We start from the raw sequence: 144179 nt of genomic DNA on the forward strand, positions 1-144179 counted from the left end.
AAGGTGGCATGATTTATGCTTTTGGACTCTTGAGCCCATTGTGGAGATTAAGAAACAAAGAATCCGTAACCATCAATATGAATTTATAGTTACTTCTCAGGTCTGACAAGTTTAAACCCTGAAATTAATTGTTCCCTGAGGCTTTCTAAAATTTTTGAGTTAATGCTACAAATTCCTACAATTTGTCCTCTACTCAAAAGCCACTACAGAGGGATGTAGTGCCTAAACTGTCACCTAACAGTAGAGTGTGCCAGCAATGCAATCCTTAGAGTACCTTGGCCACTCTGTCAGATAAAAAGATCACTTGAAAGGGGAATTGACAATTAACATGCCAAATAAATGTTGAAAACACTGAATAAAGATGAGGTGTGGGGTAAGGGAGATGAAAAACCTCTTTATCCCAAATTCAGGATGGCATCCTGAACCTTGAACGTTTGCTTCCATTGATAAGAAATGATTTCATGGAATTGCTTTCTTAATCTACAGGCAATTCATTTGACAAATTTATGCCACAGGAAAAGAGGCACTAATGAATATTTTCAGTAAGCTGAATGTACCAAATGTACCTTACTTTTATTTTTTAGATTGTGAGAGTGAGGGACTTAGTCTCAGAATAATTACAATACTTAACATTTTTTTTCTAATTTTACAAAGAAACTTTGAAAAAACAGCAAATTTGGAAGAATTTTATATACTTACCTGTGTATCTACCACCTAGATTCTACCATTACTATTTTACTACACCTGTCAGGCTTATTTTTTTAATTAAACATTTTATTTTGAGATAATTGGAGATTCACATGCAGTTGTAGGAAATAATACAGAGAGATCCCCTGTAGGCTCTACCCAGTTTCCCCCAATGGTAATATTTTGCAAAACTATAGTACAATATCATAACCAGGGTATTGACATTGATGTAATCAAGATATAGAACATTTCTATCACAAAGATTTCTCAGGTTGGCCTTTTATAGCCACAGCTACATCTCTTTTACCCTCATCCCCTCCTCAAACTCTGGCAACTACCAATCTGTTCTCTATTTTGATAATTTCATTTTTTCAAGAATATTATATAGGGGGCCAGGTGCGGTGGCTCATGCCTGTAGTCCCAGCACTTTGGGAGGCCGAGGCAGGCGGATTGCTTGAGGCCAGGAGTTGAAGACTACTTTGGCCAACATGGTGAAACCCTGTCTCTATTAAAAATGCAAAAATTAGCTGGGCATGGTGGCACATGTGCTACTTGGGAGCCTGAAGTGGAATTGCTTGAACCCAGGAGGTGGAGGTTGGTGTGAGCCGAGATTGAACCACTGCACTCCAGCCTGGGCGACATAGGGAGATTCGGTCTCAACAACAACAACTATATATATACACATTATAAATATATATAATAATATATATACTAATATATATACACATTATATATTAAATATAATATATAATTAATTAAATTATATATTTAAATAATTAAATTATATATTTATTTATAATTAAATTAAAATAATTTAAATAATTAAATTATGTATTAAATATAATATATAATATATATAGCTATATAATCTATAATTATAGATTATAGCACTTTGGGAGACTGAGGCAGGAGGACCACCAGAGGCCAGGAACTTAAGACCAGCCTGGACAACATAATGAGACCTTTGTTTCTACAAATAAAAGAGAATGTTACGTAAATGGAATAGTAAGTATGTAATCTTTTAAGACTGGCTTTTCCCTCTTAGCATAATTCTCTGGGGAGTGATCCAAGTTGTTGAGTGTTTCAGTAATTCATTCATTTCCATTGCTGAGTAGTCTTCCATGGTAAGCATGTATAACAGTCTGTTTAACCATTCACCTGTTGAAGGACATATGGGCTGTTTCCAGTTTTTGGCTCTTATGAATAAAGCTACTATGAACAATTATGTAGAGGCTTTTGTGTGAACATACATTTTTGTTTCTCTGTGACAAATGCCTAGGAGTATAAATGGTAGAACCATATGGTAGTTACAGGTTTTTTAAAGAAACCATCAAACTGTTTTCCAGTTTGACTATATCATTTTATACTCTCAGCAGCAATGTATGAATAATACAGTTTCTCCCCACCCTTGCCAGATTTTGATATTATCGCTATTTTTCGTTTTAGGCATTTTTTTTTTTTTTGGACAAGGTCTGGCTCTATTGCCCAGGCTGGAGTGTAGTGGTACAATCCTGGATCCTAGCTCACTGCAACCTCTGCCTCTCAGGCTCAAGCCATCTTCCCACCTCAGCCTCTTGAGTAGCGGAAACTACAGGCACATGCCACCACGCCCAGCTAATTTTTGTATTTTTTGTAGAGACTGGGTTTCGCCATATTGCTCAGGCTGGTCTCGAACTTGTGAGCTCAAGCAATCTGCCCGCCTCGGCCTCCTAAACTGCTGGGATTACAGGTATGAGCCACTGTGCCCAGCCCTGTTTAGGCATTCTTATAGATACGTAGTGGTTGTCTCATTGCAGTTTTAATTTTCCCTTCCTTAACGGCGAATAATGTTGATCGTCTTTTCATGTGCATGTATTCCTCTTCTGTGAAACGTCTCTTTATACCTTTTGCCCATTTTCTATTTGAATTTTGTTTTACTGTTAGGTTTTAAGAGTTTTGAAGAAATATATATATATTTCTTAAATATGTATTTCTTAAAAAAATAAGAAAATATTTCTTAAATATTTTCTTAAATATTTATATATTTCTTAAATATTTATATATTTCTTAAATATATATTTATATATTTCTTAAATATATATTTATATATTTCTTAAATATACATAAATTTATATATATATAACTGATTGACTCTTTTGCAGAGCTAAATTTTTTTTTGCTTTTGTTTTGTTTTGTTTCTTGTTTTGAGACGGAGTCTCACTCTTTTGCCCAGGCTAGAGTGCAGTGGCGCAATCTTGGCTCACTGCAACCTCTGCCTCCTGGGTTCAAGCGATTCTCCTGCCTCAGCCTCTCGAGTAGCTGGGATTATAGGCACTTGCCACCATGCCCAGATAATTTTTGTATTTTTAGTAGAGACGGGATTTCACCGTGTTGGCCAGGATGGTCTCGAACTCCTGACCTCAAGTAATCCGCTCATCTTGGCCTCCCAAAGTGCTGGGATTACAGGAGTGAGCCATAGCACCTGGCCTTTTTTTTTTTCTTGACAAGGTTTAATTTATCAGTTTTTCCGTTTGTAAATAATGCTTTTTTAGTCCTTCAACATAAATAAGGTAAAAAAATAACGCTTTTGGTGTCAAGACTATTCCTAGGTCCTGGAGATTTTATCCTATTTTTTTCTGAAAGTTTTATGGTTTTACATGTAACTGTGTATTCCATCCTGACTTTACTGTAAAAATCTGTGAGACTTAGGTTGAGGTTCATTTTTGTTTGACTGCAGATGTCCAACTGTATTAGTACCATTTGTTGAAAAGACTATCTTTCCTTCGTTGAATTGCTTTCGCACCCTTGCCAGAAGTCAGATGCATTTTTTAAAACCTATGATGGGCTAGACTCTGGGCTATATTCTTTACGTAAATTCTCTTCTCCTCTTCACAATGGCCTGTTAAATAGTTATTGTCTCCATATTTTTTATAGTTGAACTTTCCCAAGGGTACTCAGCCAGACTCAGGATTCAATCCAGTCTTCTTCCATAGTGGCTGCTGCTTATTGATCTAGCTAACTTTTATTTAGCGTTGGTTATGTGCCAACACTGTGCCAAGCTTGAGGAAACAGGAGTTGCACAAGGCTTCCTAGAATACTTCACAGAGGAAGAGAAAAAAGCTACACCTTAAAGGATGAACATAAGCTTGCAAAGAAAAGGTAGAGCAGGGAGAGCGTTCTAGACTGAAGGAAAAGCATGCGAAAGGCAAGGAAGTATGGAATTGCTCCATACATTCAAGAAACATCCAGTGTTTTGCTGTAGCTAAAAGGAGGGTAGTAGGGAATTTTCTCATGTTTGGCTTGAAATGTTTGTGGATATCTCAATGGCAATGACCAGCAGGCAGTTGGCTGCAAGAGTCTGGAGCTTAGGAGAGAGGTCTAGGCTAGAGATTGAGCTTTGGGAGTGGTCCTAGCACAAGTAACATTGTACACAGAGAAAGTATTAGAGTTAATAGGAGAGAGGGCCAAGGGAACATTAGAAACATGTGCACATTTAAGTGGTAAAATAATTGAGAATGAGCTGGGTGTGGTGGTGCACACTTGTAATCCCCGCTACTTTGTGAGTCTGAGGCAGGCAGATCACTGGAGGCCAGGAGTTCAAGACCAGCCTGGCCAACATGGTGAAACCCCATCTATCAAAAATACAAAATCAGCCAGGTGTGGTGGTGGTCACCTGTAATTCCAGCTACTTGGGAGGCTGAGGCAGGAGAATCACTTGAACCCATGAGGCAGATGTTGCAGTGAGCTGAAGTCACCCTACTGCACTGCAGCCTGGGCTACAGAGTGAGACTGTTTCAAAAAAAAAAAAAAACAAACAAACAAAAAAAGAAAAAGAAAAAAAAAAGAATTGATAATAAATGGTAGGAGGAGAGGAGATAGGAGAGTATAACAAACCAGTGGAGGTGAGATATTCTGGTTTTTATTTTTCTATTATGGGTAACATGATGTAGCATAAAAAAAGATCTTCAAAGAGATGATGCTTTGCAAAACTTAAATTAAATTAGAATTTTTAATCAAACGCAAAATTTAAAAAGTGAAATATTATAAAAATGTTAAGCATGTTAAAGCAAACTAAATATGGCCTGAGAAAGACTCTGTACTTCTATCTTTGAGTCTTTGTGGATGAACTGTAATCTAACTTAATAAGCAAGATTGAAAACCTAACTTAATAACTATGCACCTGTAACAATAGCTGAGTGGTGGCCAATCCCAGCAGCCATACTTCAACCACTCATAGACTACTGAATGTTCAAACTGCATTCAAATAAGGCAAACGCTGAGCTGTAACCAGTCTCACTGTTTCTGTACCTTATTTCCAATTCCTGTACTTCACTTTACCTTTTTTGTCTATAAATTTGTTCTGACCACAAGGCACTCCTGGAGTCTCTGTGAATCTGCTGTGATTCTGGGGGCTGCCTGATTCATGAATGGTTCATTGCTCAATTAAACTCCTTTAAATTTAATTTGGCTGAAGTTCTTCTATCAAGTACTATTATGGGGTTTTATAATCAAGTAGTTTGATAATGGTGATAAATATATGATATATAGAAATTTCAGGAAAAGTTCAATTAGTTGAGTGTTTATTAAACCAGTAAACCAGGTATATAATTAAGGAAATTTTTCCCGAATTATTAATACAAAATGACTTTCACCTGAATTTCCCCCAAATAATTTGGATTTTCACTTTAAACTCAAGAACTGGCAAATCCATCCCTCTTCAAAAAACAAAGAAACTCCCCCCCAAAAACCCCCAAAACCCTCTTTACAGTGTGTTACCCTTAAACACACAGAATGCCCAGGTAGTGGGCTGAATAGTGTTCCCCCTCAAAGTATTTGTGTCCACCTTTATTTGGAAATACAGGCTTTGTAGATGTAATTAGTCAAGGATCTCAAGATAGAAACCATCCTGGATTTAGGGTGGTCTTTAAGACCACTGACTGGTATCTTTATAAGAGAGAGGAGAGGGAGGTTTGGACACAGGCACATAGAGAAAAATGCAATGTGAAGATGGAGGCAGAGATTGGCTGCATTTATAAGCCAAGGAACACCAAGGACTGCTGACAACCAACAGAAGCTCTGACAGAGGCATGGGATGGTTTCTCCCTCAATGCTTCGAGAAGGAATCCACCCTGCCAATCCCTTCATTTTGGGCTTCTGACCTCCAGAACTGTGATAGAAATGATTCCTGTTGTTTTCAGCCATCCAGTTTGTGGTAATTTCTTACAGCAGCCCTAGGAAACTAACATAGCTTCTACTCCTCACCAGCTTCCCAGACCCTCTAAACTATGATTACACAGATAATTTTCTTTTTTTTTTTTGAGACGGAGTTTCACTCTAGTCACTCAGGCTGGAGTACAATGGCATGATGTTGGCTCACTGCAACCTCCGCCTCCTGGATTCAAGCGATTGTCCTGCCTCAGCCTCCCAAGTAGCTGGGGTTACAGGCACCTGCCACCATGCCTAGCTAATTTTTATATTTTTAGTAGAGATGGGGTTTCACCATATTGGCCAGGCTGGTCTCGAACTCCTGACCTCAGGCAATCCGCCTGCCTTGGCCACAAAGTGCTGGGATTATAGGCGTGAGCCACCGTGCCTGGCCAATTTTTTATATTGATTTAAAAATCCATAGGTTTTTGTAATTGGTACTTACTATATGCAAAGGGCAATATTCACAGTAGTATGCTACGGGCTAGTTTTTTAGATGCTCACAGAAATTTCAAATGCAAACTAGTTTTACTTATGTAGCTTAAACAAATGCCAATTGTTGAACTTTGTGCTTGCTCTTTAATATCAGTTCTATTTTTTCTTCCAGTTAATGTTGATTAGCATCAGCTCATTTAGTCAGTTAACATTTATTTCCTAAAATCAAACACTCTTGATTGGTCAGCCTGGGAGAAGAGGGCTAAGATTAAGGTTAGTGATGGTTCCCTTAAAACCTGTTGAGTGTCCGCACTGAAATCTAAGAATCCCATCTCTCTGGGGCTGTTCACTTTACTAATAATTATTTATAAAAGGGAAGCTGAGACAATAAATGGCCAATAACCATGTAACAATAACCACAATGAAAAGACATTAAAGCTACCTTTTCTCTAGCCTGATTTTACCTAGATGCTGGGTTTTGGTAACAAGCCATCACTGGAGGTCAGTTTTTGATTACATGTCTTCTCAGGTTCAGCCTATGTTTTGATTTTTGGCTACTGGGCACCTCTCTGGTTTTTAGGCTTTAAAGCAGATCCAAATGTTATATTATAGTCTTGTACATGTTTCATCCTTTTTGCTTCTGATAGATTAGAACTCTAATTATTAAAAACTATTTTTAAGCATTTGTGACTACAAAAACTCCTAAACTTCAAAGGGTTTAAATTTTGATGTTTATCCTAATTTTTAAATATTTTAAAAATTATTCAATAATAGAACAATCTGTAATGAAAACTTACACATATGTGAGAGGTACTATTTTAAGATGAGAGTTTGCAGGTCAGGATAGTCAGGGAGGAAAGAATAGATGTCAGAGTGGGAAAGGCCCTCAAAACTTAATAAGGAATATCAAATCTCTACAAAAATTTTATTCAAGACAGTGTCTAAGACTTAGAAGCAACTAACCTAAAAGCAAACTTTTGGAACTTAATCCTATTTTCATTGGGGACTCCGTTTATGAATAATATGCTGTAATTATACGTAGAAGCTTAGGGACTGAAACAGCATTCCAAATGACAAATGTTTTCACCCAAAGAAATGGCACCCAAATTATGTTGTACAAGTAAGCAGAATAAAATAATCATATGCTTGTTATTAAAATTATCATATGCCTACCATTCATGATTTTCAAAAGTGAAAAACAGTATGTTATCTTTGAGTTTGTTTTCATGTGATATAAACTTTTAAGCAAGTCAAATTAAATAATGTACTGAGCATTAATTTAAGCCAGGATTTTTCAGCCTCAGCACTATTGACATTTGGGGCTGGATAATGCTTCATCTTGAGGGGCTGTGCAGTGTGAGGTGTTCAGTAATATCCCTGGCCCCAACCCATCAGGTAGGTCCCCTCTCCAGTTGTGACAACCAAAATGTCTCTAGACATTGCCAAATATCCCTCGGAACTAAATTGCCCCAGTTGGGAACCACGAATTATTAATCCCTAAAAGACAAAGCAGCAACTCCTGACTCCTACCAAAAGTTTTAAATCAATAACTTAGTTTAAAATCCTTATCCATTACTAATCCCACTTCATTGTACCTTCAGTGTCTGGAAACCGTCCCTATGGTCACACTTGCCACGGCTCATTATTATTTTAAAATATGGGGCTGTGTCATTTCCTGTCTGTGAGTTTGGACTGCAGTGGGAATCCATTAGTTGAATGACCTTCTGTGTAGGTTAATCACAAGACAAGTTCTCAAACTAAGGGTTTCCCTGCAGCTCATTTCTTTTTAAAGTTATGGAATACCTGTTCTGCTTATGCCTTTTAGATTCATAATTATTTTTCTTGTATCAAAATTTCAATTAATAGAAAGAAATGACGTTACTGACACTTCATGATTATTAAGTTTTGGGCAAGTGAACCATTTTACACTCTATTTTTTATTCCTCCCACTTTTAGTCAGAATACACCTGCAGAATAAGTAACAGAACTGTGTGAAAAGAACGACTAGGTCATTACGGTTAATAGTTTTACAAAAACAGCCGAGGCCTGGTCTGGAAAGCTCACAACCTCCACCCAGATGCTTTCCAGCCTCGGGGATATTCGTACTAGCAGTGACACTAGCCAGCTTCCTCTAGGCTGGCTCTGATGTTGGAAGACAAGCACGGAGATGTGTGTTACTTTTCAAGCCTGGACATCGTTTCTGAGGAATTTAACTCCACCTCTCCTGCCAGAATGGAAAATCAACGCCCCCATTCCCGCCCTTCACCAACCCTTCTCCGCCTGCCCCTTTCCCTTGGGTCCTCTCCTGTTACAGAAGTTCTGATTTTTCCTAGCGAGCTGGAGGAAAGGCAGGTACCCGGAGTGGAGTTATATTACCTGTTTCTTTGTTCTGATGGGACCCCAGAGAGGAAATCAGGCTTTGTAATTGGTTCTTCAAGGGGAGAAGCAAATGTGTCCCTGAAAACTTCAGCTGCCGCGTTTGGCATCAGGTTTGATTGACAAGGACTGGCGGAGCGAAAGCGCGGAGGCTGGGCTGGGGGCCGCGGGCCGAAGCAGAGACAAAGAGGTTTTGCCTGTCCTCGAGAGTGGAAGGGCCCCTGGGGGTAACTAGCCTTTGAGCTCAAAGGGGCATTTCGTGAGGTCGCCTTTTGGTTCGGAGAGCGCGCGGCGATCGGGTGGAGGGGGCCTGGCGGGAAGAAAGCCTGGGCGGGTAAGGGGCGCCCGCCGAGGTGGGAGCGGAGCTGCAGTCACGTGGCCGCCCGCCGCCGCGGAGTTGGGGCTGTTCTTCCGGGTTGGAGGCGCAGCGCCGCGGGGCCCAAGCCCGGGTCTGCCAGCGCGACGTCCCCTCGCGGCCCGCAGGACACAGCCCAAGGCTGTCAGCCTCCCGGCCCAGGTGAGCGCGACGGCACCGGCGGGTGCGGCAGCCGGGGCGCGCGCCTAGGGCGCAGCTGGGAAGGGGGCTCAGGCCTTCCCAGAAGACCATGGCCCTCGCCGGGAGAGAGACCTGTCAAAGAGCAAAGTGGGGCGGGGTCGGCGGTGTCCCGGGCGCAGGGTGCACTGGGGTGGGCGCAGGGTGCACTGGGGTGTCCGCAGGCCGCAGGCTTAGGTGGGGAAGAAGAACCGTGCCTCTTGGGATCCCTTTCTCGTCTCCTGCTGGGGCGATGTCGAAGGGAGTGGGCTGGTGGATTTGGGAACTGGGTCCCCACAGAGGGCAGGGAACGAGGCGGCAGCTGTGCAGGTGCAGATATTTGCAGCTTTGGGGGACAGCGAGAGTCGTACGGGGTCATTTCGGCCCTCAAGATCGGGGGTGGTGGAGAGGGAGGTCATAGAGGACTTTCGATGGGCGGTTCACCCAGAGAGGTGGCAGCTGGATGCCCCTGAGGTGTGCTTGACCCTTGAGGGAGTTCGGAGAGGGTGTCCGGCTGGGGACATAGGAGATTGCTAGCACAAATTGTGAGTGTGAGTCGGGGCGGTCTGGCGGTGGTGGGTACAAGTTTCTGGGGCCTAGGCTGGTGAGGAGGAAGAGACAGCGGAGAGGGCGACCTGGGCAGAGCTAGTTCAAACTCAACAGCCGGAATGACTATTTGCAGCCGTGGCCAATCGGCTTCCTAGGGAGGTTATAAATAGCGGTCTCGTGCAGATGCCAGCGGGTGGCAGTTAGTTGCCGAGCAAGGGGCGGCACCGGTGGCAGTAGCCGTGACACCGGTGGCTTTGGGTGAGGTCACGGCGCCTGCCAGCCGAAGCTGGCTCAGTAGGGTATTGTGTCCTTGCTGGTATGTCTCGCTTTTAAAAGCGTGACTTGTTTATGGTTGCCGGTGTCCTTTATTCACCCTGTGGCGCTGGCCAGTCCTTAGGTGGTCTGTTTGTCAGGAGTCTTGTGGGACAGACTTATTCGGAGCAGCGCGTGGGGCTTAGGTGCCTACCTACTCTTCTTATTTAAAGTGTGCCCCTTTTCTTCATTGCACCCCTTTTATTTGCAAACCTTGACTTTTTATTAACAGGCAGTTTAGGATCACCTTCTTTCCAGCAGGTGCGCTTAGGCGGCTTACCTTGGTGATAGAATCAGTTTTCTACAAGGCTACACAAACATTTCCTTTTCAAAGGAAATTTTCTGAAAATCCTTGGAAAATGTGCTCAATAGGTACTTAGGCTTAAGGTCACCTAGCCCTATTCATTCAGTCAAAAATACTGAAAGTCTCTGCGTTGTGCAAAGCACTGGGGGAGAGTAATACCAAAGTGAATATAACAGCTCATAAAGATATTCTCAATCCTGGCAACAACCCTGAGAGGTAGGTGCTGTTATTGTATTTTTTCAAGTCTTGCTCTGTTGTCCAAGCTGGAGTACAGTGGCACAATCATGGCTCACTGCAGCCTGGAACTCCTGGGCTCAAGTGATTCTTCCGCCTCAGACTCCCAAGTAGCTGGGACTTCAGGCTTGCACCACCATGCCCTGCTAATTAATTTTTTTTTTTCAGCAATGGGGGTCTCACTGTGTTGCCCAGGCTAGTCTTGAATTCTTGGCTTCAAGCGGTCCTCCCCACTAGCCTCCCAAAGAGATGGCATTATAGGTGTGAGCCACCACCCTGGCTGGGTGCTATTATTCCCCCTTTTAAAGATGAGGAAATTAAGTACAGAGAAGTTAAGTGACTTCCCAAGGTCACACAGCCAATAAGTTGTAGAGTGGGGGCTTCCAATCCACAGATCCAGAGCTGACTCTCTTAAATATCTGTGGTCCCTCTTTAGGTTGGGTGCTTGCCCTCAAGGATTTTACTATCTAATAATAGGGGAAATAACCCATATAAGTTACATTAAACATACATATGAAAGCAATGCTTAAAAAGTTATGCTTTTTTCCCCTAATTTTGAGTTATAAAGTTTTTTTCTTATTGCTTCAAAGCCACAGGAGCACATGGATGAATGAGAGCTTTACAGTGAAGATGGAGGCAAATGTGATGATTAAGATGGAGTATTATCTTTTGTATGAACCTGTACAGGCCAATGATAAGATAGTTTAAATATTCTCTATCTTTCAGGGCCATTTGTATTTGGTTTAGACTTAATGATATGTATTGCTCTTGCCAAGAAATGACCTCCTGATCTCTGCCCTGTATGTTCACAGTTGAATCAAGTGGAATTTTTCACAGAAATTGGCCTATGAAGGCTTTGGCCCTACTGATGTCTGATGCCCCTGCCAGGGATCTGCTGAACATCAGATTACCATTTTCCAACTAGAAGGAACAAATTTTCCAGATTTCCCGCCATGAAATAGGACTTCAGTTTTATAGCATAACAAAGTCTCATCTAATCATAAAATTTCTAGAGACTAAAATGGCCTTTGAAACCTGTGCTCTTTTTATAGTTGAGCTAACTGAGGCAGGGGGAGGTTCAGGTCGAACAGTAAGTGAGTGGCGAATTTGGACAATACAGGACTCTATTAAAGCTCAGGTCACTCTTTTGCTGATGAGGTCTGGGAACTCTTTGTCAGCCCTATAAAAATGGTAGTTGTTGGGGAGTTGGGATGATCTAAGAAGAGAAACATAGGTAAGTGGGGAGGTTGGGATAGGAGTAGGTCACTCAGTAATGGTGGGGAAAAAAAATTTCACTCAAGACAAGAATAATCTTTTACACATCTTTGCATCTCCCTTAGTTCTTGGCATAGATTCGGTAGAGGTTTTGAATGTGTAGCTGAATTTTGAACTAATTTTCTCTTTATTCTCAGCCATGATAACTCTAGATGTGACCCATGAATGAATGAGTAGGGTATTTTTGAGACTTGAGAATACTTTAGGACTGAAATGAAATGACATGATATGTGGAAACACTTTGAACATGTAAAGCTGTCTGTCCAAATGCAAATAATTATTCATACATATTTTTAACTGCATGCCAAAACACATCTTGCATTCTTTCTTCCTTAGCTATTTTTCATTTGATTCTCTTCATCTCAAACAGCTTTCCCTTCCTTTTCTGAGCTCTAAAAGAGGACACAGTCTCATTCTTTGATCCTTCAAAGGACTCTGAGCTTGTGTTACTCTGTTACTCTACTTTGTAGTGTTATTTGTTGACTTCTTATCTCCAGGAAAATTCCAGTTTGATTCTGCAAGTGCTTCTTAATGGCAAAACTCTGCCCTTGGTATATATTTGTTGAATTAAGGGGCATCTTATGAATAAATGCTCCCTGGATTAAAAATTTCCATTACCAGTGCTGATTTCTGGTATTTTAAAGATGTTTCTTCAGGGAGTTGTGGAGGTAGGAGGTTTTTTTTTTTTTTTTTTTTTTGAGACAGAGTCTTGCTCTCTCGCCCAGGCTGGCAGGCTGGCAAGCTGGAGTGTAGTGGCATGATCTCGGCTCACTGCAACCTTCGCCTCCCAAGTTCAAGCGATTCTGGTGCCTCAGCCTCATGAGTAGCTGGGACTACAGGTGCGCACCATCACTCCTGTCAGGACTCTGAGCCCAAGCTAAGCCATCATAACCCCTGTGACCTGCACGTATACATCCAGATGGCCTGAAGCAACTGAAGAACCACAAAAGAAGTGAAAATGGCCAGTTCCTGCCTTAACTGATGACATTCCACCATTGTGATTTGTTTGTGCCCCACCCTAACTGATCAATTGACCTTGTGACATTCCTTCTCTGGACAATGAGTCTCAGGAGCTCCCCACTGAGCACCTTGTGACCCCCACCACTGAATGCAAGAGAAAACCTCCTTTAACTGTAATTTTCCACCACCTACCCAAATCCTATAAAACTGCCCCACCCCTATCTGTCTTTGCTGACTTTCTTTTCGGACTCAGCCCACTTGCACCCAAGTGAAAACAAACAGCCTTATTGCTCACACAAAGCCTGTTTGGTAGTCTCTTCACACGGACGTGCATAACAACGCCTGGCTAATTTTTTGTATTTTTAGTAGAGACGAGGTTTTGCCATGTTGCCCAGGCTGGTCTTGAACTGCTGAACTCAGGCAACGCCTCCCAAAGTGCTAGGATTACAGGCATGAGCCACCATGCCTGGCCAGTGGTAGCAGTTCTGAAATTAGAAATGAGCTAAGTTTTTCTCCCTCTGGAGTCTGGAAGAACATTTACGGAGCCTGCTAGGATCAGGTGCTCAGTTCTGTGAGGGTCCACGTGATACAGCAGAACTTACAGGCAGAGTTAGCGGTGTTAGCTGAGTTTGGCTGATAAAATTCTAAGTCCTCGGCTTCTTTCTATTCTTTTTTTTTTTTTTTGAGATGGCGTCTAGCTCTGTCACCCAGGCTGGAGTGCAGTGGCGCAATCTTGGCTCACTGCAACCTCCACCTCCCAGGTTCAACCGATTCTCCTGCTTCAGCCTCCCGAGTAGCCAGGATTACAGGCGCCAGCCACCAGGGCCGGCTAATTTTTATACTTTTAGTAGAAACGGGGTTTCACCATGTTGGTCAGGCTGGTCTTGAACTCCTAACCTCGTGATCTGCTCACCTTGGCCTCCCAAAGTGCTGGGATTACAGGCATAAGCCACCGTGCCTGGCTTCTTTCCATTCTTGAAAGAAAGAAGAGAAAGGTATGCAGGACCACTGGGAATTATGGGGACAGTGGGAGTGCCTTTCATGCATCCCTGGGGATCCACTGAGGAATGTGGTGGAGGTAGTTCCTGAAGCCTTAGTAACAGCAACGCCCAGTGACACTTCATGCAGCCTGGTTAGAACTCTCAAAAAGTGGCCATTTGTGAGAACCACTGACAAAAGAGTTCATAGTTATGGCCACATCTGCAAGCACAAGCCTATTTGATAAAGATACTATGGAATTTTTCTTTCTTTCTTCTTTTCTTAGAGTCATGTGTCATGCATGTTTAATTTTCTTGAGAGGTGCACTTGGCAAACATGAATCTTTTGTTCACTCACTCAGTCAGCCTCAGTTCAGAGGTCTCAGCGGATAAGCATCCTGCTGCACTGAATAGGATGTCAGAGTATTTGGTATGATCTGGTGGCTAAATGTAAGTCACCATTATACTGTACAGTATTTTAGGTAATTTAAGGGAAATTCAAAGGTAACTGAATTACATGCACTTTTTGCTGGACATGCTGACTTAGAAGATAACTTTCATGTAAGATATGACTTGATTCTGTAGCAATATGTGTGTGTATTTAAGCTTTCTAGCTACATTCAGGATCAAATAGGTTATATGACCTAGGCTTGGAATTGAATAGTGAGTTTAGAACTTCAATTTTAGTGGGAAAATGGATTCCAAGTTTTAAATGCCTGAACTGGAAAACGAATTTTGAGCATCTTCTATAAGTAAGGAGCTTGGCAAATAAATTCTTTATAGATGTTTACATGTAACTGTTATATTTCAAGCTCTTTAGATTAGTATTTTTTAAATGTTTTTCATGTTTAAAAGACAAATAGTTTTTTTCTTGGCATATAAACATCCTATTTTCTTTTTTCTTAGTGATTTGCCTTCAAGGAAACTGGGGAGTCAGAAAATTGGGAACTCATATCAACATGGCAAACCTATTGAAAACAGTAGTGACTGGCTGCTCATGTCCTTTACTTAGCAATTTGGGGTCCTGTAAGGGTCTACGTGTGAAGAAGGATTTTTTACGAACATTTCATACTCACCAAGAACTGTGGTGTAAAGCGCCTGTAAAACCAGGTAAAGTCTCACTTCAGTGATTGTAAATGAAACCTTCAAGTCATAGGAACTAATAGATCTGATGATCGATAAAAGGAAAAGCCATGTAGTTTTATGGCCTGGTGCTTGTGAGTGATCATTTTAAACAAAAAACAAGTAAGTGCTATCTTGTATTTTCCATGTACTATAGACGTTCCTAATTTCCAGTGCTACAGAGAAGACAAGGTAATAGAAAAAACAAACAAACAAAAAAGATAAACCACTTGAGTTGTCCCTGGAGCCTATTGCTCATAACAACCATTTCTCCTAGAAGCCCTTTCTAATTCCTTGTTAGTATTTGAGAATTGTACCATATACAGCTCATCTATGCTCAGGAATTAGGAATTAAGTATATTAATTGGTCTACATTAATGCTTTCCAATTTAGTTAGTAGCAATTTGATTGCAGTTGCTTAGGTCAGAAACCCTGGAGTCATTCTACATCCTCCTAGTAGGTATAGGTCAGCTCTATCTCATATCTACAAATTGTCCTCTTCTTGCCATTGCTACTTTTATCATCTTGGTCCAAGCCATCGTCATCTGTCACCTGTACTGATGCACCAGTCTTCTAAATGGTCTCTGCTTTTTACTTCTGCCCCCTACAGTCTGTTCTGCACAGGACAGTGAGAATAATCTTTTTAAAATGTACAATCATGTCACTCCTCAATTCAAAATTTGCCACTTGCTTCCTAGCTCTTACAGAGGAAGATCTGAAGTCTTCCAGTGGCCTACAAGGCCTTCCCTGATAGAATGTCTCCTTGCTTCTGTTCTGGGGTACAGGCCAGAAGGAGGAGAGGCTAAAAGGGGCCCTTCTAAACCAAGTCAATTGTCTTTCTTTCTTTCTTTCTTTTTTTTTTTTTTTTTTGAGCAGCAGCAAGATTTATTGCAAAGAGCGAAAGAACAAATCTTCCACAGAGTGGAAGGGGACCCGAGCGGGTTGCCCGCAAGTCACTTCTCTTTCATCAGTCTTGCCATCAGTCTTGCTCAAAGTCTTTCATCCCAGTACTTCTGTCACTTCACCTCACTGTACAGAACTCAGACATGTAGCTGTTTATAGCTGTAAGGGAGACTTGGACATTTTGTCTTTTATTCTAGATGGCAATGTACCCAGCTAAAAATGGCATCTTCTTAAGGTGGAGGAACAGGATGGATATTTTGGGGGGCAACCTTTGTCACCTAGAATAATGCCCTCTTTTGTTTTTTAAGTTTGTAAGACTGTTTGTCAATTCATTAAGGACCTCTAAACTGCTAGGTGTTTTGAGATCTTATGTCTGCCTTGAATAGATTTTATAGCCTCTTTTCTTGTTCTCAGATGACAAGTCACAATTGGCAGGGTATCTGTCCCTACAAGCCTCCGACTTTATCTTCAGATGCTTTCTTTTAAACTGCTCTGGAAAGCCAGATTATCCTGGTGATAAAATTGTGTATAAAATAAAGGTAAATAACTGTTGAAGACATGAAAACTGTCCTTGTGAGTAAATCCATGGACGTCAAGGTCTCTATATTGATTATGTATAAGACATTTTTGTTTAATTTCTGGTTCTTCACTATTTCCTAATTATTTTTGTCTCTGAAAGATAAGGAGTCTATTTTTTCCTTAATATAACCATAAGTTCATTACCATATTGAAAAGTGTAGTAAGTAATTCCAGCTACAATCAGTATTCATATTTTTTAATTGCTTTCTTTCTTCCTTCCTTCCTTCCTTCCTTCCTTCCTTCCTCCCTCTTTTTCTTTACAGTTGGCTTGTTCAAAGAATGATCCAAACAGGGTCCACACATTGTATTTGCTATGTCTCTTTTGTCTCTTTTTATCTATAAGTTCCCCTCTCTTTTTTCCTTTTAATATACTGAAGAATTTCATTGTTGCTCTGTAGAATTTACAACATTCTAGGTTTGGCTCATTGAATCCTCTTAGTATTGTTTAGCCAGTTTCTCTGTCCCTTGTATGTGCTCAAATTATCTCTTATTTGGTCAGTGGAAGCCCTTTCAAATTGGCTTCTAAATCCTTTTGACATGGCTTCAGTCATCTTTGGTAGCTTCCTTGCTTTTGCCATGTAAAGCCTGACAATTTGAGGTTGTCAGATAAGTGAACTTGAGATAAGTGTATGTGATTGAGCTTTGTATGTCAATCCAAATATTTGCCAGCTTTCTATTATTTTCCTCCCTCTCCTTCCAGTAAGGAGTAAGATTCAGCGTTATTTGCCTTTTGTGTACTGTAACTTATTACTGTATAGGTAGTGTGGAATCTAAGACAGTGTTCAAATTCAGGTCTAGGTTGACTTAATTTCTCTAAGGTCTTACTTAATAAGTTACTCTGTAGGGATAATTTCATTCATTTTGAAATTATACATATTCAGATCTTAGGTTGCAAGAATGGGTTTCCTAAGCTTTAATAAACCTTATATAGAAACAGATACTCTTCATTAAAAAATGTTTATGCTGCATATTAAGTAAAACATCAGGAGAAACTGATGTCCTGTAGCTAAAGATGGTCTGAACCATATCTAAATATAAGATTATACTATATAGGCTTTTTTGGGTTGCAAGGAACAGAATCACATCAGATTATATTTTGCGATGAGGGTTTGCTATGTGGATTCTTGGCAAGTGTGAGAGCCCAGAAACCCCCCATCTACTCCTTGGATAAGTGGAATGTTATTTGTAGAATTCATGGCTGTGACCCGTCTTCTCTCTTTAAATATCTACTACTGATGTTTCTATCACTGTTACTGCTGTCCTCCCTTTGATTACCTCATAGCTGTGCTTACAAATAACATTTGCAGTGATCTACTCTCCTTGTCCCTTTTTGTGGGTCTCCCATTCAAACTCCTTGAGAGAGAACCCAGTGGGTTGAGTAGTCACTGGCCAACATAGAGTGTCCTTGGACAGAGTTCCTGTCTAAGTCACCTTATAAGGTGCAGCTGCTAGTTTTCCTCGTCTGCCCTGTAGATGATTGTTCCTTGACACAGTTGCTGATCCCTTGTCTAAGTGGCTGAGTGTGTAGAGTCTTAAGATACAACACTTAGAAATTTATGAGGCATTGTGTGTGGCCAAATTACCTGGAAGGGAACTTTGAGTGTGGCAGGCCATCAAAGTGTCTAGGATACAGTTGTTCTTCAAAATAGCTAATTCCATTTTTGTTAAAAGTAAGGGCAAGGAGACCATAACCCAAGAGGCTTAGTTTGAAGAGTGGAGTCAGCATGTGGAGGGATCTCTAAACCCATTTTTTTTCTCCTACACATCAACTAAGCTTGTTATGTTCCTTGAAGAAAGCCAATTGATTAAATAAAATATTTAGAAGTTTCAGAAGAGTAGGCATGAAATTTATTCTCATCTACCAAAAAAGTCAAAGAATTATAAGTATGAATCAGGAACATCATTCTGAACAGCAGCTTGCATGTGTGGTATACTTTGAAGAAAAGATTGCCTCTTTCAATTTTCTAAAATCTGTTTTTGAACATTTTTTGTTTGTTTTTTACCAAATGTATTTTTTTTTGCCTTTGCTTGTTTGTAGGAATTCCATATAAGCAACTGACTGTTGGAGTCCCCAGAGAGATATTCCAAAATGAGAAGCGAGTGGCATTGTCTCCTGCTGGCGTTCAGACCTTGGTCAAGCAGGGTTTTAATGTTGTCGTGGAATCGGGTGCGGGCGAAGCTTCCAAGTTCTCAGATGATCACTATAGAGCGGCAGGTGCCCAAATCCAAGGGGCAAAGGAAGTGCTGGCTTCTGATTTGGTGGTCAAAGTAATTATTCCTTTTTCCTCTCCCATTTACAGCATGCTGACTTTTTGAAATCTTTTCATAGAAAAATTAAATTACTTTCTCTGGAGTTACACCTTTTCCTATTTTCAAACAGTGTATTTTTCTCAAAGAAATGATTGCATGTTGTCATATTCTTCATGCTCCAGTAAAACTTTTATCAGACAATATAATCTATGTTTAACCATAAGGATAGAAAAAGTGATCTTTATTTTTACATTTGCTATATGGACATTTTCTTTTAATTGGCTAGGAAAAATTTGTTCTACATGGTCCATATATATCCAGAATACCCACATGTGAACATTTACTGCTAGAATGGAAAGAAGGTATGGAACTTAGTCTGGGACTGAATGTTCAGTGATCTTCTGACACCTGAAGGCACAGTGATTTACACTGACATACGTGCTATTTCTAGAGAGGGCATGACTATTTTGGAGAAAGCAGCTTTGGGCTGAGTGGCGAGTAGCTTTACCTACTCTAAAATAAGTTCTTAAGGTAATATATAACAGAAATCTATATACTAAATGACTTGAGAATTAAAATATTAAATAAAAAATCCTTTAGGGAAAGGGGGAGAGACTGTATCAAGGGTCTAGCACAGTTGATAACTAGAGTTGAGCATTAAATTAAATGCTAAGCCTCCTGCAACCAAGGCAAACAGGGAAGTAACTCATTTTTTCAGGAAATACAAGCTTTTTTCTACATTAATTTCTATGAGGTATCAATCACATAGTTTTTTTATTTCCTTACATAAAGCCCACTGAATAACTTGACAGGATCCTAACACTTGACAGGCGGTTTTTGCTAAAGTTACAAAACCAATTTTTGCTATTGAAAGTTAATAGTAAAATTTGTGGCATGGGGGTTAACTGTAACTCAGCTAAAGCTTTTTAAAGGTTTAAGTTTACAAATGCTTGGTGATATAACTAGATATATAGTAAAATTACTTAGAGAAAAAAGAAAAGTATAATTCATTCTCATATATATTCTAGGGATCATCTTTTGAGATGCCTTGAAAAAGCCCTATAAGGGTGTGCTTACATTTTGGAAGTGCTATGTGTTCCTTTTAGGGATTCACAATGTATATAAGTAGTTAATGGTGTGCTCAGAAATCCTATAACATAGAATATTATATGACTTTACGTACTACTAGCATTAATAAACTTCTTGATCTTGGGGGCCTCTCGTTTGAGCCAAGACTGTTAATATCCTGAGGAGTGCATTCAGGGAAACATTCTATTGGCTTGACTTACTCAGATGACAATGGTCTCAGCTGAGCATTTGATAGGGGCCAGTAGAATCAATTCAGAGTTGTTTTCTAACTTTTACTAAATCTATGTTATAGATTTTCTTGGAGGAAAAGTAGACCTTGTCAGAGAGCCTTAATTAAAGTCCAGAACCTAGAAACATATGCATCACCAGATGAACAACTGAAATGGGAATAGCAGACAAAGGTGTCTCATAGGTAAATTGAGGTGAAATGCTGTGAGATAAACTTATTGACCCAATGTTTGTGTTTGTATTTAAAACATAAGTCCCAGAGGCTGTGTTTTCTGTGTTTACTTGCCTAAAAGCACTATTGCTAACTGGGAACTAATGAAATGGGATATTTTATTTGAAGGTTGATTTTAAACTTGGATATAAAACATTTTAAAATACATTTAAAATACAATTTTAAAAATCTGGCTTTAAAAAGTGGATATTGGAAACTTTCAAGCATATGGAGTGTGTATGCATTGACTTAGTTGATACTTCTTAATGTAACAGAATATATTGTAGCTTTTGGCTTAAACCCAATTCAGCAAGGTTACTAGTGTGAATTGTGTTCATCTAATAAATAGTCATCTGGAATTTTAAAGTGACATAAATCTATACTTAGTTTTAGTTTACGATGTTCTTAATGTCTCATCACTCCAAATATTCATGCTTGCCAAAATTAGCAAGGACTGAATCTTGCTTGAAGGATTTAACTCACAACAAAACTTCCTGTTTATTCTAATATCTGTTAATTTTACCAGGATAATAAGTTTTGGGGACTGCAGGTTTGCTGTAGAGCTTCCATATATTTTTTCACCTCTCTGCAGTTAATTGTCAAACCAGTCTCAGTATTTTGTATTTCCCTGGTGTGTGTGCCCTTTACTCAGACCAGTCCACAGGTCATTAGGCAGGGGATAGAGGGTATACATCTGTGTGTGCCTTATATTGCTTAAGAATTTAGTCAGAAATTTATTGATGGAAGATTGATTTCTGGAGTATTATTTCAGTCATGGCATATTATCTAAGTTTTCCTGTTTGCTTAAAAATATGATTAAAGTATTTATATTTTTAATCTGTGACTTCATTTTTTCCCCAGGTGCGAGCCCCTATGGTTAATCCAACATTAGGTGTTCATGAAGCTGACCTTTTAAAGACATCGGGAACACTGATTAGTTTTATTTACCCAGCCCAAAATCCAGAGTTGCTAAATAAACTTTCCCAAAGAAAAACTACAGTTCTGGCAATGGACCAGGTTCCAAGAGTCACAATTGCTCAGGGATATGATGCGCTAAGCTCCATGGCCAATATTGCGGGGTAGGTTCTTTTCCATTTCAAATGAACAAAAGCACAATAGTGCTACAGAAACCTTCACACTGTAGCTCTTCTGTCTTACAGTGATTTTATTTGTAATTATTGTTGGAGATTACAGCCTTTTGAGAGTGCATTTAAATTATTTTTGACTCATTTTATTGTTTTACAGTAATTAGATAGGAAATGAACTCTATTATATATTCCTTTTTAATCTTAATGAGTAGAAGAGTAGTAATGTTTCCATCTACCAAAGCAAATAGCTGTCAGATTATTTGTATGAGGAACACACTGTATTTCATATGTGTGGGTACATGTATATATAAGGTTGAAGTTACTGTTTTTATAGGTCAAAAATGGTTGAATAGTGACAATTTCATGTGGTTAAATTAATATGCATATATTAGTGGATTTGCTGTCTTAATTAGGTTTTGCTTAGGTAAATTTATAAAATATTTAAAGAACAGGAAAAAGGTCTGGACTAGAGGAAGTTTCATCTGATGTCAAAACTCATATTGATAACTGAGGGCTATGTCTTCTACCTTTAAGGTCAAGATGGTAATAAGCTTCATTTGACCAATAGCACTAATACATTCTCTGTTGATTGCCTGGAGTACTATGTTGAGAAGGATTCTAAGGCCCATTCTGCTTGGAGGAATGTGGCTATGATTGAGTAATCATGCCTGCCATGGGTGAGGGACAGGAATAGCTACATGAATGCAGTGTACTGCTGACTTTGCCTTAAAGTGTGGGAACAATCTGGAAATGGGATAATGCTTACGAATCAACTTCTCTAAGAAACTAATTAAATTATATTTTAAACATGAAAACTATTAGTAGTTGACAATTTGCTAATATTAATGAGGCACAAAGAAAGTCTTTTTAAAAAAACAGTGCATAAAAAGACACTAACATGACTAACATGAATAAAGCCTTTTATAGCCTGACACATAAGCAGAAAGTTTTCTTAGGTTTTATATTTTAGCATAGGAAATATGTCATAGATTCTACTTTGTGTGTTAGCTGCACACTCTTAAATTTATTTAGCCTTAAGGGAGTTATATTATGCAATGTGTGACTTAAAATTTTATCTAGAAAATGTATACAGTTTTAAGAGTACTGTTGATTCTGAAATGCACATATGTGAAAGAATATCAAAATCAGTCGCTCTAGATCAAGTGGTTTTAGCTGTTGAATCTTTTGAGCAAATGAAATATTATGAGACAATATAAATAAATCCAATAAGAGCTGAGTAGCTTTGGGTACACTGAGTATGGCAGGATTGTGCAGAAACATTCCTACTCTCTATCTCATCCACTATGGCCCCAGATTTGTCTGAAGTTTAAACCTTCAGGGACCCAGGGATCACAATTTGAGGAATCACTCTTTTATGTCCTGAGCTGATATATGCAGAGAGCATAGCGTGAAAGGAATCATCTAGTATACATATCCATACAATGTATGATAAATCATTATCTGTCTCATTCATACACACAGCCATATTACAGTGAAGATGTGCTACTTCCACTTCATTACTGTTCATTCTGAACTTTTTTGCTGTCGTGAAGAAAATGTCCAATTTATTACTTTTTTCACTATCAATGTTTTCTTATACATTTCCTGTGTAATCAATCTCCTTTTATGATTTATTTTTCAGAATAGCAACTGAATCTTTTAGAGCATTAATTCCACAATTAATTTCTTACAGTGGCCTTTGAATCTTTGTCATATTTGCCCATTAAAAATTGCTGTCACTTGAATTCAGGAGAGCAGCAGATAATGTAATCTCTAAAGTATTGTTTTTTGCTCCAGTATGATTAACTTAATAATGGTGACTTTGTATGTTTTTGCATCAATTATTGTATCAAGTATTATTATGTAAAAATATGATCAGGGAGAAGATTTTCTTGTCACCTAGCAGGGGAGTTTTAATAGTTGCTTTATAATATTGAGCCAGTGTATATATTACCAAGTAAGAATGCAAAAGTGCCTTTTACATATAAAATGGTATGAAAATGAAATTAGTGTAGCATGTTAAAAATATCCTGTTAAAGAAAAGATGATGCATATTATTTGATTTATTAAATAGTTTGTTTCTTTGGCTAAAACACTTAATATTCACTGATCATTTTCTATGTGACAGGCTTTATGCAAAGTGTTTCACCTGTGTTATCTCATTTAGTCCTCACGACCCTAAAAGATAGATGCTTTTTGCCCTTACTTTATAGATGAGGAAACCAAGGTTTAGAAAATTTTAAAAATTTGCCCAAGGTCACAAAGGTAATCAGTCGAGAACTAGGACATGAACTAAGGTCAGTATGTCGGAAAATCCCATACTTTGAACCATTAGAGATCAAGGGAAGTGTTTCTTCTGTTCTCCGACGTTGAAATCTTATTATGTACAAGCCTATGGCTGACCTAATTTTTTTTTATTTTAAAGATTTTCCCCCCATTACCTAAGCACCTAGTCATCAAAGAATATTTGGACTATATAGTAAAGTAAGTGTGAAGGATGTATAATCCTAGCACCCAAAGAAAACCGTATTTTCCTATCTTTCTTTCATTACATTTTCTATTATGTTCTACAGTACTTGTTATGAAGAGGGTGGGTGCATGATGGATAAGAGAGTGCCTCTGTAGGCAGACTGTCTGTGTTAGACTTTTGGCTCTACCATTTACTAGCTGAGTGACCTTGGGCAAGTCTCTCAATCTGTACCTCAGTTTTCTCACCTATGGGATGAAGATAGTAATTGTACCTATCCATAGGCTTGTTGTGAAAATTAAAGGAGCAAGTGTATATACAACACTTAGAACTGTTTTTGACACATAGTACATACTGCATAAATATTAGCTATTATTCTTTGACAAAACTTCATTGATGACTTATGATGATATGTGAGTCTGAGATCTCTCCTTTTATGGAATTATTTATTTATTTATTTATTTATTTATTTTTAAAGTTATAAGGCTGTTGTCCTAGCAGCAAATCATTTTGGACGTTTTTTTACTGGTCAGATCACAGCTGCTGGAAAAGTTCCTCCAGCTAAGGTAGGTACAGCTTTTAATGTTTCTTTATAATATGCATTGACTAAAGGAAACGGTATGTATAGTCTTAAAATATAGTTATTTAAAAATTTTTATATGTTAACCTCACTGATGACTTTTTGGTGTGTATAAATATTTCATGAAACCTCAAAGCTTAATGTTTAAGATTGTTAGAAAAAAATGAACTTTGACTTTCTGAAAGTTCTAGTCTTTTCTGTTTGTTGACTTACTAATTTGAATTTTTAAAAGAACTTTGGATAACTTTTTCTCTGTAGCCTATATATTATTAATTTTTTAAAAAAACCTTCAAGATACCATTCAGAAGATTCTGGGTTTCTCAATTTTTGCAACATTTTGGCACATATACAAGGTATTTTTGGTTTCTTCACTTCTTGTCAATTTTTGGATCAAGAAGACAGGTAATGGGAGGTGGTGTAATCACGGTATTTGGCAGAGAGAAATGGTGCCAGTTTCTTTAATCCACACTGAAAGCAGAGGGGAACAGTTAATGATGAGAGGTGACGATGGCTTGCTGAAAGAATAGGAGGTCATATTGTGATCCTTCAATCCTATGTACACTCAGTAACAATGGAAACCCTGAGGCTAGGTGTCTTAGTCCATTTTGTGTTACTAAAAGAGAATACCTGAGACTGCGTAATTTATTTAAAAAAAGAGGTTTATTTGGCTCATAATTCTGGTAGCTGGAATTCAAGATTTGGCAGCTGCATCTGGTGAGGGCCTCAAGGCTGCTTCAACTCATGGTGGACAGTGTAAAGGGAGCAGGCGTGTGCAAAAAAGATCACATTGTAAGAGACGAGTCAAGAGAGAGAAACTGAGGGAGCCAGGCTCTTCTGTTAACCCCCAGAGTGAGAACTCAGCCCCCCACTCCCAGGGAGGGCATTAATCTGTTCATGAGAGATCCACTCCCATGACCCAAACACCTCCCACTAGGCCCCACCTCCCAATGTTGCCACATTTGGGATCAAATGTCAACATGAGTTTTCGTGGGAATAAAGCACATCCAAACCATAGCACTAGGTACAGGAAACTTGACTTTAAATGTGGTCATTTACCTACCTGTAGGTTACAGGTTTACTGGTGCTTCCTGCTGTTAAGTACTTTGTTATATAAGCCCAGAGTTCTCACACAAAATGGATCTCCTGGAAAAAAATTAAAACAAAAGCAAATAGCAGCTTTGAGAAATTATATTGTTTTGAAAAACAGGCCAGGTGAAAAAAATGGCAAGCGGTTTAAGTGGAGGCCAGAATACTTAGCAAGAAAGTGTGAGCAAACAACGCAGACGTGAGATGTAGAGTGATTAAATTTTGACTTCTTTCTCAGGATTCATACAAAAATGTCTGGCACGCATAGTGGCCGGAAGTTCAATGTTGTTCTTAAATTGACTGAATGCCTTGAAGCACAAGTCTACTACTAATTTTGGTTATATTCTTTCTAGATATATGTGGAAGTTGAGAGAAAAGCTGTGAATAAAAGATATTAAAAAGTGAAACAAAAGACAAGAGGCTTAAAGGAAAGAGAATCAGCCTTTAAAAGGTGGAAAAGTGACTATCTTTACTGAAAATTTAAATTGCAGCTTAAGGGACTTTGGTTACATGACAGAAATAGTTTTCTGAAATTGAAGGCACTGGTACAGCTCGTTAAGGTGGATTGCATAATACTGTCTTTTATTTGGATTTCCTTTAAACATGGAGGGTTCTTACCTGTCTAGAACAAGTTTGTTCAAGCCGCAGCCTGTGGGCCACATGTGGCCCAGGATGGTTTTGAATGCGGCCCAACACAAATTTGTTAACTTTCTTAAAACATTATGTGATTTTTGTTGCCATTTTATTTTTTTGGCTCATCAGCAATTGTTGGTGTTAGCTACTGTATTTTATATGTGGCCCAAGACAATTCTTCCTCCAGTGTGGCTCAGGAAAGCCAAAAGACTGGCCCCTGGCCTAGATTGAACGAAAATCAATCAGTTGAAGGCTTGTGATATGCAAGGCATTGTTCTAGGAGCTGGGGATATGGCGTGAACAAGACAAAATCCCTGCTGCATAAAACTTACACTCCAGTGGGGGTCATAGTGAGGAGACAAAAGATCAAAAAAATATCTGAGATAATTTTATTTTATTATTATTATTATTTTTGACTTGGTTTTTTTTTGGAGGCAGGGTCTCACTCTGCCTGGAGTTTTCACTCCAGGCTGATCTGGAACTCCTGAGCTCAAACAATCTTCCTGTCTTGGCCTCCCAAAATTTTGGGATTACAGGCATGAGCCACTGCACCTGGCCATGAGATAATTTCACACAGGAAAAAAAATGAACCGGATGATGTGACAGTAATGGGCACAGGCCACTTTAGTAGAGTGATGGGGAAGCTTCCTCTGACCTTTGAGGTGAGATTTGAAGCATAGAAGAAGGAAACAGGAGTTTAAGGATTCCAAGCATTTAGGATTCCAGTATTTAGGTTCTGGAAAAATAAAGAATACCATTGGTCTTGGAGTGCAGTGAACAAGATGAAGAGTGATCTGAGATCATGTTGGAAAGGAAGGTCTAGGCTGGATCATGTGGGTCCTGTCTTCTAGGTCATGTTATAGACTTTGGATTCTCCTGCAGGTGAGGGAAGTGTTTGGTTTAGGATTTAAAAAAATCATGTGGCTGTTCTCTGGGGGAATGGGTAGTAGGGTGAAGGCAAGATGTGTCAGCAATTGGTTGCACCTGGGAAGATGGCGGCACCAGAAATGTAGAGAAAGGTGAAGGATTTTATCTGGATTAGGGATGATCTTTGGGAGTTAAAACCAGTACTACTTGTTGATGAATTGGAAATGGAAATATGTGCAAAGGGAGGAGTTGATGAATTCCCCATTTTGGCTTAAACAATTGTGCATAGTTACTGCCTTTACTCAGATGGGGAAGGCCAGAGGAGGGGCAGTTATATGCGTGAACACGAACAATGTTCCTAAAGTTATTTCCTTTCTCCTGCCCTTTCCCATACTATTTAGTTTTTAAAAAAGTTTTTATTTCTTATTTTTTAATAGAGACAGGATCTCACTATGTTGCTCAGGCTGGTCTTGAACTCCAAAGCTCAAGGGATCCTCCTGTCTTGGCCTCCCAAAGTGCTGGGATCACAGGCCCGAGCCACCTGCCTGGCCCTGTACTATTTCTTGAGCATATGCCTACAGTGTAACAGTTAGCAGTAAGCGCTTCGGTTAGATTCCATTGTTTAATGTAACAACAGTCTGAGAAGGCACTTTGATTGCTGTATTGCAGATGATAAGCAGCTTGCCCAAGATCACCCAGAACTGGTTAGTAACAGAGTCCGGATTTTGACCTAAGCTCTCTGACTCTTATTCGCTGTGTCTTTTTCTTTACTCCATGCTTTAGAGAGAAAAAGCAAATTTCTATAGTAAGATCTGCTGCTTTTGTGCGATTCTGTGATTCTGTTTTTTTTAATTATTTATTTATTTTTTTTGTTATGTCTTGATTCAGGATAGCTTGGCCAAGTCCTGTGACTTTTACTTATTTTTATTTACTTTTTCTTTCTTTCTTTTTTTCTTTCTTTAAGTGGTGATGGAGCTTCTGTGTGGAAGAGGTTGGTGCTTTGGAGCCTAGAGCCTGCTTATTCCCTCTGGTCACTCTTTACCCCCTTTCCTATAGACTTACTCCTGTCCCCAAACACAGCACCAAACACCCCATTATCAAGATCAATTCACATGACCTCTGAGACACTGCCCAGAGCTCACTGGAGCACAGTCTGACTAGCCTAGTCTTTGTAAAGGCAGAAGGACATGTGGGCATGATGGGTGGGTGGCAATTTGTAAGCTTCACTGATTCGGTGGGTGGCATTTTTTTCTACAGGAACAAAGTGTTGCTTTCAATTGACTGTTTATGGGATACATAACAGGACTTTACTCTGGAAGGCCAGTTCCAGACTGGAGACAATGTTGTTCTTACTTTGTTTCTTAGAAGTTGGGGGTGGGGGGAGACTCTTGTTTCTGAGGAATTCTTTGGTTCTCTTGTTGCTGATCCTTGCATGATTAGGGACATTAGTTACATTGCTTCAGACTTATGGAGAGTTGCTCAAAATGGTTCAGAATTGTGGTTGCTTATCAGCTGTTCCTTTCAGAAGCATTTTGGCTCAAAATAGAGGTTGGGGTAGATGTTTCACCAGTGTTGTATCCATCTTTGAAATGTGTTTTGATGTTTGATGAACAAAGAAAAACCTTATCATTTGATAGAGTAAAGGTAGTTAGAATGCTACACTGGGAATTTTAGTGGAAGGAACTTTTAGACAGTGGAAAAGAATCTGTTAATCTTCAACATACGTAATGCTGATCATGCTTAGGTAGTTTTACACGGATATGCTGATTATTAGGCTATTTTTAGTGAATTGTTGTTGGCCTTTGCTAGCAGTTGTTTCTTTGATAAAATTTTAAGATCAGTGGTGGTTCAGTTAAAGAATAGTCTATGTACTCCATACAGTTACTAAGGGCTGATCATCATTATCACCATCAGCACCGCCATTTATTGATGCTAAACTTATACTAGGCACCAATAATTGTTTGCTGATGATTTTTCATTATTAGTTGATAATAAGCCTTAACACATAACTGGGTCTATCTTCTTTTCTAGATTCTGATAGTTGGTGGTGGTGTTGCTGGGCTTGCTTCTGCAGGAGCAGCAAAGTCGATGGGTGCAATTGTTCGAGGATTTGACACAAGGTGAGTGCTTTAATAGTGACTGATGTTAAGGTAAAAACATTTTGTTTCAGGGGCATATTATGCTTTCCTTAAAACTTATAAATTGAAGTAGCACATTGCAACTGGTCTATAAGCTCTTTCCATTTAAAAATGTTTCCACTTTTTAAAAGTTAATGCAAAGTGAAAATGTATTACTTTGACAACTCACAGCTCTGTTTTCTTGGGTGGATTGACAGTGGGACCAGAATTCTTTCTATCCTGAGTTTCTAACATGTTGCTTTACCTATTTCTGTTCAGAATGCTTTTAGGCACTAGTTAGGGCATGAACAAAGATGTTTGTGAATCTGAAGAAAGAGTAAAATAGCAGGCTGAGTTGGGGGCATGCCCTACCTTGAATGAAAAGAAGCAAATAAAGCTGACTGGCACTTCACTTGACGAGCAGCACATGAATTATTTATGCTGCGTTATTTATGCTTCCTGTGTTTTATGTTAAGATAGAGCTGCATATATTTTTCTGATAATTTTTGAGCCCCTGGGTGAAAGTACTTGATTATGTACGCTGTGTATTTCTTTAATGCAGACATATACACATTTTCCTAGATTGTCTTTAAAGAGAAGTTTGGTTAAAATTCTTCTTCATTTCAGAAGACACTAGACACTGGATTTTATTAAATGTCAGTTGAGTATAGTTAATATGTGTTTTAATAATTTTTGAGGTTGAAAAATGTAGTTATTTATTATCAGCTGAGGGTACTGGAGGAATAATACTACTGTTAATCTTGAATATAGAATGATCAAAAAAGAAAAAAAGTAACCATTCAAAGTTGGAAGAATGTGACTTTTCAGAGTAAAGAATGTTCCATAGAATATGGTTAATAGTCTTTATCTAGAGTTAAAGTGATGACTGATAAAAAGCTGTCCTGCTGAAATGAGAAAATAAGGCATTTCCAAAGTAACCAGGACACAAACCAAGGATAGCTAGAGTTAAGCATGCCATTGATCCTGTCATTTTATTTTTACTGTTTGTTGATGTGAAGTTTTCTCAAGACCTCCAAGCCCGTAGAAAGCAGGTTAACTTTTCATTGTAGTGGACAGTAGTATTAAAATAGAAATGTATGTATTTGACCTAAAGGTGATTTGAAACTTGGTGGTGGGTGAACTACTGAGAATTTAGTATATTGATGTCATTTTTTAGATTGTGTACAGAATCAACAGCTAGAATATGGCTGTTGCTTATATTAGAAAAATATAAAAACTCAATTTTTCTTTATAATTTATTAAGTTAGTTATACAGGTATTTCAAGTATACAATGAAGAAAGATGTGGCTGAAGTGATTTAATACTTTTCTAAGAATTATAGCTCATTAGTTACTCTAGTCACTATTTTGAGATGGGTTTGGTTTCATATTATAAATGTGAAATCCAAATGTATTGGAAAACATACTTGATTTTAAATTCTTGTTGGAAGATTGAGTGGTATGTATTTTCAGTTAAATATCCTAAAAACTTACAGACAGCTCATTGCCCAGTGATGTTTAAATGGTCTGATTTTTGAATTCTTTCAAACAATAACTAGGAGATACCCCTCTTAGCAATAGTGATTATCTTGCCTAATGCCTGTATCACAAAGTTTAAATATATAAAAACCTTGCTTTCTTTCCTGTCATAAAATAGTACATGATTATTCTTCCAATCCAGAAAAATATGAAAAAGCACAAGAACAGAAAATAAAATACCCTACAGTCTCACTGCCTAGAGATATTTTTTATGTGTTTCCTCATCTACACATTAATTAAAAATATAATTTTACTGTTCCATTTATCTTTTTTCAATTAACAGTAGATCATGAAGATCTTTCCTTACCTATACATGTTTTTAGTGGCTGCAGAAGATTCCATTGTATAGAAGTACAGCAATTTATTTAACTAGGCCTCATGTTTTGCTATATTTAAACAATACTCTGTAGGTCAATATACATGTACATGTACATACAGTAAGCCCTGTATCCATGTTCTATTATCTGTGGGTTCAACCAGATCAAAAATATTCAGAAAAAATGATTGTGTTTGTACTGAGCTAGTACCAATTTTGTTTTTCTTGTCATTATTCTCTAAACAATATGGTATAACAACTATTTACATAACATTTACATTTATTAGGCATTATAAATAATCTAGAGATGATTTAAACTATTTGGGAAGATGTATGTAGGCTACGTGCAAATACTACACTGTCTTTTATAAGGGGCTTGATCATCTGTGGATTTTGATATCTGAGGGGGATCATGGAACCAATTCCCCATGGATACTGAGGGATGACTTTATATCTGAGAACATACATTTATGGAGATATCTCATTATTTCCTTAGATAAATTCTAAGGAAATACTGGAGTCAAAAGATATACACATTTTAAATGCTAATATGTTATAATATTTTTAAATTATGAGATTATTTTATGGGCAAAGATATAACTACAAAGATTTAGAAATAGCTTATATTTCTAATGATGCATATTCATTATTGAAAAATACAGAGAAACATAAGGATGAAAGTGAAAATACCTTTTATAATTCTATCAGATATAATTTCTAGTGATATTTTGGTGTAATTTCTTATAGAAATTATATATATATAACTTTTGAACAAAATTTGGATTATTTTATATACATATGGGTGTGTGTATATATGTATATGTGTGTATATATATGTGTTTATATATAATATATATGTCTGTGTATACACACATATACACACATATATGTATGTGTGTATATATAACATAAATACAAATATAAAATTTTGAATTCATCTATTTCTTATTAATATTGGTAGACAATTCTGAAGCTTTTTAAAGAACTATATCCCTATGGCTGCCACAAATGGAACACCATCTCAGATTGGCTTAAACCATAAGAAAATGTATTATTTCTTCTAACTGAGAATCCAGGGGGATGACTTCCTTTTCACATTAGAGTGAGATGCTCCTCCGTGCTATCAAGGACCAGTTTCTGTCACTCCTCTCTGCTGTCCTTGGCTTTGGCTTCCTCCTAAGGCTGATTCCACTTGTGGTTGCAACTTTACCTCCAGGGGACAATCTGGGCTACCCGATTCCTTGCTCAAGCCAGCAGAGGGAGAAACTGTTGCTCACCCATGGACTGTATGTCCTACCCTTTATGCATACTCTTGAACATGATGGTTGCTAGGGATTTATTGGCCCCGATCACGGTTTCCCAAACTTCCCTGATGACAAGGATGAACTGCAGCTCTTGCTAAAAATAATATAGCATCTGGCCTGCTTGCTGGAGATTATAATTCAGTGGGTCTGGGAAGGGGCCTGGGAATTTGAATTTTTAACAAGTACCCTGAGTGATTATTGTCATTAGGGGGGTTTGAGATTTACGATAGTGGAATGGATATTGACGAGTTAATGCACGTCCACCACAGAGCTGAGGTCTTTGTTGGCTCTGGTTTTCCAACCATGAGACAGTACTTGGGTAGCATTTATTTATTTATTTAAAACTGAATTTATTTTTATATAATTTAAATGTGTTGGCTTTTCACATTTTACCCTTTACTACTATTTATAGGTTACTTTTTGCAAACACAATTTAATGAGGACTGGTTGGGGGGCAAAAAAAATCACTTTATTAGAATAATTTTACATATAAAGAGTTATTTTTGTGGGAAAGATCTCTAGTAAGAACAAATTCAGAATATTTACAAGTGAAAAACCTCATCATGAGTGATTTGAATGATATCAAATCGTGATGTGTATCAGGTATCACATCATCATCCACATCGGGGTCATAAGGAACACAATTGATTACTGGAGTTGGCAATCGTGAAATTGCTTTTGCAACTTAACTAAGTAGAAGTTGGAATTCTCAGTAGTTTTTTTCTTTCAGAAAAGAATATTCTCATAAATATGTTACTTGCCTTTAGAAAAAAATTGGAACAATTAAGTACAACATCAAAGGGACTGTTGACTTTTGAATATATAGTTTGTTGTTCTTAAAAAGGTATATGTAAATGATGATCTTGACTTCTTTATTAGGGCCTGAAATAACTACTCTTTCTACTTTAACAATCACCCTAGAGCTGCAGCTTTGGAACAGTTCAAGTCTCTTGGTGCTGAGCCCTTGGAGGTGGACTTGAAGGAATCTGGTGAGGGACAAGGAGGATATGCAAAAGAGATGTCCAAAGAGTTCATTGAAGCTGAAATGAAACTCTTTGCTCAACAATGCAAGGAGGTAGACATCCTTATCAGCACAGCACTTATTCCAGGTATGCCATTAAGTAAATGGTTATTTTAAAAGCACTTTTACTCTTTTTTTTTTTTTAAAGCAAGAGTGAATGATTGCTTAACATTTGAATTTAAGGAAGGATCTAGTACTTTCTATTATAAAAGTACTAGAAAATGAGAAAACATATGACAATATTCATAGTCATTAATAATTTTCTTCAACTATTTTTTCTGTGAAAAATGTTTTTTTTTGAGATAGAGTCTCGCTCCTGTCGCCCAGGCTGGAGTGCAGTGGCGCGGTCTCAGCTCACTGCAACCTCCGTCTCCTGGGTTCAAGCAATTCTCCTGCCTCAGCCTCCCAAGTAACTGGGATTACAGGCATCCGCCACCATGTCTGGTTAATTTTTGTGTTTTTAGTGGAGTCGGGGTTTTGCCATGTTGGCCAGGCTGGTCTCAAACTCCTGACCTCAGGTGATCCGCCCACCTTGGTCTCCCAAAGTGCTGGGATTACAGGCGTGAGCCAACGCGCCTAGCCCTTTTGTGAATTTTTATATAAGTTCATAGATTATACTGTGTGTACAATGTTTTTTTTTTCCTAAGAATAAAACACCATTTATTTAGAAAAAATTTTTATTACTATTATTTTCTCTGCAACTTAAAAATCTTCAATAGCTTTTGGGGAACAGGTGGTATTTAGTTGCATAGAAAAGTTCTTTAGTGGTGATTTCTGAGATTTTGGTGCACCTGTCACCTGAGCAGTGTACACTGTACACAATGTTTAGTCTTTTATCCCTCACCCCCACTCCCACTCTTAACCCCTGAGTCCCCAAAGCCCATTATATCATAGCTTAGCTTCCACTTTTAACAATGTTTAGTTTTTAATTCCTGAGTTACTTCACTTAGAATAATGGTCTCTAACTCCATCCAAGTTTCTGTGAATGCCATTATTTTGTTCCTTTTTATGGCTGAGTGGTATTCCATGGTGTGTGTGTATATATATGTATATGTATGTTTATCTACTCGTTGGTTGATGGGCATTTAGGCTAGTTTCATATTTTTGCAACCGCGAATTGTGCTGCTATAAACATGTGTATGCAATGTCTTTTCTATATAATGACTTCTTTTCCTCTGGGTAGATACCGAGTAGTGAGACTGCTGAATCAAATGGTAGTTCTACTTTAGTTCTTTAAAGAATCTCCATGCTGCTTTCCATAGTGGTTGTACTAGTTTACATTCCCACCAGCAGTGTAAAAGTGTTCCCTTTTCACTATATCCATGCCAACATCTGTTATTTTTTGATTTTTAAATTATGGCCATTCTTGCAGGAGTAAGGTGGTATCTCATTGTAGTTTTGATTTGCATTCCCATGATCATTAGTGATGTTGAGCATTTTTTCATATGTTCGTTGGCCATTGGTATATCTTCTTTTGAGAATTGTCTATTCATGTCCTTTGTCCACTTTTTGATGGGATTATTTATTTTTTTTTTGCTGATTTGTTTGAGTTCCTTGTAGATTTTGGATATTAGTCATTTGTCAGATGCATAGTTTGTGAAAATTTTCTCCCATCCTGGGTTGTCTGTTTACTCTGATTATTTCTTTTGCTGTGCAGAAGCTTTTTAGTTTAACTAAGTGCCATCTATTTTCTTGGTTTTTGTTACATTTGCTTTCTGGTTCTTGGTCATGAACTCTTTGCCCAAGCCAGTGTCTAGAAGAGTTTTTCTGATGTTATGTTCTAGAATTTTTATGGTTTCAGGTCTTAGATTTAAGTCTTTGATCCATTTTTGAGTTGATTTTTGTATAAGGTGAGGGATGAGGATCCAGCTTCATTCTTCTGTATGTGGCTTGCCAGTTATCCCAGCACCATTTCTTGATGTATGTACAATATTATATTCATAAGCAGGTTCCTCTGCTCAAACCCTTGATAAATTGATTGTTAATTTATTTACATTTTCTTTGTTAAGATACTACCTTCTCCTTGTAGGAAATTCAAACTGTAGTGATAAATAAGAAAAAAAAATACAGATCATTTGAAGTTCTACCAGAAAAATGACTGTCAGTAATATTTTGATAATATTTTTCTATATATGTGAGAGAGAGATAGGGGACTTTGTATGTATATGTATTTATGGAATTTTCAGTGTATATTTTTACTTATGGAAATGACCCTTTGTCAGTTTTAAATTATTTCCTTTGACATGTTTTCAGCCAAATTGTGAGCTTTTTGATGGTAGGAATTACTTTCTAGTGCCTTTACAAATCTCCTTCTAAAGAGTATTTTGTACTCAGTGCATGACTGATGTCAAACCAATAAGTGTTTATTAATCAGTAAGCAGTAGCTTGATCTAGCAAGATTTGGGAGTGAAGAAACTGTCCACTTTTTATAGTCTCACCTCTTCTCTTCACCTATCCTTTCCTTTTGTTATTGAATAATGAATACCATACTGACTCTAATTTTTTCCTTTCTGAAAGAAAGTGGGTCATATAATGAGAGCTTAAAGGGTTCTTGGTTGCTTATGTTAGATCCTAGTGAAGGAGCCTCACTTTCTCTGAGGTACTGTGGAGAATTAGAATTTGCTTTGTCATGAGGCTATGAAAGAGGAGAAACTCTTCTCCAGTAGCTTCCCCCACAACAAAAAACCTGGCTAATATAAACCCAAGGACAAAGAATTGATTGGCATCAGATCTGTGAGCTTGTTGGGGAAAACAAGCCTCCCAAGTGTGTTTTTCTTTCTGTCCTCTGTTAACCCAGGTGATAGGTGAGCTGGTCTCTCCAGATAACCTCATCCCCCCAGAGCGGCTAGATGAAGCAGACAGGTAGGAGGCTGATATGGGGATCTCGGCAGGACTCAGGCAGTGGGAGCATCTGTAAGTGTAGGAATGAGGCCTGTGGTTGGTTTCTGGAGGTGCATGCAGATCAGACAAACCCCGGACCCAGGATAGTGTTTGTGAAATCTGTCAGTGAAGACATAACTCATGCACAAGCAGTGTCAGGAGAGCACTTCAGGATTCATCCTTTCCTTGTGTGGCAGTGGCTCCTGCCTCAGCTGTTTCACAGGTGGTTCTGAGGAAGGAATGGGGTGACATATGCTGCAGCCACCATCTGACCTCTGAGAGGCAGCTGCGCATTAGGGGGGAAGTTATGAGAGGATTAGATGTAACAAGTGGCCAGTAGAGGGTGCTAAAACATTTACTCATGGAGTAAGCCATGTGGCTAGGAAGCTAGTTTTATTTAGTCAACTCATACTCTAAAGAGCTAGAGATAATTTTTTTTTTATTATACTTTAAGTTTTAGGGTACATGTGCACAATGTGCAGGTTAGTTACATATGTATACATGTGCCATGCTGGTGTGCTGCACCCATTAACTCATCATTTAGCATTAGGTATATCTCCTAATGCTATCCTTCCCCACTCCCCCCACCCCACAACAGTCCCCAGAGTGTGATGTTCCCCTTCCTGTGTCCATGTGTTCTCATTGTTCAATTCCTATCTATGAGTGAGAACATGTGGTGTTTGGTTTTTTGTCCTTGTGATAGTTTACTGAGAATGATGATTTCCAATTTCATCCATGTCCCTACAAAGGACATGAACTCATCATTTTTTATGGCTGCATAGTATTCCATGGTGTATATGTGCCACATTTTCTTAATCCAGTCTATCATTGTTGGACATTTGGGTTGGTTGCAAGTCTTTGCTATTGTGAATAGTGCCGCAATAAACATGCGTGTGCATGTGTCTTTATAGCAGCATGATTTATAGTCCTTTGGGTATATACCCAGTAATGGGATGGCTGGGTCAAATGGTATTTCTAGTTCTAGATTGAGCTAGGGATAATTTGAATAGAGTATATAGATTTATTATTGATTACAGAGCTAGATGTCAGTGATAGTACTCAAGGTTTATTTTATAAACACATACTGACTTTCAGGGCCTTCCCCTCTCCCCATAATATTTTATTTTTTATAAGTAGCTTATAGTTAGTGTACTTTAGTAAAAGGTCAGACTGTATGACAATCTTGAAGACTAGTTGAAGAAGTTTTATTAATCTGTTCCACTAAGCCTTTCTTGTTTTCTGAAGCCACGATCTTCACATTAAACTTGCAGAAAGTCCTTGATCAGTACCTCAGCCCAGAGCTCACCCTCAAAAGGCTGACTGAAAAGGGCCTTTACTTTCTTTTGAAAAAAAAAAAATGAAGAAAGAAAAAAGTGAATTAGAATATTATATGGAAAAAGGTGATTTTTCTAAAGATCTTTCCTATCTCTGGGGCACTGAAAACGGAAAGCATGAGCATTTAACAAAAATGACTGAAAGAATACATGAAGGTACAAATGCCCTTTGGAAAACAATGTCCTTGGCATTCTACCTTTACTGGTTTATGTCCTGAGCCTTTGCCTAGGTCCCCTGATGGTGTATCTGACTCTTGAATGACCCTCAGAGCAGAAATTGTTCTGAAGTTTTCCTTGAGTGGATTCAAAGGGGATTAAGTCAAATGTCAGAAATTCTCTAAGCTAAGATTTACAGACTGAGATCCCTGGAAGGCTGGACTGAAGGCCTGGTGTGGATAAGAATGTTGAGAGGTAGACACAGGTAAGTAACTAGTTTCAGGGAGCAACTTTACGGAGCTAGTAAATTTTTATTGTCCTAGGTATACGTCACTTGGTGGTCTTGAAAAAACAATGAACTTGTACTTACGTAGTTTGTATGTGGAATGAGATAGTTCTGTAGCTAGCTAGTGGTTATGCTGCCTGACATCTTATACTGTCATCTCACCCCCCTATTGGGTTGAGTGATGGGTTAAAGGTGAGAATTTCACTTAATGCAGGTAACTTGAGGGTGGGGCCAAGCTGACAGCCCCACTTTGTGGTGCTGTGCTCACAAAGGAAAGCTCTCTACTTTCCTGTCCAGCTCGTTGACCTTTGGGGCTACCATTAAAAAGTACGGCAACCCTGCTCTCTGGTAATGTTCAGGCTGTGCACATAATCTTTTCTGCTAAGCCTTTTGGGACACAAGATTTTTTAGCATCCCTAGTGATCTGAAACCCTTTTAGAGAGACTTGTCATAGACATAGAATAGTTAATCAGGAAGGGACTGACTCAGGTTGAAAATCTGATAAGTATGTTGGGGAGGGGAGTATGGTATGGGGTGAGAAGGAATCATGGTGATTTTGCACTGACTGTCTTGGGCAAATTTCACCTAAGTTCCAATGAGAATGAAGAGAACTATGTAGCACATGCTAAGTTTAACCTGACAGAAACCAACTTTTCCATTTGAAATCTTTCTGATGACCACTTAATTAAAAATCCATGAGCATCTTAAAGTCCTATACCTTCCCAGCTCTCCCCTTTCCCACCTCAGGTCTAGTCCTTATTAATTTAGGGGAACCATAGCTATTTTAAGGCCTGGGTTTTTGTTTAGCAATGATGACAGTAGCTTGGGCGACTTGGGTTGCCAGCATCATTAGATGAAGCAAGCCATCTAAATTGAACAGAGTTGGATCATAGTCTCCCACTCCCCAATTACCTGTGGTATAAAGTTTGCATTCCTTGGAGGTATTTCTTGGCTTTCATTATCTGGTCCTGATTTAGCTTTTGGGTCTGGTGTTAAATTAATATCTTATTCTCTGGGCCTGATTTCAGCCATGTTGACTGCTATTATCTCCTCAAATGGGCCAAGATACTTTTTTGCCTTTGCACATATTGCTCCTTCTCTTTGGAATGCTATCCTTGCCCTTACCTGCTTTTTGAAATCCTACTCAACTCAATTACTACATCCTCCATAGTTTCTATTGCCTCCTGCTCAGCAGTAGTGTTCTTTTTTCTTTTTTCTGCACTCAAAGCACTTTGCTTGTTCTTCCTATTACAGCAGTGTTTAGTCCCATCATTCCTCAGTTATCTTGTCTCCCAGTGAGTGCAGCAGGAGTCTTTGATTTATGCCAGCGCTTGGCATAGTGGTTTGTACACAATGGTGGCTTAGCAAATGTTGCTGAACTAATAATTCTGGATACCTTCCTTAGGTCTTGGTTGGTACAGTTCCTTTCATTTTTTTCAGTGCTATCCCCAAATTCTGATAGAACACTCTGTTGGTTCACTTTTGGATAGAAACATTGCAGAGGCTAATTTAAGCCTGGGAACTTAACTTTCTTAAATTATTCAAAACTGGAACACATGCCCAGTCTGCAGTTTGAGGTGGTTGGCTAGCTAGACCTCTCAGGAGATAGAATTAGGAAGTAGTGGAAGGGCTATTTGGGAATTAGAAAGTGTCATGTCAGAGAGGAAGGAACATATTCATTGCTCGATTGTAAATTAAAATACCTTACACCATATGTACTTGTGTCTCTTTTTAGGCACAATCCAGATTAGGGTGGCCATACTTTTTGTTTTTATCTATACTTGTTAGGATCTGTAAAATACACCCCTCAAAGGATGTGGACTTCTGTGGTAATTTTCCAGGTCTCTGGAGAATTGGGTGGGAGGTGTTTTCCTCCAATATACAAGTTCCTTACATGTATGAACCTGAGATGTTGCTTTGTTCTCCATCTGTCTTGTTGAATTTATCTTTCATATGGAGTGGAAATATAGCGCAAAAGAATGACTTTCCATGGTAATTGTTGAAACCTGTGCTTTCGGGCAAGAGAGTAGTTGATACAAAAATAACTGATACTCTCTAGTTGTGTAATTCCACAAAGAAATATTGTTTTTGATGACTAAAGTTTTTCCCAAAAGTAGGGATTTATTATTCATTTTCTTATTCTGTATGCATTATGATCATAAAGGACAAAACTATATGCTATAGATCAGTTATTCCCAAATCTTTTGGAATTATATTACTTTTTTTGTTATCTGATTCATATTCTGTAATTCCTTCCCTTCAATGTATTTTGTGATTATATAGACTTTTATAATATTGTTATATAAAGTTTCATTTGTTTTGAGGATATTGAAGACATTTTGAAGAACAGAGAGAAACTTAAGTGTTGCAACATCAAGGGTTGGTAACCACAGGCTGTCTACACACCTCTTCGTAGCTTTCAATGCAGATAAAGCAACTTGTCCTCAAGTGGAAGATGCCAAAACTGTGATGTTTTCCATTGCTATTTATCAGTCTTGTTCTTAGGGTGTATTTGAGCACACTTTGTGAGTGACTGGGCCAGATTTAACAAATGTTCTATTAGGAAAATTTATGTCATCGTTATACTTTGGTTTGGTTTGGTATTTCTCCAAAAGCATGTTGTAACATTTGTATGCATTATGCTTCCTTCCTGGCTTTCCCTGGGTTGTAAAGGATTGGGAGACTGAGGCTGTCTTTGGCAAAGCAGCACAAATAGCGTTACTGCTAATGTACTAGTACTTCCCTACCATATGCATTGCTGTATCTCCTTCCTTCCATTTTCCCTATAGTTTCTTGTGCTTCAGTATTAGTTAGGGTGGTCTAGCCCTAAATCTATGAGTTTTGCTATAACAGATCAATCCAACAATGCATAATGGCTCTGATGTTACAGAAATTTACATCTTGCTTAGTAATAGGTAGGTTCACATATTGGTGGGCAGCTCTTTTTCATATGGTCATTTGGGATTCGGGTTAAGACAGTGTTGCCATCATCATTATCAGGCTATGAAGGTTGCTCTGAGACTGTCTCTATTTAAGCCAGCCAGAGGGAAAGTGGGATGGAGGAGTGTGCATGGAAGGCCAGGAAGTGGTACACATCACTCTTGCTTTGCATTCTTTTGCTAAGACTTAGTCATGTGGCCAAACTTAACTGTGAAGGAAGCTGGGAATTGTCTAGCTCTGTGCCCAGGAATAAGAGAACATTGTATTAGTGTGCTAGGGCTGCCATAACAAAATACCACAGACCTAGTGGCTTAACCAACAGAAATTTATTTTCCCAGAGTTCTGGAGGATAGATGTATAAGGTCAATGTGTCTGTGGGGTTAGTTTCTTCTGAGCTTCTCTCCTTGGCTTGTGGATGGCTGCCCTCTTGCTGTGTCCTCACATGGTCTTTCCTCTGTGTGTGTGCATTCCTGGTTTCTCTTTTTATGCTTCAATTTCCTCTCCTTTTAAGGACACCAGTCAGATTGTCCTAGGGCCCACCCTAATAGACTCATTTTAACGTAATCACCTCTTTAAAGGCCCTGTCTCTAAATACAGCCATATTCTGAGGCACTGGGGATTAGGGCGTCAACATAGGAATTTTGCAGTGGCCGCAATTCAGCCCATAACAAATGTAGATTTTTGTGCACAGCTAACAGCCTCTTTCATCTTCCCTCCTTTGTAATTTTATGTGTTAATGTTTAATCTGTTCATTGGAAAACAGAGGAAGAGTCATATATTTAGAGCCAGAGAGAGTAGATTAAAATTCTGGTTCCACTACTTAACAGCTGATTTGTCTCTCTGAATATCAGATTCCTTATCTCTGAAATGTGGATAAAAATTTCTACCTTGCAAAGTTGTTTTGAGGAATGAAGAAAAAACCCAGTGCAGGGCTCGGCATAGAGAGCATTATTGTAATTCTTTCTTCCATTGGCGATGCCTCGTCTTCTGGATGGTACTCAGGACACAAATCTTACTGACTTTTGCAATAAAAGTCCAGACATTCTCAAGGATTATGTGGACCATTGAAGATGGTGCCTCATGAATCCACCCATGAAGTTACATAACCAGTATTTATTAGATGGCAATGTGGCATGGGTTTCCCTGGGGAGAAACATGACTTAATTGTTTTTGATATGAATTTGCTGAAGATATCCATTTTATTAAGGCTGTTTTCCCAGTTAACCTCATTCTGACCTAAGTTGAAAGACATGAGAAAGAAAATAAGCAGTACTGTTTCTATTTTTTTAAAACACTTTTAAATTCTTTTGTAGTAACAAAATAATAACATCAGAATGTGTAATACAATTTTATTGCTTCAATTTTTAAAGGATTTTGGTAGCTAATGTACATCTATACATATGTTGGAGAGAATTCAAAGAATGCTATAGTTTCTATGAGAATATATATTTCCTTATTTGTGCTACCATTTAAGTTTGGAGAATTCCTGTAGCCTGTGAAACCATGGTAAAATCTTGACTAATTTTGCTTTTTATTTATACAGAATTTTGCAGCTATGAGAGGTAAATTATTAAGTTAATCCTTTCAAAATTTTTATAAACATGTTCTTAAATTATGAGGTAAAAGCTTGTTTTTAGGTTTCTTCTTTAAATAGATCTTTAGGGATTTTTTCTAATTTTCTAAAATATGCTGCTGACTAATCATATTTCAGAAGTATTACATTTAGAAATATCTCAAGGGGTCCAGTTTGTAAAAGCCAACTATTTGCCAGCCTGACTTTCTGTCTGGTTCCTTATACAAATAATTATGCAGACAAAGTTTTCCTGTGGTTCCAGAGATAAAGCTCACATATAAAGTACTCTGCTTGACTATTTAAGCTTGGGCCAGAATCTCTTTAGGCTCATGAACACAGCTTTCATATCTATGATAAACAGAGTAGAGGGGTTGCTCTATGTACTATGGAGCCGGCCAAATCAGAGACTGATTAGATAATGGATCAGTGGATTAGATGTTCAGCACTTTCTTGCCATATTCTATATTTTACATAATCTATTATTTCTTATTCTCATATGCATACATATATGTATAAAAACCCTTTTGTTATCATTGGTAACATTTTAAAAGCTTAAGACTCAGTACTTTAACCCCATCAGTGATTTTGAAATGCTAAAAGAGATTTTGTTATGGATCCGTTAGGATGCCTTTAGCTGCCAGAAACAGAAATTCTAATACAACCTGCCTTAAGGTAGGTGATTTCTTGGGTTCTGTTAACAGAACGAAGTCCAGTTATAGCTGTGGATAGGTGTGGGCTGGGACACTCTGACTGTGCTCCTTCATGCTTTCCTCTCTGAGTTGGCTTCATCCTCAGTGCTGCGCAGAAGGCAGCAACAATTTCAGGCTCCAGTGTGTACAACACAATATCTAGAGGAGGTAGTCCGGTGCTGACGGCACCCTCTTGAAGAGCAAAAAGAAGGAAACTTCTTTTTCAGAAATCCTTAGCAAATTTTCCCTCATTTATATTAACCTTGATTGATTTATGACCATTTCTGAACCAATCCTTGTAGGTAGGGCAATGATATGCACCTGGGCTTACACCTGGATTTCTGAACCAGTCACTAATAAGGTGATAAGATTACCCTTAGGCCTTCCAGGCCTGCCTCTGGAGTGGTGATATGATTTGGTCGTGCTTCCACCCAAATCTCATCTTGAATTGTTGTTCCCATAATCCCCACGTATCACAGGAAGGGCCAGGTGGAGAGAATTGAACCAAGGGGACAGTTTCGCCCATCCTGTTCTCGTGATAGCGAGCTAGTTCTCATGAGATCTGATGGTTTTATAAGGAGCTTTCCGCTTTACTGGGCACTCATTTCTTTCCCCTTCTGCCATGTGAAGAAGAACATGTTTGCTTCCCTTTCTGCCATGATTGTAAGTTTCCTGAAGTCTCCCCAGCCTACAGAACTGTGAGTCAATTAAACCCCTTTCATTTATAAATTACCCAGTCTCGGCCAGCAATTTATAGCAGCGTGAGATCAGACTAATACAAGTGGTTTCTGAGGTCATGTCTCCCTGAAGCTTGTGGACTGGGTGGAAAAATGAAAATCAGCATAGTGATAAAAGGAGAAAATGGATACTGAGTAGATACTAACAATACTCAGTGCAACATTGTGTTGTTATAATGAAGCTTCTTACAGTGTAAATGATAAAGTTCAGCCTATCTTTCTTTACCTCCTCTATTTTACATTTAGTCAATATAGAGACTACATTACATTAAAAACTGTCCTTGTCTGCCTAGTTCTTGTTCATGAGAAATCTATTTTGGTTTGGATTAATAGATTCTATAATTCATATTATTTATTTGCTACTGTGGAGCTAGATATCTCATGTTCTTGTTAAAGCAGAAAGTTTTTTTTTTTTTTTTTTTTTAAGACACTCTGATGCCTTACAGGCCAGGAAGTTAGGAATTTCTCCATCTGATTACATGCTGTTGAATAATTCCAGTAAATGATGCTGAATGCTCCTTGGAATCATTATAAAATTTTGTGGTAAACCCATTTCATCTTCATGTCTTGTTATTTTTAATATTTTTAGTGGTTTCTTCTTAATTAATTAATTAATTTTTTCTTTTTGGTATGATTAAAGTGTGAGGGCTTGGTTCTTTTCCCATTAAGATAGAATCTGGGAATTTATTGATTTCAGATGATCATGTTAGGCCTGATTCATTCAAAAAGATATAATATATTACAGAATTTTCTGGCAAGTCTTTAGTCTTTGGTAAGACTAAAAGTCACACATTTAGCTGTGTGACTTTTTTTTGAATTTAGTGCTGTAAAGAAGGCAATGATATGTTCTTTTGCTACATAGCGATGAGTTGTTAAAGCTGTTTTTAGAAATTAGTAATTTGTTCTCTAGTCACAGATGAGAAAAAGCAAAAAACAAAGCAGAAGTTAGTTTTCATAGCAGCTCCTTATTTTAATACTTTTAAAATTGCATCTTAGTATTCATTTATTGAGAAAATACATGGTTGAGAAAAGGTACTATGAATTCAATAACATTTAAAAATGAATTTATGTGAATCACAGCCATATGTGCATATATCAATAAATAGTACACATGCATGAGGCAGTTTTTCAGTCTACAGTCAATTCATGGTGCACATGGAGATTCAAGGATGCCTTACACTAACCTGTGGTACCCTTATTCACTCTAAATAACTGCCAACCAATTGGGAAACTATAATTCAAATTTTTACATGAGTGCTTTAAATATCCAACTCTTCTAGTAATAAAATTGTTGAACAACCTTTGAATGCAGCCACTTTTAGTTGTAAAATATTAGACTCTAGAGCCTAAGTAAAATTTTTCTTCCTCCATCCACCCTGCACATGGGAGGCACTAAGTAAGTATTAATTATGTCAATGAATGAATGAATATGTGAATGATGACTGTAAGAGCTTGACGTCCTACAGTTTTCTTGGCAAAAGTGTGGAAATAAGTCCCTCTGAGAGGGAACTGAGTAACCCTTCCAGGGGAACTTAATGTGCACGAACGAGAAGGGATCAAGAAATATTTCATAAAGTTGGATATCATGCCAAATCCTTCACCCACAGTTGGTATTGTGTCAGAAAATATTTCTTAAAATTTTCTCTCCTTGTTAATTTTATTCTGTCACAGTGATTGATTTTTTTTTAAGTGGGCTGGTTTAGGAAATATAATTATCTTTTTGTGTATCTCATCTTTTGCAGATAAATGATAAAATTAATGGAAAAGTTAAAGCCCAATTGGGCTTTAAAAATGCCTCTCATCTGCCTTCTTTTATTAATTTTCCTGTTTCTTTTGCAGTTATATCTAAAAATACCTGATGTGCTTATTATTATTTTCTTTTTTATAAGCCTTTGTCAGAATGATGTACTTATTTTGTCTTTTATATCTAGGTCTTTCACCAAGCTGTCTCTGGGGTGTAGAGGGCATCTCTTTATATTTGAAGAATTTTTAAACATTGGATATATTCATTTCCATGTTATACATGTAGAAAATCTGGACACATCTTCCTGTTTGTATTCCATGTTTAGTTATGCCCATGTCTCCCTTTATTGTGTTTTGGTACACTCCTTGAAAGACTGCCCTAACTGCATAGCTTCATTTGTTGTAGAAGGGAGGGCAGGTGACTTTGAGTCAGGCTTTTCAATTGGTAAGTAAGTAGGTTGGGGTTTTTCTAAATTCTTCTAGTTCTCCTAGTACCAACTTTTAAACTGCCACTTCTTCTTGACTTAAAGGAGAAACTGGTTGTGATTATCCAGGAGTACTTTTATTTTATCTTTAAAATAAAAATGATATGTGGCTTTTATTAGAGATGCTGTAAAGTACAAAGTAGAAAATAAAGATCACCTGTGATCTCTCCACATCATACTAAGAGTGAACATTTTTTTCATTTGTTTTTACTGTTTTTATTGAATTTTCCATTTGTATTTATTGTTCACTTATCTATAGGAATATAGTGTTTGTTTTAATTGAAATTTCTGTGAGCTTTTCAATTTTTATCTGAGAATTGTAATATATACATTTTTCATATATATCATATATACACATATATAATATATACATTTTTCATATATATCATATATATCATATATCATATATCATATATCATATATATCATATATATTTTTTCATATATATCATATATATATTTTTTCATATCTATTGATGTTTTCTTTTGTAATTTTCTTCATTTAAATTTAGGAAGTGCTTTTTTATCCACAGACTGGAGAGATATTCCCCAAGGTTTCCTTTTTCCTCTTTTCTTTCACTTTTTGGATTGATTCTCTTCTTTTACAATTAATTCTTATTTTTCTAGAGTTTAACGTATGGTATTAGGTTTGGGTAGATATTTTTTACCCAGATACCTAACTAATCATCTTATTACTTCTGTTCTTCATTGTGTAATGCTGCATTTATTATGCATTAAACTTTATTATATTAGGCTACCAGGGTAAGGTAGTATTTTGAAATTGTCTTCTCAGTCTTTCTCTCTCTGGACCTATTCTTTTGGGGTTTTGCTTATCTGGAGCTTTTATTTACTATTCTGCTTCTTTTTTGGCTTTATGTTTTTTCCCTTCTGTTTTCAATTTTTATTTCTGCACTTTCCAGAATTTTCAAAAAATTAATCCACATGTGAATGCTTGAAGGCAGCTGCACTGTTACATTCATGATTGTATTCCCTGTAGCCCTTATTAAAAACTTTTAATTTTAAAATTAAAACATTTGGGAGATAAGGAAAAGCACAGAGAAGAAAATAGTCTCACCACTCAAATATACCCTGGTTTTGTTAAATGTTATATGATATAGAATTTACTACAAACTGTATTGTATATGTAATGTATTATGTAATATTAATCTATGTATATATAAATGAGAAACATTCATGTATATAAATAATATCTAAACTTACATACTATTTTGTTATGTGCTTTTTACTTATAATAATTCAATGTCTTTAAATTTTCTCGTGTGACTTAAGTAAAATTTTAAACTTGTTATAGTGATACCCTTCAGTCTGTATACCAAATAAGTTAACCTATGTGAAAGAATATGCTATTGTTTTAAAAGTGATTGAATTTCTGAGCAATAATTGGGACAAAATACCCAACTTATCTCTATTAAGATGCAAACATGTACATGTGTTTTGCAAAGTTGTGTTAGCCACTGTACAGTTGTTCTGTGGAGGTTGAATGAGTGAAATCAGAGGAGATAAATGGGTTGTATATTTTGATGTTTCTAGGGAGCCTAAAAATGGTTTTGGCCATTTGATGTCTCGCAAAGTGGTAGCATACAGTCCAGGGACTGATCCTTAGCTATGGATGTCTCAGGAGAAAGAAGGAATCCCACATATCTAGGGCAGGAGAAATTAGTTAGATGCCAAATCAAATATGTGCAATCATTGGCCAAAGTTGGGTACAAATAAGGTGGGAGGAAAAGCTGTGCTTAAACAATGGCTGGTAAATAGAGAAGAGGCTCTGGCCCTAGAGGGTGGGGTTGGTGATGACAGTAAATACCTGGAAAGTACAGGTAGCCCTTTAAATGTGCCCCTTTATGTGGAGGCGGCCATATGATCCATAGCTTTAAATCACTGGAGAGCCAAGCAGCATGACCTTTATTTTGGGAAGAGTCCTCAGATGGATGTGGTTTGCTTCCTCAAATTCTCATGGTTGAGTAAAGTTTAGTTAAGTATTCAAGGTGCCTTTGTTAGATTACAGTACGGAGCGTAGAGGAAAGGAATACTTTTGGAGAATTTTGAGAAGTGGTGAAACTACCAGCACTTCAGGGTGTTGTCTCTGGGCAAAATGTCTCTTGATTCTTGCTCTTTCTTGGAAACCCAAAAGAAAGAACAAGAGATCTTATAACAAATCATGTGGCAGCGAGCCCAGTGTGGCTGAAATAGAAGGTCCAATGCTGCAGTTTTGAGAGGGCATGTTAGAAAAAGCACTTCACCCAGGGTGAGAGGCATTCAGTCCCAGGAGCCTTAGGATTTGGACTTTATCTCGAAACTATACAGTTTGTAGCAAAAAGAAGGAAGTACTACATAAACACCTCACTTGTATCTTCACAACCTTTTATTTCCACATGTACTACAAATGTTATTTTTCCTTTTTGAATCAAATTCTTTAAACACAGAATTGAAAGCTTTCAAAAGAAGAACTAAAGATAATCAGGCTACTAATGCTCTGCTTTCTTTTTATAAAAAATATGTATATTTTAAAGAGATGGAGTCTCACTCTGTTGTCCTGGCTGGAGTGCAGTAGTGCAAAAATAGCTCACTGCATCCTCGAGTTCCTGGGCTCAAGTGATCCTCCTTTCTCAGCCTCCTGGGTGGTTAGGACTATAGGCATGTGCCACCAAGTCCAGGTAAGTTTTTTTATTTTTGTAGAGATGGGGTCTTGCTATGTGCTGGTTTGGAACTCCTGGGCTCAAGTGATCCTCCCCACCTCAGCCTCCCAAATTGTTGGGCTTACAGGCCTGAGCCACTGCACCCAGCCATGCTCTACTTCCATACTACTAATGTCACAAGTTTATTTCCTTTATCTTTTGATTTAGGTATTTCCATTGTTTTATGAAATGTGAACACGATTGTATGCTGACAGTATAAGCCCCTGTTGAACATATTGATGTATATTAGCTCGAAAAGTCCTAAGGTCTGGGTTTTCATCTTCTATGTAAGAATTAGTGAACTTCTTAAAAACACATTGTGAATTTAAAATGTGAACTATTAAATGAGGAGAATGCACAACATGAGAACAAGGACTTTTTTTGTTTATTTACCACTGTATTCCCAGCACTAGGCATAGATAGGGCTTGACTCACTATAGACACCAATACATAATTGTTGAGTGGGAATAAAAGTGTATGAGGGAACTCCTAAACCTTTTGGAGTTGTAGGATTCCACTGTTTTGATTTCTTGGCAGTTTCCTGTCTCTCCTCAAAGTTTTCTGTGTTAAATTAAGGTAGGTTAATATGATGTGTTAGAAAATCTGGTGACATATGTTAAGATAATTGGCAATGTTCTGTTTTGTAATTCATAAATTAGTATTAACTGTACTCTTGACATTGGTGACCTTTATGAATTGTTCAATTTGGGTGCATATAGTTTCCATAGTGGTTTATTATTATGCATTTTTTAAGAAACAGTCAAACTGTTTATCTCTTCGTGAATCCTGTGGTGTATAAACCGGGTGGGGAGAGCAGTGCTGAGATTCTCATGCTTAGCAGATGGCAGGGCCTGCTTGCCAGCCACATGGCTTCCTCCTGCACACTGCCTTTGCTGCTCACACTCATCATATTTTTTTCCTTAAGAGAATGCCCAATCTCACCCATGCTATGGTGTTTAGGGGTCTCTTGGAAAGAGTTAAAATTTCAGATGTTAAATTTCTGAATGCCTAGAGACTACTGTAATAATTAGACTTTAAGGCATTAGAAGATGATAATATAACTTGCGCTGCTTTCTTTGATTTTATTAGGTAAAAAAGCTCCAGTTTTATTTAATAAAGAAATGATTGAGTCAATGAAGGAAGGTTCAGTTGTTGTGGATTTAGCTGCTGAGGCTGGTGGAAACTTTGAAACCACTAAGCCAGGAGAACTCTACATTCATAAGGTATAGCAAGATGTATTTTCTATCTGTGATCACTTCTCATGTCTTGAGTTATGAGGGGGTGTTTATTTCTTTAAATATTTAGAGACATTGAAGCTTGAAATTTTAAAATTAAAAATAGGCATATTTAAAGCTCCTGTTGAAATATGTATTCATGTTTATGGGTATGTATATATATTTATAAAGATATATAATTTCAAAACTTAGCATTGAATATGAATGATAATTGTTCTAGAATGAATGTGAACATAGGGTGATAGACCTTTTTGACTATAATTTTGTTCATTTAGGGAATTACTCACATAGGCTACACAGACCTGCCCAGCCGAATGGCCACTCAGGCCAGCACCCTATATTCCAACAACATCACCAAACTCCTAAAGGCCATCAGCCCGGACAAAGATAATTTTTATTTTGATGTGAAAGATGACTTTGACTTTGGTACGATGGGTCATGTCATTAGAGGAACTGTAGTGATGAAAGTAAGTATAGAGATCTATTCCTTCCTGTGCTTTTAATGTAAATTTGTTTTAGAATTTCTGCTTATGGAAGAATTCTATTTTGGAATTGAGACATATTTTAATAAGGTATTGGTATGACAGCTTTATGCTGATAAAAATTATTTGTAAATGCAGAATGATTTAAAGAAAAATATTTCAAAGACTTAAAAGTACATGACTTAACCAAAAATATACACTGCTTTTGAAAAACAGAGAATGAACAAACAAATTGAATAAAGTAAAAATTAAACATTCCCCCCACTTATCTGCTTTCAAGGGTTTAATTTGCACTCTTGCATATATGGTCCTGTACATATACAAATTACATATATATGTATGTATATGTAACATGGATATTAGTATTTGTATACGCATGTGACATATTTATGTAAAATGATGTTACAAATTATATGAATTTGTATATTTACATAAAATTATATTTAAAAGAACAGGGTTTTAAAAAATAGTAAAGTATATTCTTTAAGCAATTTTGAAATGCTGGATTGACTTTTTAATACGTACTATTTTCTAATGTCTATTAGGATGGTAAAGTGATTTTCCCAGCTCCCACACCGAAAAATATTCCTCAAGGTGCCCCAGTAAAACAAAAGACAGTGGCTGAGCTGGAAGCTGAAAAAGCAGCTACCATTACACCCTTCAGGAAGACAATGTCAACGGCTTCTGCATATACAGCAGGTGAGGATACCATTTACCAGGGTTTAGTCTTGATTGTTTGATTTTGCAAGTTATATATATATATCTCTCTATAGATATATATGTAGATATATATACACATATATATCTACATATATATCTATAGAGAGATATATATATATATTTGTTTATTTATTTGTTTGAGACGGAGTCTCGCTCTGTCGCCCAGGCTGGAGTGCAGTGGCGCGATCTTGGCTCACTGCAAGCTCCCCCTCCTGGGTTCACGCCATTCTCCTGCCTCAGCCTCCCAAGTAGCTGGGACTACAGGCGCCCACCACCACGCCTGGCTAATTTTTGTACTTTTAGTAGAGACGGGGTTTTACTGTGTTAACCAGGATGGTCTCAATCTTCTGACTTCATGATCTGCCCGCCTCAGCCTCCCAAAGTGCTGAGATTACAGGCGTGAGCCACTGCACCTGGCCTGCAAGTAATATATTAATTGTCAAAATTAGTAAATGAAATGCTGTTGTCTTTTTTGGATTCCATTAGTAATCGGGCCTGACAGACTTGGTTTTTCAGCAACATGTTACTTGTCCCACCTCTACGGAATTGGAGATTACATTTATTGACTCGGTAAATAGAGGCACTGTGCTAAATACTGGAATGAAAGCATGTGAAATAATATGCAGGCAATAAACATTTTTCCTTTTATAGAAAACATTTTAAATACAGTCATTTATATATATACTAAAAATATACATATATGTATTTTTGAGACAGAATCTTTTTCTGTTGCTCAGGTAGGAGTGCAGTGGTGTGATTATGGCTCACCATAGCCTCAACTTCCTGGGGTTGAGGAAGGAAGCTTCTCACTTCAGTCTCCTGAGTAGCTGGGACTACAGGCGCATGCCACCATGCCCAGCTAATTTTTGTATTTTTTTTTTTTTTGTAGAGACAGGGCTTCACCGTGTTGCCCAGGCTGGTCTTGAACTCCTGAGCTCAAGTGATCCTCCTGCCTTGGCCTCCCAGAGTGCTGAGATTACCTTTATCTACATCAAATGTATTGAGAAGCGATGTATGCCATATTGTGCTGGTGTTAAATGCATATAAATATAATTACGGTTTTTTCTGTTTATTTATTTATTTTTTTTGTGAAATATCAGTTGTGATTATCTGCACACATGGGTAAGACAAGGGAAGCAAAGTTTGCCTTGAAGAATAAATACTACAATATAGGCTATAGCCCTTGAACATTTGACTAACATTTTAAGTTACTCAACTTGTAAAAAAATTCAATATTTTCATTTAAATCTCTTTCTTTATAATTTAACATAAATTCTTTTTGTAAAATTCATCTTCACGAAAACACTAAATAATTTATTGTAAAGTAGTGATTAATATTCATTCTGGCTATGCGTTGTTAGAGGCTGAAATACGAATATTTGATTTTAAATTGGTTTCTGTCTCAAAGAATGAATTAAAAATATTTAGATCTATTCAGAGCCAAAACAAAAACAAAACAAAAGCAAAGTATAAAGAATTAAGGACCAGCACCAGGCGCATAGAATTCTTGTAGAGTCATCATTCTCCAAATTCCCATGTGAGTCCAGATGTTTTAAAGCTAAACATGTAACTCTCCTTGAATAAAGAGTAAGTCTCAGCAAAATGACTGAAAAAGCCTCTAGTGGTGAACACTGTGAGTAGATGAAGCAGTGTCCCTACTTGCACTTATTTGTTAAAAAAACAAAAGAAATGAGGTTATTGTGTTGTACATGGAACATATTATGAGTAGGATTGTAAATTTCCATTTCTGTTTCAGATTCATAAGGAAATGTAGCAAGGCACATATAATGATTTATTTTTCTCAGTTTCTCATATATTTCTTGAATCAGGGCATATTGCTTCTTAATATATATGATAGTGGCATATTCCAGTGAATGAAAGGATGAACTTATATGTGTTTTTCTTTATCTTGAACTCCCTCTTTCATATTAAAAATAAGCATTTTTCTTTTATATGTATCAGGAATGTATTTGAACAGCATTCTTCAAAGAATGTGATTTGCTTTCTCTTCTTTTGTCAGCCTTTCTCTTCCTCTATTATACAGATATGGAAATATAGTCTGACATACGTTACTAAATATATTATAGAAAAGACATTAGTTTATTAAATAGTTGATAAGAAAACCTTCAGGTGTATGATGTAATTTTTATCATAGATGCCTAACACAAAGGACTGTGGATTGTGATAAGGTAGTGCTTCTTGACTAATGTGGTCATGATAATAGCTAGCATTTAGTGACTCCTAGGCATTGTGCTAAATAATTCACATGCCTCAGCTCATTTATTTTTTACGAGAATTCAGCAAAGTGGGTATATTATTATTTTCTTTTCCAGATAAAGACAGAGAGGGGTGATAATTTTACCTATGAAGACACTGAAGCACAGAGAGGTTAAGTAACTTGCCTGAGATGACACAGCTAGGGAGCAGCAAAACCAGGATTCAAACCAGACTGACTTAAGAAAACATATTCTTATTCACAACCCTATGCAACTTCTCTAATTTTTAACTGGAAGACAAAATAGTGTTGTATCTAACTCTCTCACCAGATGGTTAATGGGCTATGCACTGGAACCTTGGATACATGATATGTGGGTAGGAAAATAAAACTACAGTCATATTGAATGATTTAATGTAAAATTAATGTCAATCCCTAGATATTCCAGTGGTGCCACTTCCAAAGTAATAGTTTACATCAAGGAAAAAGGTACCTTATTCAGGAAAGTTAACTTCTAGTTCCCTGGTCACCCACTGTCATTTTCTTTTTACTGACCACTAGGTAACCCTTTCTTCTGTTGCAGAAAAACTGTCCACATGTTTGCTATCAAGGAAGGCGATAATTAAAGATGTATGTTCAGAGCTGTTTGTATTCTGCACATTCTTAATTTAATTTGTATTTTTTTTCCTTTTCTTTGTAAAATCCTGTTTGCTGACTTGGTGTTGAGGCTGGAGCTGACTGTCCTGGCCAACAGTCCAGTCCAGATTCAGGAGCAATTGCAAAACTTGTGTCCCGGGTGGGTGGAAGCCATATGTTTTGGGGAGGTGCTGGAGTGAATGAAATTCTTCTTACTCTTTTAAAACCCCTATTCTTCAGCCAAATCTGAGAGTGACGTAAAATTGGCCTCATAAAAGTCTTGTCTTATAAAGGTTGTGTCTTGCCCAAGTAGAAAATGCTTTGGTAGATCCTCTGTGGGCCTGTAATTGGGAATAAAAATGCTTGTATAAACACATGTGGCATTGTCAATAAAAGTTAAAACAGGGAAGAGGACAAACTACACAGAGGAAAATGTGCAAATTGTTATTAAGGTGACTCACAAATATTACTAGATCTTTATAGCTCATTTTGGGGGGGTGGTCAGAAAGTTGGGTTTTGTCCACGGTATTCCTCCATCCCCCCAATTCTCAACTGTCAAATGTCTAAAAAATCTGCTCATTACTGGCAAGGGAGTGGAATTTAAAAGCATTGACTATTCCACATATTTATGTATGTGCTTTTAATTTTACTGAGATAACTGGATGTCAGCTCACACACACTCTTTACTCTCTTTCTCTAGGTCTCACAGGGATACTGGGTTTGGGCATTGCAGCTCCCAATCTAGCCTTTTCTCAGATGGTGACCACTTTTGGCTTGGCTGGCATTGTGGGCTATCATACTGTCTGGGGAGTGACCCCTGCTCTCCACTCACCACTGATGTCTGTGACGAATGCAATCTCAGGTTTGTTCCTCTCTTGTTTTTCCTAATCTCAGGTTTTCATAGGGTTACTCAGCTCTAGGAGGACTATCAATGACGTTTATAAAGTGTGTTTTCAAGTTGTTTTGCTTGGCATCTGGGTCATCTGCTTTGGTGATCTAAGGGCTCCCAGACTCCGAGAGGGTATGGGATATGGGCCTGCAAAGTAAGAGGCCGTGGGAGTGTGTCAGCTCTTTGGGTTGCTCCCATTTCAAGCAGTGCAGAGCCACTGTCATTTCTTCCAAGTTTGATTTTTTTTTTTTTTTAAAGAAAAGGATTCCACTGATAACATTTGAAAACCAGTGTTCCACAGAATCATAGCTGCAACATCCTATAGGGCTCTCCTTGGATTCAACTCAACATTCAGCCTAGCAAGGCTACAATAGGCCCCATGTGGCATCAGGTTCACCATGAAGCTATGGGACAGGAAAACACAGCTTTCCAGTGAGGTGGCATCAGGCATTTCTCTTTGGTGCCAGTCTTTTCAGCAGTTCATCCAGCAGTCCACATGGTTGCCCAGGATCTATTCTCTTTGTCCCCTAGCAATGGGTCAGATATGAGGGAATGAGTCCTACATTGGACAAGCATGGGAGCTGTCCTGGCTTGAAAGCCTCAGGGCCAATAGTCATCTTTTATAACATTGCCATAGGCACAGGTTCGAGGATCTCTGCAGGGAACATGTCTAGCTCCAAGAGGTGCTGTAGTCAGGAAAACCCAAAGCTAGGCATCCCCAGCAGGCATTTACAGTTCATGAATAGTTTCTTCCAGTTTACATGCAAATTATCTACCAGGGTCACTTTTTAACCATAAGCAATGTTGTCTATAACATTGGTGGATTTATATCTGTATTAGAGGAACATAGCTAGAAAGTTAAAGGAAAGTCCAATTCCAATGCAGAAGGAGAAAAGGTTTTGTTAACCCTTTTCCCACAGTAGTAATTTCAGTGAGAATGATGTGAAGGTGTGTTGCCAACAGTCTGCATAAGGAAAATTGTTTATTTCATTTTAATGAGGGTGTAAGAAAGCTGCCTTGTTTTTTAATATTGAGAACTTTACCCTCTATGAATCTATGTATGTGAGGTACTTCAGCTATGATATTTGATTTGGTGGTGTCACTATCACTATTCACTATGTTAATGCTTTCTTTCTAGGGCTGACTGCAGTTGGTGGGTTGGCACTGATGGGAGGACATTTGTATCCTTCCACAACTCCTCAGGGCCTTGCTGCTCTTGCCACATTCATATCCTCTGTCAACATTGCAGGTATGATGTCAGTGAAAGGTCTCGGTACTATTTTCAATGGAGACAAACAAAGCAAATATAAATCAATATAAAATAGACATAATTGTGCCTTTAAAAAATGTTTCACTCAGACCGTAAATGCTCTTTGTGCAGGAAAATTAGTTATTTTGCCCATCTGTAATTTTTAGAAACTCTGGATAAAAGAACAACCCCCAGTTCCCCAAAACAAACAAACAAAATGATGTCTTGCTACAAGTTAACTGGAAAGTTATTGAATGCATGGTTTTGAAGTAAGTTGGGTTAGAGCTATCACTGTAACATCTATAAATTAGTATAATTTTAGATAAAATTTTAGTCTTTCGCCTTATCCCAGCCAGCGTTTGTTTCTGGAAACTGAAACAAACTCATGTGTGAGACTCATTTGATGCTATTTTGTAGATAACAATTCTTTAATGTGTCCAAGAAACCTGGTGCCTGTTGATATGGTATTTTTTTCTTTTATAATTTATTATAGGGTTTTACAAATGTAACAACCTACTAGGAAAAGATACCAATCTTTGATCTTTCACATTCTCAAGCTTTTTGAATGGCTTTTTTTTTTCTTTTAGTCATGCAGAAATAGTTTTGCATTCTGATAGCAAGTTTTCTTCCTGAATATATTTAGTGTTTTTTCCCCCACCTCTCTAATGGAACTGGCTTGAGTAATAGAATGACTTTAAATTTTGGCTGGGTCTGTGGCTCACACCTGTGATCCCAGCACTTTGGGAGGTCAAGGCGGGCAGATCACCTGAGGTCAGGAGTTCGAGACCAGCCTGACCAACATGATGAAACCCCGTCTACTAAAAATACAAAAATTAGCCCAGCATAGTGGCGCGAGCCTATAATCCCAGCTACTGGGGAGGCTGAGGCAGGAGAATAGCTTGAACCTGGGAAGCGGAGATTGCAGTGAGCCAAGATCGTGTCACTGCACCCTAGCCTGGGCAACAGAGTGAGACTCCATCTCAAAAAAAAAAAAAGAATTTGAGGTTGCAAAATGTTATTTTAAATTATATTTGTTCCTAGGTGATAAAGATGTGCTTAAAACAGAAAAATTGTAGCACTTTAAAAAATCATGTTGCTCAGTGAGCTCAAAGAGGTACTATGTTTTTTATTTCCTTTGCTTTGCTAAGGTGGCTTTCTGGTGACTCAGAGAATGCTGGACATGTTCAAGCGTCCCACTGACCCCCCAGAATACAACTACCTGTACCTGCTCCCTGCCGGCACCTTTGTTGGTGGATATTTAGCTGCCCTCTACAGTGGTTATAACATTGAACAGGTAAGATGCTCTTTGTAAGGTTTTATATTTACCACAATATTTTCTTCTCTATTAGATTTAACATTGTTAGTTATCCTAATTCAAATTATCGAGCAAATACAACTCTGTCAAGCAAATACAACAATAACCCTAGAAACATTTTGGTCAAACCGAGCATTCTCTTCCCCTAAGGATCAGGACCCTGGATTCTAGAGACAGATTTTTCTGGTAACTGAGTTTAAATATGGGTTTATGTCTTTGTTTTGATACATTTTACACGTTTTTCCACATGTAAAAGGAGTTAAGGTTATCAGTATCTTCATTATGTATCTAGCTAGATTGCGGTGGATTTATAATGAAGCAATACAAAATTTGAAAAATTATTATTAAGTACTATTAGTTCTTTTCCTATTCTTCCTCTACAAATCCAGCACATCATCTCTTGGTACCAAGAGATGTTATATATTCATAAAAAAATTTATAAAAAAAGGATAGTTTAAACTTAATGTTGTATAGAAAAACAGAAATAATCCAGCTGGACTTTGAAAGTTCCAACTTGTAATGTAACAGACCTTCAACTTTGTTCTGAACTCCGTATTTTCTATTTCTTTTCAATGGCTGTCTTTTAGTTTCTTCTGTGTTTCCAACATGCAGTATTTATTGAATGAACAATTTTTTTTTTTTTTGAGAAGAGTTGGAGCAGTGAGTCAGAAAGACCTTAGTCTGAATTCCAGATTTCCAATTTACTGATCATTTGCCTTGGAGAAAATATGCAACTTCTTTAAGCTTTGATTCTCTCTTTTGCAAAATAAGGGTAATGATTTTTCCTTCTTGTGGATCTCATGAGACTGTGACAACACAAATAAAACATATGGCAAAGCCCCTGGCACTTACCTCAGGGGTTGGCTCTTTTACAGCATTTGGTCAGGTTTAGTATTTTTAGATCCAATAATGACTCCATTTAAATTTAGGTACTTTTATGTGTATTTGTGCATGAGAGCAAATCCAGAAGAAACCAATTTATATAAATGGTATAAGTGCAAATACAATATAAGTATTTAATAATACTTATATTAATAAGTTAATAATTAATAAAAGTTAATAATAAGTTAATAATTAATAAAACCCAAGGTTTTAATAATCTCTCTCTCTCACTTTTCCTTTGAAAAGATCATGTACCTAGGCTCGGGTTTGTGCTGTGTCGGTGCCTTGGCTGGCCTCTCCACCCAGGGAACAGCGCGTCTTGGCAATGCATTGGGCATGATTGGGGTTGCTGGAGGACTGGCAGCCACCCTCGGAGTCCTAAAACCGGGCCCAGAATTACTAGCTCAGATGTCTGGAGCGATGGCTTTGGGTGGTACCATTGGTAAGCACTTGTGGGCTTCTGCCTTTATGTGAACTCCAGTTTCTCAATATATATTTCTAAGGTCCATATTGATGAAATAATTAAATTGTGTTCATGGAAATTGCTTCAGTTAATATTATTTTGGTGAAAATTCATTCCAGTTGGTGTAATTCTCATTCAAATACATTTTAAAACACTGAGTAAATGCATCAACTGAGTCAAAATATCCTATACTCAATTCTTATCTTCCTTACTGACTGTGTCCCGTTAGCTGATAATGGAATGGGGGATTGGAATCCTTATGTATGTACTATACATAAGCTAACTTTTGTTCTGCTGGGTATAAATAACGGCCAAAGATTCTGCTTCATAGACCTGTTAAAAATGAAAAAAAAAAAAACAAAAAACTTGTGCCAGCAGAAAAACCACTGTTTTAATTTTATTCAGTTGTTTGCTGGATTGTTAAATTTTCAGGAATTTTTAGGCTGGGCATGGTGGCTCACACTGTAATCCCAGCACTTTGGGAGGCTGATGTGGGTGGATCACTTGAGGCCAGGAGTTTGAAACCAGCCTGGCCAACATGGTGAAACCCTGTCGCTATTAAATATACAAAAATTAGTTGGGCATGGTGGTGTACAACTGTAATCCCAGCTTCTTGGGTGGCTGAAGCATGAGAATCGCTTGAACCTGGGATCTGGAGGTTGCAGTGAGCTGTGATCATGCTGCTGCGCTCCAGCCTGGGTGACAAAGCGAGACTCTGTCTCAAAAAAAAAAAAAAAAATTTTTTTCCAGGAATTTTTAAAGTTGATTGTTAAACACAGCCATTATTAAATACTAAATTACATAAACTTAAATGAATCAGAAACAAAGATAATAATATTAAAAACTCATAACTTTGTAATTAATTTATTAGGTTTTATTATCTATGCTCTTGAGGTTACTTATATTTATTGTATGTGTATAGAAGAAATACTATGTATCAGTGGGCTGTGGTACATCTCTTTTCAATTCTACATTCAATGACATCACATTGGTAGATTGAAATTTGACTTTGTAGCAGTATTGCAGAGTGGAAATAAGCAAATGCTACAAATCTGGGCTAGATTTATTGTTTTGTTTATTGTCCAGACATGAGAAAGTGATGGAGAAAATGTTAATGATGCAGCTTAAACTTGAGATGTTTTGACTGTAGCTATGACATTGTGAATAGCACAAATAATTGAGCAAATAATCTTCCAGTATTTGAAAACTATTATCAGATTCAGCAATAAAGTCACTCATATGGTTGATAAATGAGTGAAGTTCTCACATACATTCTGTTGTTTTACTTTCATCTTACTTATTAAAGCAAATAAAAATATCAAACAATGTTCCTGTTGGAAGTATGCTTATTCATCAGTTGCAAACACTAGGTTGGCTACAGATGTAAGAGCAAAGATCCATAAAAACATTCTATGAAAGTCAATTTGTCTACATGGAATTTTCAATAAAGAGCACTGTATTTCTTATTATTTGAAAATTGTATGCTAGCCACCTTTACATCAGTTAAAGCTCATGTATTTGTATGTGCATGTATTTTTTTCCCCTGGAACTGGTTATTAAATGTTTCCCAGTGGAACACTGGCTTTAGGCCTCCTTTTATACTTCCTCAGGACAGCTTTGACTCTTTTCTTGATAATCTCTGGGGAAAGGGACTTGAAGGAAAATGTTTGCTCTGTAGGTTCATGGCAGGAAAACCTTTAGACATGATCTTAGCAAATATTCTGAGCCCCACTCCTTCTGTATCACCTACCTATAGCCATGCAGTTCCTTCAGAGGCTCCTAATTTGGGTATTTACTGCCCAGATTTTTGCATTTCTTTACCTTGGGACTTTGCTCCCACCTACCCACCTGAAAACCAAGGTCGTCTTCATGTTCCAGGTGTTTCTTATGTGCTCAGGAGCAAGCACTGGCTATAGAGAAGAGGGCCTGGGTTGTAATGGGGAGAATATAAGGGAATTTGATTAGAGGTTTAGGTAGTCTGAAGAAGTGTTGGCTAGTGGAAGGTTGGGAGTTTGTGACGGGAAGAGGCACGCATTGATGCTGGGTGTTGGGATTCATTGGAGTTGGGTCGTGCTTAGGTGTGTGGAGAAAAACTGTTGTTTTGAAAGGGTATACAAGTTGAGCATCTTTAACCCGAAAATCCGAAATGCTCCAAAATCCAAAACTTTTTGAGGGCTGACATGACACCACAAGTGGTGAATTCTACACATAAATACTTAACACAAACTTTGTTTCAAGCACAAAATAATTTAAAATGTTGTTTAAAATTACTTTCAGGCTATATGTATATGAAACATAAATGAATTTTGTGTTTAGACCTGGGTCCCATTCCCAAGATATCTTATTATGTATATGAAAATATTCCAAAATTTAAAAAAAATTAAAATCTGAAACACTTCTGGTCCCAAGCATATCAGATAAGGGATACTCAACCTGTATACAACTAGTGCCCTTACCTTCTGTACAGCCCCTGTAGAGAATATTTAGCCCATACTAGGAACTAGATAATATTTATTTGTGACAATGGTAGAAATCCTTAAGGGTGATCTTTGTTGTGGTTACTTCTCAAAAGTTTGTCAAGTTTTAATTTATTTTTGACCTTTCATAACAGGATTGACAATTGCCAAACGCATCCAGATTTCTGATTTACCTCAATTAGTTGCTGCTTTTCACAGTTTAGTGGGTTTGGCAGCTGTACTTACTTGCATAGCTGAGTACATTATAGAATATCCACATTTTGCTACGGATGCAGCAGCAAATCTCACCAAGATTGTGGCCTACCTCGGCACTTACATTGGTGGTGTCACCTTTAGTGGCTCTCTCATTGCCTATGGAAAATTGCAGGGTAAGTGATTCAGCATAACATAGAGGTAAATATCTATTGTTTAGGGCATTTAGGGATCCATTTTAATTTCAGAAAATACATTAACAGGGCTGGGTGCAATGGCTCATGCCTGCAATCCAGCACTTTGGTAAGCTGAGGTGGGAGGCTCTCGAGCCCAGGAGTTCAAGACCAGCCTGGGCAACATAGCGAGACCCTATCTCTACTTTTTATAAAAAATAAAATATTACTACTAATAAAAAAGATTAAAAAAAGAAAATGCCTTAACAGTAAAACTGTTAGGTGAAGAGTATTCGTATAGCACTCAGAAATTGTAAGAGTTTTTTTCCCCTTATCCTTCCCCTTTATTGATACTTAATAAGTCTCATAAAGCTTTGAAGCTGTTTCATTTGCAGACAGCTAATGGAGGAAATTAGTGAACAGAAATTTGCATGGAGGGACTAGTTGACTTTTGATAATACATATGAACTAAACAGCATCCTCATAATCCTTGGTTAGAGATGACTGTGTAGAATTCACAGAAATGAACTTTATACATTTTCCAAAATAGAAGCTTATTAAATAAGTTTGTGTGAGTAGTAAACAGTACTTATTTTGAAAACAAATACGCACTTTAGGACTCTAGCATGACAAGTTTTGCTGCTAGTAAAGTCAATCATGAAAATGGAAGTGGAGAAAAAACCCTACAGAAGCTGCTGTCAGTGTTTTTACAAAAAAGTCTCTAGAGAAACTAGTTTGTGATTTAAAAACATGGTTTTGCCTCTCAGTAATAAAGTCATGAAAATTAAGTGGGGAACTTCCATGAAACTTGAAAATCATAAAAGAACTTCAAGTCTCAAACATTCTTATCTCATGCTTTGCCTTTAGGAACAAATAACACACAGGTTTTCTTCTTCCTTGGGCTCAGTTGATAGAATCCAAAATACTAGTGTACTAGGATTCCATGAAGTTCTATTTATTTATTTTTACTTTTTTATGCTTTATTTTTGTCAGAAGTCTGGCAGGCATGAAGTTTTAAATAAATAAAGCCACACTTAACAATTTCCATGTTGGTCATACATGAGAAAATAACTTTTTAAGATTTCATGACAAAGAGGAAAGAAATTGTTTTGTGGTCAAAATAGGGAAAAGAATAGTGAAGTCAAACCATAGTTTTTCTGCCTCTATTCATGTTTATTATGTGTAATAATTCTAATTTGCTTTTATGTTTCATATCTGGTGATACAAAGTAATATTTTAAATAGCATGTTATTCTAATGTTAAATTTTGGTAGTTTAGGATTAAAAGACACACTTGAGTGTGTGCGAGGGGGTTTCTTACAACACACTCTGAATTCTAACTACTATGTGCTTGGCTCTAGGTCTCCTGAAATCTGCCCCTCTCCTACTGCCTGGAAGGCACTTACTCAATGCAGGCTTACTGGCTGCTAGTGTGGGCGGGATAATCCCATTCATGGTGGACCCAAGCTTTGTCACTGGCATCACCTGTCTGGGTTCTGTGTCTGCTCTCTCTGCTGTCATGGTAAGAAGTCAGAGATTGAGAAGCACATATTTGGTGAAGAACTGGGAATATTTTGTCAGATTAAAGTGTAATCATATTTTTATCTCTTCAAGAACCTTGATGGAATAAAAATGTTTTAAAATTATGTCACATGTTCATCTTTTTAGAATCTGGAAAACATAGAAGAGTGTAGGAAGAACATTATTCTTTCTTGCAACTTAATTGTTCATTTTAAAGTTGTCACATGAGACACCTTTATTGCTCTGGAGTCTTTTCACTGGATCAATGTGTTGGTGAACAAGAGCTTAAAAAGGCCAAGGGTTTCAATGTATTAGGTGCCTACTATATGACAAGCCCTACAAAATAGTGCTTTGGGGTTTATACAATACAAGTAAGATAGTCTGTGCCCACTAGTTGCTCTCACATCATTGGAAGATATGACACGAAATCAAATAAGTATAAAATGAAATGCAGTTAAAAAACCCTGTATGCTCAGTGAGAGTGTTCAGTGAAGCCTTTTATGATAGGTTCGGCCTTCCTCTTTCTCTGCAATTTTTATGTTTAGTATATTGAAACACACAGTAGTTTTTAGTTGTCTATGTGACAGTCTGGCATCTTATATCAATGTATGATGCTGTTTCATGCAGTGCTATTATTTACTGTTATTCACTGTTACTCATGTTCTTTCAGTGTCTAATCTGTAAACAAGGTGCATATTTAAGTTAAAAAAATTATCTACAGTGCCTAACACAAAGTTAGACACATAGCAATTGCTTATGAAATACTTACTGGCTCCTTGATTCAGAAACACCTAATTTATAGTGTAAAAATGATACTTATTTCTGTGTGATCATGAGAGTTAGGTCATGATTTTAACGCAGAAACTTTAGAACACTGAAAAGTAAATTAAAATCTCATTTTTATATTCACACTCATGGTCTAATTTTATTCTGGCTTATTGCACTGGTTATTGTTTTAAACAAAAGAAAAATAATTTTGATATTTTTAATCTAATAAAGCAGAATAGGCTAATGAAGTCTCAAAATAAAAGATATACAAATGTGACTGGGTGCGGTGGCTCATGACTATAATCCCAGCACTTTGGGAGGCCGACGTGGGTGGATCACCTGAGGTCAGGAGTTTGTGACTAGCCTGGCTAACATGGTGAAACCCCGTCTCTACTAAAAATACAAAAATAAGCCGGGTGTGGTGGTGTGCACCTGTATTCCCAGCTGCTTGGGAGGCTGAGGCAGGAGAATCGCTTGAACTTGGGGGGCGGTGGTTGCAGTGAGCCAAGATCATGCCATTGCACTCCAGCCTGGGTGACAAAGCAAGACTCTGTCTCAAAAAAAATAAAGAAAAAAAGATATACAAATCTAAAACTTTAAGAATTGTTGTTTTTGGGAAGCAGTGAATATGATATTTAAAGGATTTATTGGTTCTATGAGAATGTCTAAGTATTTTTTGAATTTATTTTATTGCTTTTGGCTTAAATGAGTAATACATGAATATGCTCTCATTGTAACAAACAAAAAACGGTAAAAATATGTGAAATAAAAAGCAAAAAGCTTTTTCCTTTCCTGTGTTTAGTAATTTTGAGTTGTATCACGGACATTGTTAATGATACATTCTAGACATTTTGGATATTATGTTATATTCCTTCAAAGGGTATTGATTATTATTTTTTATTTATGTGTTTTTGTAGCCAGCTAACTTGGCTAAACTCAAATTCCAAATTTTGACTCCCTTATGGTGGGTGGTGGGGGGCAGCTGAAATCTATTGTTATTTTATCCTTATCAGGATTGCTTGGAGTCTGTCTCACATATGTGTAGTTCAAGAGTCATCCAGAGATTTGAGTAGAATTTATAAACAGAAACTGGGACTCCTTCTCTCTAGCCTGCTTCTTTGTGGGATTCCCCTTATTACTTTCCAGCTGCCTTAGTCATCTCAAATGCTATCTTTAGGATCTTCAAGCCAGTAAGACTGCGGGCTTATATTTTATAATTTCCTTAACTGGTACCAACAGGGGATTGCCCTCAGTCTAAAGCCATAAAAACTGGGAAATTCACTTAGTGTCATTATATTTTTCCAAATGTAGACACTTCTCCAGTTTCTGCCTGCTTTTCATCACTGAAAAGTGTTTTTTTTTAAATGTAGGGATTTTTTTTAGGGGGGTGGGTGGCTCAGTGTTTATAGTTGTTACACCTGTGGAAGTGTTGGTCAGATGGGAGACACTTATTACCAGAAGTGAAACTTATATGTAAATATATTAATGGGAAAGCTAGAATAATTAAGGAGCAAAATGTTAAATGTCAGAGGTTTTATTTTTATGTTATTAATTTTGAGTTCTGATTTGATTGTTGTTCTAGGGTGTGACTTTGACAGCTGCTATTGGGGGTGCTGACATGCCCGTCGTCATCACTGTGCTGAACAGCTACTCAGGCTGGGCCCTGTGTGCAGAGGGCTTCCTGCTCAACAACAATCTGCTGACCATCGTGGGTGCACTCATAGGCTCGTCTGGTGCTATCCTGTCATACATCATGTGTGTGGTAAGAAACAACACATACATGAAACAAAAGGAAATGGCTTTCTGAAAACATGGATGTGCTTGTCATTTCTTTTATTAGCCATAAAAATGACTGTTGTAGGCTGGGCATGGTAGCTCACGCCTGTAATCCCAGCACTTTAGAAGGCCAAGGCGGGTGGATCACGAGGTCAGGAGTTCAAGACCAGCCTGCTCAAGATAGTAAAACCCTGTCTCTACTAAAAATACAAAAATTAGCCAGGCGTGGTGGTGGGTGCCTGTAATCCCAGCTACTTTGCAGGCCGAGGCAGAGAATTGCTTGAACCCAGGAGGCAGAGGTTGCAGTGACTGAGATCATGCCACTGTACTCCAGCCTGGGTGACATAGTGAGACTCCATCTCAAAAGAAAAGAAAAAAAAAGAGTATGGTAGCTTTGAATTCTCTTCAGCAGAAATAGCAGAGTATTTCATTTGCATAAATTTCCAAGACTGCCTTTAATGTACCCAACTGTAAATAATTAGGAAAATTAAATAGAAAGATGAAAATCTTCTAGTGCCTCTCTCCATCTGGAGCTAAACAGGTAAGATTTTGGTTTATTTCCTTATGTATGGCATATCTGTGTATTTACTTGTCTGACCATGTTGTATATTGTCTTACATTGAAAAAAACTTCTATAATATATTGTTGACTTTTTGTCATTAAAAATTCTTTTAAAATATTATTTTAAGAGACTTTATCCTGATCCATCATATGGCTATACAAAATTTATTTAATTTGCCCTGAATGCTATACATATGAAGTTGTTTGATTTTGATTTCTCTTTGTACATATCTTTGACATTTCAGATTTTTGTCTTAAGATAGATTCCTAGAATTTATAGGCTCATTATACTTTAGCCATGTTTCTGGAAAGGTTGTTCTAATTTACACTCCCGTTGGTCATCTATGAGAGTTTCTACCTTAGAAGTTTTGTGGTCAGCATGATGGTTTTTTAAAAAAAGAACAGAAAAAAGTAACAACACTAATACTTCCTGGCTTTTCTGTTTGTTTGTTTCAAGTTCTCTTCTTGATGGCAAGAAGACGTTCTGCAAATATTATAATTAAAGGTTTGAGTAGAACTTTTTTTCAAATTATAGATGTTATTTTCTAAATAATACTTTTGAATAACTGTTAAAGTACAAGTATGAAACTAAATGAAAGCAGAACGTGATTTTACACTGATAAATAATTTAGACAAGAAAGGGATCTGTATTGGTCCATTCTCACACTGCTGTAAAGAACTACCTCAGACTGGGTAATTTATGAAGTAAAGAGGTTTAATTGACTCACAGTTCCACAGGCTTAACAGGAAGCATGACTGAAAGGCCACAGGAAGCTTACAATCATGGCGGAAGATGAATGGGAAGCAAGCACATCTTACCATAGCAGAGAAGGGGAGAGAGTGAAGGGGGATGTGACACACACTTTTAAACCACTAGATCTCGTGAGAACTCACTAGCATAAGAACAGCAAGGCAGAAGTCAGCCCCCATAATCCATCAACTTCCACCAGGCCCCCCCTGTGGCATGTGGGGATTACAGTTCGACATGAGATTTGGGTAGGGACTCAGAGCCAAACCATATCAGATACTTACTCTACCTTCATTCTTTTATTATAATATTTAAAAAAACTCCCTTATTTTACAACTCAGGATTTTTCTTATGATTTAATTGAAAATCTCATTGTAATTTGGAAGGCTGAAGTATCTTTTCATAGTAAAAAATATTTTTGTTTCTTAGGCTATATTGCAAAACAAAGGATTTGATAGCCCAAATTCAAAACAAGCTAAGGGGTTTTAAAATTAAATCGCCTAAATTACCTGGGGAATTTGGAAAGGTGAAGATTTATGTATCCTATTTGAAAAGTGTCAGCTTTGTGACAGAAAGAAGAAACATTTGTGAAGAAGAAATATTTATGAAATTGTACTAGAAATACAGTTTTCTGTAAAAGTAAACTTTTAACCCTTAGTTTGATTTTGCTTCAGTTGATGAATTTGAATAACCAGCAGGGGGCAGCAGATTTTCATTATTACTTAAACGTGGTTTGTCAGAAAGTGGCTTTTAAAGTTAAATGGGAGGATTTGAAGGATTTGAATGTTAACAAAGCCTATGGCATGCTGATATGGGGAGAGGAGGGAAGACGACTTGTTTCTAGTTCTTGAAATGTCAGCATGGGTAATTTCTCATTTTATCCTTTTTAAAAAATGGTTTTCTTTAGGTTTTTAAATTTATGAAGAGTATTCCCCACATTTCTGTCTGTGTCTCTCTTATTACTCTCTTTTTCCTTCTTCACTTAGTGTCTTTTATTATTATTAGTTATAGCAACCATAGTAAGTCTTACAGTAACTCTTCTGTAACCCTAGAATAAGGTAGTAAGAGGTACTTGTTGAAAGTACTCTCTTCTACGTGTTCTGCAATTATATCATCTTTCTCTTATTTTTCTTATTCTTTTATTTTTTTGATATGTTTTCTCTACATCTTCTATTTCTTTTCTTTCCATTTCACTGCCATAGGCGTGCCACTTACCATCAGCATTCCATAGATATTTTGTATTCCTATTCTGTATATAGAACTACCAAATTATTCCAATAGCTGCCTGAGGCCATAAATATCATATTGGGTCAGATTAATAATTTGGATTCAAGAACAGTTGAAGTTTTAATTTAAAAAAATTCTGGCCAGGCGCCGTGGCTCTTACCTGTAATTCTAGCACTTTGGGAGGCCAAGGCAGGTGGATCAGTTGAGTCCAGGAGTTCAAGACCAGCCTGGGCAACATGACAAAACCCTGTCTCTACAAAAAATATAAAAGTTAGCTGGGCATGGTGGCACATGCCTATAGTCCGATCTACTTGGGGGGCTGAGGCAGGAGGATCACCTGAACCTGGGGAGGTTGAGGCTGCAATGAGCTGTGATTGTACCACTGGACTGCAGCCTAGGTGACAGAGTGAGACCCTGTCTCAAAAAAAAAAAAAATTCCAATTAAAGATGTTTAATGTAGGAAATTTGGAAGAATCAGAAAAGTATAAATAAAAAAATAAAATTACCTAAACTTCCATTACCACTTAACTATTAACATTCTAGTCTTTTTTTATATGAATATGTTTAAATACCTTCTATTTAATATATTATATAATTATCTAACCTTAATTTTAATTAAGGTTTAATTAATGTTTAATTTTCTAATAATTTTTAGCTCCTACTATTATAGCACACAGATATTACCATAATCTATTTATTCAAATTCATATTAGTTGTTTTTAACTTTCTTTTTTTTTGGTTGCAGTTTTCCTTCATCTACATCTTTGATTATTTCCTTAGGTCCAGTTTTTATAAGTGCAATTACATGGTCAAAGGGAGTAAGAACTTTTTGTTGGCTTTTAATATTGCTAAATTGATCTCCACAAAGGATTCACCAGTCAAAGCTCTTACTTGTGATGTGCAATGTGTTTGTCTTACTGTATGATCTCTACTCCTAGGCAAAAACAAGTCAGAAACCAACAAATACAAGCCTGTCATATTTTTCGATTTTGAAGATAGAAATTATCTTTTCTTCTACAATTTTCTGATTTCTCACTTTTTACATTAACCTTCATTGATAAACCTTCTTTATGCTTCTTTATTATAGGAAATTATAGGAGATTTATTCAGTCTCTTCATGGCTGTGCTTAGCGGCTCTGGGTAGATCAGTATAATCATAAAAATGAAATAGCTACTCAAAATTGAGCATTAGTGCAACATAGCAGGCATTATGCTGGGTGCTTTACAAAATATAGCTCATTTAATCCCCACACAAATTCTTGAGGTAGGAAATATTATTCTCATTTTACTGAGAAAGTATTGTAAGGCACCATTTATTATTCACCTTTGTGTTTGTGGAGTCTGGCCAAGTACCTGGCACGTTCACACAAATTGGTTTGTTAAATGAACATTAGAGAAATATTTTATTTGTTAGCTTATTTCATGTTTTAGAATCTTCTCCAGATAGACTATGATAGCAGATATAGTAGAGTTAATATGGTACCAGTATATTGACCTTCACTGTTATTTATTGAAGGAAACACGCAAGTCCAAACTAGAACAGGGTGATTTTATTATGTGTGAGGGAATGGAATGCACCCCAAATGGCTAACCAGCAATCCCTAAAATTGAATTTTTGTTCTGTTGGGTGTCCTCTGAGCTCAGTGCTATGGTTACACAATACCCAAGATTATAAAAACTGAAAAATGTTGACAGTGTCCAAACAACCAATTCAAATGAATGATATCCAAATATCATATAGACATTAACCTCTTTATGATTTTACAGTTTCTTTGTTTGTGATAGTATCCAGATTGCCTCAGAAATAGAGGTCTTACAAAAATTGAACAGCATTTTCAGATCAAATTTTCTGATTTTTGCACTTTGCTGCTTGGTTCCAAATAAAAATAGAACAGAATGAAGTGGATCAAAAACCAAATCAAAAATATTTTTTCCTTTGTGATTAATTAATTAGTATCTACAAAGCATTGAAATGAGAGATGCTAGTAAATGGTATATATGTTATTATTGCTTTGGCTTTGTCAGTTTTATGACCTTTGCTTTCAGATTTATTTCTTACAGTGTGTTCAGAATTATGTGAATCAGGATTCTCTTTAACGTAGAATGCAATTTTAATTATTGGCTTAATAGCTTAAAAGGAACAGTCTTAAACAGTCTTGCAAATTCTTTGTCTTGGAAGCTGGGAACTGTTCAATCTCTGGAACAGTGGTCATAGGATATTCTCATTAATCATTTAAGCAGGCAAAAAAAAAAAAAAAAAAGACAGAGAGAGAAAGAACCAAAACAAAACCATAAACGCTAAACATTTGCTGAGAATATGATGTTGCAATGGTAAATTTAGAGATAAAAATAATTTTGTTTTTAAGAGACCACATAGAATTATTATAGCTTAATGGTGATATAATTGTGGATACATGTTCAACAAGTTGACTGTGATGGCTAAACTACTGTGTGGTTCCTTTTTTTTCTCCCTACGATGCCATCAGAAGTGGGTACCCATTAATTAAATGTCCTCAGAGATTCTTTCCTTCTTCTTCATTCAGTTTTATAGGAGGAAATAATGGTTCCTTTTAAGACGAGTTAGAATAAAATGGTTTATTTATCCCTCTCCTCTGTCCCTCTACATCTGTACAGCGGTACATCTACTGCTGTGATCTTCTGCAGGACTGTATGATAAGGGTGATGGAACTTTGTTCACTGGATTTTTTTTTTTTTTTTTTATTGTTATACTTTAAGTTCTAGGGTACATGTGCACAATGTGCAGGTTTGTTACATATGTGTACATGCGCCATGTTGGTGTGCTGCACCCATTAACTCATTTACATTAGGTATATCTCCTAATGCTATCCCTCCCCACTCCCCCCACCCCACGACACGCCCTGGTGTGTGATGTTCCCCTTCCTGTGTCCAAGTGTTCTCATTGTTCAATTCCCACCTATGAGTGAGAACATTCAGTGTTTGGTTTTTTGTCCTTGCGATAGTTTGCTGAGAATGATGGTTTCCAGCTTCATCCATGTCCCTACAAAGGAAATGAACTCATCCTTTTTTATGGCTGCATAGTATTCCATGGTGTATATGTGCCATATTTTCTTAATCCAGTCTATCATTGATGAACATTTGGGTTGGTTCCAAGTCTTTGCTATTGTGAATAGTGCCACAGTAAACATACGTGTGCATGTGTCTTTATAGCAGCATGATTTATAATCCTTTGGGTATATACCCGAGTAATGGGATGGCTCGGTCAAATGGTATTTCTAGTTCTAGATCCTTGAGGAATCGCCACACTGTCTTCCTCAATGGTTGAACTAGTTTACAGTCCCACCAACAGCGTAAAAGTGTTATTATTTCTCCACATCCTCTCCAGCACCTGTTGTTTCCTGACTTTTTACTGATCGCCATTCTAACTGGTGTGAGATAGTATCTCATTGTGGTTTTGATTTGCATTTCTCTGATGGCCAGTGATGGTGAGCATTTTTTCATGCATCTTTTGGCTGCATAAATGTCTTCTTTTGAGAAGTGTCTGTTCATATCCTTTGCCCACTTGTTGATGGGGTTGTTTGTTTTTTTCTTGTAAATCTGTTTGAGTTCTTTGTAGATTCTGGATATTAGCCCTTTGTCAGATGAGCAGATTGCAAAAATTTTCTCCCATTCTGTAGGTTGCCTGTTTACTCTGACGGTAGTTTTTTTTTGCTGTGCAGAAGCTCTTTAGTTTAATCAGATCCCATTTGTCAATTTTGGCTTTTGTTGCCATTGCTTTTGGAGTTTTATACATGAAGTCCTTGCCCATGCCTATGTCCTGAATGGTATTGCCTAGGTTTTCTTCTGGGGTTTTTATGGTTTTAGGTCTAACATTTAAGTCTTTAATCCATCTTGAATTAATTTTTGTATAAAGTGTAAGGAAGGGATCCAATTTCAGCTTTCTACATATGGCTAGCCAGTTTTCCCAGCACCATTTATTAAATAGGGAATCCTTTCCCTGTTTGTTGTTTTTGTCAGGTTTGTCAAAGATCAGATGGTTGTAGATGTGTGGTATTATTTCTGAGGGCTCTGTTTATTCCATTGATCTATATCTCTGTTTTGGTACCAGTACCATGCTGTTTTGGTTACTGTAGCCTTGTAGTATAATTTGAAGTCAGGTAGCGTGATGCCTCCAGCTTTGTTCTTTTGGCTTAGGATTGACTTGGCAATGTGGGCTCTTTTTTGGTTCCATATGAACTTTAAAGTAGTTTTTTCCAATTCTGTGAAGAAAGTCATTGGTAGCTTGATGGGGATGGCATTGAATCTATAAATTACCTTGGGCAGTATGGTCATTGTCACAATACTGATTCTTCCTATCCATGAGCATGGAATGTTCTTCCATTTGTTTGTGTCCTCTTTTATTTCATTGAGCAGTGGTTTGTAGTTCTCCTTGAAGAGGTCCTTCACATCCCCTGTAAGTTGGATTCCTAGGTATTTTATTCTCTTAAAAGCAGTTGTGAATGGGAGTTTACTCATGATTTGGTTCTCTGTCTGTTATTGGTGTATAAGACTGCTTATGAATTTTGCACATTGATTTTGTATCTTGAGACTTTGCTGAAGTTCCTTATCAGCTTAAAGAGATTTTGGGCTGAGACGATGGGGTTTTCTAGATATACAATCATGTCATCTGCAAACAGGGACAATTTCACTTCCTCTTTTCCTAATTGAATACCCTTTATTTCTTTCTTCTGCCTGATTACCCTGGCCAGAACTTCCAACACTATGTTGAATAGGAGTGGTGAGAGAGGGCATCCCTGTCTTGTGCCAGTTTTCAAAGGGAATGCTTCCAGTTTTTGCCCATTCAGTATGATATTGGCTGTGGGTTTGTGATAGATAGCTCTGATTATTTGGAGATACATCCCATCAATACCTAATTTATTGAGAGTTTTTAGCATGAAGGGTTGTTGAATTTTGTCAAAGGCCTTTTCTGCATCTATTGAGATAATCATGTGGTTTTTGTCGTTGGTTCTGTTTATATGCTAGATTATGTTTATTGATTTGCATATGTTGAACCAGCCTTGCATCCCAGGGATGAAGCCCACTTGATCATGGTGGATAAGCTTTTTGATGTGCTGCTGGATTTGGTTTGCCAGTATTTTATTGAGGATTTTTACATCAATGTTCATCAAGGATATTGGTCTAAAATTCTCTTTTTTTGTTGTGTCTTTGCCAGGCTTTGGTATCAGGATGATGCTGGCCTCATAAAATGAGTTAGGGAGGATTCCCTCTTTTTCTATTGATTGGAATAGTTCAGAAGGAATGGTACCAGTTCCTCCTTGTACCTCTGGTAGAATTCGGCTGTGAATCTGTCTGGTCCTGGACTTTTTTTGGTTGGTAGGGTATTAATTATTGCCTCAATTTCAGAGCCTGTTATTGGTCTATTCAGGGATTCAGCTTCTTCCTAGTTTAGTCTTGGGAGGGTGTATGTGTCCAGGAATTTATCCATTTCTTCTAGATTTTCTAGTTTATTTGCATAGAGGTGTTTATAGTATTCTCTGATGGTAGTTTGTATTTCTGTGGGATCAGTGGTGATATTCTCCTTATCATTTTTTATTGTGTCTATTTGATTCTTGTCTCTTTTCTTATTTATTGCTCTTGCCAGTGGTCCATCAATTTTGTTGATCTTTTCAAAAAACCAGCTCCTGGTTTCATTGATTTTTTTGAATGGTTTTTTGTGTCTCTATCTCCTCCAGTTCTGCTCTGATCTTACTTATTTCTAGACTTCTGTAGGCTTTGGAATGTGTTTGCTCTTGCTTCTCTAGTTCTTTTAATTGTGATGTTAGGGTGTCAATTTTAGATCTTTCCTGCTTTCTCTTGTGGGCATGTAGTGCTATAAATTTCCCTCTACCCACTGCTTTAAATGTGTCCCAGAGATTCTGGTATGTTGTGTCTTTGTTCTCATTGGTTTCAAATAACATCTTTATTTCTGCCTTCATTTCGTTATGTACCCAGTAGTCATTCGGGAGCAGGTTGTTCAGTTTCCATGTAGTTGAGCGGTTTTGAGTGAGTTTCTTAATCCTGAGTTCTAGTGTGATTGCACTGTGGTGTGAGAGACAGTTTGTTATAATTTCTGTTCTTTTACATTTGCTGAGGTGTGCTTTACTTCCACCTATGTGGTCAATTTTGGAATAAGTGCAGTGTGGTGCTGAGAAGAATGTGTGTTCTGTTGATTTGGGGTGGAGACATTCTGTAGATGTCTATTAGGTGTACTTGGTGCAGAGTCACATTCAATTCCTGGATATCCTTGTTAACTTTCTGTCTCATTGATCTGTCTAATGTTGACAGTGGGGTGTTAAAGTCTCCCATGATTATTGTGTGGGAGTCTAAGTCTCTTTCTAGGTCTCTAAGGACTTGCTTTATGAATCTGGGTGCCCCTGTATTGGGTGCATATGTATTTCAGATAGTTAGCTCTTGTTGTTGAATTGATCCCTTTACAATTATGTAATGGCCTTCTTTGTCTCTTTTGATCTTCGTTGGTTTAAAGTCTGTTTTATCAGAGACTAGGATTGTAACCCCTGCTTCTTTTTGCTTTCCATTTGCTTGGTAGGTCTTCCTCCATCCCTTTATTTTGAGCCTATGTGTGTCTCTGCATGTGAGATGAGTCTTGTGAATACAGCATACTGGTGGGTCTTGACTCTTTATCCAATTTGCCAGTCTGTGTCTTTTAATTGGAGCATTTAGCCCATTTACATTTAAGGTTAATATTGTTATGTGTGAATTTGATCCTGTCATTATGATGTTAGCTGGTTATTTTGCTCCTTAGTTGATGCAGTTTCTTCCTAGCATCAATAGTCTTTACAGTTTGGCATGTTTTTGCAGTGGCTGGTACCGGTTGTTCCTTTCCATGTTTAGTGCTTCCTTCAGGAGCTCTTGTAAGGCAGGCCTGGTGGTGACAAAATCTCTCAGCATTTGCTTGTCTGTAAAGGATTTTATTTCTCCTTCACCTATGGAGCTTAGTTTGGCTGGATATGAAATTCTGGGTTGAAAATTCTTTTAAGAATGTTGAATATTGGCCCCCACTCTCTTCTGGCTTGTAGAATTTCTGCCGAGAGATCAGCTGTTAGTCTGATGGGCTTCCCTTTGTGGGTAACCCGACCTTTCTCTCTAGCTGCCCTTAACATTTTTTCCTTCATTTCAACTTTGGTGAATCTGACAATTATTTGTCTTGGAGTTCCTCTTCTCGAGGAGTATCTCTGTGGTATTCTCTGTATTTCCTGAATTTGAATGTTGGCCTGCCTTGTTAGGTTGGGGAAGTTCTCCCAGATAATATCCTGCAGAGTATTTTCCAACTTGGTTCCATTCTCCTCATCACTTTCAGGTACACCAATGAGACGTAGATTTTGTCTTTTCACATAGTCTCATATTTCTTTGAGGCTTTGTTCATTTCTTTTTACTATTGTTTCTCTAAACTTCTCTTCTCGCTTCATTTCATTCATTTGATCTTCAATCACTGATACCCTTTCTTCCAGTTGATCGAATCGGCTATTGAAACTTGTGCATTCATCACGTAGTTCTCATGCCATGGTTTTCAGCTCCATCAGCTCATTTAAGTACTTCTCTACACTGTTTATTCTAGTTAGCCATGCGTCTAATCTTTTTTCAAGGTTTGTAGCTTTTTGTGATGGGTTCGAACTTCCTCCTTTAGCTCGGAGAAGTTGGATCGTCTGAAGCCTTCTTCTCTCAACTTGTCAAAGTCATTCTCCATCCAGCTTTGTTCCGTTGCTGGCGAGGAGCTGCATTCCTTTGGAGGGGGAGAGGCGCTCTGATTTTTAGAATTTTCAGCTTTTCTGCTCTGTTTTTTCCCCATCTTTGTGGTTTTATCTACCTTTGGTCTTTGATGATGGTGACGTACAGATGAGGTTTTGGTGTGGATGTCCTTTCTGTTTGTTAGTTTTCCTTCTAACAGTCAGGACCCTCAGCTGCAGGTCTGTTGGAGTTTGCTGGAGTTCCACTCCAGACCCTGTTTGCCTGGGTATCAGCAGCAGAGGCTGCAGAACTGCGAATATTGGTGAACAGCAAATGTTGCTGCCTGATCGTTCCTCTGGAAGCTTCGTCTCAGAGGGGTACCCAGCCATGTGAGGTGTCAGTCTGCCCCTACTGGAGGGTGCCTCCCAGTTAGGCTACTTGGGGGTCAGGGACCCAGTTGAGGAGGCAGTCTGTCCGTTGTCAGATCTCAAACTCCGTGCTGGGAGAACCACTACTCTCTTCAAGGCTGTCAGACAGGGACGTGTAAGTCTGCAGAGGTTTCTGCTGCCTTTTGTTCAGCTATGCCCTGCCCCCAGAGGTGGAGTATATAGAGGCAGGCAGGGTTCCTTGAGCTGTGGTTGGCTCCACCCAGTTCGAGCTTCCCGGCTGCTTTGTTTACCTACTCAAGGCTCAGCAATGGTGGGCGCCCCTCCCCCAGCCTCGCTGCCACCTTGCAGTTCGATCTCAGACTGCTGGGGTAGCAATGAGTGAGGCTCTGTGGGCGTGGGACCCTCTGAGCCAGGCGTGGGATATAATCTCCTGGTGTGCCATTTGCTAAGACCGTTGGAAAAGTGCAGTGGTATTATGGTGGGAGTGACCTGATTTTCCAGGTGCCCTCCGTCACCGCTTTCCTTGGCTAGGAAAGGGTATTCCCTGACCCGTTGTGCTTCCTGGGTGAGGCAATGCCTCGCCCTGCTTTGGCTCACGCTCGGTGGACTGCACCCACTGTCCTGCTCACACTCTCCCACAAGCCCCAGTGTGATGAACCCGGTACCTCAATTGGAAATGCAGAAATCACCCCTCTTCTGCGTCTCTCATGCTGGTAGCGGTAGACTGGAGCTCTTCCTATTTGGCCATCTTGGAACCCAATCCTCACTGGACTCTTTTTTTAAAAAAGTTATCTATGGCAGAAATATCTTAATGTCTGAAATGGTCCTTTAAATCAATTTTAAGGGCAAAAATTTGGTAGAACATATATTTTGATAACAATTTCAGAATTGTATAATTCAAAACTAGAAAGGATTAATCTAGATCAATGAGTTGAATGTTTGGGAAGTCTCAGATGTGGCTATTTGTGTTTTCATTAAACGTTGGGTTTAAATATGGGAGGAAGGTGTTAGGAATTTAAAACATCATGTCAGCTAGGGATTGTGAACTTAATTAAAAGCATTACTTTAGCTGGGCACTGTGGCTCATTCCTGTAATCCCAGCACTTTGAGAGGCTGAGGCAGGCAGATCACTTGTGGTCAGGAGTTTGAGACCAGCCTGGCCAACATGGTGAAACCACATTTCTACCAAATATATAAAAGGTTACCCAGGTGTGGTGGCATGCACCTGTAATCCCAGTTACTCTGGAGGCTGAGGCAGGAAAATCTCTTGAACCCAGGAGGCGGAGGTTGCAGTGAGCTGAGATCATGCCACTGCACTCCAGCCTGGGTGACAGAGTGAGACTCCATCTCAAATAAAAAAAAAAAAAAAGGCATTACTTTAATTCTTTCACCCTCTTATCCTTTAATAATACAAGTAAAGACATTTCAGGTTTTATTTTGTATGTAATAATCTTAGCCAAATTTGTCAGACTTTGGGCTCTGTAAAATGTCAATGTTGTGTCTGATAAATGAGTTTAGATTGAAAGAACAATTACAATTCTGGCAACATTTTGATTCATCATCTTTGAAATTTACTTTATTTAGGCTTTATTAAAGTATGGCTTCTTGCTCATCTTCTGTGTACCTTTTCCTCCCTGCCTTTGCCTGGGCCCTACTCAGCCTAAGGGAAATGTCTCCACCAAGCTGGTAGCAGGCTGAGCCATCATTGTGTGGGGTGGCCATAGTTTTCTCGATGTGGTACTTATCATTGAAGATCTTGGTGCATTTTTACTTTTTTAATACTAAAGTGTTGTATTTTTTAAAAAAGCAATAGATTGACACTTATATAGCCTTTAAGTCGTATAATGAAGCAAATAATATATTTATAACAGCACTTAAAATAGAGTTCAATAAGTTTTTGGAAATTTTTTCTGAAGTGATAAAGTCAGTTATGATTATGTAGAATGACAGTTTTGATCACATGCAGTGATTTGAATTCTTAAAATGCATTTGATTACTCAGAACAACTAGTTTTTTTTTTCCTTTTCTTTTACTACCCCACCTCCAGAGGTCTACAAATGAACTGTTTTCAAAACCAGATCAGTTATTGTCACATATTTCAGCAGTGGCATTCCTATGGTACATTCTTGAGTGAATATAAATGATCGTGAGAAGTTCATTTCTCTTATTTTTCTTTTGAGATTATTTTTCTAGTTAAAACAGTGAGCATAAATTTTAAAGAGTATATAACTTTATTCTTCTGAAATATTTTAGAGTCCTAATGGTGAACCCAGTTACTTCTATTAAAACTTAGGTATGGGGCTTTGTGGAGCTATAATTGATTTGGAAAATAAGACAGTATCAACCCCCATATTTCTATTTTCTTGATGACAGAGGGCAGCAAAATTCTAGATGAAATTGATCTTTACTGTTTTGATTCTTACCAGTTGCTTCTTCACAGCTGGTATCTGTGAAGATGGAATCTGTAGCAGAATTCAGCTGAGAGATAAAATTGCTCAATCAGCATTCAGACAGTAATAAGTAGATGTGATTTTTTCATTAGTTTATCAATTTTACTGATAATTTTTTGTTGGTTTCTATTTTTTTTACTGAAAATATATCAGTGCAATTGATTTGATAGGGAAAAAGATAATGTGGTTCTCAGATATCTTCTGTCATTTCAATTTTTGAAGTGATTATCAGAAACCAGCTGAAATTTATCTGATTAAAGTGTTTTAAATGATCAAATAAACCTTTTAAAATGATTCCAAATATCATATACACAACATTTGTATACCATTCTCACAAAGTTATGTGTATTGAACTCTCACAGCTGATAATTTGGCTCTCTAGGCAATGAATCGCTCCCTGGCTAATGTGATTCTTGGAGGCTATGGCACCACTTCAACAGCTGGTGGAAAACCCATGGAAATTTCTGGCACACATACGGAAATCAACCTTGACAATGCAATTGACATGATTCGAGAAGCTAATAGCATTATTATTACACCAGGTAAAGAAAAAAAGCAAAAGCAAATAACCTATAATAGCTATTACAATTGATGACGTTAAAATTTCTTATAATAGGAAAGTAGAATTGAAACTTCTTTAGTTTTGAAAATATAATGGAAACTTAATAGCAATTCTATGATTACTAAGTGAAAAATACTGAGAATTCTCAGTTTAAGTTAATATTTTGGAGATCGCATGGAAATTCTATAAATTCTTACAGTGGGTTCTAGGCATGTCTTTCTGTGATTATGTGTACATGTTTACATCATTTTCAAGTCTTTTTTTTTTTCTCATTGGTAATTTTGGGCCCATTGTCAAGATTAAATTAGATATAGTATATGAAAGTCTTTAGCTCACTCATTAGAGTTGCTCAATAAATGTTATTCTTTTTTCAAAAATGATTATTTAAAAAATGATCAAGAATCACGTGGTTTTCAACAAAATGAGGCAATGTGGCCTAGTAGGAAGAGCTTGGTATGGAGTCACGATACCTCACTTTTGTTCTTGATTTTGCCTCTAACAATCTATGGGAAATTGCCCAAGTCATTTAATCTCTCCAGGCCTCAATTTTCCAGTTTTCTGAGTTTTAGCTCAGTTCTTCTTCACTGTTATCACAGGATGCTGTGGTATTATGAGTAATACATTGGTTTCAGATTAAGATTTTAACTCTATCATGTTATCAAATGAGTTTTCTCTAAATAAAATCTACTGATTTGACATGTGAGTAGTTTACTAGTTAGTTATGTACTGAAGTAAAAATAGGAGACATTAGCTGAATTGAATGTTAAAGTGTAAGCCTTCTCAACTTGGGACAATATCACTTTTTAGGGGCATTTGAAATAGGTGGATTTGGGTTTTTGGTTGTCCAAAGATGGGACTGCTACTGTCAATTAGTGGATGGAAGCAGATAAATGAAATGTACTGTAATGTGTGGGACACTGCTGCATAATGAATCATCACACCCAAAGTAGCATTGGTCTTACCTATTGAGCAATGCTGTTCTGGAGTATAAAGGTGTAAAGATGTAGAGGACACAATCTATTTCCTCTAGGCACTTTCCATCTAGTGATGAAGTCAGATAGGTAGATCAGTAATGCAAGGTGGGTTATGATAAGGGCTAAACTGAACTATGTAGACAATTTTTCGATCACAAGAAACCTATGAAGGTTTGTAGGGAGGTGAGGATTTGTTTTTAGGACTTAGAGGATAGATGGTGTTGGGATGGGAGAAGCCAGTGGGAATAGCTTGAGCAGAGACTTGGCATTTGAAAAAACAGGGATAGAAAAGTGGGGACAGATGTGAGATTCATTGTGCAGGTAGAATGGACAGAAAGGAGGGTGAAGATGACTGAAGTTCTTGGTTATACCTGTAATAACATCGGAAATATGGAAACAGTTTTTGGAGTGCGGGGTGGGGGGAAATTTTGAGTTCTTTTTTTGAGACATTAAATTTGAGGTGGAGATGGGACAAGAGGCATGTTATACTGGCATTCAAATGACAGGTCAAGCCTGCAGACAGATTGGGAATCATCAGATGGTTGTTGAAGCCATGAGATGAGCTGAGATTTTCAAGGAGAATGTGAAGGTCAAAGTTAAAGCCCTTTGGAAACTTTGTCATATAAGTGGAGAAAAGAAGGAGAAAAACTATTCAAGGAACTAGAGGAAGAATAATAACAAAGTTAGGCTGGGACAGGGGACTGCAGTGTCATCAAAGCCAAGTATGAAGAGAGTTTAAAAACAGAGAGAGAGAGAGACAGAGACAGAGAAAGAGACAAGAGAGGGAATACCCAAGGGTGTGTGCAGTGTCGGGAGCAGGGGTGCACAGCAGCATGAGACACTACAGAAGATTGAGGAGCAATCATTACATTTCCAATTTCAAATTTAGGGCAATATTTTTAAAAGCCCAGCTTATAAATTTGCTTTCATTTCTAGTCCTGTTAAATGATTGCCTGTGTTGGCATAAACATGTGTTTTGATCAAGAGAGAAGTTGTACTTCATGTAATTTCAAAATAAAAAACATATTCTTCTGTGTTCTTAATGTTCCTTGCAGGCTATGGTCTCTGTGCAGCCAAAGCTCAATACCCCATCGCTGATTTGGTAAAGATGCTCACTGAGCAAGGCAAAAAAGTCAGGTAAGTGTTTGCAGTGGAAAGGCTTGCAGTATGTGTAAAGATGTGTGTGTGGAGAAAAGGAAATACAGTGGCCCCTTGAACAATGTAGGGGTTAGGGCACTGACCTGCCCATACAATTAAAAATCCATATATAACTTTTGACTCTCCAAAAACTTACCTACTAATGGCCTACTGCTGATCAGAATGCTTACTGATAACATAAACAAAATATGTATCAATTAACACATTTTGTATGTTATATGTATTAAATAGTAGAGAAAGGAAAATGTTACTAAGAAAATCATAAGGAAGAGAAAATATATTTACTATTCCTTAAGTGGAAGGATCATCATAAAGGTTTTCATCCTTGTCTTTACGTTGAGTGAGATGAGAACAAGGAGGAAGAGGAGTTGTTGGTCTTGCTCTCATGAGTGGCAGTGGTAGAAGAAAATCTGTGGATAAGTGGACCCTCTCAGCTCAAACCCATGTTGTTCAAGGGTCAGCTGTATATGGCTTCTGAAAAAGATGACTGTTTCTTAAAGTGGTGTTTTACATGTGTAATCCTAGGTAAAGAAGTTAAGTTGTTAATGAACAAGCCATATTCTGGTCTTAGTCTTACTATTTAGATTTTGCTGTCCCTGGGTTAGCATCAACTCAAATATTATCGACTCATTTTAGAAAAGGAAAATTTGTTATTCCAAATTCTTGGATATTTATTAATGGGGAAATCGGATGTCTTGTTTCTCTGTGGTTTGATTTGAGGAAAGAGGTCAAGTTAAGCATTTTAACTACATCAAGTTGTATCTTTTTGGTTTCCGGTCACACTGAATAAAAACAAAAGGTCTTAAAAGAGAGGCCTCAAAGAGCAAGACCAAGTAATAAACCTGTGCGCTGGTTACTTTTCTGCTGAGTTAGCTCTCATATGCTCAGGTGGAAAAGACTGCTGAAAGTGTTCTTTTCATAAAGCTATCCACGTTTTGGAATACGAATCAGAGCAGCAGCTATTCCTGCCACTTGCCATTTGGGCATTGGCCTGCTCTTGGGAGGATATTAAGCAGAATGGCAAAGTTGAGGACTCTGTTTTACTAGCTTATTCTCCATGACGTTGGATAAACGGTTTGAGGAACATACAAATAGGGCCGTTGGGTGATGAACGTGGTGACCCTCAAGGTACTTTGCATCTCTCCTGCTCACCTTTGGGTCCCCATTCTGGGACTCTGATGTTACTTAGGAGTCAGAGAAGAGAGGTTATGGAGTTATCCCTGGTAGGACAACTGCTGCCCGTTTTGTGGGGAGGCTGGTTCACTAGCAGTTGTGTTGATGTGACACTGTTAAGTCGGAGAGACAAGGTAACTCATTAAATAGAATTAGTTTGTTTACCAAGATGTTAATGTTTGTGAACAAAACTGTTAATTTCTGTTCATAAAAGTTTTAGACATCAACCTTATGCTTTTGTCTGGAGACAGATGATGAGAAAATAAGCCAAACAGTATTCCTAGAGCCAGTCAGAGTACTTTTTGCTGGACTGGATGCAGAATCCTAATCTCTGGCTAGAATGTCCCAGCTGCTAGTAGTGGTGAAAGAAACTTAGATGATGAAATCAGGGGGCTACCTTAATTGTATTAGTGTCAGCAGTTAATTGTATTAGTGTCAGCTGCACTTTATTTCTTCCTTCCTTTCTTTCCTACACTTCCTTTCTTCTCTCACTCCTTCTCCACTCCTTCCTCCAATCTATAGTTTGTGTTTGTCAAATATATAGAATCAAAATACTATTTTGTGGTGGGACCAGCATTTCTGTGATAAGATTTTCATGTTTATTGAGAATCTTAGATGAATTGAAGATAGAAGATGAGAAAAGTCATTGACTTTATTTTTAAATTTTTACATAAGAAGTCTACTTTTTAGTTACTTATTCCAATTTTTACATAGGATATTAAACTGTGCTTTTTAAAGCCATCATTTTGCTACTGAGAACATTTGTAGGCCTGCAAGTGAAAAGGATGTGTTAAACAACGTTTTTTGATTTTCCTAAAAAGAAACTGTTTTCTCTATTCAGTCCACATGTGAAAAAGTCTAATGTATTTGTAATGCCCTCTTTCACCACATAAATGTTTAGGAGATGGGTGGCAATCATAATAGAGAAAGAAAAATGCCTTTCATGTCTTAGTTATCCTTAGGAAAGGGAAGGATTAATTTGACATACCTCTCTTGTTACCTGTTGATCAGCCTAGGTTAACCAGACATCTTGGAAAATCAGTCCAGTGTTAAATAGGTGGATGTGGAGTGAAGAGCATTGTGACTGTAGTGTAGCTTGAGGGAAGGCAGCACCTTAAGGGAAATGTCAAAGGAAATAAGAGAGATGGGAAAAATGATCTGAAAGGAAAAAGGATAAGACAAATGAGTTTTTTGTTTCTGATCTGATTAAAATTAGAATTTTATCTATGAGGACATGATATAAACTACTGTTGTAGGATGATTTCTGTGACACTGCTTGGGAAGAGTAATTACTTGATGAAAGGTTTATGAGAAATATTTAATTATACATATATGAATAGTTTTTCAGTTCTACATTTTTTATTGAAGTAATTGTGTGAATAGGACCAAGGGCTTTTCATGAGAGAGGTTTTCATTGCTTCACATAATTATTAACATAGTTCAAATAATTTTATAAATTTATTAATAATTTATTATGTAGGATCAGAATAAGATGATTAATTCAGTCTAGTTTATTTGTAAGTTAGTTATTTGTAGTCATCTTTCTTTCATATTAAAGGTAAAATATATTAATATATTGTAGTTTTTTTTTTACTATAGTGTGTTGAATTTTCAACATGAACTTTGTAACAAATTATGTAAATCTTCCATTTGAATTAAACGGAAGAGGACTATTCTTGCTGAAATTATGACAGTAGATCATCATATTTTTCTGTGTGAATTTTTTTATTGAAAGAGATTTGTAGAAACTGATTTTGCTTTGTGCGTGTGTTATCTTTTCACAGGAGAAATGCAAATTTTCTTTACGAAGTTAGGAATATGTATATACATAGATGCTAGCTTTTTTCCTTTTTTTTTTTTTAAGGGGCAAACGTGTGTTTGAACAAGAGATGACTGCAGCAGTTACCTCGTATTTTAATGAAATAAATCTGTATTTACAGTTTGCAGTAATTTAGTCCTTTCATCACTCTGTGGAGCTCCCACGGTGTTCATTGAGTACAGCTGCTGGGCCTCTGGAGTTAGTAGGTCTTTGTGCCTCAGGACCCCAGCATGCCTAGCATCCAGATGTGGTGACATATTCACACACATCCCCTGTGGAAATGTGCCAGTGTGGACATATGATTGTCATCAATTAGTTACACCCAAGTGGTGCCAAGAAAAATCGCATCTGTCATACAGTCTGTCTGGCTTCATGGCCCATGATTGATTTAGAGACACTCCTGTTTTCCTTTACTTTGGCCATAGTCATAACATGCTCATGAGCTGAGATTATATAATGAAGCACATGACATTTCATGACAGGAACTCATTTTAGAATGTCATGAAAGTTCACTGGCTTAGACTTTCTTTAGTGGCCAAGATATCATTTGCTTCCCAGTAGCCCAGAATGCCTGTATAGCTTACCTAACTTCTGCTTGATGTCTAAAAGGATTTTATGACAACAATCTTATGACGTAAGAGCCACAGATATTTTTTCTTTTTCCTTCCCAATTTTTGGATTGATTATATGATAGGCTTTTCATTATAAGGCAGAGATAGTGTTCCCATTGAGTAATTAGGGAGGGGTAGAATATGCCTGTAATCCCAGCACTTTGGGAGGCTGAGGCGGGCGGATCATGAGGTCAGGAGATCAAGACCATCCTGGCTAACACGGTGAAACCCCGTCTCTACTAAAAATACAAAAAATTAGCCAGGCGTGGTGGCAGGCGCCTGTAGTCCCAGCTACTCGGGAGGCTGAGGCAGGAGAATGGCGTGAACCTGGGAGGCGGAGCTTGCAGTGAGCCAAGATCGTGCCATTGCACTCCAGCCTGGGCGACAGAGTGAGGCTCCTTCTCAAAAAAAAAAAAAAAAGAAAGGGGTAGAATTTTTTTATTATAATTACTGCTTGATTTTCTTTCTATAAATCATTGCTTGAATTATCACAGAAATCATTTGAATTTATTAAACACCTTTCAACTTATTTTTTTTGGTTATTATTTTGTTTTTGAGATGGAGTTTCACTCTTGTCGCCCAGGCTGGAGGGCAGTGGCATGATTTCAGCTCACTGCAACCTCTGCCTCCTGGGTTCAAAGCGATTCTTCTGCCTCAGCCTGCCAAGTAGCTGGGACTACAGGCGCATAACACCACACCTGGCTAATTTTTGTATTTTTGGTAGAGATGGAGTTTCGCCATGTTGGCCAGGCTGGTCTCGAACTCCTGACCTCAAGTGATCTGCTTGCCTCAGCCTCCCGAAGTGCTGGGATTATAGGCGTGAGCCACCGCACCCGGCCTCAACTTCTTTGACTAACTGATGTTATGTATTGCTTTCATGTTAATGTTCTGCTATATCCTTCTACTACTAACTTACTGAGAAACTTATTGCTAGGTACTGAGCATACAAGGATGCATAAGTCCAATTCTCAAAAGTTTGTAGTTATGAAGAAATCTCTATTAACAGATCAATGAATGAATGAATTCCATTTAATGTGATAATATGCTAAGACAAGTAGAGTGGCAGTAAGAATGCAAGGAGTAGTTAGCTGTCCAGGAGATATTTTAAACTTTTTACAACCTGAAATATCTTGCATGTTTTTAAAAATAAATATTTTCATTTATTTTTTACATACTGTCTAAATACATCTAGCTGCCTGTGGTATTTGCAGTCTAATAATGTTTTACAGTCTTGTGTAATATGGCTATAAGTTTAAATACGTATTATTTTTACTTAGAAATTGATTCTTTGAAGACACTTGAAAATATAAAATATTTTGTCCATCTAACTGTCTAACTGGATTTTTTGTTGTTGTTGTTGTTGTTGGAATCTTGCTCTGTCACCCAGCTTGGAGTGCAGTGGTATGATCTCGGCTCACTGCAACCTCCACCTCCTAGGTTCAAGCGATTCTTCCACCTCAGCCTCCCAAGTGGCTGGGATTACAGGCGTGCACCACCACACCTGACTAGTTTTTGTATTTTTAGTGGAAACAGCATTTCATCATGTTGGCCAGGCTGGTCTCAAACTCCTGACCTCAGGTGATCTGCCCATCTTGGCTTCCCAGAGTGCGGGGATTACAGGTGTGAGCCACTGCACTCAGGCAGGATTTTCCTGTTTTTCATGGATAAGTGTGATTCAGATAAACAAAGTTCAGCCTTCTTGGATTTGTTATGTTTTTGGGTGGAGGAAGAGTCAAGGCTTGCAAATTGGTAAAGCAATAAAGTCATGTATTTCTGACGAGAATAGAAACTAGGCCAGTTAAAATTATCTTGTATAGTATTTGAGTAACGAAATAGACATTATTTAGCAGTTTCATGTCAGCTTTGTAATACTTTTATAAAATAAAGATACCACTATTCATATCCATAACCATTCATTGAACAAATAATTATAATATATAGTACTCTTTCCTAAGCTACTGTTGTAGGTCCAGGGGATACCTCAGTGAAGATAACAGCTGAAAATTCCTGGTCTTATGGAATTTACATTAGTTAATTAATTAATTAATTAATTAATAGGCTTCAAGATAATCTGAATTGGGGATTATAAGCCCATTTGTCTCCCAATTTCAATGCTACTTGAAAAACCAGAGAACAGCTGTAGCATGGGTTATTGTATCAGAGTTTCAAAGTTATAGCTGCCACTATTTGGCCTTGAATTAGCCAGCCCTTTTGGTTTTCTCAAAGAATGTGGTGTGTTTCTTTGCACTTTGCACTGGGGCTGACTTCTCGAAAAACATGGTGGCAGGATAGTGGGTATGGGTTATTTGTGTAACTGGTCAAATGAGTGAAACTTTGATGGAAGAGAGGAAAACCAAAGAAAGTATGTGCATTCACTCACATCTATGTTCAACCTATTGTGTGGAGTTGCTAGTAATCTCCCAGATCAAAGGTGTCTGTTATGCTCCTAGAAAGTGGCCACCTTCATCCCAGATTGGCTTTATCTTGTCCACAGCATATTGGTATGGTGGAAAGAACAGAAGACTGTGTTAAATCTTGTGCTTTAGGTGCTTTGTAAAGCCTCTTTTGGTCATACCACTCTAGGGCGCATTCCTTATAAACTCTTATCACAGGCATTCCTGTGATCTGAGGAAAAAACTCTTACTGTTGACGAAATCATTGTCACTGACCATCAGGGTGATTTTTGGCTTCCGGTTTTAGTATTAGTTACAGGAAACTCTTTGAGCTGAGTTTTTACAATGAAGTTCATGTGAACAAATAAATAAGGATCTTGCTTATAAATAATTTTCATTTTATTGAGCTCATTAACCATTGCATTCCAGCAGCCATTTAATAGCATCATAAAAATTATTCAGACAGAAAGATGAAATTATGTATAATTTTAATTAAAGCTCTATAATATGCCAGAATGTAATATTCAAGAGTTAGTTGCAAATTGAATTTTTTTTTTTCTGGTATCATTCTTCATAATCTCGTTGGCTATTTTAAAATCAAAACAGTGTCAGTAGTCATACAGTTTCTATTCTGGGCCTGGTAGTTGGATTTGGTTAAGTGATGGAAAAGCCAGATTTGGGCACAATCTATAATTACTCTCCTCAGGATGAAAAAGGTAGTTTTGGGACATGGTTTTATAGAGGACTGCGTTGATGTTTGCACCAGACCATCTGAGCTGATCCTTCTTAGGTGACAGCTCATCTCTTTGATGAGTGTCACAGGCCACATGTACAGATGGAAAATGTGACTGTAGCCTGTCAAACATTTCCTGATTCACATTCATAAGACAAGGTCTACTATTCTGCATTAGAAAAATTGTTCCCCTGAGATGTTTTCGTAAGCTCTCTTTCATATTTTTTTTTTTTCTGAAGAAGGGAAGGCCATGGATGAACAACAGAATTCAGAAACAGAGTAGCAGTTCAGCCCTTATTTGCCTTCAAAAAAAGAAAAGTACAAAGTGTTCTCTAATTCTGGCTTTTGGAAAGTTCTAGGAAGTTAAATGAACACTTTTTTTTTCACTATGAATTGTATGAGTGAATTCATCAGAACCGCTGCTTCTAAGAAGGATTTTGACGGTTTTAGAAAGCTAGGTGTTTATTCCTTTGCCTGGGAAGCCTCACCAGAGATGTTGACTCTACAACCCATCTCATTCATTAGTTTTTGTGGACAGCAGTTGCCTCATCAGGAATTTTTTTTTTTCACTTGCTTACCATGTTTCCCTTTGGATGGATAGACTAGCCCCACCCAGTTGGTCCAGGCCTTTTCACTACCAAGGATAATTTATCTAACAGGAACAATTACCCTGCTGACACCATGATTTGGAAATTTTTATTCAGAACTGATTCACTAAAATGATTGCTTAAAAAAAACCCTTTTCCTTGTACTTTTAATAAGTGTGATTTATAACTGTCACCAGAAGTTCTGATCAGCATGTGATAAACCAAAGAAACTTGCCTTTTCAGGGAGTCTATCATATTTTTCACAGGTGAAATGCATAATTAAATGTAAAAAAATACTGAATATAGTAATGAATCATTTGATTACCTCCAGAGACCCTCCTCAGAATGTAACACTGCCACATACAAACAGAATTCCAAAGGTCCTTGAGCTATAGCTCATACTAGGGACTCTTTATTGTATCCACAGTGGAATTTCCAGCCTGTTTTTGGGACAGAACACTGTGCAAACATTTTTGGTATAATTTCTAAATGAAGAGTTCCTACCTTAAGAAGCAGTTGGATTGGAAGATCTTTAAGTTCTATTTAAACCATTAAGGTTTTATAGATTTATAAATATTTATAGTTTTAAAACAGGGGAAGTTAGTAGATGTTTAACAAATGAGCCTTCTTTTTATTTTCTGTTTATGTATTTTGCCTAATTTGTCAACCTCCTAGAAGGTTATCATAACATATTTAGAAAAATTGTGGGATGATAGTATTGGGAAGGCAAAATTCCAAAATGCTATCAATGTACATTGTCCTATATCCAGCTTGATTTTAAAATGTAAAACAGAGTAAAATAAGGGAAAGTAACTCTGAACATTTGGAGTATGGACATAAATTTTGCATAGTGACTCACAAAACATGTAAGCAAATAGTTGAAGGTTGTAAAGACCTTCTTTTTTTAAAAAAAAAATCTGTTGATCCTTGTCACTATTTATAATAGCAAGAAGCTGCAAAATGGAAAAAGCACTCTAAATAGTTTAGAAAGGGGCCCAATTGTACTTACAGTTTCTTTGTGAAACTGTTGAATTGGGATGCTCGATTTAATTAAACATTCTTAATAGTTTATTGCTGAACTAGGTCTGGATATTTCCATAATACAAGAAGCAAAACATAGTTTATTTGAACAGTTGTGGTAGGATCCATGTGGTGAATGTTTTATATTCTTCAATAGCCTCACATGCCCAAGAAAACTGCTGTTATGTACCCTGGTAGGACATATTGTCTCCATGGTCTGTGATCATGGAAATTTCTGTTGTTGTGTCCCCTTTAAAACATGTGGTATCTGAAGTCTAATGTGAAGTTGTGAAAAACTCTAAAGAATGAGGTTTATGTCACCATATATTATAAAAGAGGCTTTTAAAAAATTGTACTTTTTGAATTGCTTCTTTTTCATATTTTACCAAGTATACTCAGTATTTGTGAATAGTTCTTGTATACACTCATATTTGTTTTTATTCTTCCTTGGTTAATTTAAAAGGTTCTGAAGATCAGGTTGTTTCATTTGAGTAGATTATTCTACTTTTTTTGAACTGTGCCTGGGTCTATTCTTAATTGATGACTGAAGCCTGAGCTTTTTTATTATCTAATGTTCTATGAAAGGCTTTATTGTTTTCATATTTGAGAGAGGAAAATAGCAAATACTGTTGAATTTTTTTTTTTTGCTTCAAGATATTGAAGAGATTATCCTAACTTGATGACATTTGTTGTATCTATCAACCAAGGAAACAATACATTTTTGCCTAATCATATCTGTTAAATGGTTAAAAATGGCCTTTTGAAAATTGACTATCAAAATAAATGTGTATTTGAATGTTAGTTTTGACCAAGTTCCCAGGGAGCCCAACGTTTACCATTATTGGCCTCAATCTAGATTGACTATGCAGTTTTTTAATATTTTTGATGTAGCTGCAAATACAAATAATTTCTGCCTTCTATTGGACTCTATTGATTTTTACTGGCATTACAAGATAAAAATTAGAAAAGCAACCCAGTAAGTGTTGACATTAGATCAACATTTGTTTTAATGTGAAAATGTGTGCTTCTTTGTATTAAGTGATTATTAAAAATATGCATTTATTTGAAAAACACAGATGAACATTTATATTATTATACAAAAACATATTTGAACAGGATAATTGCTGTGTACATTTATTGAACACTTGTGTCTGCCAGGTGTTGGCCTAAAGCACTTTGTATGAGAAGCTTTTTATAAAAACTACATCACTTAAATCCCTCAATAGTCCTCTGAAGAGATTTTATTATCAATCCCATGGTACACATGAAGGAATGGAGGTACACAGAAGTAAATTGTTCAAATGCTTTGAACCTGGCAGTGGCAATCTAGAACTCTTAACTGCTACCCTATACTGCTTTTCTAAATCCCTTCTCTAGAAAGAGACATAGATAGTATATAAATCAGTATACTTTATTGGGCACACTGTGTTGTTTAAAACCCCTTCTCTCCTTCTCTCTCTTGAATGGAGTCCTTACAATAGAGTGTCAGGAACTGATAAATAAGACATGGTTTGTTCCTATTCTCAAGGAACTCTTAGAAGAGCACAGTCATGTCAACCAGTTATGTTATTGTATAGTAAGAAGTAGATGCATAAAGGAAGAATTCTGAAAGCCTGCAAGGTCTTTCTATGACCTCATTTTAGTTATTTTCCTCTGTAGAATCTTGTCATGGTCAGGGATAGCTCATTCTTTTTAAAGCATGTACATAATAAAAGATAATGTTCATAGTTGAAAGAGAAGAACTAAAAGGTTGGTAGGTTTTGCATGTTGAAATTCTGGATATTCTTCATGTGGTGATGGAATATTGATGAGCTTTGGCCATCAGTTCCGGGAAATTGCTCATCATGGCCAACCATGTATTGTTGGCCCCAAGTATGTATTATAATTAATTTTAATACATACTTTGGGGTTTAGCCAGTTACATGTGCCAGAATTTTTTATAAACTCACATTGACTCATCAGTGTGCATATATAATCTCTCTACACATTTGACTGTATTCTGTTATTCTTCTCAAAACATTGGCATTCTCTTGTAATAATCTTGCACGTGTTTTTCTCTGACTTTAGAGTCATAAAGTTTAGCGTAATAAATTACTGTGTAAGTAGATATAAAATGATCGGTCTTTTGGGATATTAGGCATAACATGATGGTTATGTTGGTAATTATTTACCCTTTACAACTAGCTCAACAGAAACAGTGTCTTTATGCAGTCTGCAGCTAATCAAGGCATCAAAATGAGAACTAATATATTTAGAGGTCCTTAATATCTAATTTGGTCCAAGATACCTCAGTTAAAGCCTCAAGATGGTAGCCAGATGGATTAAAGATGACAAAAGAAGTATTAAAAACAAATAAAATTAAACAAAATAAGCTGGAATCAAGGAGGGATATAAAATTGAAATCCAAAAGTAATCACAAAGTATATATTGGGTCATTTAGCTAAAATAGAAGTCCTAGTTCACTGAATTTCGGGACTGGAGAGCTTTGTGGTAGGCAGAATAGTGGTCTTCCAAAGTGTCTACATCTGAATCCCCAGAACCTATCACTATGTTACCTTACATGGCAAAAGGGACTTTGTAGATTTGATGAAGTTGAGGATTTTGAGATGGGGAGATTCTCTTGGATCATTGGGTGGGCTCAGTGTAATCACTAGGGTCATTATAAGAGGGAGGCAGGAGGATCAGAGTTAGAGAAGGACATGTGACAGTGGAAGCAGAAGTTGGGGTGATGTAGCCCCCCACCAAGGAAAGAGGGAAGACTGCAGAAGCTGGAGAAGGCATGGAATGGACTTTGCCCTAGAATCTCCAGAAGGAATTTTTTAAATTATTTTTTTATCTTTTTATTTCAATAGGTTTTTGGGGAATAGGTGTTTGGTTGCATGGGAAAGTTCTTTAGTGGTGATTTCTGAGATTTTGGTGCACCCATCACCCAAGGAGTGTACACTGTACCCAATGTGTACTCTTTTATCCCTTGCCACCCCCACCCTTTCCTCTGAGTCCCTAAAGTTCAGTGTGTTGTTCTTATGCGTTTGTGCCCTGATAGCTTAGCTCCCACTTATGAGTGAGGACATATAATTTTCCATTTGGCTTTCCATTCCTGAGTTACTTCAATTAGAATAATAGTCTCCGGTTCCATTCAGGTTGCTGTGAATGCCATTGTTTCACTCCTTTTTATGGCTGAGATACCACATTTTCTTTATCCACTTATTGATTGATGGGCATTTGGGCTAGTTCCATATTTTTGCAATAGCAAATTGTGCTGTTGTAAACGTGTGTGCAAGTATCTTTTTTGTATAATGAATTCTTTTCCTCTGGGTAGATACCTAGTAGTGGGATTGCTGAATCAAATGGTAGATCTACTTTCAGTTCTTTAAAGAATCTCCACACTGTTTACCATAGTGTATTGTACTAGTTTACATTCCCACCAGCTGTGTAAAAATGTTTCCTATTCGCTACATCCACACCAACCTTTATTATTTTTTGATTATGGTCATTCTTGCAGGATTGAGGTGGTATTGCATTGTGGTTTGGTTTTCATTTCCTTGATAATTAATGATGTTGAGCATTTTTCCATATCCTAGTTGGCCATTTGTATGTCTTCTTTGAGAGTTGTCTATTCATGTCCTTAGGCCACTTTTAGATAGGATCGTTTGTTTTATTCTTGCTGATTTGCTTGAGTTCTTTGTAGATTCTGGAGATTAGTCTTTTGTCAGATGTATAGATTTTGAAGATTTTCTCCCACTCTATGGGTTGTCTGTGAATTCTGTTGATTATTATTATTTTTGCTGTGCAGAAGCTTTTTAGCTTAATTAAGTCCCATCTGTTTATCTTTGTTTTTGTTGCATTTGCCTTTGGGTTTTTGGTCATGAAATCTTCACCTAAGCCAATGTCTAGAAGGGTTTTTCTGATGTTATCTTATAGAATCTTTATGGTTTCGGGTCTTAGATTTAAGTCTTTGATCCGTCTCGAGTTGATTTTTGTATAAGGTGAGAGATGAGGATTCAGTTTCATTATTTCGCGTGTGGCTTACAATTATCCCAGCACCATTTGTTGAACAGGGTGTCGTTTCCAGACAAAATCTCTGAATTGCCAGAAAAAGAATTCAGAAGGCCTATTATTAAGCTAATCAAGGAGGCACCAGAGAAAGGTGAAGTCCAAGTCAAAGAAATCAAAAACATGATGCAGGATATGAAAGGAAACATCTTTTGTGAAATAGAAAGCATAAATAAAAAGCAATCACAACCTCTGGAAATTAAGGACAGAGATAGAGAAATGTAAAATGCATTGAGTGTTTCAGCAATAGAATCGAACAAACAGAAGAAAGAACTTCAGAGATCAAAGATAAGCCTTTTGAATTAACCCAATCTGTCAAAGACAAAGAAAAAAGCATTAAATGAACAAAGCCTCCAAGAAGTTTGGGACTATATTAAACATCTAAAACTAAGAATAATTGGTGTTCCTGAGGAAGAAGAGAAATCTAGAAATTTGGAAAACATATTTGAGGGAATAATTGAGGAAAACCCCCTTGGCCTTGCTAGAGATTGACACATCCAAATAACACCTAGAAAAACTCAAAGAACACCTGGAGAATTCATCACAAAACAATCCAGAAGGAATTAAGGCTTCTCCGATATCTTGATTTTTTTTTTTAGTCCAGGGGAACTGATTTTGGACTTCTGACCTTCAGCCCTTAAGTGATAACAAATTTGTGTTGTTTGAAGGCACTGAATTTGTGGTAGTTTGTTACAGCAGCAATATGAAACTAATACAGACTTTAAATATCATGTAGAACAGCGATTCTTAGTCTTAAGTTCTCATCAGTCAGGTTTTGGGAAGAACAGTGGGCCTGGTGGGCCTGGGGGAAGCAGGAGACACTTACTGGTGATCTGGATTGAGAAATTAGGAAGCATTTTTGGTGTCCAGTATTACTTTTAATACCTCAAAAGAGCACACATGATTAATTTGAGAGGCAGTTAGTACTGTAGGATTGAGCTAGGGCAACATCATGTAGTTATTCTGGAAATCCTGGGCTCCCTCTAAGCTGCTTCTTGCTCTTACTAGTGCTTAAGACCATTGGTTGAAATCCCTCCCCGACCTTCCATAAATAAAAGGCTGTCCCAGCTTCCATAATGGTCTTGATCATGCCCACTGCCAACCGTCCTTTGAGTTATATGTAAAATACTCTTGGATTCATTTTGGACTGAACTGGGGGTTATGCATGAGGGCAGATTAATGAGCCTGTCTCCCTCTGACCCACAAAAAAGAAGCCTGAAATTTCCCTAGATAAGGCATTTGTTTTAAATTGTTAACAAAAAGCTTTTTTTAGTAAAAAATTTTTAAATTCTTTCTTTTGCATTTGAATATTTTCTTCTCTTCTGTGCAAATAAGAAATATTTGGTCATCTTCTGTGGTTTATTTGAAAATCACAGTTTTGCCTTTTTTTCTGGCCAATTGATCCAGAATTTTTTTTAGAGAGAGAGAGAGAGAGAGAGTGTGTGTGTGTGTGTGTGTGTGTGTGTGTGTTTTGAGACTGAGTCTCGCTCTGTCACCCAGGCTGGAGTGCAGTGGTGCAATCTTGGCTCACTGCAACCTCCGCCTCCCGGGTTTAAGCGATTCTCCCACCTCTGCCTCCTGAGTTAGGTGGAACTATAGGTATGTGCCATCATGGCCAGCTAATTTTTGTATTTTTTAAAATAGAGACAAGATTTCACCATGTTGGCCAGGCTGGTCTTGAACTCCTGACCTCAGGTGATCCGCCCATCTCGGCCTCTCAAAATACTCGGATTACAGGTGTGAGCCACCATGCCCGGCCAGAGTATGTTATTTTTTAAGTTGTTAGGTATTTTGTGTTTCTCTTGAACCTTATCCAAGTGCCCTCTGATCTTTTAAATCTGTGGTTCTATGAGCTAAATCTAGTTATTTAGTTTCATCATTGGGTTTAGTCAGTGATAAAAGAGTACCTTTGGTAACTGGGGGAAAAATCTCTGAGTTAATTTGAAATGTTGATTTGAAATTGATACAGTTGAAATACAACTTGGCATTCTTTCTTTGAAAGAAAATCATCTGATTAATAATGCAATGCAATACTTTAGATATATTACTAAGAATCTCTGTTAAAGTGAAATGACTTTTTCAATCTAAAACTTTTTATTTTAAGATACATTCTTTTGGAAATGATTTTCTTCCATTATTATTCAAAAATAATCACATGCTAGGGCCCTAAAATTTAATTATAGGATCTCTGCCTTTGTTGGGGCACAATCTCTGTGCCTTTCTTTGGTTCATAAAATAGTTAGAACATTGAGTTAAAATATTGTCAGTACTGTGTCCACCAAACAGTGCATTAAAATACATATTAATAAACTACAGTTTCAATGTAAGTTCTTCTTGGCAGAGATTTGGATGTTAAACTTGGTAAAATCTATTTTGTTAGGTATTTACAAGGAATTATTATCTGGGGAGAAAAGAAAAATACGGACTCTGTCCACATAATTAAATGCCCATTCAGCAAAGTGTACAGGTGGTTAATATTTCTAACAACTACTGTCTGATTATAGATCAGTTTTCATTGACGTAGTTATCAAAGAAAGCATTAAAAGTTTTAATTTTTTTTTCTTTCTCAGTTGAGGTTAGAGTAAGGGAACAGGGGCAAACTGCTTTGAGCTCTCTTTAAGACCATGCAAATATCTTGCTCTTCATCAAACTTAACTCCCTAGACTGAACGTGTGCTGATTTTTTTTTTCTTTTTCTTTTGAGATGGAGTTTTGCTTTCTCGCCCAGGCTGGAGTGCAGTGGCGTGATCCCAGCTCACTGCCACCTCCGCCTCCCGGGTTCAAGCAATTCTCCTGTCTCAGCCTCCCAAGTAGCTGGGGTTACAGGCACCCACCACCATGCCCAGCTAATTTTTGTATTTTTAGTAGAGACAGAGTTTCACCATGTTGGCCAGGCTGGTCTCGAACTCCTGACCTCAGGTGATCCATCCGCCTCAGCCTCCCAAAGTGCTAGGATTACAGGCGTGAGCCACTGAGCCTGTCCATGCTGATGATTTTTACGGTACCAATCTTTATTATGATGATTGCAAAATGATGATGTAAAAACCCCATCACATTTATCAGTTCATGGTCTACCACTGTAAGGGAGAGTGCTTCTTTGTTTGTTTGTTTATTTCTTACTGACTTATGAATCTGTTATCAGTATTGATTCCTGGTTTCCCACTTTCTGCAGTGGATTATAATCTCTTACTATTCTTTCCATTTTGATGTTCAAATAACTTTCTTGTTTTTAAACACTTTGTGTCATACATGCCTTTAAAGCCATGTGTTTGTGTCAATCTCATGTGCATTTTGCTTTGTTTGCATCCTTCTTTCTCACATACTCAAGGATTACACAAATTCAGCCCTTTCCCCTTTTTAAAAAAATTTGAATTGTTATTATACTTAAGTAAGCTTTATTTTTTTTTCTGGATCTGTCATCTTTTTCTTAGTTCTTCTTTTATTGTCCCTGAACCTGAGGGATTATTCAGCTATCTCCACCATAGAAGACAAGGTTAAAAGTCTGGAACTTGATGAAAACAGTGATGGTTATTTGTAAACTCAGGCACCTTGGAAACTTCCATTCATCATTTCTTTTCTCAAATTCCTGGTGATCAGTAGGCTTGGGAGTATATTTTGGTTATTTCAATATAATGCATTTTCTTTCTAAATCTATTTTTAATTTTCATGCTTAAACCTGCATATGAAAAGATATTTATGTTTAGAGTTGAGGTTTAGAAAAATATCTCTTATTTAATGAGCATGCACTTTGATTGCTGGAGAAATTTTTTCCCAAATATTTTCTTATTGCCACTGTAAAATATTAAATTTTTAAAGTAGAGATCTCAGCAGAAGAATCCATGTAACATTTGGAAATGCTTTCTCTGGAGCAGTTTGAAAACAGCTGTAGTAGTACTGAATATAGCTCGTATTACTACATGAAAAGTATGCACATAAATTGTCAGTATTTTGCATCATTCATTTGTTGTCAGGAGTGACTGAAACTCTGGTTTGGTACAGATGATGACATTAGGATAGCAATGTTTGGTTAAAAAAATAATCTTGTTTCTAGAGATTTAAAAAAAATTTAACTTAAGTGTTGAACTATCTGTAATATTGCCAAAAGTGATAGAATAATTCATGGTTGAAAAACCTAAAACCTGCATTAAGATGGTGAGGTTGGATGACCACCTGAAACTAATGAATGCCTTTAATTTTATTCTCACTTAAATAAAACTGTCAACAACCCACTGAAGGAAGGGATGCTGGATTCCTTTTAAAATAATCTTAGAGTATTAATAGTTCATTCTCTGCAGTTCATTTCTACTTGCTATCAGTGCTAATAAAAAATACCTATTTAGTCTTTGTCTCCCATTCCTGACATAAAGCTTATAAAACCCATGGAATTTCGTAATGCGGAATTTCGTAATGTTCCTGATTTGGCTAGGGTTGGCTATTGTTTGTGTATAGGAATGCTAGTGATTTTTACACATTGATTTTGTATCCTAAAACTTTGCTGAAGTTGTTTATCAGCTGAAGGAGCTTTGGAGCCAAGACTGTGGGGTTTGCTAGGTATAAAATCATGTCATCTCCAGACAGGGATAGTTTGACTTCCTCTTTTCCTATTTGGATGCTCTTTATTTCTTTCTCTTGCCTGATTGCTCTGGCAAAGACTCTCAGTACTGTGTTGACTAGGAGTGTTGAGAAGAGGGCATCCTTGTCTTATGCCAGTTTTCAAGGAGAATGCTTCCTGCTTCTGCACATTCAGTATAATGTTGGCCATGGGTTTGTCACAGACGGCTCTTACTATTTTGAGGTATGTTCCTTTAATACCTAGTTTAGTGAGAGTTTTTAACATGAAGGGATATTGAATTTTATTGAAAGCATTTTCTGCATCTATTCAGATATTCACGTGGTTTCTGTCTTTAGTTCTGTTTATGTGATGAATCACATTTATTGATTTGCATATGTTGAACCAACCTTGCATCCCTGGGATGAAGCCTACTTGATTGTGGTGTATTAGCTTTTTGATGTGCTGCTGGATTTGGTTTGCAAGTATTTTGTTGAGGATTTTTGCATCAATGTTCATCAAGGATATTGGCCTAAAGTTTGTGTGTGTGTGTGTGTGTGTGTGTGTGTGTGTGTGTGTGTGTCTGACAGATTTTGGTATCAGAATGATGCTGGCCTTACAGAATGAGTTGGGGAGGAGTCTCTCCTCCTTGGTTTTTTCCAATCATTTCTGTAGGAATGGTACCAGCTCTTCTTTGTACATCTGGTAGATTTGAGCTGTCAGTTCATCAGGTCCCGGGCTTTATTTTCGTTGGTAGACTATTTATTACTGATTCAGTTTCTTTATTGACCTGTTCAGGGAATCAGTTTCTTCCTGGTTCAGTCTTGGGATGGTGTATGTGTCCAGGAATGTATTCAACTCTTTTAGGTTTTCTAATTTGTGTGTATAGAGGTATTTGATAAAAAAGAATATCTGTCATTTGATGTATTTTTCCTCCAATTACAAGACCCCTAATTGTAGTTTAGAGTCTTCATTATTAGCTTTAAAGATGTAGAAAACTATTTCTCACTTATCTGGGCAAAATAAATGGCCATCTATAGCTCTTTTCAGGTCTTCTTTTTAGGAAGGGGTCAAGTCCTGTGCTCTTTAACCTCTTCCCTGATGCGCCTATATGAGGAGTGGGGAGGCCTGGCTTGACAGCAGTTCTTGAGAAAAATAACAAGGCATCTTAAATGACCATAATTTTTGTGTGAGGCAGCGGTGTGTTGTGGTGGCCAAAAATGCTGATACAGACTTAGGCTTTATCAATGGAAGATGTGAGGATATGGTTTTCTTACTGTGCCTTATGCATCTAGATCATGTCTAGCACACTGTATTCACTTTGAGGGACTGAGGCTTAAGCTGGGCATTGACAATATAGGATACAGATGACTAGGACAGCAGTAGGTCAGGATGTCTGTCATTCATTAAACAGTTGAAAGGACTGAGGATGTTTTGCTTAGGAGGCATCCAAGGTGTATTAGTCCATTTTCATGCTGCTGATAAAGACATACGTGAGATTGGGCAATTCACAAAATAAGGAGGTTTAATGGACTTGCAGCTCCACATGGGTGGGAAGGCCTCACAATCATGGCAGAATGTCAGAAGGATCAAGTCACATCTTACATGGATGGGAGCAAGCCAAAAAAGAGAGCTTGTGCAGGGAAACTCCTTCTTATAAAACCATCAGGTCTCACGAGACTTATGAAAGCAGCACAGAAAAGACCTGCCCCATGATTCAGTTACCTCCCACTGGGTCTTTCCCACAACACATGGGAATTCAAGATGAGATTTCAGTAGAGACACAGCCAAACTGTATCATCCCACCTCTGGCCCCTCCCAAATCTCATCCTCACATTTCAGAACCAATCATGCCTTCCCAACCATCCCCCAAATTATTAACTCATTTCAGCATTAACTCAAAAGTCCACAGTCCAAAATCTCATATGAGACAAGGAAAGTCCCTTCTGCCTATGAGCCTGTAAAATCAAAAGCAAATTAGTTACTTCCTAGATATAATTGGGTAAATACACCCATTTCAAATGGGAGAAATTGGCCAAAACAAAGGGACTAAAGGCCCCATGCAAGTTTGAAATCCAGTGGGGCAGTCAAATCTTAAAGCTCAAAAATGATCTCCTTTGACTCCATGCTTCACATCCAGGTCATGCTGATACAAGAGGTGGGTTCCCATGGTCTTGGGCAGCTCTGCCCCTGTGGCTTTACAGGGTACAACCTCCCTCCTGGCTGCTTTCATGGAGGGGCATTGAGTTTCTGCAGATTTTTCCAGGTGCACGGTGCAAGCTGTCAGTGGATCTACCATTCTGGGGTCTGGAGGATGGTGGCACTCTTCTCACAGCTCCACTAGGTGGTGCCCCAGTAGGGATTTTATGTGGGTGATACGACCCCACATTTCCCTTCTGCACTGCCCTAGCAGAGGTTCTCTGTGAGGGCCCCACCCCCGCAGCAGACTTCTACCTGGGCATCCAGGTGTTTCTATGCATCTTCTGAAATCTAGGCGGAGGTTCCCAAACCTCAATTCTTGACTTCATTGCACACGCAGGCTCCACATCACATGGAAGCTACCAAGGCTTGGGGCTTCCACCTTCTGAAGTAACAGCTCAAGCTGTACCTTGGCCCCTTTTAGTCATGGCTGGAGCGGCTGAGACACAGGGCATCAAGTCCCTACACTGCACACAGCAGAGGGACCCTGGGCCTGGCCCATGAAACCATTTTTTCCTCCTAAACCTCTGGGCCTATAATGGGAGGGGCTGTTGCAAAGGTCTCTGACATGTCCTGGAGAGATTTTCTCCATGGTCTTGGGGATTAACATTAGGCTCCTCATTACTTATGTAAGTTTCTGTAGCTGGCTTGAATTTCTCCTCAGAAAATGGGATTTTCTTTTCTATCACATTGTCAGGCTGCAAAATTTCCAAACTTTTATGCTCTGTTTCCTTTCTAAAACTGAATGCCTTTAATAGCACCCATGTCAGCTCTTGAATGGTTTGCTGCTCAGAAATTTCTTCTGTGAGATATTCTAAATCGTCTCGCTCAGGTTCAAAGTTCTGCACACCTCTAGGGCAGGGGTAAAATGCCATAATTCTCTTTGCTAAGACATAACAAGAGTCACCTTTGCCCCAGTTCCCAAAAAGTTCCTTATCTCCATCTGAGACCATCTCAGCCTGGATTTCATTGTCCATAACATTATCAGCATTTTGATCAAAGCTGTTCAACAAGTCTCTAGGGAGTTCCAAACTTTCTCACATTTTCCTGTCTTCTTCTGAGCCCTCTAAACTGTTCCAACCTCTGCCTGTTACCCAGTTCCAAAGTTGCTTCCACGTTTTTGAGTATCTTTTCAGCAGCACCTTACTCCCAGTACCAATTTACTATATTAGTCCATTTTCATGCTGCTGATAAAGACATACCTGAGACTGGGCAATTTATAAAAGAAGGAGGTTTAATGGACTTACAGTTCCACAAGGCTGGGAAGGTCTCACATTCATGGCGGAAGGCAAGGAGGAGCTAGTCACATCTTATGTGGATGGTGATGGTGGAAGGCAAGGAGGAGCAAGTCACATCTTATGTGGATGGTGGCAGGCAAAAAAAGGAGAGCTTGTGCAGGGAAACTCCTTCTTATAAAACCATCAGGTCCTGTGAAACTTATTGACTATCACGAGACCAGCATGGGAAAAGAGCTGCCCCCATGATTCAGTTATCTTCCACCAGGTCCCTTCCACAACATATAGGAATCAAGGTGAGATTTGAGTGGGGACACAGCCAAACCATATCACTAGGATAGCGGACGGGAATCTGAAAATAAAAGAGGTTGTAGATTCATTATGGTTCCAGATGGCACAACTACAGACCTTGGAAAACAATGAGATGGAGTTTCTCTTCGGGTCATATATATATGTATATATATACACACACACACACACACACACACACACACATACATATACACACATATAATTTATTTATCTTTGGCTTAATATGGATGAATATATTATATATTATATAATATATAATCTTATATTAAGACTGAATATATTAATATATGAAAATATATATATCGCAAATCCTCAAATAATGTCATTTTGTTCAGTATCATTTTGTTACCACTTTGATGAGAAAAAAAAAATCAATTCCCAGCTGGGGCCATTGTCTCTGTGGGGTCTGCACATTCTCACCATGCCTGCGTGGGTTTTCTCTGGATTCTCTGCTTTCCTCTCATATCTCAAAGATGTTCATGTTAGGTGAATTGATGTGTCTATGTGGTCCCAGTCTGAGTGAATATGGGTGTCTGGGAGTGTGCCCTGCAATGAGATGGTGTCCTGTCCAGATCTGGTTCCTGCCTTGGGTAAATAATTATCTTATTTGATTTTATTAATCTTTCCTAACTGTATGTATAGCTCACATTTATTTCAATGTTTAATATTAGAAGTGTTTTGGTCTTTATTTAGAAGTTTGGTGATATTTCTGTGGCCAGAAATATGCTGTAGGAACTTAACTCTTGTTTATATCAATTAGCCTAGAGTAAAATTGGTTTCATTATATCTTGTTTCACTTAAAGTTGCACTTTCTAAAAAGTTGCACTTTCTAAGAACTTATGGATGATAAGTGAGGACTTACTGTATATGAATGAATATATTACTATATGAATATATTTGCATACATACACATATATACACATACTTGCACACACATGGACACACACACACACATATATATGTAGTCTAGTAATGGATTAGACCTTAGAAGGGTCATTGAAGGTATTTAGGCTGAGGTTGGATGGATCTCTTCCAAGAGATAGTATAAACTGCATTTCTTTTTGGATTCATTCATTCATTCATTCACTTCTTATGGAGCCCTTTCTATGTGCCACACACTGTTCTTAGTATTGTGGAGACAGATAAATACTGGGCAAGAGGTTGGATTAAAAAACTTTAAAGACCTCATTATATCTGTGGTCAAAAGAAGTTGCTTGATGCTTTGGGGTCCTTTACCTTAAGTGTAGAGCTCTGCTTGTGTATTACCCACTCTGTGTTTTAGATGCTCCTGTGTGTTCCCATCACATGTCTTCTGTGATGTGGAGTAGTACTTTATATCATTCTCTGAGTGGCTGTAGGCTTTAACATCATGTGTATGACAACATTTTATCTCCCTACCTTTTTTTTTTTTTTTTTTTTTGAGACAAAGTCTTGCTCTGTCACCCAGGCTGGAGTGCAGTGGCACAATCTTAGCTCACTGCAATCTCCTCCTCCTGGGTACAAGCGATTCTCCTGCCTTAGCCTCCTGAGTAGCTGGGATTACAGGCACCCACCATCACGCCCGGCTAATTTTTGTATTTTTAGTAGAGATAGGGTTTTGCTATTTTGGCTAGGCTGGTCTTGAACTCCTGACCTCAAGTGATCTGCCCGTCTTGGCCTTCCAAAGTGCTGGGATTACAGGCATTAGCCACCATGCCCAGGCATCTCCCTACCTTTGAACAAAGTGGTTAAAGTTGAATGTGAAGTCAGCTTTTGATAGAATAATGTTGATTTTTCATGGGAAACATTTAATTCCAGGCTAGGTGAATAGGTTTTTAAAGATTCAATATTTATCAGAAAGTATGAGAGAACACAGTGCTTTTTAAATGTAAGGTGATGTTATTTATTAACATTATTGGAAGTTCACTGCACTGAAAACATATATGGAAGAGTCTGGTTCCAAAGTTAAGCTTTTATTTTTCTGAGGGAAGTTATAGTTTCTGCACACTGAGATACTGAATCTTCAACTTCAGTATTTGTAAATTGACTATATATCTGGACTACTTCTGTTTCATTCTGTAGAGATTGGATAGTACCAGAAAAAAGCAGAGGTGCCAAGAACAAAGTGTGCAGATTTGGAGGTGATATTGGGGTCTCTGTACATTATGTCCTGTCAAGTAAGGCCAGCTCTTCATTTGTTTCATGTCTAGGTTTGGAATTCACCCCGTTGCAGGCCGAATGCCTGGTCAGCTTAACGTGCTGCTGGCTGAGGCTGGGGTGCCATATGACATTGTGTTGGAAATGGATGAGATCAACCATGATTTTCCAGGTAAGTGATGGGGGCAATGGTGAAGTTTAAATATTCTTACTATGAATAAAGCAGTGCAGATGTGGGATATAAATTGTAGATTCAGTGAAGACTGACTAGTCAGATGAAAAAGAACTTGTACATGGTAGATAACAAGTTGAAATTAAATAAGTGAAACATAGTATTGAATAAGGTACAAAAGATTCGTAAACAGCACAGGTAAATTTTTCTCCTCTGTGAAGAACTGAAGGATGGCAAAAACCTTGGTGTGTAGCATAGAAATGTTGAAGACTGAGGATCTGGGCAGACCTGGCTTTTGAATCCAGATCCTGATTCTCAGTAGCTTGTTACTCAACCTCAGGCTCTTCATTTAAGAGTGCTTCTGTTGATAATTTAGTGTCTGATTCTTGCCAGTCTCTGAGATTTTACTGGTTTCCAATTGTACTAATGTATGACTGGTGAAGTAGTTTTCTCTTTCTTTTCTTTTTTAAAAATACTAGAATTTCCCTAGATAAGGTGCTGTACGTTATAGCTGTCATAGGGTAGATGTTGAATGGTAATGACATTTGGCCCAAGCCTATGCTTGTTAAAATTAAACCACTTCCCGTTGGCAAATATCCACTGTAAACTTAAAAAATGCTGTTTATTAGAAAAAGTATTGAAATTGTGTGTATGTCTAGATTCACATGGCATTTTTTTGGCAACAGTCTAAGGTAGTTTATATTGCAGTTCTTAAAGAGAAAACTTAGGCCATTTTAATTTTATGTCCCTTTTCAGATTCCACTGTTGTTAAATTATGTGTGACACCAGCCAGTTCCAGGAATTATGGACATGGCTTTAATGAAGATTTTGAGACCATTGTCTATTAGACATCAGATTGCATCTCAAGGGGTCATCTTAGTTTATTTTTATGTATATTTTTTAACTTTTATTGTAGATTCAGGGGTACATGTGCAGGTTTGTTACCTGGTTATATTGTGGGATGCTGAGGGTTGGAGGTAGTGAGCATAGTACCCCACAGTTTTTCAACCCTTGCCCATGTCCCTCCCTCCCCATTCTGGTAGTCTCCAGGTTCTATTGTTGCCATATTTATGTCCCTGAGTACCCAGTGTTTAGCTCCCACATATAAGTGAGAATGTGCAGTATTTGATTTTCTTTTCCTGTGTTAATTTGCTTAGGATAATGGCCTCCAGCTGTTTCCATGTTGCTGGAAAGGACATGATTTCCATCTTTTTTTATGGCTGTGTAGTATTCCATGGCACATATGTACCACATTTTTTTAATCCAGTGCACCGTTGATGGACACCTAGGTTGATTCCATGTCTTTGCTATCGTGAATAGTGCTGTGATGAACATGCTAGTGAATGTGTCTTTTGGTAGAAAGATTTGTTTTCTTTTGGATATGTATGCAGTAGTGGGATTGCTGGGTCAAGTAGGAGTTCTAAGTTCTTTGAGAAATCTCCAAATTGCTTTCCACACTGGCTGAACTAATTTACATTTCCACAAACAGCGTGTAAATGTTCCATTTTCTCCACAGCCTTGCCAGCGTCTGTTATTTTTTTGACTTTTTACTAATAGCCGTTCTGACTGGCGTGAGATAGTAATTTCATTGTGATTTTGCTTTGCATTTCTCTTATGTTTAGTGATGTTGAACATTTATTCATGTTTGTTGACCACTTGGATGTGTTCTTTTGAGAAATGTCTATTCATGTCTTTTGCCCATTTTTTAAATGTTTTTTTTTTAATTTTAAAAAATTTATTTTATTTTATTTTATTTGCTTGTTGAGTTGTTTAAGTTCCTTATAGATTCCGGATACTAGACCTCTGTCTGATGCATGCATAATTTGTGAATATTTTCTCTCATTCTGTAGCTTGTCTGTTTACTCTCTTGTTAGTTTCTTTTGCCAGGCAGAAGCTCTTTAGTTTAATTAGGTCCCACTTGTCAATTATTGTATTGTTGCATTTGCTTCTGAGGACTTAGTCATAAATTTTTCCCAAGGCTGATGTCCAGAATGGTGTTTCCTAGGTTTTCTTCTTGGACTCTTATAGTTTGAGGTTTAAGTGGTCATTTTAAAGGTTGAAAGTGGAATGTAAATATCATAAAGTCATGTGACCCTATAGTAAGATCATTTTGAGATCATAAAAGTTATAAAGTCAGATTAGGTAGATTTATTGAGAGGGGAGAAGCATAATAATGCAGGCTGTAGTCAAGATAGTCAAGTTCAAATGCAAGACCTACTGATTTTTAGCTGTGTGACATTGGCCGAGTTGCTTAACCTCTCTGATAAAGTTCTTTGTAAAGTGCCTGGCACAAGTGCGAATCCTATATTTTTGTTATTGTTATTATAAAGTAAAGATCACTATAATTTGTCTGAAAATATGTAAAAGTGACCATTTGAGTTTTATATTCTTTCTTTTTTGTTTTATTATATAGATACTGATTTGGTCCTTGTAATTGGAGCTAATGACACTGTTAATTCAGCAGCTCAAGAAGATCCCAACTCTATTATTGCAGGCATGCCAGTCCTTGAGGTCTGGAAATCAAAGCAGGTAAAGTTTCAGACTTGTATTTCATTCTGATAATCAAAGGTCACTTAAAATACACACACAGAACTTGCTTTGATCATTTGATAAGAAATGATGATGCCTTCTAGGAGGCCAGGAGTAAGAGCATGTTTAGGGCCCAGTTTCCTATATCCAGCTTCTGTCTGTTCTCTGGCCACCAGAGAACCTGAGTGAATTCCCTGATCACAAGTAGAACCAGATGAGATTATGTGGGTGGATTAACAAAATCAGTAACCACAGCTGAAAAAAGAGCTGTGAGCTTTTGTAATGAGTCTGGCTAAATTCCAGATCGAGTCCTGTGAAGCAGATGGCTTCCCTCTGGGACAGTGAGTAAGTATCAATCGCCTCCATATGCCAAGATGAGCATATTTTTTTCACTTAACTTTTTGAAAGGGAATTTATAAGTTGTTATAGAGTGTCTAGCAGAAAGGTGATTTAGAAATCCAAACAATAATGTGGCATAATGAAGCAAGCTTCGCTCATGCATATTACTCCTGAAAAAGCTAATTGCTAGATTTTAGATAACTCAAAGGCTTGTAAATTTTCCTCTGCCTCAGCAGTAGGCACATTTTACCACTACTGAGTCACCTCTGCATTTAAAAAATCATAACATAATGTACATTTCCATTTAATTTCATTTCTTTTTATTGTAAATATGGGAGTTTAGAACTTAGTATTTGTGATGAGTGAGTAGACATAAAATATATTTGTTTATGTGTGTATGAAAAATTGTATCAGTAGTCAATATTGGAGAATTTGCAGAGTGCATTACTATACTAATGCTATAAGAAGAAGAATACATTTGCACTGCTTCTATTTTTTAATAGATTACGTGTCCTAGTAGACCACAGAAAGGCTTTTCATTTCATTAAGAAATGACTTGATATTCAGCAGGACAGCAACATCCATAACACATGTCATTGTAAATGTCTATAACATATCAATATTATAGATTGACTTACCTCTTCCATTTTGATTTATAGGAACATTCTGTTAGTTATAGCTCTGTTATTGTGAGAAGCTGGATTGCTCTTTGGGCTTTTGTTCTAGAACTTTCTGATATACTTTAAAGTCATACAAAAGAATAACTTCCCACTCAACCTCATCTGTTTTAGAATTTGTAGTGGAAACTTATGCACTAAACTTGTTTTCTTTAGCACATTCATAGAAAGATGCTTATTTTACTGATTAGAAAATGGTATTCATGGTCTTTATAGAGAAAAAGCACTAAGAAGAAAATAATTGTAATCTTATCACTCAGAGATAAATTATTAACATGACTTTTTCTCTAATGGATATAAGAATAAGGGCACACCTAAGTATTAAAGTTAATACAATGTAAACATATGTTAAAAATATTTCTTGTGTATTTTTAAAGTCCCTGCACTAAAGAATTAGTAGTGGTACATGCCTTGTTCAAAGGTAGTGAAGAGCAATGTTTGTTTGCCTAACATGTCCTAGGTTAGTGGTTAAATACACTCTCTCATTTAATCTCTGGTTCTCAGGTGATTGTTATGAAGAGGTCTTTGGGTGTTGGCTATGCTGCAGTGGACAATCCAATCTTCTACAAACCTAACACGGCCATGCTTCTAGGTGATGCCAAGAAAACATGTGACGCGCTCCAGGCGAAAGTTAGAGAATCCTATCAGAAGTAAATATTAAGGATCAAGTTGTTGGCTAATAAAGCCACCTCTGCAGTGTGGGAACAGGCAAATAAAGTATCAGTATACATGGTGATGTACATCTGTAGCAAAGCTCTTAGAAGAAAATGAAGACTGAAGAAAGCAAAGCAAAAACTGTATAGAGAGATTTTTCAAAAGCAGTAATCCCTCAATTTTAAAAAAGGATTGAAAATTCTAAATGTCTTTCTGTGCATATTTTTTGTGTTAGGAATCAAAAGTATTTTATAAAAGGAGAAAGAACAGCCTCATTTTAGATGTAGTCCTGTTGGATTTTTTATGCCTCCTCAGTAGCCAGAAATGTTTTAAGAAACTAAGTGTTTAGAATTTCAGGACTTACATTATACATGGCTCTGAAATATCTGACACAATGTAAACATTGCAGGCACCTGCATTTTATGTTTTTTTTTCAACAAATGTGACTAATTTGAAACTTTTATGAACTTCTGAGCTGTCCCCTTGCAATTTAACCACAGTTTGAATTAACCATATCAAATCAGTTTTAATTTTTTAAATTGTACTTCAGAGTCTATATTTCAAGGGCATATTTTCTCACTACTATTTTAATACATTAAAGGACTAAATAATCTTTCAGAGATGCTGGAAACAAATCATTTGCTTTATATGTTTCATTAGAATACCAGTGAAACATACAACTTGAAAATTAGTAATAGTATTTTTGAAGATCCCATTTCTAATTGGAGATCTCTTTAATTTCAATCGACTTATAATGTGTAGTACTGTATTAAGTGCACTTGAGTGGAATTCAACATTTGACTAATAAAATGAGTTCATTATGTTGGCAAGTGATGTAGCAATTATCTCTGGTGACAAAAGAGTAAAATCAAATATTTCTACCTGTTATAAATATCAAGGAAGACCCGCTACTATGAAATAGATGACATTAATCTGTCTTCACTGTTTATAATAGGGATGGATTTTTTTTCAAATCAGTGTGTGTTTTGAGGTCTTATGTAATTGATGACATTTGAGAGAAATGGTGGCTTTTTTTAGCTACCTCTTTGTTCATTTAAGCACCAGTAAAGATCATGTCTTTTTATAGAAGTCTAGATTTTGTTTGTGACTTTGCTATTGTGCCTAAAGCTCTAAATATAGGTGAATGTGTGATGAATACTCAGATTATTTGTCTCTCTATATAATTAGTTTGGTACTAAGTTTTTCAAAAAATTATTAACACATGAAAGACAATCTCTAAACCAGAAAAAGAAGTAGTACAAATTTTGTTACTGTAATGCTGGTGTTTAGTGAGTTTAAAACACACAGTATCTTTTGGTTTTATAATCAGTTTCTATTTTGCTGTGCCTGAGATTAAGATCTGTGTGTGTGTGTGTGTTAAAGCAGAAAAGACTTTTTTTAAAGTTTTAAGTGATAAATGCAATTTGTTAATTGATCTTAGGTCACTAGTAAACTCAGGGCTGAATTATATCATGAATATTCTATTAGAAGAAAGTAAACACCATCTTTATTCCTGCCCTTTTCCTTCTCTCAAAGTCGTGTAGCTATATCTAGAAAGAAGCAATTTTGATTTCTTGAAAAGGTTCCTGCACTCAGTTTAAACTAAAAATAATCATACTTGGATTTATTAATTTATTTTTGTCATGGTAAAAACTTTAATTTATAAATATTTTTATTTAATATTATCTTATTCTTTGCTATTTGCCAATCCTTTGTCATCAATTGTGTTAAATGAATTGAAAATTCATGCCCTGTTCATTTTATTTTACTTTATTGGTTAGGATATTTAAATTAATATTCCAAAGGTTAGTGGACTTAGATGATAAATTATGGCAAAAATCTAAAAACAACAAAAATGATTTTTATACATTCTATTTCATTATTCCTCTTTTTCCAATAAGTCATACAATTGGTAGATATGACTTATTTTATTTTTGTATTATTCCCTATGTCTTTATGATATTTAAGTATAAATAATTAAAAAAATTTATTGTACCTTATAGTCTGTCACCAAAAAAAAAAAATTATCCGTAGGTATTGAAATGCTAATGTTGATTTGTCTTTTAGGGCTTGTTAACTATCCTTTATTTTCTCATTTGTCTTAAATTAGGAGTTTGTGTTTAGATTACTCATCTAAGCAAAAAATGTATATAAATCCCATTACTGGGTATATACCCAAAGGACTATAAATCATGCTGCTATAAAGACACATGCACATGTATGTTTATTGCAGCACTATTCACAATAGCAAAGACTTGGAACCAACCCAAATGTCCATCAATGATAGACTAGATTAAGAAAATGTGCACATATACACCATGGAATACTATGCAGCCATAAAAAAGGATGAGTTCATGTCCTTTGTAGGGACATGGATGAAGCTGGAAACCATCATTCTCAGTAAACTATCACAAGGACAAAAAACCAAACACTGCATGTTCTCATTCATAGGTGGGAATTGAACAATGAGAACACTTGGACACAAGGTGGGGAACACCACACACCGGGGCCTGTCATGGGTTGGGGGGAGTGGGTAGGGATAGCATTAGGAGATATACCTAATGTAAATGACGAGTTAATGGGTGCAGCACACCAACATGGCACATGTATACATATGTAACAAACCTGCATGTTGTGCACATGTACCCTAGAACTTAAAGTATAATTAAAAAAAAAAAAAAAACAGAAGCTATTTATAAAGAAGTTATTTGCTGAAATAAATGTGATCTTTCCCATTAAAAAAAAAATAAATTTTGGGGTAAAAAACACAATATATTGTATTCTTGAAAAATTCTAGGAGAGTGGATGTGAAGTGTTCTCACCACAAAAGTGATAACTAATTGAGGTAATGCACATATTAATTAGAAAGATTTTGTCATTCCATAATGCATATATACTTCAAAATATCACGTTATACACAATAAATACAAACATTAAAAAAAGTAAATTTATAAGTTTTTACACATTATATATATGCTTATATTGCTACCCATGTATCTATCTGGACAGTTTTCTGGCATGTAGACTCTATCATTTTATATTCTCTTTTTTTCTAGGAATTAGAATAGAGAGGACTAATAGAGACTAATAATCTCTTCGTGCAGTAGGCTTTTAACCCTTTACTGAGTAAGGAAATATCTGTTAAGTATTTGGTAATGAATTTGGAAAGTGAACCGTTGCTTTTCTGATTCTACCCAAGTCATGACCCTAACTTTTAGATTTTGCTATATTCTCGCATCCAACATAAATATAAAGCATATTATATATCATTAAACTTTAAGGTTTCATACAATTTATCTGATCCCAAAGTTATATTCTTTAGAAGTAGTAACTTGTGACTCATATGTTCATCTAACCTAGGGACAAATTTTTTAGTCCCATAAGGCATAAGTCTTGTGAATTAAAGCATTTTAGTACTGGAAAGCTCTTTTGTGTAACTAGGAAGAATAGTTCAAATATCTAATTTATAGTTCACCAGTTTTTGAGAGCATTTGCCAACAAATATTATTCAGTGAGAATAGTAAACGACAATAACAAAAACTCAAAACCTTTCCCTCCAGTGGCAGCAACTTGCATAATCCAGGTATTCTTTAGATTCTCAAAGGAAAGAAGAATTAGGTTAATTAACAAGGAGGAAAAAAATTTTTCTAAGTGAAACTTTTAAAGTGTTGTTTAGTAAAGTAGCAGAAATGGTCACATTTGGATTTTGAAGCACTCAGAGTTCTTAAACTTTTGTCTCTTAGAAGTTACATATTAGGTTAAGGAATTAGAACTGTTTTCTTTATTATTTAAGTGATTAAAGGCATTTAGCATGGCATATGTTATAATTCTGAATGAAAATCTTTTGGCTATTGGCAACAAAATGATGTATATGATGAGAACAGTAATTAGAGCAACCAATATTTGAAACTCCTATATATGATGATTATGATAGTGGTAGAAAAAAATAGTCCATGGAAGATAATTTATTTGGGAGAATAGTAGGGAATCCTAACAATGGTAGAGAAAGCTAAGAACTTTAAAAGTTGAAACCCTAAATAGTGGGGAGATATTACATCAGTGTCATGTTGATTGTCAAAGCATGTGACTGCCTCATCATTCTATAGAAAATATTTGTACTTCATATTTTGCCAAAGATTACTGCCTTGAGCTCTGCCTTCCAGTTCTTGCCAAAAGCATATTTATGAAGGATAACACTAGCGTAAAAATTGCCTAAAAGATATAGAGTCCAGTTTGTCCCTGGATATTTCATATTTTATCCATAGACAAAACTAGACTTTCAGAGAGCTGGACAGTTAGGCCACATTGTTTTGGTCACTGTGAAAAACAGACATAAAGACATTGGAATGAAGAGAGTCAAAGTGATCTTGCTTGCCTAAGGTGACTGTGAATTCAGAGGGGAGTCCACATGGCAGCAATAGGATAGTGGGGAGAACAAGTGGTTGTCATGGACTTTGAGAAGAATTGAGGAAGGGGATGTGGATTTGGGGAAAGTAGGTGACACTTAGGATGATAGTGGCTAGTTCTTTCCCCCCATGGAGACAAGTGAAAAGGAGGTGGGAGCTCAGAGCAAGGAAGTGGGGGATGCTTAAGTTTCCCTGTGTAAAGATGGAATATGAAGATCTAATAAACTTTTTCTCACCCTCCTTCCTGTTGCATTTGGGAATATGAAAAATACAAAGTATCAGTAAGATATGATGTAGGGAATAATAAAAACCTTTGGAAAAGGACCATCTAGAAATTGAAATAAGGCCATTTTTTTTTCTATTCTCTTACTTCATTTTTGGTTTACAATGGGAAAAGCAGAACTCAGGAATGTCTACAGTCAGGGATAGAATTAGATTCCACCAGTGAAGTTTTGCACTTCATATTTTGCCAGTGATTACCACCTTGTGTTATGCTTTTCAGTGCCTTTCTGGAAATGAGTTTTTAAAAGCCAGTAAGTTATTATCAGCCGGACTTGTCTTTTTTTTTTTTCCTCCCAGTTAGGGGGTGCACCTTTCACAAAAATACAGTGATTAACGCTAATGGAGCAGGGTCCTGTGCCTGGTTAATTCTCTTTAGACTTTGATTCTAGTCCCCAGTTATACACATGGAGGCAGCAGCATCAGTGGGTTAGAACTGAAAGGTCATGTCTAAAACTCTCCAGAGAAAAGGGAGAATGTGACACTAAATAACCCTTTGTGCTATGACAGGAGGGAGATAATTTCTTCCCCAGAGGGATGAAGCAGAATTTCATCCCTTTAGGATGTTTTGTCACTAGTCTGAGTTTAATGGAACACTGTGCTTCAGAAATCACTTCTTCTAGAAAGAGCCTTTTAAAGCTTTATTGACTCATGGAAAGTTTTGTGTCCTTAAACTCTCTGGTTTTGTCCCATTGGGATATATATGGGCATGGAAGCTTACACATAGTTCAGGTCCACATCCTTGTGTCTGATTGGGAGTAACTGCCCCATGAGCACTGGGTATAGTTATAGTAACTAGGAAATGTGTTTTTTTAAGGATTAGAATCACGATTGTAAATAAGACCAATAGAACATTCAAAGACTATAACACAATAGCAAAGACTTAGAACCAACCCAAATGTCCAACAATGATAGACTGGATTAAGAAAATGTGGCACATATACACCATGGAATACTATGCAGCCATAAAAAATGATGAGTTCATGTCCTTTGTAGGGACATGGATGAAATTGGAAATCATCATTCTCAGTAAACTATTGCAAGAACAAAAAACCAAACACCGCATATTCTCACTCATAGGTGGGAAGTGAACAATGAGAACACATGGACACAGGAAGGGGAACATCACACTCTGGGGACTGTTGTGGGGTGGGGGGGGGAGGGATAGCATTGGGAGATATACCTAAAGCATAATAATAATAAAAAAAAATAAATAAATAAATAAAAAAAAACAAAGACTATAACACAAAAATCATATGGGTATACTATATGTGTAAGGATTTCAGAATATCTGTGCTGCCTGTGGTCCTCGTTGTAATGCGTCTTTCCCAGAACACTGTTTTGTACATGTTGCTCCAAAGGGTGGATTTTAGTGATGAACTCAGGATGAATATTTAGATGGTGGCATCGTTATGAAAGGTGTTACTGTTTTCTACAAAATGAATCACTTTTGGTTATGCTTACATTTCTAGAGTGTATCACCTCTTGATAAATTAAGCACAAAGGCATTTATATATATAAATATATATAAACACACATATAAAAATATATATTATGTGTGTATATATTATGTAAATAAATATCCATATATAACCATGCAGGGTGGAGGAAGGGGAATGTATACTATATATGTTTCTCATTGACTTCTGTTCAGGACTCATCTGGAATTTTATTCTGGCTCAATTTTTTTTCTTTTTTTAAGGTTATAGATAGAAAGACCTTGTTCCTTTATTTAAAGTGTTCAGTGGGTGGATAATAGTAATAGCATCTACTAGTTAATGAGTACTCATTTTGTGCTAGGCAACATTCTATTAACAACCTATGGGTTTCAGTGCATCCTACAATAGCAAATGGCAGAGTTGGACTTAAACTGAAATCTGGCTGATGGCGAGGTCCACTTAACCATTCAGTTGACTTCTGTTAAAAATAAAGGAAAGCATGCAAGTCATAAAAGTGAAAAAAAGCAGTTAAATTTCATCAAGAAGATGCCATTTATTTATAAAATGAGAGGAAGAGATGTTTCCAATTTCATAGAGAAAATAAGAGCCCAATTATATGCCATTTTTACATAGAATTATGAAAGTTGCTGGTTATATAGTCATAATTTGCATTTCCACCCATTCTCTCTGTAAGCAGCTATTGCCATTTTTTTTTCTCATACACAAAAGCCTGTATCCTGAGAATGCATCTTCCTTAGGAGCAGAAAAGAGGCGGCTTTGGAGCAGATTCTCCACCTTTCTGGGTTTTGCTTTCCAGGACAGTACTGGCTCCGCCTCTTCGCTTGCTTTGACTTCTTGCACATTCTTACCTCACAGCTGGTCAGACAAAAGCTTTTTGCTGAGGATTTTCATTTCTCAAAGGCCACAAACTCGATGTGCCAAAATATGACTTCGTTTTCCTATAACTTAAGTGAATTCCTCTCTTGAGCCTCTATATTCTCTGTTGATGTAAATTTGACCTTAATTCAGCGTGTTTCCTTCTCCTTCTCCTACTGCTGGGGACACATCTTCATTCAAAGGCAAAGTGGGTGGGGACCAAGGTAAATGATGTAACGTCACAGTTTGGTGGAGTGAGTTGTGTCCTGGTCTTCATCCATCCTGTCTGGCATCCCTTAGATACATATTGTCACAGCTAGTGTTGGTTACTGATATCTTTGCACACTGGCATCCTCTAATTCTTCTTTGGTTTAAATGAAATAGAAATTACAAGATGTTTAATGCAGTGTGGAATGGGAAGGAAGAAATGCATGAGGTGGAGGGTATGGTAATCTCAACAGATTCTGGCAAATTTCTCCTATGACTACAACTTATATTTGGGGTGAAATTTTAAAAAGCCTCTGTAGGAGAATAGAATATTAGTGCTATTTTCACAAGGAAAATAGTAGGTATTCTATTCAAATAATTTATGATGGAATTGATCTAAGCAAAAAAAAAAAAAGTTAAGGAGATGGCATTTAATTCATCTCCTGAGACTAACTCAATTGCTTCAGAAATCTTTACTTTGAGAAATTTAGCGAGACAGTGAATTGTTTGGGGGAAGGAATAAAAAGTGCTGCCCTAGGAGGAATGAAAAGTGCGCTGTCATCTAATTCCTGTTAGTTTTTTTTCAGCAATGCTTTGGTATTAAATATATAGCCAAAAGTTGAAAGGAACCATTAATTCATAATTGGAACACATCTCAAAACAAACACAGAAAGGTCAAAACACAGCTCTTTTGATAAGTATTCTTTTAGAAACACAAGTTAGCATTTGCAGCCCATCTACTTTTTTCGTACTGATGTATTACTCACGAAATCTTTTCAAAAAAGTGATTTCTATGTATGCTGTTAATTGTGATTTTTACTAGAGAAATTGGAGCACGAAACATCACAACCTTCCTGTAATTAACCTGTGGCAGATGGAAGTTCAAGAGTTACATCTTCTGCCAATTAAGGATATTTTTCTTTAATTACAAGTACTTGGGCATTTCAGTAAATGTAATGGTTCATATTTTATGCATAAAGTTTTTGCTCCTGTGGAAAAATATTTTTTTCCCCACAGAAATGAAGTTGAGCAAAATGGAACAAAGAAGAGAGATGTGTAAAATTGCCATGATTTAATATTTTTATACCACCATCTGAGCATAAAATTAGACTATACTACAGAGAGAGCATGGAACAATAGTATCATTGGTGTTTTTGATGGACTTGAGCCTGCGGGATGAGAGGGCTTGTTGAGGTGGGACACAGATTGAGAAAGGTGAAGTGGCTACCGCTATGCATGGGGACCTTTCATTTTCCATGAGATGTGGAGGAAAAGTCCCTGGAAAGAAGAGAGACCAAACAACCATTTGTGAGATGGGGGTGAAACCCAAACTGTGATAGTTCTTTTCAATTCAAAATAGTGGTAGGGGATATCAAAGGGGAGAAGAATCAGAGAGACCATGAGCATGAGATTTTTGGAAGGCATGTGGAGTAAGGAGTTGCAATTCAAACTAGAAGAAGCTATAAAAGGAACTAATGGTAGCAGTAAATGACATTTTCTAGATTATAAGGAGATGTGAGAAATTGCTTGTTTTGAAATGTTTTGAATTCTGTTCCTTCCACTGCTGACTTGGTTTGGTCTCCCATCTGTAAAATATATAATCATGTAGCAACGATGAGCCCTAATATTTGTTATGTGCCATGTGCCAGGTAACATACACATATGACATGGCACCTGCCTCAAGAAGCTTGCAGTATAATATGGGATACATATAAGACATTAAATTACAATTTGGTGCAAAAACCAAATGATTTACAAGTTATGGCGGTGGCTTATAGAGGAATGATTCTCACTGCCTGTGGTAAGAGGTGAAATCTGAGTAGGGGGTTCTGGGGAATTTCTGCAGAGGAAGGGTTCTAGAAGATACAGAAGAGATGGTTAGAGAAGGAAGGAACAGGAATTTTTATTTTCTTTTCCTCCTCCTCTTCCTCCTTCTCCTCTTCCTCCTTCTTCATCTTCTTTTTTTTTTTAGAGGTGGAGTCTCACTGTGTTTCTCAGGCTGGACTCAAACTTCTGGGCTCAAGTGATCCTCCCACTTCAGCCTCAAGCCGGGTAGGACTACAGGCATGCACCACTGTTCCCAGTTAGGAACAGGAATTTTTAAATGGAGGAGAAAGCAAGTGGAAATTCACCAAATCAAGAAATTTCAAAGAAAACAGTTATCTTCAAATATGTAATATAATGTAGATTTTTAAATTAATTGTTATTGTTTTAAATCAAATTCTTGTGCTAGAGAACTGTATCATTTTTCAGGTTATTGTGAGGGGGAGGCATGGGGCCATGACTCTTGGAATAGTCATTTTTTTAATTGACTTTTAAAAGTTATTTGTCGATTTTGGCATTGGCCAATCTCCCTTTCCTTATGCAGTTCTCAGGCAAAACTAAAATAAAAACTAACACTCCCAGTATTTTTCAAAATCTACTTTTTACTCCTTTGTTAGAGTATAAATGAAGAAGGCGTTCTCTGTTCTTTTTGTTAGAGAGGGCTCAACTTACCAAGAAAACATTGAGTCAGTTGAAACCAGGCATCAGCAATTCAGTAGTACCAGTTTCTCTATTTTCTTCTGATGTCTGGTGTCTTGTTTGCCCTCTAGCTTGATCGCAGATTAGTCTGTTAGACAAGAAGCAGCCCTGTTTCTGATGGATGGTGGGTATGGTTATGGTAGTTTTGGAATATATTTGGCTAAGCTGGAAGTATGTTTCCCAGAATTTCCTTCCTCTTTGATTTGAGGTTTGCCCCAGGAGTAGCCCCAAGAGAAATTGTATGAAATTTGGAAGACTGCTGCTCTGTGCACACTGTGCCTGATCTCTAGCCTCCCTTTTTGGCCTGGCGTGGCAGCTGGGACCACAGTTCCTCTTGCCCCTGCAGGATCTCTTTTTCAGTTTCTCTACATCCTGGGAAAAGCTGATGTACAGCCCCATGGTGAAGGGCACCAGCTTCTGCAGGACATGTGTGTCACTGGATATGAGGGCAGTGAGAGACAGATGAGGGAGGGTTCTGGTTTTTCCTCGCTCTCTTGACTTTGTGTCCATTGGCAGCCCTGCTCACACCTATCGTCACCTCTGGCCCACCACCAGAAACAGAGCCAAGAGAATTTCAGAGGCTTCTTCACCAGCATCCACAATTGTGGGAAGTCTAATTCCTAGTAAAATCTCTTCTTTTCCATCACACATAATGGTTCTGCTTCTCTGATTGAACCTTAACTGGTACAGTTCCCCTACAATACACCATAAATGCAAGTGTGGCTAATTTGTGGTTATTAATAGTGATCAGCAATTGGGTGGCATAAATCATTAAAATTACAGGTGATTAAAACATGTTATTTAGTAATTTCAACCACTTCTTCTAACAAATATAAAAATTAGGTGACTCATATTTCACTGCCTTTTATGAATTGATTGATGAACACAGTTAATGGTTCTCCCATGTAAACCATTGTTTTTCCATAGGGGACAATTTAATACCAAGGGAACGTCCAACACTGGTAATATCTGTCTTCTTTGTGTCAGAGAGTGGAGATATGTGTGGAGAATGTTTACAAATGTGAGAAAAGGAGGAGGCTAAATATTTTTAGTGACACTTTTGGTGATAGTATGTGTACACATATATCATTTTCAAAAAATCCAAAGAGCACTTATTCCTGCAAATGTGAATTAATCCTTTTCTTACTTTGGGCATGACCATATAACTTGCTTTGGCCCATAGGACATTAGCAAGAGAGTGCAAACCAAGACTTCATAAGTACTTGTGCATTGGAGCTTGGCTATCTAGAAAGTTCCCTTTTGGGAGCCAGTTACTATGTTGAAAAGATGCTTGGGCTGAATCATGAGAGGCAACATGGAGAGAGGCATGGGGAATTAGGAGACCCACCAGCTGAACCCTGTCAGAATTTCTGAGAAACAGAATTCTGAGAAATAATAAATTGTTGTTTGGGAGTGGTTTGTTATATGGCAATGGAAGACTGAAAGAAGCTATAACAGCCTTCACAACAAACTTTCTTCTTTCTTTAAATGAACAAACTATGCATTAACTTAGTTCTGATTATTCCTTTTTAAACTCCTTCCTTAGTTTTCCTCTTATTGTCTCAACTTTGTCTTTTCTCATGGAGGTGTGGATGGCTGGTGCTGTAAGCATTGTGAGTTGGGAGATACTGGCAAGCCCTGCTTACCAAGAATCTTTTCCTTATCAGCCTGTCCTGGTACTTGAAACTTCACCATTATATAAATAAGGAAAATTTTCTCCTAAACTAAAGAATTTTCATCTCCAAGAATAAACATGCAACTATCCCTGGACACATAACACTATTCTTTGTCATTCACCATTGAGCCAGGATTAATTTGTTAGTTTGCTTTCCTGGGAAACAGCTAACTGAGAGGGAACAGAAAGACTTGCCCACACATTGACTTCTGATTGGTAGGCTCTTCCCTTTTTTCTCTATCCAAATAACTCCTGCTCTTTCTTCAGCTCTTTTTTTTTTTTTTGGAGACGAAGTCTCGCTCTGTCACCCAGGCTGGAGTGCAGTGGCAGTGGCGTGATCTCAGCTCACTGCAACCTCCACCGCCCAGGTTCAAGTGATTCTCCTGCCTCAGCCTCCCGATTAGGGTTACTACAGGCATGAACCACCATACCTGGCTAATTTTTATATTTTTAGTAGAGACGGGGTTTTGCCGTGTTGCCCAGGCTGGTTTTGAACTCATGGCCTCAAGTGATCCATCTGCCTCGGCCTCCCAACGTGTTGGCATGAGCCACCATGCCTGGCCTCTTCCTTCAGCTTTTAACTCCCTGAACCCTGTGATTAAGTTAATTCTCCCATTATAGGCTCTGATAGTACCAAATATCTCCTCTTTGAGCACTTATCGCAGTGGCAATTCAACATTTTTTATATGTAATTATATTTATATCTCCTAGAACTGTAAGCTCCAAGGGGTCAGAGACCTTGTCTATTTTGCCCACTGTAGTATTCCCAATTCTTTCCGTATACGCTGACACACAGAATATACTCAATATTTGTTAAATGAATGAGTGAATGAATGAACTGCGATTCTGAACAATTAAATTCTTTCTTTCTTTAGAAATTCTTGTTCCTGGACTTGGTGTTTTATTACTATTGGGGGCAAAAAAGCAGTCACTTGGCATTCTAAAAGCTCTGTGAGATGTTTCAAGAGGAGGAAATTAAAGTTAAGTGTGCTATGCTTGAAATGAAGACGTATTAGACCAATGTAGGCTCCCTTACAATGCCTGACCCATTTCAATTGTAACCCATGAACAAAATCATTTCCAGAAGTGAGAAAACTAATAAGAGCTAACATGCCTTGTACTAGCAGGCATTCTAAAAACATCACTGGAGCGCCATCAATATTATTCCTGTTTCTCCACGCAATAATAATTTATAGCTTCCCTTTCTTTTATAATTAAATAATTTGAGATGTGTTAAGGAAGAACTATAATGCTTTAATACACTTTGCAGTTCTCTGATTTATCTTCACTGAAGCCTGTAATAATTAAACATAAAAATTATATACAGTGGGTTTATTAATATAAGAAAAAAGGAAGTGATGGAGCTTTAGATTTTCTTTTAATATTGCTATTCCAACTTTGAATGGGTTGAGCAAGAATAGCAATCATGTTTTAACCAATGTTTATCTTATGAATAGCATTTTTGTCATTTTCTGAGGGGTATGAGTCAAAAGCTGCCACTTTTATTTCCCTAGGGATAATTGCTGTTTGTTCTTCAGTTTAGAATATCTGGGGTAGTAATTGATCTGGAGAAGCACTTCTTAAAGTGTGATGCTAATGGCAGGAAAGAGAAAAATGGGTTCTGTGGTCACACAAGTTTAGGAAATGCTGCCTTAAATAAAATTAAATAGTGCTTTTTTTCTTTTGTCACAGGATTGATAATAATATGCTCTGTAAATCTCCAAAAGGAAGGTTATAATATACAGCATTTCCTATTGTCATCTGATCATTGAATTTTAAATTTAATTAGAAACATTTTTGGTTTGGTATGTTCTTTGACATTTAAATGTGTTCTCTCAGTTTAAATTTTGGGAGTCTTAACCCTCAAAATGTTTGTGAGATATAAATAATCCTCTTCTTATGCATATAGAGAGGTGTATACAGGCGTACCTTGGAGGTATTGCAGGTTCACTTCTAGACCACCACAATAAAGTGAATATCACAATAAAGTGAATATTACAATAAAGTGAGTCACACAAATGTTTTGGTTTCCCAGTGCATATAAAAGTTATGTTTACACTAAACTATAGTCAACTAAGTGTGCAATAGCATTATGTCTTTAAAAATGTACATACCTTAATTAAAAATACTTAAATTGCTACAAAATGCAATTATCTGAGCCATAAATGAGTCATATATATATATATAGTTTTTTGCTGGTGGAGGGTCTTGCCTTGATGTTAATGGCTGCTGATTGGTCAGGGTAGTGGTTGCTGAGGATTGAGGTGACTGTGACAATTTCTTTTTTTTTTTTTTTGTAATATATAACTTTAATGAAATATACCCAAGAAGTTTCATTTTATTATGTATGTACATAAGAACTTGGCACCTTTGTTAGGACTGTTTCCACTGTTAGCAAAAGCAATTTCACAGAACAGTTCAATATTTTATAAATTGCTGTACTAGAACAAGGGTGTTTAACCAGCAGTGTCTTCTCTCCCTCAGGAATCTCTGACAACTCTGACAATTTTAAATCAAAGTTCTCTTTCATACAAGTTTTCATGGTCATGGTTAATTATCAGGAGCCTTTTAATTCTCATCTGTATGATATTTTTTCTCATATAAAAAGGACATTCTTACATAGGATCTTTTTAACATCTGTTTTTAAAAAAAGTTTTATAGTATTTACCTAATTGGCACATGCTTATTTTACAAATACACACAAGGTTGCTAAATATTAATGTTACCAATAAAATTTTTTAAAAAAATAATAAGAAATACCAACTCTGAGAAATAACATTATATGTAGGTCAATACATATTGAAGCCCAGGATCACAGTTTTATATGAGGTAATATATGATAGGGCATGTAGCCCTCAGCAATCCTCTTTTCAAAAATCATGGCTTATTTCAAGTGTTTTTAGAATTACAAAATAAAAAATTTCTGTTTGATTACTGCAAATGCATTATATATATTTATATATATGTCTATGTATTTATGTTGTATATATTTATAATATTGAATTTGGTAATTCAGTTATTATTTTACATCTTCATGTAGACTACAGAAATTTCTTTTTTTTTCCTTCTTTATTATTATTATTATTATTATACTTTAAGTTTTAGGGTACATGTGCACAATGTGCAGGTTAGTTACATATGTATACATGTGCCATGCTGGTGTGCTGCACCCATTAACTCATCATTTAGCAATTAGGTATATCTCCTAATGCTATCCCTCCCCCGTCCCCGCACCCCACAACAGTCCCCAGAGGACAATTTCTTAAAATAAGACAACAATGAAGTTTGCTGCATTGATGAACTCTTCCTTTTATGAAAGATTTCTCTGTCGTATGTGATGCTGTGTAATAGCATTTTACTCTCATAGAACCTCTTTTCAAATTGGTGTCTCAAACCCTGCTGCTTCTTCATCAACAAAGTTTACTCTAAATCCTTTGTTGTCATTTCAACAGTGTTTACAGCATCTTCACCAGGAGTAGATTCCATCTCACTTTCTTTGCTCATCCGGAAGAAGCAACTCCTCATATGTTAAAGTTTGATCATGGTATTGCAGCAATTCAGTCACATCTTCAAGCTCAACTTCTAACTCTAGTTCTCTTGCTATTTCCATCACATCTGCAGTTACTTCCTCCATTCTGTCTTGAACCCCTCAAAATCATCCTTTAGGGTTAGAATCAACTTCTTCTAAACTCCTGTTAATATTGATATTTTGACCTCTTCTCATGAATCATGAATGTTCTTAATGGTATCTAGAATGGTGAATCCTTTCCAGAAGGTTTTCAATTGACTTTGCCCAGATCCATCAGAGAAATTACTATCTATGGTAGCTACGGTCTTACAAAATGTATTTCTTAAATAATAAGATTTGGAAGTCAAAATTACTTCCTGACTCATGGGCTGCAGAATGACTCTTGTGTTAGCAGGCATGAAATAACATTAATCTCCTTGTACATCTCCAGCAGAGCCCTTGGATAAGTAGGTGCATTGTCAATAAGCAGTAATAGTTTGAAATAAATCTATTTTTCTGAGCAGTAGTTTTCAACAGTGGGCTTAAAATATTCAGTAAACCATGCTGTAAACAGATGCGCTGTCATCTAGGTTCTGCTGTTTCATTTCTAGAGCACAGGAAGAGTAGGTTTAGCATAATTCTTAAGGGCTCTAGAATTTTCAGAATGGTAAATAAGCATTGGCATAAACTTGAAGTCACCACCTGCATTAGCTCCTCACAAGAGAGTCAGCCTGTCCTTTGAAGCTTTGAAACCAGACATTGACTTCTCCTCTCTAGTTATGAAAGTCCTGGATGTCATCTTCTTCCAATAGAAGGCTGTTGCATTTATATTGAAAATCTTTTGTTTAGTGCGATCACCTCCTTCAATTATCTTAGCTAAATCTTCTGGAAAACTTGCTGCACTTTCTACAACAGCACTTGATGCTTTACCTTGCACTTTTATGTTACAGAGATGGCTTCTTTCCTTAAACTTCATGAGCCAATCTCTGCTGGCTTTCTACTTTTCTTCTGTAGCTGCTTCCTCACCTCTCTCAGCCTTCAGAGAATTGAAGAGAGTTAAGCCTTGCTCTGGATTAGGTTTGGCCTAATGAAAGGTTGTGGCTGGTTTGATCGTCTCTCCAGGCCACTCAAATTTTCTCCATATCAGCCATAAGCCTGTTTCACTTTCTTATCATTCACGTGTTCATTGGAGTAGCACTTTTAATTTTTTTCAAGAACTTTTCCTTTGCATTTACAACTTGGTTAACTGGCACAGAAAGCATAGCTTTCAGCCTGTCTTGGCCTTCAAGATGCCTTCCTCACTTAGCTTAATTATTTCTATCTCTTTACTTAATGTGAGAGATGTGCAACTCTTCCTTTTACTTGAAAACTTAGAGGGCATTATAGGGTTATTAATTGTCCTAATTTTAATATTATTGTGTCTTAGGTAATAGGGAGGCCTGAGGAAAAGGCGAGAGATTGGAGAATGGCTGGTTGATGGAGCAGTCAGAACACACACAACATTTATCAATCCCAAAACAATTACAATAGTAACATTAAAATCACTGATCACAGATCACCATAACAAACATAAAAATTATGTAAAAGTCTGAAATACGATGTGAATTACCAAAATGTGACACAAAGACATAAAGTGAGCACATGCTGTTGGAAAAATGATGCTGACAGACTTGCTGAATGCAGGGTTGCTACAAACTTTCAATTTGTAAAAAAGCACAATATCTGCAAAGTGCCTTAAAGCACAATAAAATGACTTATGCCTGTATGTCATCAATTTCCTGGTGACATGGTATTTCTCTCCTGTTTTTTTCCCATAGCCAGAGCCCTATTATGCTCCTGTTCCTCTTTCTATAAGGATGCTAATTATAATAGCTAACATTTGTTTAACACTGATTAAGTACCAAGCACTGTCCTAAAGACTTTCAATATACTAACTTATTAATTACAGCAGAACAATCCTTTGAGTAACTATCCTATTTTATAGATGTGGAAGCTCTGGGCCCAATTAATTAAGTAGGTGGTGGCATCAGGATTTGAATCTGGGCTGTCTGGCTCCACTCTGAACCACAACACTTTGCTGTCATAGAACTGATTTGCCAACTAACATTTAGAAAACAACTTCTTAGCAAGTTGAAACTATTTGTAATTTTTGGACTCTTTGGGATACTAAACAAAGAAGCAAAGAAATATAGTAATTGTACCAATTTGACATTTGCTTAACTTCATGCATGTGTTTGGTAGAGTCAATTTTTCAGAAAGATTTCTTCACCCTTTACAAATACAGAATGAGTTGTTTTGGTGTGGTGCCATGAGAAGGATCATGTGCTTCACTCCCAGGGTCTGTAGTACTCCTTTTTATGGGCAGGCTGCTCTTGAGTAGTTTTCTCTTTCTTTCTTCCCTCTCTTTTCCTTTCTCTCTCTCCCTCTCGCTCTCTCCTCTTCTCCCTCTTTTTCATGATATAGCTGTAGTCCTTATTATCTACCTAAGCATACATATTCACATAACAAGCTACAAATTATTCAACTAGAAAATCATATTGTGGTTCTGGTGTTAACTATTACTCTTTCCTTATTCGAAAATTATGAAGTTTGTAGTCCAGCCTGGTTTGGGCAGAATTTCTGTCCTCCTATTTCTAGTGCTCGTCTTTTTATTGTCTGGGTTCTTCATCATCTTCTGACTCTTTTCTCTGTTCCATTCTGGCCCATGTTTCCTATACAGGTTGTTTCTTTATGGTAGAGCTGATAGGCAGAAAATTTTCTTTCTGTCTGCTGTTGCTCACAGTTTAGATTCCTCTTTTCTTTTTACTACTCCAATAATTCTGCTAAACCATATTCTAGTTCCTTTGTATCACACAGAGTTGGTCTTTCTGATATGCTTGATTATCTAAAAAAGTAAAATTAAAATAAAATATAAAAGTTATTGATTATTAGAGACAGCACAGCTGAAGCTGGATAATAATCTAGGAATACTAAGCATATAGTTTTTGAATTTTAATTTTTTACTCTAAATTGCATAAAATTTCAAAGTTTTTTTTTAAAAAAACAAGAGTACTTAACATTAATCTAGTATTAGCTCATCTTCTCTACCTAAAAGTTATTTTCTTCCCTTTACCAATCAAAGCCCTCTAATGGGTACTTTTGCTCACATTCTGTATGCTCCTTAAACACTTTTTTTGTTGGTCTCTACCTTAACGAAATCACTTTGGAAAGTAAACAATAACCTCCTTATCACCAAATACAAATCTCAAATGCATTTTCTTGCACATTTCTGTAACATTTGACACCACTGACAGACTATTCTGGGTGTCTCCTCTCTAGGCTACTAGTTCTTTAATTAATACAGTCTACGATAACATGAACTGTTTTGACACTTCTTTTTCTTATATTGAACCTAACTAAAGCCCTTCATCTTTTTCTACACATGCTGCTGATGTGAATCCATTTCTCTCCCATTTACACATGTAGTTTTTTTTTCCTAACTTGACTCATTTGGGCCCATTTTCTATCCTCTGAGATCGGGTTTCTGATTCTGTTTCATCCAATGAGTTGACTGTTCCTTCTAATTTTGTGTCACCTGTAAATACAGCATCAATTTTCTCATTGGATTCACTGAGGGAAAAAAGATGTCATCATTTTGTAGGGCTTAGGCTAAAACTGGGCAACATGCATTCCAAACTCTTCTCCAAGGCTGACTCTGATCTGTTAATCTGGGTACTTTAAGTAGAAACAACAGTGTATATTGAACTCATATTTCTTCACTTTTTGTCCAGAAAAATATCTTAGAAGCTTTGTCATCTAAAAGCACACAAAAATAGGAAACTGACTGATGTAATAAATACACAAATCCAGAAATGAGTTAGTTCTGGTAGGACTTGTTTTCTATGAACTAATTCTGATCCATACTCAACATGGTTCCCTTTAAAAATTCTCATAGTCTAAGATTTTAATAATTTGTTCTGGAATGTAGCTGAAGATGATTAACAGTCCAGTCCTTCATTTGCACTATCCACTTCTTGCCATTTTTGGTCAGGAATATATTTGTAACACTTGTAACACTTTTCTAGTTTGTCTTGATTCTTTAAAGATGGCTGACAACAGATTCCATCATCTCAAAGCACGCTCTGGAATTATGCTTGGAAATAGCATGTGAAAGTTTCATTTGAACGCAATTTAGAGGAGTTATGAGGTCCTTTGTAAGGGTCTTTTTCCAGCTAAGTTTCACTCTCTTTTACAGGAAACAGAGGAAAATGGGATTTGAGATCAACTTTCTCTCTGCTACTTTCTCTCTGCTACTTAAGACATCATCTACCATACTCCAAAGATGTGCACATCTCATGCTCTCATTTTTCTCTAAATATGATTTTAAGAGCCAAGTTTATTGTTTTTTTCCACAGCCTTGAGCTCCCTTTGTGCTTTTGCTTTTTTTGACACTATTCTTAAACCTCTGTGCCACTTTTTTATATGGTTCTTTGTTATTAATCCTTTTGCCATCATTGTTCACTTCATCTTAAAGTTTGAGATACTAGAAATGCTGCACACTGTCTCTCTTGCACAAAACATATCTATAGACATCAAGTAAGTTTTTTTTTAAATTAGAGTAAAAACCTAAAAACATCTTCAATGCAATTTGAATGCAGAATTCTTTTAGTTTTTATGATTTTCCTCAAATCTTTTATAGTTGTTTCACTCCAACCTGATTTGACAATAGTACTTAAACTTATATTTTATTGGTTGATGTATTATTTAATTAAATTGTGTAATTAATATTGCGTGACTGCAAGTAAAACTTGCATGCACATGTTTGGAAACAAAACCCAGTTGCCTCTTGTTAAGCATACAACTTAGCTGGTAGCAACAGAAGTCCACGAGCGTTTTAGAGTAGCCTACTAGCCCAAAGCATTCAGTATACAGTGGGAGTTAATCAATATGTTTTACAGACGCAATGAAGAGCTTCAGTTAATGGGGTGAGTTGGTTAAGTGGAGGCTGGCTAAAAGAGTTTCTGCTGTATAATAAGATGTGCTTCTTGCTCTTCAATAAATTGCAAAATAGTAGCCAATTCTATCTGAATTGATTAATTCTACTATACACTATACACTATCATAACACCTGTAATACTTTATTTCCCTAACATCTAAATCTACTAAACTGTGAACTTCTTGAGGGCAGATGTTGTCCTCAATAGATGGTTTGGTGAATATATTTTTAAAAACATAGCACGAGAAATGAAAAGGAAAAGGGAGAGAGCAAAGGGTGGGCTGATACAGAACAATAAATTTCTTTTTTTTTTTTTTTTTTTTTTAGAGGAGACTTAAAAATATAATTTATTCCAGAAGAAGTCAGGACAGAAGGAAAACAATTCTTTAAAATGGGATAATGGAAAACAAATAGCAAAACGTTAGCTTTAAAGCCAACCAAATCAATAATTACATTAAATGTAAATAGATTAAAAGACAGAGATTAATAAATTGGATAAAAAAACAAGAGCAATTGTATAATGTTTATTAGATAAATATAAAATACAGAAATATGATGCAATTACCAGAAGAATGAGCATAAAGAGCAGAAAGTGGCTGCCTCTGAGAAAAGACAGAGGAAAAGAGGAACTATTGGTTCTTCGTGTAAACCTTTTTAACACTATTTGTAATCTTAAACCATTTGCTTGTAATGCGCTAAAAAATACATTTTTAGAAACTGAATGAATTGTTCTGGGAGTGCTTTATAAGCTGGCTCTTATCCTTTATCATTTTTCGCAGCATTTAAAAACTGTGAGGAGTCTGGGTGGGGTGGCTCACGCCCGCAATCCCACCATTTTGGGAGGCCAATGCAGGAAGTCCGCTTGAGGCCAGGAGTTCAAGAACAGCCTGGGCAACAGAGCAAGATCCTGTCTCTACAAGTTTGTTTCAGAACAATAAATTTCAAAAACAATTTTGCAATATTGGTACCTAAAATCTATCACTTAAATGCTATCTGATAGCTCATAGTCCCTGGTAGTAGGAAGGCCAATAAGGGTTGGAAATAGAAAGCAAGCTAGTTCTCAATATCTGCAAATTCAAAACAATAACAACTTTTGAATGCAAATTTTAGCCCTGTCTATAAGATTTTCATTGAACACATCTCATTCTGTTTTAGAAGAATGATAAAATGGTATTGTATTAGGCTTCGTTAATACAAATTAAATAGTGATTCCCATTCAGAAACTATTCTGTAATTATTCTATTTCTTCACTAGATGGTGCTTGTGAGCCAATGAGAAGAAAAATATTGAGTTTATGGTTTATTCACTTAAGGGGAAATGAGAAATTTGTGAATTAAATAGAAAAAGACAATGAAAAATTAGGACACTTTAAGACAGAACTTTATAGTTAAACTACTTGGAGAAAACCCCATATTACTTTCTTGTAAGAATGTTAAACTCTTGGAAGAAAAAATACTCATTCTCATTAAGACAATTACAATCACCAAATTCTGAAAGTTTTGTGGGCTGACTGTACAATCCTAATGAATTAAAAGATTTTCTTTACTCTCCTTAAAATACAACATTACCTTTGGTTGGGAGCAAAATCATTTAAATTGTTACCATGATGAGATTATAGTTTCATTACCTAATGTTATCTTGTGAAATGGGTTGTTGTCTAGATTTCTAATGCTCTCTGATAGGCAATATTCCTTTACTTTTATTCAGGGACATTAAAGAGTAGAGGTTAAAAGGAAAGTCTCTGGAGTCATACTACCTGGGTTTAAACCCCAGATCTGCCACTTACTAGCTGTGTAATCTTGGTAGTTCACCTCCCTAACCTTCCTTTCCCTCATCTTACAAAATGCAGTTGTCATAATTTCTACCTCATAAGATTGTTGTGAGTTAATATATGTAAAAGACTTAGAACTGTGCTTGGCACATTAGTAGGTATTTAAAAAATGGTAGCGATCATGACTTTTTCATGTTTCACTTACAATGAAAACTGATTTATTGCAACTCACAAAACCATCAGTGGAAATACTAATTTAATTTTGTGCTTCTTTCCTTCCTTTCTCTTATTCTAGTATTCTAACCTATTACTATTCTGCCTCTAGATATGAAACTGACTTATATTTTACTAAATGTACCTTTCATTAGAAGCAATCATGTTCTAATCATGGACTTTGGGATAGCTTAACTTCTGCATTCCAGGAAGAAATGGGTTTGTTTTCACGTTATAATTCCTGGGACTGAGCTACTGCAGTGACCACTAGAAAACTTCTGCCAGTGCAACAACTTCTCCCCCTCCCCGTCCCCCTCCCTCCCTCTCTTCTTTTTCTTCTTCTTCTTCTCCTCCTCCTTCTCCTTCTTCTCTTCTCCTTCTCTTCTTCTTCTCCTTCTCCTTCCCCTTCTTCTTCTTCTTTCTTCTTCCTTTTTTATTGAGACACAGTCTTGCTCTGTCTTCTAATCTGGAATGCAGCGGAGCAATCATAGCTCACTGTAACCTCAAACTCCTAGGCTCCAGCGATCCTCCTGCATCAGCCTCCTGAATAGCTAGGACTACAGGCACATGCCACTATGCCTAGCTAATTTTTAAATCTTTTTTTAGAGACGGGGTCTCACTATGTTGACCAGGCTGGTCTCAAACTCCTGGCATCAAGCAATTCTCCTGCCTCAGCCTCCCAAAGTGTTGGGATTACAGGCATGAGCCACTGTACCTGGCACTCAGTGGAACTTCTGTTGCTGACAGATTTCGGACAATGGTTGATCAGTAGCACAGCAGAGAAAGAAAAATATAAGAGGAACAGATTATTCAAAAGAAATGTCCTTTCTTCTAAAAGTGGTGGTGGTAATATGGGTGTGAGAAAGAACATAGGACAAACATTTGAATAGATATATCAAAACTAAAGAAATGTTATGTTTACATTGGGGAAGAATCATGAACACATTCATCAGTCAGTTTGTTTTATAGTTCTATTTTTAGTGTATATGAACCCCTGCACTCCAATTCACAGTTATCAACGTGTGACATGATTGAGAAGACCTGTGTTCTTTCCTCTCAAATATAGGAGATGATATATGAAAATTAAATAGATGATTTTTTTTCATGGACACCAAAGGCAGCCAGCATATACCAAAGGCTTACTCTGTGCTTGGTGTGGAGATAGGAATTCTACCTGAATTATCACAGTTAATCCTCACTACACCTCCACAATGTAGCTTTTATTAGCATCCCCATTCTAGAGTTGAGGAAATTGGAGTCTGGAGAGTTTAATAACTTTTCCTCGAAGATGCAGTCAGTGAATGGTGGAGCTAATACTGAAACCCAATTCTGTCTGACTCCAGACCCAGCATTTAGTTGTTCTTTTGAGATGTCAGTTCAAACAAAAACATTGAGTTGATTCTGGAAGTATAGGCAGTGCCTTAAATGACACATTTCTTAATTGGTCTTTCCTGTTGAGACATTAACTTGTCAACTAGGGTATTATCCTTCATTGGTTCCCTGCATGCCTGGATAAAGAATCCAATTTTCCTTCATAATTTGAAGACGATACCATTGCATGTGAGCCTGTGGCTGAGAAAAACCAGCCTCTGACAAGCAGTTCTTTCCATGTCCGTATACATACAGATTGCTCTTTGGTTTGTGGCTCAATCCTTGCTTCTGTATTTTGTTCTGCCAAAGTGTGGTTAGCTGAAGCTTAGTTTGAAGAAAGCTATACTGTCATGGATCCTATATATTCACCAGGGCATCCTCTGTTCTTGTCCTTAGCCATTTCTAGCTTTGTCACCTACTGGATTGCAGAATTTTCAGAGATCTTTTGGCCTCCCAGGATTTATATGGGAGAAATGTATAGTGTGATATGGTCCATTTTTAATACATGCCTGGTTCATTAGACACGAGTTGTATGAATCACTCTTTCAAGACTAGTGACTGAGTGAACTGCCAGCTCTCATGGTTGGTTATTGGGTCTTGCGATTTACTGTTCTCAGGTCTGGGTTGATTTTTCATGGGACAGGAGATGGTGCCTATGTGTTAGAGTTACAGGGGAGTTTGGTCACTCATGCTTCCTGTTTTATAAACTTATCTTTGGTCAGATGCTTGACTCCCCTTTCAGGGCTCACCAGTTTACCAGTTTGTAATTCTTATCTAATCATCCTATGACCAATTGTATAAGTAGAAGAATAAGTGGTGGCTGGGATTAGGGGGTGCAGTCAATGACAAGCAGGTCATGATGTCTTAGCACTCACCATAGCAGAAAGCAGCTGCAGTAAGCTAATCTCTTGTGCACAGCATCATTCCTCCTCCTCCTCCCCCCACTACTTTTTCCTTCTCCTTACTTCCTCCTCCTCCTCCTCCTCTTTCCCCATAACATTTATTGACTGTATACTATAAGTTAGGGTTTTACAATTTCAGAACTGTTAATATTTTGGTCCAGAAATTCTTTGTGTGAAGGATGTCCTGTGGATGATAGGATATTAAGAACATCCTTGACTTTTACCTACTAGATAACAGTAGCAGCCTCCCCACCTCCCCAGTCATGATAATAAAAAATGTCTCCAGACGTTACTAAAAGTCCCTTGGGGGCAAAATTACCCCCTGGTTGAGAATCACTGGTCTAAGGGAATTATATGATTTAATCTTCATAATAAATCTATGAAATAAGTAGAAGCACTTACTATTTCCAATTTTACAGGTAGAGAAATGGAGGTATATAATGTTTACGAATTTGTCCAGAATCATACAAAGAGTAATTTCCGAAGCGGAGATAATAGCGCAAATCTAACTTCAGAACTGGATATGTTACCTATATGCCATACTCACTACTACTACATGGATGTTGGGTTCTCTAATTTATCTAGGAACTGTATCTTCTCATAATCTACTGTTCAAGTTGAAATTATTTCATTCCAGACTTTAACTAGTTTAAATTACTAAATAGATGACTTTTTTTTATGATTCTACATCTTTGGAATTCCTTTGGTGTAGATTAACTTTGCTCCCTCTCTGCATCTAGGGAAAGCAAATTAATCCTTACAGTCCGGGAAATATTGTCACCTCTTCTGTGATACTAGACCTGGCCACCACTCATATACCTACCCACTCCCATTCCAACAAGTTGCCACAGTATTTTGTATTTATAGGTAGAACATGGATGTAACAGTAAGTGAGCTTGAAAAACACATACTATATCAGGTTAGAGATTTTGAAAATTACTTTAAAGAGACCAAATAGGTCCCTGGTTTAAAAGATGCATGGATATCCTCTTCATCCTACTTAGATCTTGACCCTGTACCTGGTCACACATCTGTATGGACACACTGTAGTGTCTAGATAGTAGTAGTAATATGAACATCCTCCTTCCCTCACTTGTGCTGAACTGTGGTATTCTGTGCCCGGCCACACTGCCTTGGGAAGGTCTTCCTCTTCCTGCTTGGGCTTTTGTGTTTCATGTTCCATCCCCTATATCCCTTATTCGTCTTGTATAGACCACTCCGTGGATGGACTCCTCATGTCAGACTATCCTATTGCATGAATATGCTTCTCACCATATTTGGGCTCTGATACCCCATGCTGAATTTCTCTCCCACACTGATCCCCTCTTAACCCTGCTTGGACTGTGATTCTTATCCTGGGCCACCCTTCTCTATGGATGCCCTCCTCACCCCACTCTGCCTCCCCTCAATAAAGCTCTGATTCTTCATGCTGTATATAAGAGACAATAGTTCAGGGGAGAGGTTGGGACTGAAGAGTGTGAAAGTATAGATGAAATTTATAGATGAACTCACCTAGGAGAGAGCAGAAGAGGTCTTAGTACTTCTATGTTTATAGTTTTAGAAGATAAGGAAAAAACAGCAAAGGAGACTGAATAAGCAGCCCCTGAGGTAGAAAAAGAACTGAGAGAGTGGTGCCTCATAAGCCAAGGGAGGGAAGCATTTTAAGAAGAAAATGTTATTGACTCAGTAGAGAGAAAAATTCGTGATGGTGGAAGAGAGTAGGAGTAACAGCAGAAGCAATGCCCTTGACTAAATGAGAGCAGATGGGAACCATTTACAAGTGGAGGAGTTGGCCCCCAGTAGGATCTTGGGTGGTTCACCATTTTTAACTGGCAGGATGGCAGGGTATATAGAGTGGCAGTTGTGGTTGGGAAAACAGGATGTAGAAGTTACTCCTCTGAAGGGTTTTTGGTGAAATTGGAGCAAAGGCCAGAGCTGAGAGCAAGGAGGCAGAAGAGGTGTTTGTAGTTTGAAGTGAGATGTGTGAAATAGATTTTTAGGAGAGTAGGACAGTAGCTAAGTGAGAATTGCCAGGCAGTATCAAGAGCATTTTTTATTTTAATTTTTTTTTTAGCTTACTAGAAATAAGTGTAAAGCGAGATCTGTTGCATGGTGGTTTGCTTTTCTCCAGCAACATTGAGTTGCTCAGGCTATGCACAGGGTAGACAGAGAGTTGCATTTAAGTAGAATTGGAGTCTCACCCAGAATTTATGAAAGGAGCAAGGAAATTCAGAGCATATGTAAAAGAGCGAATTTAATGATGAGTCTTGGAATTGAAGTTGGGTAATGAAGGAAAAGAAGACAGGAGTAGGGTGAGAGACAGTGTAAAAGTGATAGAGTCTGTAGATTGGAGGTCCTGTATTGGTCAAAAAATTGTTGATAGGGTATTGGATGGGGTGCATTAGAATCATATGAGATGTTGATTGGAGAAGGGAATGGTAGAAAATTAAGATAATGGAGGTGTTGCAGTGATTGGTTATGATATTCCTCTTGCTTGGAAAGCCTCCTCAATACCTTTCATTTGGTAGTGCTTACTTGTCCTTTTGGATTTAGCCTCTCCTGTCCTCTCTTACTTTGGTTTACATGCTGTTTTTATATGCTCCTAGTACTATCAGTGTGTACATTTATCATAGCAAATTTCACAGTTTCTTATAAAATTTTAATTTATTTATTTGTTTTCCTAGCTTTATTTATTTTTGTTTTGAGAGACAGGCTTTTGTCTAATTTATCTTTAGGTTCCCAATGATCAGCATAGTGCCTGAAATGTATTAGGTGTTTAATAACTTTTTGGTGAAAAAAGTGAATGACAACAGCCTAATTGAATTCATAACAACCTAAATCTACAGAGTTGGGGACTGTGGATTATGAGACTCATTTTGTTTATCTTCCTTCTTTGTGGATCTTCCTAGTTCAGACATATTTGAAACTTACATCTTTGGGTGTCTGTCCTTAGGATAATCAGGACTTGCCTTTTCTCTTTTGTCCAGGACTTGCCTTTGCTTGATGAGGAGACTAGCCTATTTCTCAGTCATCTGACCCTCAAGCAAGATGTCAGAACTTATCAAAGATATGGGCTTCTTGATTTCAAGTCCCATGTCTCTCTCATTGTGCTGTTTAGTATTGCTTGCTTCATGTAAGTTTAATATGATACCTAGAGGTAAAGACATCTTGAGTTTATGCAGAACCTTTAAACAAAAGTCTCATTTTAAATTTTGCTAAACCTCACAACTCTGTGAAGTATGAAGAGATAGAAATGGACACTCCCATTCTACAAGTGAAGAAATAATTTCACAAAATAGTTAAGCTACCAACTCAAGGACATACAATAAGAGTTCATATTATGTTAAAACTAATCTCTTCTTTGGCTGTTAGTACTACGTCTTACACATAGGAGTTACTCAATAAATGTTTCTTTTAGATAATGATATTTAATGATGATGAGAAGCCAAATAAAAGGATTTTTAGTTCTAAGTTTTTTATTGATGCTTAATATTTGTAGATATTTATGGGGTATAAGTGATATTTTGTTAATATGTGTGGAATACACATGCATGGAATGTGTAACAATCAAATCAGTGTATTTAAGGTATTCATCACCTCAAGTATTTATCATTTCTATGTGTTGGGAATATTTCAAGTCCTCTCTTCTAGCGATTTTTAATTTTTTTAATTTTAATTTTTATGGGTAAGCATATATTTATGTGGAGCATATGAGAAGTTTCGATATAGACAGTGGCTGCTTATGGGGGAGCCTGCCCTAGGGATCTTGCAAATGCGTGATATATCCACTACTGTGGGTGAGGGGGTTGCTCTCAGTGGCTTTCACTTTGGCCCTGGTGGCAGCAGCCAGAAGCGGTGGAGGCTGTGGATGGGAGACATCAAAGGAGCTTTAGGGATGAGGAGATGCGGGGACTGTTGGGCCCCAGAAAAGATGAAATCTGGTAGGGGCTGGGCTTTCAATATGGTGCTTTGCTGTAGCTGCTTAGCTCTTGGGCAGTGTGAAGGACGCAGCATGAGCTCCCTCTCTGTAGCAATACCTTTGTGTGTTCTCCAGGCAGCTCCCTATGTTAGTCTCGGTCCACGAAGATGGAGGGACTCTCTTATGGTGAGGATTATAGGAGTCCACAGTGGGAATGCAAACTGCTGGGATCTTTCCTTTACTCTTTCCCTGCACTAGGGAGCCTCTCTGGGCTCCCAGCTGTTCCTAGGACAGCAGGCTGCCTTGCTTCTCTCTCCTTCCTTGCTTTAGGTGGTTCCTGTCACTTCTCTGTTAATTCTAGTGTTCTCTCTTAGAAATCTATTCAAAGTATTCTACTCACTACTTTGGTTCTTCTCTGTGGAAGATGCGAGTGCCAGATGCCTCTATTCAGCCATCTTGAAGCTCCTCCCACCCTAATCAGTTCTGTTATTTGGTAGTTATTTTTTCAGTAGTGTCTGTGTCCGTGATTACTATTATGAAAAAGAATTTGCTACTTGCCTAAATTCAAAAGTTATTTCCAAATTCTTGACAATATTAATTTTGAGTTGAAACACTGTGAAAGTATAGGTATTCACATATATATTTCAACATATATATGAATATATTGAAAAATATATATTCATATATTTTTGAATATATTGAGAAAATATTTTTCATATATTTTGTGAATCTATTTCAAAATATATATTTCAATATATTCATATATCTATTGAAAAAATATATATGAATAAATTGGGCCTATATATACTCTAAATAGTGGAATAAATTGGGCTCATATATACTCTAAATAGTGGAATAAAAATATAAATAGTGGAATAATTGGGCTTATATATACTCTAAATAGTGGAATAAAAATATAAAGCCAACACAACACCACCTAATTAATTTGGTCTAAGTAAAGTGGAAGTTTACTTAGATTAAAAGTTGGATAAATAAAAAACATTCCCAGAATATTTTGGAAAAAATATAATACTGGTTTTGTGACTTTGAAGTGCCTAAAAATACTAGGCTACTAAATGAGGCTACTAAAATACTGCTCATGAAAGATTCTCAGGGGGTTTGCATTAAATTAATGGATCAGAATATTTAACACAATTACTATGTTAGTCTGTGAATAAATGAGTGGTGATACATTCTTCAGATTTGATTTAAAAACAAAACAAAGCAAGAGCTAACAACTTTGAAGAATTTATATTTGATATCAATTGATTTATTCATTCATCAAAGATTGATTTTCTATGTATGGCAGGATGTAGGTTAAGGTGCTGGGGATACACAGATGAATGAGATATAACCTTTACTAACTTGGAGCTTGTGTTTTTATTCTTTGATAGATAATATGCTTAAGAGCTTATACAGTAATTATAATGCAGAATCCTTAATACAAATGAATGATAAAGTCTAATGGTTAAGTGTAAGAGTTTGTGAATCTGACCAACTGACCTGTTATACCAATTCCTCTATGTACTAGCTATGTGAACTCCAGGAAGAACTGAGCTTTTTAAGCCTCAGTTTCCTTGTTATACAGTGGAAATAGTAATAGTATCCTCTTTTTACGGTTATCAGGATAAAACTAGTTAATGCATTTTAGGCATTTATTAATACATGTTGAATGCTCGATGTATATTAGCTATTTTTATTATTAATACAAACTTCTACAAAATGTTTTCAGAATGCCAAAAGAGCAACTCACTGAAGATATATCTACACTATTACCTGGTTCCATAAATGGTAAGTTTGCAAAACAATACGTAAAAGCCTATCCAAATTATTATGCATCATAAGTGACCCTATTAATAAATTGATAAAGTTATACCACATAAAAATGGCAGTGTAGAATTGGGATACACAATAGTTAAGGAGAATCAAGTATGTACATGACACAAAAGAAAAGGTATATGTACTTTAGAGTTGAGATAATGGATTAGCACATGGGCATAGGCCAAGGGAATTGCACAGCAGGCTGAGCAGGAATTGATTGGAAGAAATCAAAGTCATGTGGCAAAGGAACTGATGGAAATTTCATGAAATGGTAGTAGGAAATAGAGAATTGCAATTTACACTGACCAACTGATTGTTCTCTTCACTTAAGGCATTTTCAGTAATGTAATTTTGCCTTTTGTTTGTAGAAATATCCATTTCTATTGCAACGAGGAGACATGTATTCAGCATTGATAAATGATTTATAAAGTGCTCATGTTTTGTTATGAATAGTAAATAGTCTTAAAATGGTTTGTTGTGTTCCTTTTTAGTTTTCTAGCAAAGTAGTTTTGGAGTTTCTTATCTTAATTGGATAGAACATTTCATCACTCTAATTCATGTAACAGTTACTATTTTTTAGTACTTATGTGTTTTACTAAGCACTTGTATATATGTGTAAAATTTTCTTCAATTTTTACAAAAGTCCTATTAAATAGGCATTTTCATATCCACTTGACAAATGAGGGAAGTGAAATATGGAGAAGTTTAACAGCCTGCCCATGGGATATACACCTGGTCAAGACATAAAAGTAGGATTTAAATGCAGGTTTATCTGACTCCCAAATCTGTGTGCTTTCTGCAGTGTTTTTTCAGAAGTTGATTTTTTATCATTTATAATGGCATTGTTGTGTTCTTATAGCTGATCTTTGTGTCACAGTATTGTTTTTTTCCATATTCTTTTTTCAACAGCACCAAACTTTTTTTTTAAAGAGATTTAAGTTGTTTGGGGAATCACTTGATAGTGTTGCTGTTTGCACATCCAGCCCAGTAGGCCTGAAGCATCAGAGGACCGCAAAGTCTTCACATGCCGTTTCTGTGTGTTCATCCATAGGAAAAGCAGTGGTGCCAGAAAGGGGCTCTAAATCCAGTTTATGAATCTTGGAAATGTCTCATTTTAAAATCAGCTTTGACATTTAAAGGTTGCCATTGTATTGGAACATCTGCATTAAGGGTCCTGACAAACACAGTTCTCATCTGAAAAAAATAAACCCAGTATTACGTTAAATCAGGCTAGCCCACACATTGAATAGTTTTATGATGTCACTAGCCTGTGGAACCAACTGATGCACATGGTGTATAATTTTTAGGTCTTATTCAATCCTTTATTTCTTTGGCCTGGAGGCAATTGGGATATGCATTGAGTAAGGAGAATGGTAGATGAACAGAGCATCATGTAAATATATCAAATGCAAGGAATGTGGGCTTCTTACACATAATAGGGAAGATTGGTTAGCATAAGTTCTGGATAGCATTCCTGACAATTGAAAATGTCACACCTGAACTCAACCAAGAGTTTACAGAATCTTTTTATTATGGAATTTTTTAAACATCCATGAAAGTATAGTTAGTATACTTAACTCCAATATATCCATTACTCAGTTTCAACAATTGTCGACAATTGTCAATTTTATTTAACCTCTTCCTCAATCCCTTGACTTGCTTCTCTTTCCCCCAACAATTTTATCTATAAATTAGTCATTTATAGATAAAACAATATTATTTTATCTATAAATACTTCAGTAGGTATTGCTAACAGATAAGGGCTTAAAAACATAACCACGATACTGTTATCATACCTAACAAAAATAACACCAATTCCTTAATATCACTTAAAATGTAAAGCTTTCTAAAAATTTCCCAATTTTCTCAGAAATGTCTTTTCCAGTCGTTTTATTAGAAGTGGGATTTAAGTAAAGACCACATTTATATTTAGTTGATATGTCTGTTTTCTTCAGTTTGTAACAGGTTCTCTTCCTCTCATCTCCCTTTTTCTTAATGCCATTACTTTGTTGAAGAAATCAGGTTGCTGGTGTCATCATTTAACATTCTTCACTCTGGATTTGGCTGGTGGCTTCTTCATGGTGTCATCTAGTTTGTTCCTTTATCCCTCATACTTCCTGTAAATTTGTTGCATTAGAGATCTAGAGACATAATTATATTCAAGTTCTAGAATATAAGAACCATAGACAATTATATTCAAATTCTAGAATATAAGATTTGGAGACTTAATTACATTCAAGTCCAGTTTTTTTGAAACTAGTTCATAAGAAGCTCTGTGTACTTATTCTTTATGAGGTGCATGATGTCAAGTTGTCCTACTCTTAATGATGTTAATGTTTATTAGTTGGTTCAAGTGTTTCATTTTTTAAAATTTTATTATTATTATACTTTAAGTTTTAGGGTACATGTGCACAACGTGCAGGTTTGTTACATATGTATACATGTGCCATGTTGGTGTGCTGCACCCATTAACTCGTCATTTAGCATTAGGTATATCTCCTAATGCTATCCCTCCCCCCTCCCCCCACCGCACAACAGTCCCACCGCACAACATGAACAGTGTGATGTTCCCCTTCCTGTGTCCAGGTGTTCTCATTGTTCAATTCCCACCTATGAGTGAGAACATGTGGTGTTTGGTTTTTTGTTCTTGCGATAGTTTGCTGAGAATGATGGTTTCCAGTTTCATCCATGTCCCTACAAAGGGCATGAACTTATCCTTTTTTATGGCTGCATAGTATTCCATGGTGTATATGTACCACATTTTCTTAATCCAGTCTATCGTTGTTGGACATTTGGGTTGGTTCCAAGTCTTTGCTATTGTGAATAGTGCCACAATAAACATATGTGTGCATGTGTCTTTATAGCAGCATGATTTATAATCCTTTGGGTATATACCCAGTAATGGGATGGCTGGGTCAAATGTTATTTCTAGTTATAGATCCCGGAGGAATCGCCACACTGACTTCCACAATGGTTGAACTAGTTTACAGTCCCACCAACAGTGTAAAAGTGTTCCTACTTCTCCACACCCTCTCCAGCACCTGTTGTTTCTTGACTTTTTAATGATTGCCATTCTAACTGGTATGAGATGCTATCTCATTGTGGTTTTGATTTGCATTTCTCTGATGGCCAGTGATGTTGAGCATTTTTTCATGTGTTTTTTGGCTGCATAAATGTCTTCTTTTGAGAAGTGTCTGTTCATATCCTTTGCCCACTTTTTGATGGGGTCGTTTGTTTTTTTCTTGTAAATTTGTTTGAGTTCATTGTAGATTCTGGATATTAGTCCTTTGTCAGAAGAGTAGGTTGCAAAAATTTTCTCCCATTCTGTAGGTTGCCTGTTCACTCTGATGGTAGTTTCTTTTGCTGTGCAGAAGCTCTTCAGTTTAATTAGATCCCATTTGTCAATTTTGGCTTTTGTTGCCATTGCTTTTGGTGTTTTAGACATGAAGTCCTTGCTCATGCCTATGTCCTGAATGGTAATGCCTAGGTTTTCTTCTGGGGTTTTTATGGTTTTAGGTCTAACATTTAAGTCTTTAATACATCTTGAATTAACTTTTGTATAAGGTGTAAGGAAGGGATCCAGTTTCAGCTTTCTACATATGGCTAGCCAGTTTTCCCAGCACCATTTATTAAATAGGGAATCCTTTCCCCATTTCTTGTTTTTCTCGGGTTTGTCAAAGATCAGATAGTTGTAGATATGTGGCATTATTTCTGAGGGCTCTGTTCTGTTCCATTGGTCTATATCTCTGTTTTGGTACTAGTAGCATGCTGTTTTGGTTACTGTAGCCTTGTAGTATAGTTTGAAGTCAGGTAGTGTGATGCCTCCAGCTTTGCTCTTTTGGCTTAGGATTGACTTGGCGATGCGGGCTCTTTTTTGTTTCCATATGAACTTTAAAGTAGATTTTTCCAATTCTGTGAAGAAAGTCATTGGTAGCTTGATGGGAATGGCATTGAATCTATAAATTACCTTGGGCAGTATGGCCATTTTCACGAGATTGATTCTTCCTACTCATGAGCATGGAATATTCTTCCATTTGATTGTACCCTCTTTTATTTCGTTGAGCAGTGGTTTGTAGTTCTCCTTGAAGAGGTCCTTTACATCCCTTGTAAGTTGGATTCCTAGGTATTTTATTCTCTTTGAAGCAATTGTGAATGGGAGTTCACTCATGATTTGGCTCTCTGTTTGTCTGTTATTGGTGTATAAGAATGCTTGTGATTTTTCCACATTGATTTTTTATCCTGAGACTTTGATGAAGTTGCTTATCAGCTTGAGGAGATTTTGGGCTGAGACGATGGGGTTTTCTAGATATACAATCATGTCCTCTGCAAACAGGGACAATTTGACTTCCTCTTTTCCTAATTGAATACCCTTTATTTTTTTCTCCTGACTGATTGCCCTGGCCAGAACTTCCAACACTATGTTGAATAGGAGTGGTGAGAGAGGGCATCCCTGTCTTGTGCCCGTTTTCAAAGGGAATGCTTCCAGTTTTTGCCCATTCAGTATGGTATTGGCTGTGGGTTTGTCATAGATAGCTCTTATTATTTTGAGATACATCCCATCAATACCTAATTTATTGAGAATTTTTAGTGTGAAGGGCTGTTGAATTTTGTCAAAGGCCTTTTCTGCATCTATTGAGATAATCATGTGGTTTTTGCTTTTGGTTCTGTTTGTATATTGGATTACATTTATTGATTTGCATATGTTGAACCAGCCTTGCATCCCGGGGTGAAGCCCACTTCATCATGGTGGAAAAGGTTTTTGATGTGCTGCTGGATTCGTTTTGCCAGTATTTTATTGAGGATTTTTGCATCAATGTTCATCAAGGATATTGGTCTAAAATTCTCTTTTTTTGTTGTGTCTCTGCCAGGCTTTGGTATCAGGATGATGCTGGCCTCATAAAATGAGTTAGGGAGGATTCCCTCTTTTTCTATTGATTGGAATAGTTTCAGAAGGAATAGTACCAGCTCCTCCTTGTACCTCTGGTAGAATTTGGCTGTGAATCTGTCTGATCCTGGACTTTTTTTGGTTGGTAATCTATTAATTATTGCCTCAATTTCAGAGCCTGTTATTGGTCTTTTCAGGGATTCAACTTCTTCCTGGTTTAGTCTTGGGAGGGTGTATGTGTCGAGGAATTTATCCATTTCTTCTAGATTTTCCAGTTTATTTGTGTAGAGGTGTTTATAGTATTCTCTGATAGTAGTTTGTATTTCTGTGGGATTCGTGGTGATATCCCCTTTGTCATTTTTTATTGCTTCTATTTGATTCTTCTCTCTTTTCTTCTTTATTAGTCTTGCTAGCGGTCTATCAATTTTATTGATCTTTTTGAAAAACCAGCTCCCGGATTCATTGAGTTTTTGAAGGGTTTTTTGTGTCTCTATTTCCTTCAGTTCTGCTCTGATCTTAGTTATTTCTTGCCTTCTACTAGCCTTTGAATTTGTTTGCCCTTGCTTCTCTAGTTCTTTTAATTGTGATGTTAGGGTGTCAATTTTAGATCTTTCCTGCTTTCTCTTGTGGGCATTTAGTGCTATAAATTTCCCTCTACACCCTGCTTTGAATGTGTCCCAGAGATTCTGGTGTGTTGTGTCTTTGTTCTCAT

General features: G+C 37.1%; 1 protein-coding gene across 7 annotated transcripts; it reads left to right on the forward strand.

The window, feature by feature from the left end:
- Window positions 1–8440: 8440 nt before the first annotated feature.
- On the forward strand, window positions 8441–109786 carry NNT (nicotinamide nucleotide transhydrogenase). Of its 7 annotated transcripts, none has more exons than XM_024246779.3 (22): window positions 8441–8658; window positions 14732–14935; window positions 18468–18697; window positions 21069–21286; window positions 24241–24328; window positions 28960–29048; window positions 33125–33312; window positions 49832–49965; window positions 50253–50444; window positions 51005–51158; window positions 54731–54892; window positions 56058–56168; window positions 57317–57462; window positions 58612–58807; window positions 61440–61673; window positions 63031–63191; window positions 65541–65720; window positions 79196–79355; window positions 81405–81486; window positions 104380–104498; window positions 106912–107027; window positions 108548–109786. In XM_024246779.3, the coding sequence occupies exons 2-22, from the start codon at window positions 14785–14787 to the stop codon at window positions 108695–108697; spliced, it is 3261 nt and encodes a 1086-aa protein (XP_024102547.1). In that variant the 5' UTR covers window positions 8441–8658; window positions 14732–14784; the 3' UTR covers window positions 108698–109786.
- Window positions 109787–144179: the final 34393 nt, after the last annotated feature.

This window comes from Pongo abelii, chromosome 4 (assembly GCF_028885655.2).
Source record: "Pongo abelii isolate AG06213 chromosome 4, NHGRI_mPonAbe1-v2.0_pri, whole genome shotgun sequence".
In the NCBI taxonomy this organism is placed as follows: domain Eukaryota; kingdom Metazoa; phylum Chordata; class Mammalia; order Primates; family Hominidae; genus Pongo; species Pongo abelii.

What these genes read in the sequence shown, in the direction of transcription:
- NNT (XM_024246779.3), top strand. Translation starts at nt 14,785, where the DNA reads ATGGCAAACCTATTGAAAACAGTAGTGACTGGCTGCTCATGTCCTTTA. An exon ending in ATCCTCTGTCAACATTGCAG is followed by an intron (nt 56,169 to 57,316) that starts GTATGATGTCAG and finishes TGCTTTGCTAAG; the next exon opens with GTGGCTTTCTGGTGACTCAG. An exon ending in GGCTTTGGGTGGTACCATTG is followed by an intron (nt 58,808 to 61,439) that starts GTAAGCACTTGT and finishes CTTTCATAACAG; the next exon opens with GATTGACAATTGCCAAACGC.